The sequence below is a fragment of the Daucus carota genome, chromosome 1 (assembly GCF_001625215.2).
Source record: "Daucus carota subsp. sativus chromosome 1, DH1 v3.0, whole genome shotgun sequence".
NCBI lineage: Eukaryota > Viridiplantae > Streptophyta > Magnoliopsida > Apiales > Apiaceae > Daucus > Daucus carota.
Window position 1 is genome coordinate 1,653,668 of NC_030381.2, and position 135,695 is coordinate 1,789,362.

Genomic DNA, 135,695 nt, shown 5'->3' on the forward strand with positions numbered 1-135,695 from the left:
CATGTTAAAATTACGTAGAATTTGTTCATCTAGAGTCTATCATGTTAAAATTACGTAGAATTTGTTTATGAACTACTATGTTCACCAGCACTTGCTTCAGCTACTCATTATCCAAAACTTAGATCTTGTTGCTCAGATTCTTCTGCGTTTGATGCTTTATTGCTTTTACGATTTAGTAGTGTCGATTAATCTTCATTAATGTTTACTTCAGCTGATGTGGGGTTCAGAAACCTCCTTATAAGATACTACTATTATAAGATAAGTCAAATGGGTACTCATCAAGTTATATCGATTCTTTTCAGGTTGTATGGGTTAATATTTACTTCGATAAAACTCATGTTTAGCCCAGTTAATTCTTTCCGTGCTATTTTCACCCCCTTACAATTCGATTCGTTAAAAAATCAACATTTCAAATCATCGAACCAGAGATAATTTGTCAACTCCAAAGGAGTTCGAAACGTATACGAGTTCTCAAAATTATCGAAATACATTTGCAATAATGCAGAAAGAATCTTATTTTTGTCAATCTGAGACCACATCATTTTTATAAAGATAACCTTCAAAAACGACAAGAGAATCAATGTGCATCAGTTCTTGTCTTCGAAAAGATGCTACTAAGACGGGTCTATTGGATTGAGATTTTAAAGCATTTTTTGCATTCATGAAATCTGAGGGTATTCGATTGTGATGGTTAGAAATCCATTAAAATCGAGAGGTATTCAATTGGGATTTTAAATTATGCTACAATGATATTCAATTGGGATTTTAAATTATGTTTTAAATCCTATGTTATTCAATTGGGATGGTTTAAAATCCATTAAAATCTGGTGGTATTCAAATGCTGCTGATGGATTTTTTTGAATTTCATAAAATGATGGATTTTATAACATTTTTTGGTGTATTTCAAGTTTTTTGAAATCCCATCAAAATCAGTGGGATTTTAAAAGATTATGCTTAAATCCTATCGACTCTGCGACATTTGGTCAAGAATCCGCACAAAATCAAAATCACATAAACTAAAAATAATCTATTAAAATCTCAATCGAATATACTCCGTATTAAAATCTCAATCGAATATACACCGTAGGACAACGAATCATAAAGTAGCCACCAGTCACAAGTCACACCAACGAACACTAAGTACTTATTTTTGTGTGTCAAAAAGTAGAACAATAGTGTTCTTGTGTTTAGTCCTCGTTATTTTTAATGGAGAACGGATCGAAACTGAGCAGCAACAGCAAGAAATGGGGATTCAAGAAAGACACCAAACAGATGACAAAGGCTTCAATGACTACAATAAGAGGTGTTATCACTATGCTTCAGGAGAATCTTGACAAAGATGATGTTAGATCAGTTGTTCCTCTGTCCCATGGTGACCCTTCTGCATTTCCGTGCTTTCGAACCACCCCTGTTGCTCAGGATGCTATTGCTGAAGCTGTTCGTTCTGCAAAGTTCAATGGTTATTCTCCCACTGTTGGCATTCCTCCTGCAAGAATGTATGTGTTCTTGCTCGAAAACTTTCTAATCTCTGTTCTGGAATATTGATTTTGTCTTAGTCAACGCGTGTATTAGTAGTCTAACTGTTATGTGCACTAACTGATTTTTGTTGGACCTGCGGTGACTTGTGGATTTGAATCCGATACATACCTGAAAATTTGATTAGAGGTCGGTATTAGTCCGGCCAGATAGTTTGAAGTATAGGGGATGAATTTTTTTTCATCAATTATCCATGATCAGCCAGGCTCAATTTTTTTATCCAAGATCAGGCAGTCTCAAAAATCTCGGAAATTTTCAGAGGCCAGCTGCCAACTAGGGATTGAGCCTGGTTTGGCCTGAATCCTCCCGCCACTCGTTGAATGGTAGGTAGGCCTCTTCTAGCACTAGGAGCACTCATGATTCTCAAATATTCACAGATGGTGAAACAGAGACGTTGTTTGCAAGAATGATTATGCTAATTTTACAAATGTGTGTAGTTAGATCCCTCGTGGAGTATATATCTTATACTACCTACAATTAGTATGTCTGCAAGGAGAAGAGTAAAATAATATGTGTGTGTGAGTGTCTTGATTGCTAAGAAAAATTATCCATGGCCTTAATTATGGCATTTGGAGGATGCTAAATGCTTCATGGTGAATATACTGATTCCATATATTCATGTTATATAGTGCTGTCGCGGAGTATCTCTCAAAAGATCTTCCAGAAAAGTTGTCACCAGATGATATTTACTTGACGGTTGGTTGCACACAAGCTATTGAAATAATATTGACGGTTCTTGCTCGACCTAATGCCAACATATTACTTCCAAGACCAGGTTTTCCATATTATGAAACACGTGCTGCATTTAGCCATCTTGAGGTACGGCACTATGATCTTTGCCCAGAAACAGGCTGGGAGGTAAATCTTGATGAAGTTGAAGCTCTAGCAGATGAAAATACTGTTGCAGTTGTTGTTATAAACCCTGGAAATCCTTGTGGAAATGTCTACACATATAATCATTTAAAAAAGGTTTGCAAAAATTACCTTGGTTGGAAATTGCACATATTTCACGTTTCAACATCTTTATGTTTGCTGTATTAATGGTTCTCTGTGATGCACAGGTTGCCGAGACTGCAAGGAAGCTTGGTATACTAGTGATTGCTGATGAGGTTTATGATCATCTTGTATTTGGAAGTAATCCTTTTGTTCCAATGGGAGTTTTTAGCTCAATTACACCAATCGTTACCCTCGGGTCTATATCAAAGAGGTGGCTAGTACCCGGCTGGAGACTTGGTTGGCTCGTTACAAATGATCCCAATGGCATCCTCAAAGAACAAGGGGTTCTCACTTTCTCTCTATATATTCGATAACTTCTTTTATTACATATGTCTAGAAGACTGGAACATAAATATATGTTATGAACAAAACGCTCCTTCTCAGTGCATACCGCTTCTTGCAGATTGTTGACTGCATCAAAGGCTTTCTTAACATCTCCTCAGATCCTGCAACCTTCATTCAGGTGCCAATTCTTTATAATAACAGCTAAAAAATGTTGTAATAGTGGCTGGTCTATAAAAACGTCAAAAAATCAAATGCTATAATTGGTATATTACAGCATTGAATCTGCCTAGTTTATGGAAGTGCTAAAGTCTGTGTTTACACCTATTGAGTGATCAAAATAACAAACCCGAGATCACTTCTCTCTGGATTGGCTAAAACTTTGAATGTTATAATGAATGGTTAATGGAAGGTTACTGGGATAACTTTACAGAACCTGCAGTCCGAAGGTGCAACAATTATGTTCGGCAGAACTGTCATATTTTATATTTTTCATGCCTTCATTGAGCTTCTAATGTTTAGGTTGTTGTATCGTCAGGGTGCACTGCCTCAGATCCTTGGAGACACAAAAGAAGATTTCTTTCTGGAAACAATCAATTCGCTGAAAATGAACGCTGACTTTATCTATTCTAGACTTCAAGAAATTCCTTGCATTGTATGCCCGAGCAAACCTGAAGGATCTATGTTTGTGATGGTAAGGACATAAGTTGAGATCCTTTTTCTATTCAACCTTAATCACATTATCAAACTTCTCATTACAAGGGCTGTACATGGTAGGTGAATTTGAATCTTTCACTACTTGACGACATCAAAGATGACATGGATTTTTGTGTTAAGTTGGCTCAGGAGGAATCTGTAATGATTCTACCAGGTAACAAACGAAAGCCAAAGCTTCTTGTTTCACTATTTTTCCCTTTTTCATTGGTGTACTTTTTCCAGAACTAAATAACAGTGGATGGGTAATTCTTTATCTAATTCTACGTATACTTTCAGGCATTGCTGTAGGACTTAAGAATTGGCTTCGCATCACTTTTGCTATTGAACCTTCAGCCATTAAAGAAGGCTTGGAGAGAGTCAAAGCTTTCTGTGATAGGCATGCAAAGAAGCAGTAATCCTATATCCTGACATGTATCATCGACTGCAGGGGACTTAAATTGAAAGTGGTGATTCGGACTTTGTGTTGTATACAACAATCTTTTTAGTGTTCACTTACAGCTGATATGGAAGATCTCTAATAAAAATCCTTTAAAGAAGGGGGTTACAGGGCTAGCCGTTGATCATCAACTATGTGTCGGATCTTTGCTCTTCCCTACACAGTTCAGTACATTTATTTTACTTATGGAAAAAAATATGTGTAAACAGTTTCTTAAACGTATCTAAATGATAATTTACTGTATGGCATCTGTACTGATTCATTCTACTGGGTAACAAAAGCCAAAGCTTCTTGCATCAGTTCACCTTTGTACTTGATTAAACAGAGTTTTCGAATTTTCCTAAGCATCGCCTTCAATTTTACTGTTATTCCCTTTTTCCGATTTTTCTAGCACTAAATAATAACATTGTGTTTGGAAATTCTGTCTGCACTTTATCTAAACTGGAGAAATAGCTATTGAGATTTGCTCCATCTCGACTGCTAGTTCATGACGGTCTGAACAAAGGAATTGGTTATGGGAGGACCTCCTGCCTATTTCCTGAATGTCTTGTCATCATTTCACCCGCGAAAGAGTCAAATTTCTGTTGCATTCAGGTATATTTCACTGTAAGAATATTTCAACCGGTAAACCCTCCTCTTAACACCTTGAGATTTTGGGACACGAAGGCAAGTTTATGCCCCGAAGATGGGTGCCCGTCTTCCACTCTTAACCCCTAAATGGGCTTTCGTCCTGGTAAGCTCTCTTCTTGACACCTTGAGATTTTGGGAGAATTGGTCACTTAACAGTCACCTATTAATCATGCCAAAACAGAGTGTTTCGTTTAGTAGTATATCTGTACATGCCATGATGCCAATCAACATGATTAACTCATTCTATATACTCAATCCTAGTACATAACATGCCAGACAGATATGCACATTTCTATAAACGCCAGAGAGCGATGTATTCATTGTTTATATACGTCGCCTTTTGGCCATCATTTTGCATGTGTTAGCCGATACCAGAACAGCTCCCTGACTCCCTCTCGGATCAAGATGAAGATTTATAGTTTCTGTCATTTTCCGAAAAGCTCCTAAACTGTAGTCCAGAGACTGAGACAATCAATTTGGAAACAAGCATTTGGTTTTAGCCTATCAATCGGTATCATAAATCCTACAATACAATTAACCGAATGCTGATGTTTCCTGACAGGTGATTGGACAATATAGTATTTAGTTCTTAATTAGATTCGATTTAATGAAAATGACACATATGTATGGAGATTATATGATAAGGGTAAACAAATATGTAAGTTGATGCAAAAAACAGTTAATTAACTTATCATGGTGAATTCTAGCTATTTAAACTGTAATCCTAATAAACTCGGATATCGTTGACAGTGAGTAGCATAATGGCTAAGATTGCAGAAGAAAAAGGTATCGACGAGAAAGAGGAATATACACAAGATGGAACTGTGGATCTTAAGGGCAGACCAGTCCTCAGATCGAAAACCGGAAGATGGACAGCTACATCCTTCATTGTAGGTAAATTGTCTACTACTTTTGCTTCTCGTTAAAGATGTTGCTGATACGTGAGTCTTGTGCACTACTGAGTATCAGACCTTACTCGACTTTTTCTTTTTCTTTTAATATTTGTGTAAATTATAGGGTATGAGATGACAGAGAGAATGGCTTACTATGGAATAGCTACAAACTTAGTATTGTATCTGACTAGAAAGCTGCATGAAGGAACTGTGACTTCTTCAAACAATGTCACCAATTGGGTTGGTACTGTTTGGATGACACCCCTTCTCGGTGCCTATCTAGCCGATGCTCATTTCGGCCGATATTGGACCTTCGTCGCTTCCTCCATAATCTATTTTCTGGTACGTAAAAAGGCATACGATAAGATCATATGTTGGGACCGTCCTCTAATACGTTAAGATTTTAGATGAACGGTTTACTTAACATGGTATCAGAAACCGTTCTGATTTCTTCGTGTTTGACAGGGAATGTGCTTATTGACACTAGTAGTGTCACTACAAGCACTGAGGCCACCATCTTGCGGTGGAGGTGTGAAAGAAGTGGACTGTGAGAAGCGAGCATCGCCTTTCCAAATCGGCATTTTCTACTGTGCATTGTACATAATTGCAATTGGAACAGGTGGAACCAAGCCAAACATCTCAACCATGGGGGCAGACCAGTTCGACCAGTTTGAACCGAAAGAAGGAGCCCAGAAGCTCTCATTCTTCAACTGGTGGATGTTCAGTGTCTTCTTCGGGACTCTTTTCTCCAACACTTTCTTAGTCTACATACAAGATGAAGTTGGCTGGACTATAGGCTATGGCCTTCCTGCTTTAGCACTATTGTTTTCGATAGCTTTGTTTCTTGTTGGCACACCTTATTACAGACACAAGCCACCTGCAGGAAGCCCATTGACTAAAATGGCTCAAGTTCTTGTAGCCACTGTAAGGAAATGGAGAGTAGCTGTCCCAAGTGACCCTCAAGATCTTCATGAGCTAAACTTGGCTGAGTACAGCAAACCTGGAAAGTATATCATTGGGCACACTCAATCACTAAGGTCTTTTCTTTTCTGCACAATCTTGATTTTTATTAAGGTGTCAATTTCGGGTTTCAGGTCAGTGTTTTTGGTTCATAGACCTTAATTTGTGTATAGGGTCCTAGACAAAGCTGCTGTGGTGGTGCCGAGCAAGGAGGATACCTCATGGATATTGTGCCCAGTGACACAAGTTGAGCAGACCAAGAAAATGATAAAAATGATTCCGATTTTACTAGCATCATGCATTCCTAGCACAATGGTTGCTCAAACTCATACTATTTTCATCAAGCAAGGAACCACGTTGGTGAGGAGCATGGGGCCTCATTTTAGTATTCCTCCGGCATGTCTGACAGCGTTTACCACGATCTTTATGTTACTGAGCATCGTGCTCTATGATCGTCTGTTTGTGCCATTTGTCCGACGTTACACTAAAAATCCAAGGGGAATCACAATGTTTCAGAGAATGGGGATAGGCCTTGTCATACATGTCATTATGATGATAATTGCTTGCTTTTGTGAAAGAAAGAGGCTAAGTGTGGCAAAAGACCATGGGATTTTCGGAAAAAATGAAACTGTTCCACTTAGTATTTTCATTCTACTACCTCAGTTTGCTCTAGTTGGGATTGCAGATAACTTCTTGGAGGTGGCAAAAATTGAGTATTTCTACGATCAAGCACCAGAGGGCATGAAAAGCCTTGGAACTGCATATTTCACAACTAGTCTGGGAGTCGGGTATTTTCTGAGCAGTCTGATTCTTTCCACTGTTGCCAAAGTCACCAAGAGGAATGGCAATAAGGGCTGGATATTGGACAACCTGAATCTCTCTCATTTAGACTATTTCTATGCAATGTATGCAGTTTTAAATTTCCTCAACCTTCTGTTCTTTCTGTTTGTCACAAAGTATATTGTTGATAGCACAGACACACAAACTCTCTTCCAGTCAGAGTTGCAGACAGTCCGCGACAAATCTGATAACTTGGATACCTCAGATCAACAAAAGATCGATGATGTCAGTGTCTTGAATAAATGATTAGGTGGTACAACATGTAACCTACATCTGCAGATCTGCTTATAATTCTTCACTTATGTTTTAGCATTATGTAGGTGTTAAATATATCTTCACTGCAATACAAAATTACAAAATGCAGTGACAGAAGATTGATGAACTCTTTTATGTTAGTGTAAATATAACATTAAGAAAATCTGGTAGCAAGAGGTTTGCATTTGTACTTGGAAACTCTGGTTCTGTACTAAAAACTTCTGAATGCATCTAAATATGCATGTCAGTGTCGATTTCAGAGCAATTTGCTTCTACTTGTGTATCGTTTTTTGCTTCGTTAAACAAATCCTCTCTCTCGACATCTACAAGAGAAACTGCTTTCATGGATGAGTTCCTTTCAGCAATAGTAGATAGGGTATCAATCTCTTCACTAGTACATTCAACTCCCATATCTGACATCAACAATTCTGCATCTGCAGCAACTGATGCTGTATCTTTAGTAACTGAATCCTCAACTGACTCGACATAATATTCTGAGTTCCTGATTGCCTCATCCTCATCCTCAAGAAAATCACGTAAACATTGTGCATCTTGTCCATCCGATACCTCAGAATGATCAGCACTCTCATCTAAATCTGACATTGTGCTTTCAATCTCTTGCACTTCTGACACAGACACATCGGTACTGTCATTTGGATTCAGCTTTCTCTCTTCAGTCTCTATCAGCGTCTGAATAGCTTTAGTGGCAGCATTTACAGCCCATTTATAGTCAATTTTACTTCTGAACAAACAATCAAATCAAATACAAGGTACTACGTCAGATATAATTGTACTTATTAGTTATTCTTTATCTATCAACGACGACACAAAATTTATTAACAAATAAATTATAGTAACAAATCAGATTACAACATTACCTATTAGAATCTAAGTCGGCAGAAGCAAATAGTGATTGCATTCTAGATATGATGTCGAAGGAATCAGTAACCATGCTGTTTGTCAGATACCCTCCACTTCTCGCGATTTCCACCAAAAATTGGATGTCCAGAACAAACTACAAATGGTTCCAGAAAACATGTAATATCAGAGGAACATAACTGCAACAAATTTACAAATAAAAAATAATATACACAAAGAGAAAACTAGACATGGACATACATTTATAAGAGCACCAAGCAGGCATCGATCTACTTTCATTTCTATAGGCTGATAAGCAATTAAAAGAAAAATCTTAATATACCTGCTTCATATGGTTATAGTGATTGTCGTCTGAATATTCAGGGATTTTCCAGGCTTCTTCATTGCGAGAAATCCAAACAAACATGGCTTCAACAAGGTCCCTTAGATAATCCATCAACCATTCTTCGTTAAAATTCTCTTCAGCAAGCTTTTCAAGCTTTCTTAGTTCTGCATATAGTACCTGATAGATTGGATTCAGAAATTCACTTTAATTTCAATAAAGAACTCAAAGCGGTTACAGGCACATTCTACACGAATCAAGAGTATCATGTTTGGCATTTTTATAACTTTAATTTCAACCTCATACCTGATAAGGAACGGAAGGCATGATATCATCTGATGAAGCAGAGTCATCTTGGGTCCAAGTGCACTCATTTGGAACAAGACTGTGATCACTTTCCAGAGACATAATTTTACGTATGAATTGCTCACAGAGATCAGCTCTGAGTCGGCTGCAAGCCTCTTGAACAAACAATATGTAACTTTCTATTTCAAACTCCAAATGACTGCTCTCTTCAAAGATACTTCTGACTATACTAGAGAAGATATTTACTAGTGTTGATAAATTGGCGATAACTGAAACTTGTTGTACCAGTGACTCTGCAGAGTTAACACTTGAATCAACTTCCTCTGCACCATCATATTCTTTATCATCTAGTGAACTCTCCAGGATAACAGTGTACTCGGTGAAGAGATCCATGAGTCCTTTAAGGACTGCACCTTCCATTTGAAGAATCACTAAAGTCGACGTGTCTTCCTTGATGGCCTGAAATATTACAAAGCTAAGATACTCAAGCAACTGAATTTTATGAAAAATATCAGGTATTCTATAGTTAATACTTAAAGATGCATTTAGCTTCTTAGTTCAGATCAAACAGACCTGCAACATTGTTAGAAACTTCCTGCCACTGTTAGTGAGCAAGAAATACTCTAATTGTTCACCATTAACCACCACACAGCTCTGTTCATTAAAGATTCCAGATGCTGGATACCTCCCTAGAATCCAAGCATCAGTCGACGTGAAGATCTTAATGACTTTCTTAAAATGGTTGAAATGAATCTTTAAGGCATCATCAATACATGGACGTAAATAATCAATTAAGCATGACTGCAACAGTATCCTCTGAGGTTCTAATAGAGAGCAATAAGACAAAGAAAACTGCAAAGCTTCTGCTGTTGTCGATAGTCCACTACTTGTTTCTGTTATGGAACTGATGTATCTCTTAAAACAGTTGGCGAATACTTCAGTTTCCTGGTAAGCCCACTGCATCACTTCTGGAGGATACGCAGCAGTCTGTCCATGCAGGACTTTGAAGCTCTTTGCTGCTTGAGATATTGAAGAAAATACAAATTTTGCAACTCCAAGAATGTATACACCATATGGATATGTTTCTGAGACTTGCAATTCATTTATGCCAGATAAAATGCGTAAATGGTAGTAGTTGAGCAGTATTTGAGTCGCCACACTATTGTCCCCAAGCCTGCAAAGGCCAACTAATGCCTTTTGCAACTCTGCTGCGCGCACTCTAGGGTTTGAGGCCAACATTTTAAACTGATCAGCCAAAATTACCCTCCTCTCTGATATTGCAGATTCATAAGACATCCAAATTGCAGGCGCCAGATTTTCTTGGAACTGTATATTCTGGAGTGTTTCCTCTTCCATCTCAAGAACGTTGAGAGCCTCGTCTAGTTTGTGCTCCAACAGAAGTGCATCCAAGATATCTGTAACACTTTCTGTATGAGCCTTTAACATGCTCGCGGGAGTTGATTCAGCAAATAAAGATTCCTCAATGACTGATTCCACGGTCTCATCAAGCATGATCTTTAAATAAACTTCATCTTTCAAATCTTTTACCAGCATTTTTTGGGTCGAAACATGATGTTTCAGCTCCATCAACTGAACTTCCATTCCTCCCATTTCTCTAAATATACTGTAACATAAATTAAAACTACTGGATCAACTAGCCAATAAACCGAAAAATAATTTCAATCAAAAATAATAATATCCTCTTCTTGATTCGTATATAATTAAATCACGAAACCAGTCAAGAAATAAATAATGCATTATTAAAAAGATTGAAAATACCTGATAAATGCCGAATAACTGGAAAAAATGTTCTGCTGAAAATCTTCCTCGGACGCCTTCTTAAGCTCAAGGAGTTCTGAACATAGCCGTCTGATCCCCTACAGATTTCATATGATCAAAAATAGTGAATTTTAAGAACATACATTTCATATTTCACAATTTTTCGAAACCTCGGAAGGTACGAAAAAATCAACAAGTATACTAATTGTACCTTTCCAGTCATTGAAGTAAGCTCTACTTGAAGCTCAACATTGTCAGAAACAGAAGAAGTGTCGGAGCCAACAGGAGCTTCCAGAGAGTCTTCCCTGGCAATTTCTCTACGTTGATCTTTGAATCGACGAGACCTCGATCTTGCAGAAGTTGCAGAATTTGCGTCCATGACTGATGAACAGAATGCAGATTAAAAAAATTAGGAAAAATTGCAGATTTGAGTGGCATAAAACTATAAAAGCTTCTGTTTTGGAACATTTAGTTTGCGTCCTAGTATCGTTGGATCGATGTTTCTGCTGTAATATTCGTTGTTCGTATCGAAATTTTTGGTTTGCTAGCTTTCTTTTTCAGCCGGCCGTTGGAAGAATTTTTGTTTTGAACTTACTTCTAACATTGTCATGTTGCTGACAATTGGTTTGAATTCGCGACTTTTAATAATAATAGTCACGAACAAATAAATCAAACCTGATATGTATAAAAGACAATACAGTCTAATTCAACACTCGTCACTAGACTAGGACCTATCGTAAGAGGATGCAACATCCATTACCACATGTGAACAAAATAGTCACGGAATAAATAAATCAAACTCGATACCTATCAAATACTATACATTGTAATTCAACACTCATCACTAGAATAGGACCTCATCATAGGCGGATGCAATAGCCAGTGTTGCATGTGATATTTTCGGTTTCGTTACTTTTAAGGCATGGGTAAAACAAAATTTCAGTAGGTTGAACAAAAGAATTTTGCTTTTCTTTACTCTTTTAGGTCATTCTTCAGTCTTCACATGCAGATTCTTTTATTCTGCAGCATGCTACAGAGAAAAGGAGAATATCAAATACCAAGCTATATATAAAGCACCTCATCTCTTCTCTAGCCTAATCCATCGTCTTTTCCTAGTCCTGGACCGAACCCCGATGTTCAAGTGTCTACTTGCTATTTAGCACTTCCAAACGGGAGTCTTGTGCATCAGATACACACTTGACACTTCGTTCTGAAAACTATTTCGCCTTCACTATCATATCACCATGACACCATCTTGGTGACCTGGATTCTTGTTAGATCAACATCAACACCATTCAGCAATCTCCAGCCTGTAAACCAACTTATTACTGTTACAAATTCATGCTCCTTAGTCCTTACTCATGATTATTCAGCAATCATTCTCAATCTGTATTTTTGTCGTTTAATCAGTTTTACCCTTGTCTCTCTTAATTACATCATTAAGCTTTGGATTAATTTCCACTAACCACCAAACTATAATCATCCTTATATGGTAAGTGCTCCAAAGTCAACAATCCCCTAAGTCACTGTTGGTATGATTAGTTTCTTAATTAGTTCTTATGCTCATAATACGTTTCTACTGTTTCCTCAGATTCTTGTTTAATCTTGTTTAATTTAATTACCTGCCCTAATAACAGCACAAAAGCCATCTTTATACTCTAAACTATTGCATTATATCTCCACTAGTTAAAAGCTGCACAAAAAACAAAATGTTTGATTATGGGCCTACTAATTTTCTGAAGATAAAGTCACAAATCTGCCAAAAGCCACCATAATCGATGTCTTAAAAGACATAAATACAGATCTTGGCCATCCACCATATTGCTAATTATTATAACTTGTTTTAATATAAACGGGTTCGAGTCCTCTCAGTCCCGCTAATCTCCCGGAAATTTGATAATACTAACCCGAGACTATTATACGACTTCAAGAAACCACATATCCGAAAGTATCATACGACTTCAAGAAACCACATATCGACGGTCATGTAATATATACTTAAAAAAAACATGAAACATAATTTTAAAAAATGTGATTTATTTTAAACTTGTGAATCATGAACAGTTGATGAAACTTTACACAAAATATTCCCAATTTTGGCCTAGAACTTGCATTATTAGTGCCATAATTAACTGCTGATCCAGAGTTCTTGTACTGCATTTTCGCCGACACGCCAGTTTCCCAGTTTTTAGTTGCCACAACAGGCTTCACCACAGCCAATCTGTGCTTTCTGTGCTGTTCTTGTTGCTTCTGAATTGGATTTATCTGCAGTTTCTCGACAGCTGCTGTAATCTTCTGCTTCGGCTGCTGCTGCATTGGCACATTATTCCCGATCATCGAGTTCCTAGTCTTAAGCCTATCAAGAGTTTCTATGTACTTCTGGACTCTCTTCACCTTCAAAAAGTTAACACCATTCAAATCATCAGTAACAGTTAGTTAAACTTTTTCAATAAAATTTAATTTGCTGATGTGCAGCAAAAAGATCAAAAGTTCAGATATGATATTTTCTTACCTGTAATCTTCGTTTCGATTTGACATCTCCATCACCTACAATCTCATCAAGTTTTATCAACTGTGTCATCAATTGCTCAACCAGATTCAACAGACTTTTCTCCAAAACTCTCTTGCCACCACAGACTTGTGTTTCAAAATTAATTACCTGCCCACTCCAATAAAATTCAACAAAAAATACTAGATTTACAAATAATAATTAAAAAAAATGATGTATGATAAGTTAGCATTACCTGCTTAGCAAACTTGTCTACTTCCAAGCTAATCTCAGTTATATCCTTCAATGCCTTCTCCATTTTAGCATTATTCCGCGCTTCAAGATAGCGACTTTCTCTTGCATCAACATCTGCAACTAACACAAGTTTGGATCCATCTTTAACACCAGCCCCATCAAGAAATGTTCTTGATTCTCTTTCTTTATCTTTGAATATCAGCTTCTGGTCCTCATGGTGCACACCAGTCGGTTTCGCCACCAATTTCTTCAAGTCCCCTGCATTGTGATAAATAATTTAGAAATCAAATAAAAGCATGCACTAATCAAAAAGAGAATTAAAGGGTGTTAAAAAAGTTACCAAAACTTGCTTGTGGACTAATATCAAAATCGAGATATGATGATCCATATTTCACTTTGACTCTGATAGTTGGAACTGGAACTGAACAATGATCTGCATCAATGTTCCTTTTCTGTACCAGCATTCCCATTGGCCTCATCTCCCACGGCGCAAATCCATCCGGGCTGCTGCTCCCCACCGCGGTGATTCCTCGTGCTGGAGAAAATACTCCAGCAGGCTTGCTCTTCGTGTTCATCTTATCTGCAACTCGACAACAATACAAACAAATCTTTATATTTGACTACAAGAACACACACCAAACTAGCTCCATAATGTGTATCTGTAGGACATTTATATGCATTCAAATATTTGGCATTGAACACAGAGGAATTGTCAGGGAAAGCAGAGTGCAGATAAGGCAGTTGTGTACTTGACCATTTATAGAGTGAAAATCTGTTCTTTTGTGTAATAGTGTAATAGTTTCCTCCTTTTTTGTCTCTTGCTGTTCATAATATTGTTTAAAATAAATAAGAAATATCAAAATAGGCTCCGTCCAGTCGTCCACCCAATTCGTTAAATCACGGGACAGTTAAGAAAAATGTATAAAATAGAGTTAAATCTAATGATTTCTAATATTATCACGATATTACCATCACTGGCACTCATCTTATTTTTGACAATATTCGAACCCTCAATATCTCGTAACGATAGGAACTGAGAATATGTTTTGCCAGTACAAGCTGGAGGATAATTCATCTGCAATCATATAAGGGGACCATTATCCATAGTAGAGTGACATGCCATGGGGAAGAACATGTCTTGGACTAAAGAGGATTAGAGGCTATCTTTGAGCTGCAAAACATCCAAAAGCCTGTATGATATTCATCAACCAGTGGGGTCAAGGCCAGTTCATAACTTCTGTGTGTGAAGGAAACAAATCACACACTAACAAATAACAATAATTCCCAGCAGCATATGGAAGGGATGACACAGTATTGTTGGGGAACTGTCACTTTTTTCCTAGAAGATGACTTATTGGAAGTGTGAAGCGGACAAATTTGTCAAGCTCCCTTTCAGACTGGCATATTATTATTATTTAAAATTTAAAATTATCATAAATAAAATATACCATTTTTATAATAATTATAAATGATATTTTAATACGATAACAGATTATGTGTAATTTTCATACATGCCTCTGGAAGTCCGACAAATATTACCAAAATCAGGAGGTTGATAATAATAGACAGGACGAATGTCTATTATAATTGATATTTTTGATTTTTTATTGTAATTCTTATTTATAATATTTTTTTGGACTTATTTTTATTCCATTTTGAGCAGAGTGAGTCGAACCGAGTCCACTTCAACTATCGGAATACGCCTTCACAAATTCCATATTTTTAACAAAATTTTCGTTTTTTTTCTTCTTCCAACTTGTATGGTTTCTGCTCAACAGACTCTGGAGGTAGCAGTTAAAGATTGGTGGACCAAATGGCATGCTTGGTAGCTGCCCAGCTGCCCTTTCGCCCCCCACCGGCCCAGCCGCCTCATTAAAGACTTGCTTCAGGACCGACCACACACAGAAACTCAAACTCAACGTCCTAAAATCTCCAGCTAACTCTGTCTAATTTTTAGTTATGTCAACCATAATGCAGGCCATACAGTACAAGAATGTATCTGTACAAGTGATTATGGCTGTAAGTCTGTAACCATACATGTATTACATTGGATCCCAGACAACTTTCAAATACAGTTATAACGGTCCTAAACACATTTATAACGTATGATGAGGCACACACATGAAAAGCACCTACCCGTAAATGTCCGAGCGCTTCATTCAAGACCCCGTAAAGTCACATATGATATGCTTAGCTTCTTCATCTAGCAGTTCACTAATACCACAACTTGTATTGAAGTGACTATATTTCAACAGGGATTGTAATTTACTGGTACGAAGAACTAAAAAATTCCCTCCACAAAGTGATAAGGGTTATATTTTCACACATTTTAATTGGACTGTCACGGATAAGAGGAAAAATTCCAACCGAAATATAATTCTTGCAATCACTTGTTCTGATCTAAGTAAGAATACAACTTTCTAATCGATTGCCTGTTGGCCTAGATTTCTGAAGTGAGGCCAGTGGTCCAAACATGGACAGGCAAAGCAATTTCAACTATAAAAAAGAAAACACTTTACGGAATAGCAAGACAAGGGAATATGGCTGGAAGAAGCATACTAATGATTTGTAAAGTTCAATCCAGGGATTTCAGAATCCGAAATTGCAATTCCATCTCACTCTTCTTTGCGAGCTTTTGTTCTGGCGGGCCTTGCCGGTTTAATAATCTTTCCAAGAAGGATCAATGTTACGGGAACAATGGTTGCTATGAAGTATACGCTCTTGTATGCGGTAAGAGTTTCATGGAAGCTTAATACCTGTGACATACAACGACGAATAAAAACATCAATTTTTCTAATTTTATCATTTGCTCCTCTAGCATCTCTGCAAACTTCATTTCTTTCACATTTTATCATGCGTCAAAAAATAAGAACTTACCATGAAACCAGCGGCAGAGCAGTTAAGAACCATAAGTGTATACAAAAAGTTAATGAATACCAATAGATTCTTCACTATGGCCATTTTTGGAGGAAGAGATTGCTGCCATTTGTATAGGACTGCTCAAAACATGAAAGTTAGTATTGGTCCTATCGGAGTATGTAACTAATGAAGACAAGCCTATCTTTCTTATCATAATAAGGACTACGGATGCCTGTTCGTTACCTCTGGATCCAGCAATCATCAAAGCTGTCTGAACAAAAAATATCATGTACCCAGGATAAAGACCCTGTTATATAAAAAAAGATCAACTCAGTAAGTCACATTAAGTGAACTTTAGCAATCACCAGCAATTAAAAACTATGAAATGCATATCTTAATGTAGCAGTTAAATAATATGTAAGAACTATGAATGATAAAAAGGCATTTTAGCACAATATGAACTTTTTCTAAAGAGGAGAAAAACCTATGTGGATGCACTTACAATGATGTAAAGGGCATAATGATTTTATACAATTCTATGGCAAACCAGTAGAAAGTTGCAACTTAAAAAGTCAACAGCCTAGACCAAGAGTCAATATAAAATATGATCTCCACCAATTCTTCATTGTCACATCAGAAGAGATTTATGGAAAGAAAGCTTACATGCCATACAGCACTAACAGTCTGTGTTGCCAGCAACTGGAAGAAACCAGGTTTCTTTCCCTTCTGAACGAGTCTGTCATAAACATCTAGATAACAATATATATGCATTAGACAACGCATATAAACAACTAACATGGTACCATGAAAGCAACGTGCCACAAATTATTATAAGATTCGCTAGAGAAAAATGTTTTTATATATTGAAAGTAATGGGCATGGATATATCTGACATAATGGAGTGATATAAATAAGACAACTAAAAAAACCATCATACGATGGTGGCAAATAAACTAGAAGAAATTAGCATGCAAATGAAAAACAAGAGGAACTTACAATGACGAAGCCAGGTACTAACTTGTATGTTCCATACAAGTGGCAGCTGAACTGAACTCGTTGCCAACTCAACACCCAAGATATCTACATTTTTTGCACGGTCCCATCGTGCTTTGGGTGGTGAAGAATTTGTCCAGCCACTAAAACCCAGACCAGAAATAATAATAGAAGATTCTGAGATTGACCATATAAAGTAATATTTCCAACGTGCCGTAAAACCAGCCATGTACTGGTAACTTATTCGTTTCCAAAAACCCCATTCTTGATATATAGGTTCCGTAAAACGGGTCAGTGGGAAGTGGGGCGAAAGATACAGGTACAAGCCCATGCATATAACAGCTTGGAGGATTGCTCTGAGAGCTGGCCAATATGGGGATGGGGATTTCCCCTTATCTGAAGCTGTCCAAATCTAATCATGAAAGAAAATGAAAAGAACATGGCGGTCTTATAAAAAAAACATTAGAAAAATACTAACTTCTACATTCTTATATAATTAAATCAGAGCAAATATTAGGAGAAAACATACCCCCTTCTTTTCTGTCCAATTAAGATAATCCTTAATTTCAAAAACTGGGCCAGCAAAGTGACTACCACAACAGAGGCAGTATCCAAAATACTCAGTTATAGTTGGCAACTCAAGTAAACGATTTTTCTTTTGTGATTCACGTAAATCTTCCTCCTTTAGTAATCCATCATTGTAGTTAATTGCACAAGAAATGACTTTCAGTGTGAGAACCATCAAGGCACCTACAAACATTTGCCACCATGTTACCCAGATCAGTACTTCCCAATCTCAAAAAACTAACTACATAGTACTCATCTGAGTAAATATTAGTATATGCACTTTAATAGTATATAATAGTTACGAATTGCAAAAATATTTTGCCATAGGCCATAACTGCTCAAGTGTTTTAACTTTCGATGAGTCGGATTAAATAGAAATCACCATAATAGAACAAAGCATTGCTTAGTACAAATATATATTAGCATATGCAATTTGCATATCTTACTTACAAACTGAATTTACATGCTATGTTTCTTTGAGAGTCTTGAATGAGTTAATACTAGATATGAATTTCTGTTATTTATGTTTGGCCACTAAAATAATAAAATAATGTATTTTAAGCGAAAGAGCTATGATAAATTACAGCATATGTTATATAAGTATAATAACTCTCCTTTTGTGAATCAAATCTAAAAAAAGATACAAGTAATTATTTTTTTAAGGTTTGCCATACTTTTCCGGTTTAATGCTTGACATTGTGCGGTTGCATTTATCTTCACTTATCAACTGTGTCAAAAGTCAATATACTACTTCTGCGTCCTTCTCATCTCTGAACAAATGATTCCAGAAAAATCTAGCACCAGCCAAATACAAGTATATGACCCGCAATATTCTACTCAAATGTATAAGTGGAGAGTGGAGAGTGGAGAGTGGAGAGCGGATAGATACTATGTTGTTTTGGTAGTAACACAAGTGTGTATGACAACTCGAATCGTTTCAGATATGTATTAGGGGAGAGATGAGAAATGAGTGGGGAGATAATAAGTTGTTGAGGCAGGTCAAAATAGAGTTAAGACACATAAATGTCCCAAACATATGTCATTTCAAGCTTATATATTTCAAAATTTCAGCAACAAAAAAAAAAAAGGCAATCCAACAACTTTGGCAAAGCTCGCAAGGAATTTAAAAAAATATAGTACTGCATCACCAGAGGCATCTTGTTCCTTTAGTTTTATACCAAGTCAAATAGATCTTGTTAAGCACATATCTTCCATTTATATGTATTATATAGATATTTCTAGAGATGCATTGAAATTCATAAAAATGAAGATCACATCTAAACAGTAACTACTACAGTGTCGAAGTGTGCTTACCGGTGGCATCAATTCCCCCTTCCTTCCATGCATCCCCACTCATGTAGTATACATGGCTACACATATATATAATAATAGTCAAGATTTATTGCAAAAATTTCATGATTTCGTTCTTTATACATCACAGGGGACAACTTATCTGCGAAAACAGATAGAACTATATATATAGTCATCAACCACTAAGTACATATACAGGAAAGCTAATACAAAATATTAAAAATCATGGAACAGCTAAAAGTATTGAATTTGAACTTCAAAGTTATGACATAGTAGCCTAATATGTGTGAAAAGCATTAAGGCCTGATTTTTTTACTATAAGCACGGAAAAAGTATTAGGCCTCCCCTATATTCACAGAAAATTAATAAAATTTAATATTAGCCGTGAATCTGGAGAGCCAGACTACTCATTTAATCCTCCAACATATGCATCCTATAGCCTTAGCCTATAACTGTACACATGATCTAATGACTTAATCATCCAACATAATCTCCCCAAGACATTATGTCACACAATTAACCAAAATTTAAAAACAACACCCACTCAAGCAAATTATAGTTCCCCTTTCAAAATTTGCATCTTTTATGTTCCTAACAAGTCCCCCCTCCCTCTCAATTAACAAAATTATAGTTTACCATAGAAAGGCTCTCCTCTCTCTCTCTCTCTCCCTCCCTCCCTCTCCCTCTCCCTCCCCCTCTCCTCTCTCCTCTCTCTCTCCCTCCCTCTCTACCTCTCTCCCCCAAAGACACACACAATCAAGCAGATTATGATCTACCATCGCAAAGATTAAATCTTTCATGCCCCAATGAAGTATCTCAAAAAAAAAAAACACAAAGAATTGTGCAAAAGAAATTACCAGCCAATGAGATATCCCATAGCCAAAACAAAAGTCACAAGCCCACATCTCTCCCGATACACCACCATCGCCCCATACCCACACAGCATAGGCACCAAAAAATGAAGATTCGACGACGCCCCAAACGACAAATACGACAAAACCACCCCAGTCACCGCAGCATACAAGTTCTTCACCGCCGGCCCGCCGGGAATCAACCGCCACACAAAACTCACCGGCACAGTAGCTATGAAACACAACAGAAACCTCAGAACAGGGACTGATACGCCGATCATAGACGCCATTGCGCCCAGATCAAGCTCCATTGCTTTCTAATTTCTGCGTTTTATTTTTGAATCAAGAAAAGAACAAACAGCAAGTGTGTGTGTGGGTGTTTTTATAGGAATATTAGAGTGAGTGTTGGTACGGGTTTAGTTGAGTTGTGTTTGCTTGTTGTGTTTTTGACTACCTTGGGTCGGATTTTATTCGGTGAGGTATAATATTGTTTTATGGCACAATTCAAGTCATTTTTAAAATAAAATTCTCAAACATTTTTTTTTAAAATATTCTCAAACATTTATACATTTTTTTTACGAACAATAAGATTTTATTGAATATAAAACATAAGAACACAGTCGGGACAAATCCCCCAAACTGACAATTACAACCTGAGTGTGAAACAAAAATCGAGCTAAACAAATAATCGTTTTGTTTTCAGATTGCTTAACAGATAGAATATAAATATTCTTGATAATAAAAATGATTACAAAAGCTTCATGAACAATCCAGTCGACACCAATATCACTTAAAATAGTGGAATCACAATTGACCTGCGCACATAAAAAACCGGTGATAGACTAGTGTTCATAACCATCAGTTACACCAACTGAGGTCGGGTTACAGATGCATCTTTAATTTCAAACAAAAAAATCATTTTCTCTATATTCATTAAAATGAATATGAAAATTTGCATTTGTCAAAATCTATAGTAAATTACTTATTATTCATTAAATCTAGCTAATTAATATGAGTAAACATGAAAATTTATATTATACTTTTTAAATCATAATGGTGTTTGTGTTTCATGTTTTAAGTTGAAATGGAAAGATTAATTATCCTTGGCATAAGTTCTAATTTGGTAATTTAGTGGTGTTGTTATCTAAATTTGATAATAAATATTTAAATATATAAATATCTAGAATGGATTTTTTTTTTATTGTTTTCATTATCGTGTCATTGTTAGATTCTGTCTTCAAATAATTGGCTATGAGTTTGAAACTAATGTCGAGTTAACAAATTTCACACGGCTGGCGTACATGTAATACTTTATAAACCATTTAATAACAGTTTGAAAATGGTGCCTAAACTATTCAGCACGATGATTCTGAAGAAAATATAACAATCGATTGGAAGACTTACGGGTACAAGTTTAAAGAAAATGATTTTCTTTTTTTTTTTTTTTGAAACAAAGGTGTTAATCTAATAATAAAAGGCCATACGGCATCTACACCAATGATCGAGTCGAACAAACAGTAAATTGCAATCGCCTGTTCTCACAAAGAGACAGTTAAACGATATTTTGAATAAAATGTATGTGCAAATACAGGTACCCGCTTCATGCATTCTCGTTGAATTACTGGTACCCTCTTCATCATGCCCCGATAGAGCTATCGTTTGAGCTATCGACCAGAACTGCGATTCCATACAAACTTTCATACCAAATCAAACCCCGCTTACAATTAAGAAGCGAAAAACAAAGCTCTCACCAGGGAGAGAAAACAACCTTAGATGGAACCAAAGAAACAAGAGAAATCCGACTGAAAATCCACCCACTTGAAATAGAGGAGAAAGACAGCGAAATATCCGATGGTTTTAGATCTAAGAATCCCCCGAGATTAGATCTGGAGCAGAACCACAAAACAAGAAAAATCGAACTGCAACTCACCCGCTTGGAAGAGAGACAACGAAATCTCCGATGGCTCTGAATCTAAGTTTCCCGAGAAGAAGTATTATTCAAAAACTAAGAATAAAACAAAGTAGTTAACTGATTCGGGGCTTTCCACCGGTGAAAACCGATGGAAGCCCCAGGCGGCTACGACAAGAGAGAGGCTAGAGAGAATTAGGGTTTTTTTGGGAGAGAGGAGTTGTTATTAATATTTGACTTAAATGATTTTCTTTTTAAAATAAAGATATTAATTAGAATTAAAAATATATAAATTAATAATTTATATGAAAAAAAAAATTCTAATAATCTTAATTGTTAAAAGTTTACACGAGTCAAAAAACAAAAACAACTCCGACTTCCCTTAAACAAATATTCAAATTAATATTCTGAACTTTTATTTAATATAAATTTTATAAATAATAATTATATTTAAATGTGATTTTTTTAACACTTTAAAATACCGTCTAAAAAGTAACGGACGGAGGGAGCAGATGAAGTTCGTTTAGCTTTGAAGCACAAGCCACGGCTCACGTGGGGAGCAACTAATGCGATCTACTACACAAAAACCGAGGCAAAAGTCTGGTTTTGTCTCCTATCTTCATTTCAGTTTTTGTGAAAATAAAAAATCCCCTTATCCTCTGAAATTAAAATAACTGGTTGACAATAAATCTTGCTGCAGTATTAGATTAGGTTTCAGTTCTTTGTGATCCGCTCATATGCGGGAAAAATATAAATAAGACATGTTGTGAATGAATGTACTTCAACGTTTTTAAAATTCATAAATTCTTAGGGTTTTTAAGACATTGATAAAATTCTTAGGTAATGGTGAAATTGAGGTCTTTTATATATTTTAATGTACTTCAACGTTTTTAAAATTTATAGTATGAATATATTGTGAAAATATTTAAAATTTACTTAGTTTAACCACATGTCTTATTCAAGCAATTATTTCTTATTTGTATTTGAAAATAGTCTTGATCCTTATCCCAGGATTAAAAAAAAAGTTGCAAGTTGTGGGTGGCAAAGAATATACGTATGCATGTTGTTTCTAGTTAAATGTAGACTTCCCGAGGAATAAAGTAGTAGCACGCTATTTTGTGTTTAAGGTCAAACAAGGAAGTTTTCTTGCTTAATATTCAAGATTTTTTTCTTTAAATTACATGGCAAGTATATAATTAATATTAATTAGATGATTTACGTGTAAATATAATTTTGTAAATTCAACAAATAGTACATTATCAACTATATTTTGAAAAAAAATTGAAATATCATCACAGATAAGAAAGGATAAACGTAGAAGATTTATAAAAAAAATGCCACGTAGAAGCTTAATATTTAATACATTAAGTCCCTTTGATTTGTTTTTCTATCTTCAAGGATTTTGACTATCTAAGTCGTATTTTTTAAATGTCTTTCAATATGAATTATTAAATGTTAATATTTATTTAAAATAAATTAATTAATTATAAAAACAAATCTCTTGTAAATATGCAGATTTACACTGCGAATATCCTATCTTGTAACAGTTGGTAGCGCCGGAAGCGGCAAAAGCAAGATAATGTTTCAACCGAGCGGCAGAAAAAATTGGTTAGACAGAAAACAAAAACAAATAAAATGACCGGGTAATAAATAAGTTAGAAATTCTTGAGTTCAACGTTAATTTTAAGAAGTTTGGAATATATTGATTTGTAACGACAAGGAAAAAGCAGCTCGCCCACACGAATATTAGACGTATTTGTCTTTTCTTGAAGAAATTAGTAATGATTTGTTTCAAAAAAATTGTGCTCATGTGATAATTTTAGTATAATTAAGAGTAATTTTAGACTTCAAACTTGCTTGCCGAGAGTCTTGACGAGTTTATATTAGATGAGGGTGGATTACATCATATCGGAGAATGAATTTCGAATCAGTGTCTTTATGGAGTATTTTCCTATTTTTATTTGAATAAATTTAGTTTATCATATTTCCGTATATAATACTCTCTCTCTTTCTGTTTCAATTTCATGTCCACTTTTTAAAAAATAATTTGTTTCAAATTAGCTTTCCACTTCAACTTTCAATGCAAAATCATATTTTCAAAATTAATTCGACTCTACATATCTCTTATTTATATTTTCTAGATCAACCTCATACCACATGTTATAGTCATTTAATACAATTGATTTGTAAACAACTATTTTTTCTAAATTATATGATTTTTTTAAAGTGGACATGTAATTTGAAAGGAGGGAAGGAGTATTATATATGCAATGAGATTGTGAGATATATTTAATGATGAAACTTACGACTCGGCATTTAAGTTTTCAAAAAATATGCTTTAAAGTCAGATGAGCATCAAGAAGATGGCACAATTCAATACGCTTGAACTACTCCCCCGATTGATCTTGTGAAATATATTTGTTCAACTTTTTGGCATATTTTTACAGTTTTTTTGCTAATATAAATAAACTTTTTATTTTTAAAAAATATTATAATTTAAAATATATGGTTAATATTATAGTTCAGAAAAAAATTAAAAATAATCATTTTAACAATACAGTCAAAAGTCTTATGATTTTGTGTCAAAAAATTGACAGACTTATATCTCAAAATGAATGAAGTAAAAAATAAAAAAAATTCTAGAAATTGAAATTTTGCAGTAGTATCGTAAAAGAATTAGGTGACGGAGAAAAGAGAAGGGACTACCTCGTACGCTACGCAATTCAATAATGCTGCCATATCATCGGAATGAGTTGTCTGTTGAGTAGTAATACCGGGAATAATAAATGTACAATAAATGTGAAATAATATACGGTGAATAAACTGTCAGAGCTGGGATATTAGTTGGGAAAATGAGTAAATGAGTACACCGAAATGGTTAGCAGATATCGCTGCCGAATAATAAGTGCAGGTGCAAGTTGTTCGTCTGAGGCCCAATGAAGACTTGGCCCAATATTTGTGTCCAGCCCAACCACAACCATCACCCAGTAGGCCCATTGTAAAATTGAGATTTGGACTGGGCTTCTTTTTCCTTTTATTAAGCTTATAAGTTCATACAGGGTTTAAATATCTGGAGTTTGTAAAAAATAAAATCCGAGGAGGAACATTATACTAAGCCGCAGATAGTTGTGTTAGGTGACCGATTTTCCTATTCACAAGTCATATTCCAACATTCCTTCTCATTCGAAATTCCATCCTGATTTTTAGAAATATACTAGTAGGTATCATGGGTGGGAATCAAATTCGAGTCTTCCATGCGCCAGAGCACTCATATCATGTTATGTGACCAATTTTGCCACAATCTTAGAAATCGGAAGGAGAGTATTCAAACAATGAAACAAGTTGTGAACAAGCTGGACACAAGAAAATATTATTGAACTCGAACAATGTTCACTAAATTTATTGATTAATGTGTCTCTAGCTCGAGTCTATTAGTACGCAGAATTGAGTTTATTGAACTCGAACCCGATCGAATTTAACGAACAGTTATGCTCATTTAAAATTCTGATACCAGACTTTCACATGAACGAACTTGAACACTCATTAACAAATCCCAGATCAAGCACAGTTACATGATTTGTTTCGATCCTACAACCTCACAGTCTGTTTATTCAGAAAATGTCACTAAATGAAAAATTATATAGAGGAAGAACTCAAATGAGATCTGGAACTGTACATAGAAACCAGCAGAACACAATAATATATCCTGACCCTCCTAACAAAAAAAGATATATGGTTCTGAAAGCAAACACTTCTACATCTTCCATTCTACAAACCTAACTTTCTACTACACATACACTAGGTTAATCAGCAATCAAAAACGCATTAACCTCTCCTTAAGCTCAACCGGGTACACTACGACAGAATCTACAGAAAGCCCGCCTTTAGTGTGAGTGCAATCAATCTGCATCATTGAAAACTTGATTTTCGTTGGCTTGTTTGATTTTTCCACCACAAAATCCCCGCCATGATAGTAATTCCAGCTTCCAGATTTCCGCAGATAACATGAAGTGGCTTGTTGTTTTTCTGAAGTCGAGAGCTGGAATTGCACAGGCTTAATGTCCCAACCGTGGACGTTCTGAGAGTTGCAAACTCGACGGCCAAATCTTTTGGCAGACTTTCCTAGCTGCAACCGAAAGAACAGACTGTAGGTTCCAGCTGGGAGAGGAAACTCGACTTCACCATTTACTTCAAACCACCAGGTCTGCTGAAGATACGCTATTGAGCTAAATCTGCACACATGAAAGCAGCTCGATATCAATATAAGGGCACTATATTTACTAAATATTGAACTCGAGGTGAAATGCAGAGCAAACAGTATCTATCTTATGAATATAATTATATAATTAAGAAACAAACACATGAGTTATTCATGATTTTCTTCTTATTAAGTCTTTTTAAAGGTGAAATTGTTTGATTTGATTCCACGGCTTGATAAACTAGACAATGCATCTATAAAGCTCAACCATGCGTTGAAACTCAAATTGTGGTCATTTTATTTCAATCTTTCCATACATAACAGAAGAAATGGTAACCTCATCTACATAATTTTATAGGGATGTTGAGCAGTGATGATCAGAGGCAAATCATAACTAATAAATTCGCCAAAAAACAAAATCTGAAGTTTAGAGTAAGAGAATCTACGTTTTCCTAAGTCGACAATTTTATCATACCAGTGTTGGTATCAAGGACTTGTAGTGTCAAATTTAAGAATTCATAAATAGCTTGACATCTACAAATTGGATAACAGAACTTCAATTGAAGCATTTTCAATTACACACGTTTATTCATATTCACACAAGAACGGAACTAATAAATACTCCCTCCGTCCCTATTTATCTGTCCACTTTGGAAGTAAAAATTTGTCCCTATTTATATGTCCATTTATACTTTCAAAACTAATTTAATGATAGTTTTTCAAATATATCTCCATAATTTCAATTTTCAAGGCTTGACTTATTTAAAACTTGGTTGAATTCATGTTTTCAAGACATAAAGTAGGGGTATTCCACCATTTTCAAGATATTAATTAGAAGTATTTAATGAAAAAGTTCATACAATCAATTATTTCTTGGTATGTGTTTTTTTTTCCAAAATGGACAGATAAAAAGGGACGGAGGGAGTAATTATCAATACCGCAAAAATCACAATGTGGAAAGCATGGAAGTAGCTTGTAGTCAATTTCAATCCGAAAATCCCCACAATGCAATTAATAAGCGAATCTAGACTGCATCAGGGTAATTAATAACATACACATACACATTCCAGTCTCTCCAGAGAATACACAATGACAAACAGAACTAAATTCCGTAAATTCTTTACCTAGATTCCTCAGTCGGAATGCGATTCCAGTGTCTCCGATCATCAATCCCAGTAATAGATAATCCATTCGAAGAAATAGCCAAACAAATCTTCCCACAACTTTTATCCAACCAAGCTTTCTGCACAATCACAAATCAACCCCCATCATTAGGAAAGTACAAAACTTTCAAATTAAGCATCATTTCTTCAAAATTGAAAATTATTTCATATGAAAAACCAATACAAAAACATTGACCAGAAAAGAAGACTTTTTTCTTGCATTGTTAATTTGTTATCATTAATTATCTGGGACACACACATAAACAAATTAATGAACAGCTATTATCACCTTGATTTTATTGTCGAAAATGAAAAAAATTACTACTTTAATCCCGACAGAATTTCAAAAATCAATGATCCATAATTTCTACAGAATTTCAAAATTTGATGATCCGTATTTTCAACTCGGACTGTTTTGAAATCCTGGTTCCGACATACGCAAAACAAAGGAGATGAAAAGAAGCAAACCTTATGTCCGTCATCAAAAGAATTAGGATGACAAAGAACAGAATACAGATCCTTCTTGCAAATCTCCTTAGGAAAATCACCAAACAATCTTCTAAAAATCTCATCATAATTCACAGGCAGCTTCGATTCCCAAACAAAATCAGCTGAAGCAGCTCCCCGAAAAGCCCGGTTCAGACCCGCCACCTGGCATATCTGCTGCGGCTCCATGTTCTCCAAAACAGAGGCCACACAACTTTCCGGCAAGTCGCCGAGATTCGTTCCCGGCGCTTCCGGTGCAAAAAATAACGAAAACCCAGAACCCATTTCAAAAAGTATATCAAGAATATATAATTATAATTATATATCTGTATGTTTATAAATCAAGAACGAAGAAATATGAGATGAAATGAGAGAGAAACGGAGGGAGAAAAGTTGGCGGTTGAAGATTATATAGGCAGTTTATTACAAGATACTCCTATATCGGATTTATTTTAAGATATTTAGAAGATACTTGTGTAATAATGTTGTGTGTCCGAGCATTATTTAAGATTGTTGGAGGTTTATAAAGATTTTTTGTTAGGATATTGTGGAGGGGGAACTGTGTGTGCATGTATAGTAGTATATTGATGGAGTCTATGAAAATAATATCGTGGAGATCAAGCGGAATGGCATGTTTTACCTAACTATTTCAATCGGATGAATTCGAGCTCGAGCTCGAGCTCGATTTTGACCGTTTCAACATAAATCTGATAAGTATGTTTTTATTTTTGGGATTCAATTTTATTTGATTTTATTTTAATATTATAAATTTAAATTCTATGACAAAATATATATTACAAGTTATTTTTATATTTATATCAAATATTTATAATTTTATTGAATAATTCATCAATAGCTTGGTTGGTTTGTATTTTCGAATCTTGTAAAAAGAAACTACTGTACTTTTCCACGTCTGTCGTCGCTTTTGTATATTCTTTTCCCGACCTTCCTATTTTCACTTTAGCCAACAATATTATTTTTAGTCGACAAATTGTTCAAAACCACTAGCTATCCAACTTACTTTTGAGTCACTAAAATATTATTTTATTATAAAATACCGACCAATCGTACGGTTCCATGCATGCACAAAACAACTGTTTATCTCTATCGTGTGTCATTTTTATATATACAAAACCATTTGTGGTTAGCGTTTCTCCTCGAATCTTTTAAAATTAGGAAATGAAACATAAAAAAGTGAAGAAGAATTGTCTGCTTTAAAGCAACGTGTGAGTGAGTCAGCACAACATGCTAGTCAAGTATTGGGATTGGAACGGATTAACGAGTGTTGCAACTTGTGATTAACAAGCCCCCAGTTGTTTATTTTCCACTAAGCATCATTATGCCCCCTAAAAACTTTCGGTTACAATCGGTGGACAGTTTTTATCGGTTCAACTTATATTAGTAATAAGATTTATGTGTTGGGCCGGCTAATCAAGCCTAACTCCATAATAGTACGATATTGTCCGCTTTGGACCTAGCCCGCACGGCTTTATTTTTGGGTACCTCCCAAAAAGCCTCGTACTATTGGAGTTGGTCTGGCTGATTATATTCTACCTCGACACCTGTCGAATTCGGCTTCCTGTTGTGCGATCAGCTCCCTCTTAAGCCCATACTGGAAGTCCGTCTGACTATCTGGCTCTCCCTAGGCCCGAACTGGATGGCCCACCTGCCTTATCTTTAAGCCCATTTTGGGTAACCCATCTCGACACCTGTCGAATGGAGTTGGTCTGGCTGATTATATTCTAGCTTTATGTCCCTCCCACAACCGATATGGGACAACTCCTAACAATCTCCCCCTTCACACATCGGGCTCGACACCTGTCGAATTCGGCTTCATGTTGTGCGATCAGCTCCCTCTTAAGCCCATACTGGAAGTCCGTCTGACTATCTGGCTTTCCCTAGGCCCAAACTGGATGGCCCACCTGCCTTATCCTTAAGCCCATTTTGGGTAACCCATATCGACACCTGTCGAATTCGGCCTCCTGTTGTGCGATCAGCTCCCCCTTAAGCCCATACTAGAAGTCCGTCTGGCTATCGGGCTCCCCCTAGGTCCAAACTGGATGGCTCACCTGCCTTATCCTTAAACCCATTTTGGGCAACCCATCTGCCTCTTCCTAGGCCCATTCTGGAGCCCACTTGAGATTGTTACGGACCGTTCCAACCTCGCTCTGATACCACTTGTTGGGCCAGCTAAGCAAGTCTAACTCCACAATAGTACGATATTGTCCATTTCGGGTGTAGACCGCACGACTTTATTTTTGGGCACCTCCCAAAAGGCCTCGTACTATTGGAGTTGTTCTGGCTGATTATATTCTAGCTTTATGGCCCTTCCACAACTGATGTGGGACAACTCCTAAAAATATGTTCGCATATAAATTATTTAATTAAAATTATTTATTCTTATTATTTTGGGATAATTGGCATTATTCTTTTTATTCATTCCATCTCGGATTATCTGTTTAGTTTGATTTCTTCTTGACTGAGTATATAGTTTTCAGTAAATTTTGTTTCCAGTTTGATTCTTAATTAGTCAATTATTCTAAATCTGGTTCTCGATCTTATACGAGCCAGAGCATGAATCTAGTCTAACTGGAAAATTATCCAACAGTCGCTCCAAATTTTGATCGAGTATTTGAAATTTAACTAGAAAAAACAGGTGTAACCGAAGTTCGGATTTTCCAAACTTAATAATATATCACGTTCGAATGTCCCATATCTTAGCATCAAAATAATTGAAAGTGCATGTACTTCCAGAAGACTTTGGAAGATACAGCTCATACTTCGTACCATATTACTGGTGAGATGATAAGCACAGAAAATGCAAAGCAGATCACTGTTCGGCGTTTGTCCGGAATGTACCAAAGTGATAAGGGATTCCATGTATCTTTTCAGGGACAGTAATACTGTAACTCCTGCTATTTACATGCCAGATTAACCGCAGGGTTTCGCTTGTATATGTTTTTGCGAAGAACAAAAAAGGAGTTTTAAAATATGTGTCGAATCGGGGTTTTAAATTTATAAACTTGCATATTTAAGAAAGCAAATATCTCTATTTTATCGCAGATCACAACTCATAATACTCTCTCTTGTCGACATTTCTTGAGATATTAAGTTTTAAGGTAATCACATAAATTGCAAGTTGCTAAATATCTCATATGGTTTAATAAACCGCTGAATTTTAATCAAAAATAAGTGTAATCATCAGTCATTAGGATTAGACGAATAGTTCAATCGCAGCCATTGGTTTCAATCTTCTATGGTCGGCCATATAGTATTCTTCAGCAATGAACGAAGTTGATGAAAACAGAACACCAGAGCAGAAAGTTTTAGTATTTGTATTCTTGCGCTTGCTATCACCTTTGTTTTCTAGTGTCTGCGATTAATTTCGACATTTTGCTGTCTGTACAACTAGAAATCACATATTCGTGCAAAATCAATTTGCATTTCAATGTAAATCAAACATTAAACAACTGTAGTTATCATGAATATCTGTACATCACAACACTAAGATGCCAAGATATCTGGAAACCTTATTAATGTTTACGTGACTATTTTAAATTTTACTACTTCGATTTTACGTTTGAAGTGAGTCGTTACCAATTCTCTCAAAATCTCGTGAGTTGTTAAAGTGATCAATTTTCCCAAACTGAAATATTACGACACCTTAATGGCTAAAGTAATTGATATGTTTGCGTAAATCATTAAAGTGACCAATCTTCTCAAAATTCTCGAGTCACCCGCTCGTTTGAGCTCTAATAACATATTAAGTGACAAATTCTCTCAAAATCTCGAAATGTTAAAAAAAGGCTTGTCAGAATCATATTAAATTCTAACATGAGTACTTCAATTTTACTCCTAATTAAACTTTACGTGTAAAGTAATTTACTAGAAAAAATGATTTTATGAATTCTCATCACGTTGCTTAGGTGCATGTTAGAATATAATAAGATTCTCGTAAGTCCGTTTCCTAGCCGTTCTAAAGAACGATAATTTGGAGTGATGATTCTAGTGTTTAGTTAATCTGATTATCAATTGTTAACAACAGATAGTGATATTTCCTTTAACTTGGCAAACAAGTCGATCTGAACAAAGTACTGAGGAAAATATCTCGTAACAGCTGGACTTTGTGCCCACATTTGGATATTTTGATCATGGTGGTGGGTCTGGGAATTGGTGGCAAAACTGTATGATAGATAGAAAATATCAGCAAAGATGTGTAGTAGAAAAAACAAGCTTGAGCCTGGCAATAATATAGAACTGCTGAATTGATCCATTAAACGTATATTACACGATGAATGTGACAGAACTACAAAGAATTTCGACGTACATAAAGAATCAAAAGATAGAACATGAATGTAAGAACTACCGATGTATGGCTAAACAAATTTTTATCTGCAATAAAGAATGAAAGAATTTTGCTAAAATGAATAAATTTGCTACCCTGTATTGTATAGTGTTGAATGTATGAATGTATGTGCTAAAGTTTCCGTAGATGATCAGCCTGGCTGAAGATAGGAAGAAGAGCTGCCTGCAGCATCGATAGGTGACCAACCTGAAACTGTGTAGAGAGGTTGATCCAACCAGCTTAGAGTAAGGGCCTCGGAGTCATGATCAAGTTCTTGCTTCTCTACTTGAAATTTATCAGAAGAGTACATCTTCAAGAGCATCCGGCTCTGAATAAGTTCTCTGTCAGTGATTCCAATGCATTGAAAACCTCCTTGTCTCATCAACTTACTCCATGTGCCAAAGGTTTCGTGCCTCTCCAATCTTTCACGGCCCTCACAGGCAATGATATTCCTAATTTCGCGTCCAAACATCTCCTCAATCTTGATCCTAACCAGACTGTCTACCGGAAGGCTAGTATCAATGGAGTCAAATATAGCAGAATAGTATCTTAAAGAATTGCAAAGCCTTGAATTCAGAGTATTGTAGTTGTGGTCAGCTTCTTGCTCTGCCAAAATAACCGTTTTGGGGTTAGTGCTGCGAATTAGACCCAAGAAATTCCTCAAAACTCCTTCGCTGCCATCATCTTGCATCTTGTGCAATTGCAAAATGCAATTCACAGCTACGCATTCTCCTTCCTTAACATGAAGCATCCACAATCTGACATCTTCTAATCTGTCAACAACTGGATGAAATTTGAAAGGTAGACTCAATGCTTCAGCAAATCCAGCTAATCTCTCACCAGTTTCCATAAGCTCTTGCTTGGATTCACCAATGCCACTGATTCTGACATGACTAGGACGATTTTTCCGACAGGCCAGACTTTGGAAAAAGCTAGGCCATTGTAGGCCTTGCTTAATGTCGAAATCTATGATGTGAATCATGTCTTTCCCTTCAAATCCTCTCAACAAAATTTCATTTGCTGTGAAATGAATGAACTGTGGAATCGGACTAATTTGGTTCAAAAACCTTAATGCAGTGCCATTGTCATCATCCAACTGATTAAGTACCCTCGGTGTAGTAATGTGAAATATTAAAGGCCACATTCTTGCAACCCGAATAGCCAAGGCCTCGATGAAATACGCAGACAGACGACTTGTACTGGATCCTTTCGGTGAAGCAAGTTCCCCCAGTTTAGCTATAAAGTAATTGACTCTCCTAATGTCCTTCATGGCGATTGCTTCCACACAAGCCACAATTAAACTAATCAGCTCAAACCCTTCATGCTCCCCATGCTCGTCATTCTTCCCTGTGGAATAATCAGCACTTGTATTAGCATTATGTGGTCCAGAACTATTACCTCTCTCATGGACTGTGGTGTTCTCAGTTGGCCTGATAGTCAAAATATCCTTTTCTGATGGGCTTCTTAATATCGACACCTCCTCATTCACAGTTCCCCCTTGGATCGTCTCGACATTTTGGTCAGTTAGCTTCGTAAATTTAGTTACAACAGAATCTACCCACGACTTATTCCTCGAACTCAATTCCCTAGGCTTAAGCAAGTCAATACTATCCTCTCCTAAACATGACACTGGAATTGAAACTTGAGATTGATCAAGGCCTGCAATCAGAGAAAGAGACGTAGGAACTTCAAGATCAGGACGAAACAAAAAATTCCCACTACCCAATTGACCTAAGCTTACGTTTCCTCCCCCTTCTGAAAAATCATCAGATTTCCAGCCACCCCTTTTTCTCTTAGCTCGACTAATGCAAGACTCATCATCATGGAACGAAACCTCATCTGCAAACCGCTTCAAATTTTTACCTCTTCTATCCCAAAATACATCCTTTTTCTCCCCTCGTCTGCCTTCAAGAAATGTATCTTGGCCAGTTGTTGCCAAAGGTGGGAGACTTATGCTCTTCTTGAGACTGTAATTCCTAGCTTCTATCGGCCTCTCAACAGAAACACCAACTGGAGGCCTAACAGGTTGTGATCCTGAGGACTCCTTTTGTGAAAAGCTACACGGAAAGTCAAATCTCTGTGTGCTCATTGCACTCAAATATAAAGCTTCAAATTCACAAATATATCACTCAATCTTTCCTTTACAAAAAACCCAACCAACATTCTTCGAACCCTCTCAATCTGTCTTCTTCACTCACTTACCCTGATTTCACTCACTCTCTATTTTCTCCTCTCAATCTCTCAATTTTTTTTAAAAAAAACACAGTAACCTCTATCTATGCAATGTATGATCAGTCCTTACAAATTGTACATATAAACAGTTCAAACACAAAATTGCATGCAGAGGTATATGAAGAATCAAGATTTACAGACTAAGTGAGTGCTGTGTGTGCAAGACTCAACAAAACAAATCGAAATCCGAGGTCGAAACAAAAAATAAAAACCCAGTGTGTTCCTATATGATCAAGAATGCTATATGCAGTACACAATCACACACAACAAAGAATCAACAAATAATCCAAATATTTATCCAAAAACAAACCTCGAATCAGCAAAAAATGACCATCGGATTTCGAAAGACTTAGCTCATTCCAGACACCATTGTTTTCTCAGCAGAATGCAACTCACACAATGCATGCAAATCTATCATAGTTTCCAAGCTCAACCGGTCCATATGATCGAATAGCGAAACTTTTTTGTTTAATTTTTATCAGGGTCTACGTACTCGTAAATGAATCAGAATGCTGCAACTAATATTGAGACCTTTAACATGTTCATCATGTCACACAAGCTAAAATCAACTATGCAACATCTTACATAAACCACAAAGGAAAAAAAATGATCAAGAAAAATAACAAGTGATCACCACTCACTACCCAGAAAAGCTTTCTAGTGACAAGGCCAGCATTTTTATATAGAGTAAATAGATAAAATAATAGTTATTTTTATTAAGTTGAACAAAATGATGGGTGGGTGAAACATTGAAAGAGATTAACTTGGAGTTATGGCCGTGGGATGGAAAATGGACGGTGGAGATTGAAGGGGTGTGTGAGTATAGGGAAGATTCTTGTTGGATGCGACCGTTGATGATGAAGAGGAGTCTTGATTTTAGAGTCTGCAGATGTTTTGTCGGGTTATGACCGTTGAGGTGTTGTTTTGAGACTAGCTAAGATACTGTATTTTAGAAACCATCTTTGTAATGTGTGCCCTTGAATAAGAGGTGTATTGGATTGAGATTTTAAAGCATTTTTTTGCATTCATGAAATCCGAGGGTATTCGATTGGGATTGTTTGAAATCCATTAAAATCTTGAGGTATTCAATTGGGATTTTAAATTATGCTACAAAATCTGGTGGTATTCAATTGGGATTTTAAATTATGCTTTAAAATCCGATGGTATTCAATTGGGATTGTTTAAAATCCATTAAAATATGATGGTATTCAAATGCTGATGGATTTTTTTTATTTCATAAAATGATGGATTTTGTGGCATTCTTCAGTGTATTTTAAGTTTTTTGAAATCCCATCAAAATCAATAGGATTTTGAAGCATTGTACCTAAATCTCATCAACTCTGCGACATTTTATCAAGAATCCGCACAAAATCAAAATCTCATACAATCCATTAAAATCCATAGACTAAAAACAATCCATTAAAATCCCAATCGAATACACTCCTGTAAATTTTATAAAAATGATTTGTTTTGATTGTTGGAGTTGATGTGAATGCAGGGGTCATTATCATTTATTGTTCACCCACCAATCAAAATGAATTATTTTTTATTGGAGTTAGGGACTATTGTGTGCCCTTGGCACACCATAGAAAATCCCTTATAGAAATAGTTAGATGAACAAAGTAAAACTCAAGCTGTTAATTTGACCGCTTGTCTTGCCTTTTGAAATTAATAGAATGAAGGTCTTTTTAAACATTGTCATGTTATTAAAAAAATATTGTTATAATTTTTTTTTAATATTTATATATTTTGAGTTATAATATAAAAAACTGATATTTTCATGATGTTTAATACTGAAATGTATGATAATTTTTTATTAAAGTTGAAAAGAACCTCCTTACCCTGAAAAGTATTATCCAAAAGCAACTGTCCGGAAAAATTAAAATAATTTTTAAATTTATCGAATAATTTTTAGAAAAAAATTATTATTATTATTTGCAACGCAATGTCGAACAGAGTCATAACCTACTAGAAATAGTCAAAATGGTGGTTAGTTAATTTCAGTCTCTTTAGTCTGATTTACAAATCATGGTTTAAAATTTCGATTTTAAGTTAAAAATATCAGTTTTATGTTGTAAATTAGAAATTCAAATCAGAGGAGAGTTGAGATATATTTTGAAGATTTATATTTTGTGTTGATTCAATGGGGCCGTTTGGGTGAGATTAAAATAAGTGCTTATTACTTAAAAAAAATAAGCGGAGTAGAAGTTAAAAACAAGATAAGACTTATAAGTGATTAAAGTGTTTGGGAAATAAGTAAAAATCCTAAAACAAAAGCTAGCATTCCTAACTTTTTATAAGGGCTTCTTGACTTTTTACACAAACGGTACGAATAAATGCTTATAACTTATAAGCCGAGAAGTCAGGGTTAAAATGGGTTGCCAAACACCCACTAAACACCCACTATATCTTTCAAACTTAATTTCATATTGATATGGAGCATCTATAAAAAAAATTATTTCAACAAAATAATAGTGATGTCTGGTTAAACTTATTTCTCAAAAATATTTATTTTTGAAGGAAAATACATAAAAAATAATTTTTGAAAAAGAAAATACATAATTTTTTACATTTTCTTACGATAAATCTTTATTTTTTTTGTCAAATAACGAGTATGAAATATCTATTTAATATTTAGATTATAAAAAATATATTTTTCAAGAAAAATAAGTCCTTATCAGATGAGTAGAGGTCCCGACTCCCGAACAGGACCAGTATACGACAGGTTGAAACGGGATGCTCTTTCTTTTCTTGACCAGCTCAATTCTCGGACCAGGTGCTAGTCATTTTAGGCCCGTTTGGTTTACAAGTCAGTTGCACTTCAACCCAAACAATAAAACACAACAACAGTAATAGTAGTATATTGGATTTCGAATAATAGGCCTTGTGCTATTAGGCCTTTAAAGCTCTAATAAGATCCGAACGTGTTTTAATAAGTAGAGGCCCAATACATGAGAAAATGGTTACTGCCACAAGCAGGTTCTATTTTTTTGAGTAAAAAAAATAAAATTATCAACAATTACATAAATGCTGAGCTGCGTTTAGTTTTGCAAAGAAAAGAGAGAAAATGGTTAAGTGATCAATTCTCCTAAAACCTCAAGGTGTTAGTAGGAGGGCTTACCAAGATCATATTCCAACATTCGCTCTCATTCGAAAACCCATTTATGGGTCGAGACTCGAGAGTGGATCACATACACCCATTTTTTAGGGCATAACATTGTCTTCATGTCTTTGACAAATTCTGAGAATATTGGAGGTCACATAAAGTCGAACTCGAGTCTCCCGCGAGCCTAGGCTCTGATACCATGTTAAGTGACCAATTATCTTGAAACCTAGAGGAGGGCTTAAGAGGATCATATTCTAACAAAAATTCTTGTCAATTGTTTTCGAGCATTAACAAATATGCTCCTAATATAAAAATTTCCGATCCACTATTTTACCGAAATGACTTATTTTAACCAAATATTTATGAATAATAACAAAGAGTATAATCATTATTTTATTAAGAATGACCTGTATTACGAAACGGAGAAATTCGGTCGGCCTGTGAAGTTTTGTTACACATCCTGAAGGTCCATGTTTAGGTACTTGAAGTAGTTGGTATTCTTGAAACATAAATGTAGCAATATGTTGATGAAAGTCAAGCTCCATGTGAACAATGTGGGGTCAAACTTGTTGAAACTTGTGGTGCGGGCGAAAATTGAAGACCAGTCCCACGTTCACCGAGTTGAAAGCCCTTGTAAAAAGTTGGAGTCGTACATTTGGTTGAATCACTGGGCGTTGTCGGTCTGTATCGAGAGAGGAAACATGATTGAGGAGTGGGAGCTCTTGTTTACGGTGTACAGCACGGTACCTTGGCTTGTCCATAGGTTATTTCAATGTTCCTACACAGACATAATTAGAAGGTTACAAGGGGTTGTTTGGCAGACAGAAGCAGAAGCTGTTTCTGGCTTCTGCTTCTTTTGACCCGTTTGTGTAAATAAGTAGAAGCACTTTTAAGAAGCTGAGAATGCTAGCTTATCTCTCACAGCTTCTACTTCTTTTCCAGAAGTCACTTCTTTTAAACTAACCCAAACGGCCCCAAAATAACCCAAAGAAATTTTATCAGAAATAAGTTTAATAAATTTTTGACTGATATGTTATTTTAAAAAGTAGTGATTAATCATGACTATTTATTATTTGTTTCAAAAAAATCATGACTGTTTATTTCATAATTTTTTTAAATTGATTAATTTTTATTTTTTGTGTCCTGTTTAATTTTATACGTTTCCTTTCAAATCCACAACGCGTATTTTAGTACTCTTATGTTGTGTTTGGTTGGAGTGAATAATTCCCCAAAGAATAGAATGGAAAATGGACTATATTATGAGCAAGAAAACAAATTTCGTCACTTTCTCCGTTCCATTCTTTATATTATGTGCTAGAGATCATAATTTTAATTGGAGATGGAATGCTCCATTCTCTCATACCCCTGATTTCTTCTCAAATACCATCATAGCAATTTTACACTCACTTAGAATTTATTTCAAAACATCCATCCTATCTTTATTAGTTTCAAGTAATTTTACTCATTCCATTCCATTTATTTTCATTATCTCAAACCAAACACAACATTATAAAATATAGTTCGGTAACTTATTTTTAAGAAATTCTTTTTCTGAATAAAAATTTAGCATCCAAACTTTAATTTAGAGAAAAAATTAAAAATAAATTGTACAACTACACTTTACATGATCATTAAAGTCCGTGCCGCCCATTCCCCAATGTATACTATCTATGGGACAAAGGGAGTAATTATGTATCTAAATTTTGATTAGTTTAATTGATTTCTCGTACATAAATATATTTCATTGGTTATATTTAATTTTCAATTTTCACAACAATTTTAACATAAATCTGAAATACAATAATGATGTTATGATTCATGTGACGGTGGTAATAGAGAAAAAGAAAGTAGGGTAGCAAGAAGCCTACAAACAAAGTTGTTGGTTATACGAAAGATGTTCCTTTGACTTTCGAGTCTACGGTGGAATGGTCGCATTCGTACTTACATCCGCATTATTATTTACATAGAATCATACACTCCCCTAAAATCTTCCCAGAGAATCATAGAGTAATATTTTAAACAAAATTATATTATTATTTTTCTGAGTATTTTAACATACATAAATTAAACATGACATCATTCATGTTAAAATCATCAATTTTTTATTTTATATCATAATTGAGATTTTCCTAAAAATCTCATTATATATTTCATTTAATTCATCAAAAATTTATTATGAGCCTGTTAGGGAACAAGAAGCGGAAGATTCTTCTGGCTTCTGGTTTTCTTGACCCGTTTGTGTAAAAAAGTAGAAGCATTTTTAAAAAGCTGAGAATGTTAACTTCTCTCTCACAACTTCTATTTCTTTTTCAAACACTTTATTAACTTTTACTTCTCACTTCTACTTCACTTCTTTACTTTAAAGAAGAAGTCACTTTTTTAAAGTTTGGCCGACTCCTGTATCGAGAGACAAACCTCTACCCTGTCCAGATTTGACAATTGCCCCTGAATTTAAACAACCAGATTTTGCAGAGATGCTCTCCATTGCACACTAATCAGGAACTGTATAGTACAGTAATCTGGATGTAAACATGTATGTATAAAGTCGAGTGGAGTACTCTGATTGACTGATTCTCTACCACCATGCATGCCCATATGTTGCTGTTGTACGGTCATTTTCGCTTGTCTCATCACCTTCCCTTTCACCTTTTCTTATTTTCCTCTTAATTACAATTATTATTTTATTATAATATATTAAAACAATTATATTGCATCTTTTTTTTTTGACTTGATTATTGAAAAATTAGTCTATAATAATTTACTTAATTTTTGAATCCTTTTGTGTTCATCACCTAATAAACACAAAATTTTATGTTTTTTTTTTGCCAGCAATTTTATGTTATTAAATTAACAGTGATAACAGAGGGCAAGACATTCTATATTATTTTTAAGTTTTGAATTAATGTATAGATGGCTTTATCTGAATCATAAAATCTCTTCTAGAATAGATATTGTTTATTTTGTTTTTTTCTCCTAACAAGACAAATCTGGAGTAATTTATCATCAGCCTTTATCCTCTTTTGTCGGCCTCAATCCACTTAGTTAATTAAATCCTAACAGCTTGCTTCAAAAACAATAATAAAGCTTAGTAGCACTAACCAATCATGGCTCTTGAAGGATTATGTCATTTTTTTAGATAAATTAAATTGCTGAATTTATGAAATTCAGCTAGATTCTAATAACGCTAACTATGATAATAACCAGAGTTCTGAGCAGGCTGATTGTCAGAGTTTTGAGCTAGCTGAATGACATTAAGTTTGAGTACAAAAAAGAACTCTTAAAAGTATATTCAACTCGGTTATTTATATAAAAAGGTTTGAAAATAATTTTTGTTATTATTAATGGTTTGTTAGAAAAACAACATTGATACTCATGCCAACATCTCATACAAACTACCAGATATGGATTTGATTGATTTCATACTCATATCTAATTTTTCGTATAACCCAACCAAAGGACCCTAAATTTATGTTAATAGGTGACGCATAATTATTTTAGCCTATATATGGTTTTAAAGATCTAATGATAAACAATATTAATTAAAATATTTTTAAATATTGATGAATACACACTGACAGCCAAATTTTAATATGACATGATAGGATCGGATTTAGTTATTTAATACATGCTAAAAGTTATTTAATACATGCTAAAAGTTAAAGACTGTTTTATAAATAATGAGCATAGATCGAGAATCAAATATCAATGCGACATAATACAATGAGTTACTTGAAGAAATATAGAGATCAATGGGATTTTTTATTATTAAAATTCATTATATTACAATGATATAGAATCCAAAAAGGAAATATATATCAAGAGTAATTTGGGTTATCTTAAAAAAAAAAAGAGTAATTGGGTGAATTTAAAATAAGTGTTTTTTTGCTTAAAGAAAAGAATGAAGTGAAATTTAGAAATAAGTTATTAGGAAAGAAGTAAGAAGACATGAAACAAAAATCAATATTCTTAATTTTTTATAAGTATTTTTTGGCTTTTTACATAAATGGTACAAATAAGTACTTCTAACTTATAACTCCAGAAAACAGAGCCAAATACCTCCGTATAAGAGCATCTCCAAGGGTCTTATTTATATTTGTTAGCTATAATATGATATATAAATAATCATCTAAAATTATAGCTAAGAGGTTCTAGTTTCACTCCAACGGTATTATGTATAATTATATCATCTAAAATTATACATAATAACTTTAGATGTTTTACAAATGTAGCAACCCCAATTTTAGTTATCTATATTTTTTTGCTAAGGGGTCATGGTTGGAGTGTAGAATTTTTACCTATTGTCTAAAATGTGCCACATAGATGCCATGTAGGTGCCACATAAACACTTTTACCTAAGAGGTCTAATGCCTTGGAGTTGCTCTAAGCCTGGGCGGATCTAGCATGTTAGGAGGTATCAAACAAATTTTCGAAAAACACCTGTATATTTTTAAATTTTGTGTGGACACATTTATAATTTTACGAAATCTAGAACGATGAAAAATGTAAAAAAAAATGGAGGGCATCCTTGTTCCCCGGGCCTCTTTTTAGATCCGTATGATATACTCCCTCCGTCCCATTTTATGTGACCTCATTTCTTTTTTGGGACGTTCCAAAAAGAATGAACCTATCATACTTACTATTTTTGGACACTACTTTTTACTATTACACCCACTACCTCTCTATTTTATACTCTTCTTTATTAAACAAACACTATTACACCCACTACTTTCCTCCACTATCTATTAAAATATTGATGGGTCCCACCACTTTACCCACTTTTCAACTAAACTTACTCACTTTCACTACTTTTTTCTTAATCTTCGTGAAAATCAAACGAGGTCACTTAATATGGGACGGAGGGAGTAACAGAGAATCAGAGAGATTGAAATTATTGTGATGTACTCTCTCCGTCCCTCCCATTTCTTATCATTTGGGTTGGGCACGGAAGTTAAGAAATATGTATAAAGTAGTAGAAAAGAGAAAGAAAAATGGGTGAAATGATGTGATCCATTGATTTTTAATGTATAAAAAGAAGATAGTGGAGTAAAGATAGTGTGAAAATGAATGAAAAGTGAAGAAGTGGTAGGACCCATTGACTATTTTGGGTAAATTTTGAAATATAAAGAAATGGATGGAACATAAAGAAAAGTGTAAAAAAATGGGAGGGACGGAAGGAGTAAATATATAATTCAGCTAAAAAGAAAATAAACAAACAAACTTCGCATGAATGTACAAACAAACAAAAGGGCAATAAAGTAAATACAAGTCTGAAAATGCATACAGACATACAAATTCTCCCCACGTAGCCACTCACTCACTTCCATACTCTCCCTTCTTTCTTCCCATTGACAAAACCTCCATAATCTCACCTTTCCACACACCAACAAAAAAAAGTTAAAACATCAAACACTTTAAGTTCCTCTTCAGAACCCAATGGGCAAAGCCACCAGATGGTTCCGCAACCTCCTGGGCCTCAAAACCACCCCTTCCTCCACCGCCACCGCAAAGCCACCGCCAAAGCGGCGGTGGAGCTTCGTCAAGTCCACCACACCACACCACTCCCCGGCGCCACCTCAGTTCTATGACCATGCACCCACTGACCATGATCAGCAGCATGCTATTGCGGTGGCTCATGCCACGGCCGCCGTGGCCAACGCCGCTGTCGCCGCCGCTCAGCGCGCCGCCGAGGTGGTCAAGCTCACTAGCGGCGATATCAACGTTTTCAAGGGTCCTGAATACTGGGCTGCTGTTACTATACAGTCGCATTTTCGGGCATACTTGGTACGTTTTTTCCGTAACATCTTTTATTTTATCGAGCCGAGTTCGAGTCATAATCTTGTAATTATCGTCCATGACAAAATGTTTGATGTTTCGAGGGGTAAAATTATCCATATATTTCAAGTGGAAACGTTTTCGTAATGTTAAATTAAATTAAGCGGTGAATATGAAATTATTACTATCTAGTGTGAAACAATCCAGTTGTGATCCATATTCGAAAATAAATAGTAAACCGCAGCGGTGTTTGTTTTGTAAACTAAACCGCGTGGGCCTCAAAATCTACCAAAACGTCCTTTCATCCATTGGAAGTTGAGGTTGGTGTCTGATTGGCTTACATCAATGCCAGTTGGGTTTTATCTTTTTGGATTTTACCCACCACTGTAGATCTTCATGTTTTACTGTTCTGCCCACTGTTCACTTCATCATCACCTTGCCTGTCCCTTCTGATTTTACCGTTTATACCAGGGTAAAAAAATAGACCAATGCTAAAATTTTGTTTTGGGTCAGTGGAGTTTCTAAAAAATGTGATCTTTTTTTATCCTTTGTGTTATTAACATAGATTATGGTAAAGGGTCTGGAGATAGGGTAAAGATAAATATATTCTTGCAGTGAAAAGTAAAAAAGATGAAGATTTTGTGGGAATGCTCCAGAGTCCAGCCTGTTGTTTACAAATACACCAATAGATATAAGTCAGAAGCTAGGTTGCAGATGGCTGGTCACTTTTTACTGTGGGTAATTTATGGTTTTATACTAATAGGGATTGTCATTTTTGGGTCTGGTTTTATTATACTTGCTGCACAAATGTGACCTATTAATGAGATTGTGTATGATAATAGCACTGCATTATTGTAGCAAAGAGGTAGAGGTTGCAGCCTTGCAGGCAAAATCTTGTAGATGTGTGCCTGGTTCTGTATAAGTGGATTTGCTTGTACCTTTAGATAAAAGGTTGCTCAGTTGTTTACTTAAGTGACCAGGTCTTGTTGGCTTGTTCTACTTTTAATGTGCCTGTGATCTTGATAATCTATCGATGTTAATTGGATTGATCGGAAATTAATCAGGTGATTAATTGAATAATTGGAGATTTAATCAGTTCGACGAGTGGAACATGGATTAATTGGTGATTAATGATCGACTTTCAGAACACTTTATTTGTTAGGCGAGATTATTTATTCATCGGATATTTATTTATCGAGATTTTACTGTATGAATGAACAAGTTGAGTTAGGTAAAGCCAAGTCGAGTCAAATCAGGTCTCTTCCACTATTAGCAGAGATGGGTTAGTGAAAAGCTGCCTTGGTTAACTTTTGCTGTGTGTGCTGGTGCTTGGTAATATATGTCTTGGTCTTCTTTAATACTTCTGGGGTTTTAACTTTTTGGTGTGAAAGAGCAGAGCATGCATAGATGTGTAATAAAGTTGCCTGTCACTTTTGAGAATTTAAGTTTTCCTGTTTAATTTTGTTGGCGCCATCTGTTGTGTTTTTTTGATTTACTTAAATGCTGCTAGGCAGCCACTGTTCTATTTCTGCAACCAGATATATAGTAATAATGTGAACAGGGTTGTTTGTCTAAATTTGCACTTGGAAAGTTGCGGAAAAAATTTGATGTTCTAACATTTACTTCCATTGGTGCATTGATGGTGTTAAAAGTCGAGGAGGGCTTTGAGGGCATTGAAAGCATTGGTGAAACTTCAGGCTCTGGTCAGGGGACACATTGTGAGGAAGCAAGACACAGAGAGGCTATTGCAGATGCAGGCTGCACTGCGTGCCCGAACAAGAGCTCGTGTGTTGCGGGCCCAAATTCAGGAAACTTCTCAATCAGCTATCAAGCTCTCTCACCTAAATCATCCGGTAAGAGCAATTCAATTCCCACCAAAATATTTAAATTTGAATTCTGTGAAAGTTTCATTTTCAGGGTGAATTTTATATTTATTGCTGTATACACCTTTTTAAAAAGGGAAATGAATTGGCATGGATCTTTATCATATGTGGTCCTTTTTAATAAATAGCTAAATCTGTTGAATTCAAAAATATTGACTAGTACTATAAACTTGCATGAAGCAAAGACCACTTGAGCAATAATTCGAATTTTGCTTTTTGACGGGTGATGATAGTGACTGAATTTGAAAATTCTTTGGATAGTAAATGCTGTAATCAAGGATTACTTACAATTAATCAAATTTTACAAGTATCAGCAGTTAAGTTATCTAGTCGATTTCTAGGGCCCTGCGACTCCTGAAAAATCCGAACATGCCATACGTAGGAGTACAAAGCATGAGCAATCAGTTATGATGAAGGTAACTATTGCAATTTAAAGATAATCTGTTCTTATATAAATGTGTGTTGTGTTGTCCCTAATATTTTGCTTTTAAATTTTACAGAGAAATGGATCAAGAACAAATTTCAGGGTTGGACCTGAAAAAGAAAAATACAACTACCACTACAGTATGGATGAAGGATCATGGGACCGAGTTTACTCTACAAGGAGTGGATCAATGGATGAGGGTAAGAGTGACAAGATACTTGAAATTGATACCGGGAAATATCACGTAACACCCAAAAGGAGAAGCCTGTTCCAATCTTCTCTCTACCCAGCAGCTTCTGATCCGAACAGTCACAGCTTCACCACATCAAAAGACTCAATTTTCCACCAAGCAATACTTAGTCCATCATCAGGGGAAGTTCAGTCTCTAACCCCGCTTAAGTACACAAATGACGTGGATGAAGACTCCTTCTGCACTGCTGAAACTAGCCCAAGGTTTCTTTCATCAAAAGGTGGTAGTTTCACAAAGAGTGGACCATTTACTCCTTCCAGGAGCGACGCCTCAAGAAGCTGCCTCAGCGGTTACTCTGACTACTACCCTAATTACATGTCATACACAGAATCATCAAAGGCTAAGGTCAGGTCTCTCAGTGCTCCTCGGCAAAGGACTCAGCTAGAAAGATCCAACACAGCAAAAAGGCTCTCTCTTCATAATGTATACGGAGACATGAGATCATCGAGTACACAAAGGATTCCATCAGCATTGCATTCCAACTTTGCCAGCAAAGCGTACCCTGGATCTGGCAGGCTTGACAGGCTTGGATTGCCCTTGGGAGGTGATGGAATCGGGTTTAGTGGTGGCCTTCTGAACAAATACTAGGGCTAACGTCGAAATTGTAGGAGCTCAGAGGCTCTTGTGCATCAGCTAACCTCGCTAATTTTACTAATTGTGTAACGAAATGTCTTATGTTATCTGTCGTAAAGTATTTCTGTTACCAGGGATTTAGGGTTTAGAAACTGTCGTGGACTACATGTGATATTTGTGTTCTGATTGAAGCTTCTGTGATGATGCATTTTAAACCAAATATTGCAACTGCTAAAAAGTATGAAAATTGTGTCTTCTAGTTTAACTTTCGAAGGATCCTGTTAAGGAATCACATAGTACCTTCTGTGTTGTGCATACAACGTTACATATGTGACCAATGCATGATCATCTTTAATAAACCATACCAGAGAAATGGATGTTAAGCAGTACACATTCTAGGCACATGCAATAGTCTGATTTAATCAACAATGCCAGAGCTGAAATAAGGTCCAGTTTAGTTTATCAGGCATATCAATAGGTCATCCAAACCGCAAGAATTTCAAGGAATAAGGTTTTTTAAAAGGAATCCTGGACTCCTATACATGCATTATGATTGATGAATGATGACAATGAAATAGAAGGGGTGGGATGAAATGTCAAATGTATATATGCATATTTATCTACTGGACTATAATTTTTCATGATTCATGAAATTCAGGTGTATTCGATTTAGATTTTAAAAAACATATCAGAAATTTGAGATATTTAATTAGAATTTTAATTTATGCTATAAAATCTGGTGTTATTTAATCAAATTTTAAATTATACTTAAAAATATGACGATATTTAATTAAAATTATTTATAATCTGATGATAATCAGATGGATATTTTAAACCTCATAAAATGATGAATTTTGTGAATATATTTTGTGTATTTTATACTTTTTTGAAATACCGTCATAATTCATATGATCGGGAACATTGTAATTAAAGACATTACATTAGTTGTGTGATATTTTTTCTAAAAACACACATTAAATCAAAATCAGAAAAACTCCATTAATATATATGATTATGGGGCCGTTTGGGTGAGCTTAAAATAAGTGTTTTTTGCTTAAAATAAAAAAGTGAAGTAGAAGTCAAAAACAAGTTAAAACTTATAAGTGATTAAACTGTTTGGGAAATAAGCAGAAGTCCTGAAACAAAAGCTAGTAATCCTAACTTCTTTTAAGTGCTTCTTGACTTTTTACACAAACGGTACAAATAAGTGCTTATAACTTATAAACTTATAAACCCAGAAGTCGGCTTATAATGGCCTGCCAAACACCACCTATATATAATGCATTAATATCCAATGACATGAAAAAAAAAAGTTACTCAGTAAACTATATGATACTACCTCTGTTTCAAAATAAATGTCCACTTTCAAAAAATCACACAGTTTAAGAAAAGAGGTTGTTCACAAATTAATTGCATTAAATAATCAAAATATATGGAGTGAGATTGATCTAGGAAATATAAATAAAAGATATGTGGAGTAGAATTGAATTTGAAAATATGATTTTGCATTAAAAATTGAAGTGAAAAACAATTTTTTTTAAAAAAAAGTGGACATCTAAATTGTAAGGAGTAGTACCTTTGGGCTTATCTAAGAAATAAGTCAGCTTTTTTTCAAAAACTCATTTTTCGAGAAAAGAATTTCCACACATTTTTCCAGTATCACATTATTTTCCCGGCAAATGCAACCTAATTATTCGGTTCATTCCTATTACTTAATTTGGCGCGCAATGCCCCTTCATCGGCTTCAAAATGGCGCCCAGAAAGATTTACATCACCAACAACCCTCTCTAATTCATCCTCATCCCCATGATCCCATAACCCCCCACTAATCAACACATCACACAGACACATAACCCAAACAATGGTTGTTTCAAAACAACCTATGACTTCCACCAGACACCCACCAAGGTTCCACCACACAAACATAACCCACCTCCCTGATCACCTCATCTCCGACATCCTCGCACGTTTGCCCACCATCTCACTCTTCACTTCAAAATTTGTCTGCACATTATGGTACCACTTGACCTCAAAAGACCCTCACTTCCCTAAACTCCACTTTTCCAAGCCTCACTTGGAAATGCTAGCTCAGTCCAAGGAAGAGTCTGCATTAGCTTCTGTCAATTGGGTTCACCCGGAATTCGACGTTTTTCGAGGTTTTGGTAAGCAAGCTCATCTCAAGCCTAGACTGCAACTTCCTTATACTAATTGTGGTTTGGTTAGTTCTTGTAATGGCATTGTGTTGTGTTTGCATAGACAGAGATATTGTGATCTGGGTATTATTTGTAATCCTTTAAGTGGTGAGTATGCTTTGTTGCCGAGGTGTTTGAAAGGGGTTGAGAAGTATGAGAGGCTTGAAATTGATGAGGAGTATGATGATTATGTTATTGATAGTGGATATGTTTCTGATCATTTTAATGTGTATGGGTTTGGTTATTGTGGTGGGAGTAATTGTTTTAAGGTGTTGAGGATTTTCTCGAGTGTGAGTAGTCCTAAATGGATGGATTCAGGGAGTGCTATGGTGCTTGATGTTGGTTCGGATTCGTGGAGGAGAATTGGGGATTCTCCATTTTGTCCTAGTGTTGGTTCGGTTCCTGTTTTGGTGAATGGGGTTCTGCATTGGGTGTGTGATGTTAATAATTGTCCGAGGTTCGTGGTTTGGTTTGATTTTGAGAGTGAGAGGTTTGGGGAATTTGGACCGCCTTTTGGGATTTTGAAGAAGTTTCAGAAGCGGAAATATAGAATGACTTTGGGGATTCTTGAGGGTTGTCTTACGCTGTGTGATGTGTTGAGGACTGGGAAGTTTGATATTTGGGTGATGAAGAAATACGGTGATCTGGAATCTTGGAGTAAGGACTTTGCTGTTGACACTATGGTTGTGGATATGTTCTTGCAAGGAAGGTATCGGCCTATGCAAGTGCTGAGTACTGGGGAGCTACTATTGTTTTCTTTAGGCAATTCACGAACGTATCCTAAGCTTGTATGCTATGATCCAGATGATCATGAGGTTAGAATGCTCAAATTGCTTTGTTTTGCTAGATTCGAATTATACCATCACAGTCCTACCTTTATATCCCTCAAGGATCTCATACCAGGAGACAATTTGAATGTCCTCAATGTCAAGCAAGGGTAAGAATTTTTCGTACTGCATTATGTACATTGAAACTACTTACTGAATTCTGCAGATATGCGTCATAGGATCTCTGTCATAATTTAGCGCTTCTATGTTAAATAGTTTGTGTTCTGTTGGTGGTTTGACAGGAGCTAATTAAATCAAATAAGGGTATAAGTTCTATTGTTTTTTCATTTTGTTTATAATAGCCATTATATTGTAGTAGTTTCATGGAGGATATTATTGCGATATTGCTACCACAAACAGTGTGCAGCACTAATCATTTTATGGTGCTTAGAATTCCTCTGCTCTGCTAACTACAAAACTTGTTCACACTCCGACCTTTCCCTCAAGGATGTCAAAGGAAAATATTCTCATGTCCTAAATGTCAGGCAAGCGTAAGAATTTTCAGTACTGCGTTATGAGCATTGAATGGTGCTTAATTATGATACTGTATTGCAGATTTATGTACATGTCTCTAAGATATCTATTTTGTTTTTACTTTTACACTTCTATATAATCAGTTTATCTTCCAGTGTTAATATGAATCAGAAAATACCCGAGGTCATGATTTTCAAGGCATTATTATTCTTTGCTTTTGTGGAAGATAACTGATGATATAATAACAGTAGTGTGCAAAAATTGCTACGATACAATGTGTACTACATGTTTAGAAATGTCTGTCCAGAACTGGACTCGTAACTTGCAGCGCAGAGGCTTCATTTGGAAACAATAGAGCATGATCAGATATTATGGATCAATTCAAGTATCTTAATGTGTTATATTAATGATGCAGGCTGGCTACCGATGGGAAATGGAAAAGTGAGGCTCCATATTGGATCGGAAATGGAGGTACTTGGCCAGGTCTATTTTTGTTGGAACATTGTGTTGCATCAGTTGACAATTACCGAAGACTTCCTGACTGAGTAGCTCTCTTGGCTCAATTCAGGTGCAGGTACAGCTAACTGTTTCCGATTTCATGAATTTTGCCAGACCTTTGATCCTAAGTTTCTGAAATGTCAATATACTATAATACAGGGTCCTTTCTCCTTAACAGCCATATCCGTTTCATGCAGTTTTGGTCGCACGTTGTTCAGCATCAGATGTTAAAGCTTGCTAGGGTTCATAAGCAAATCAAATTGCCTCACATGTTTTCTTTAGTAGTTTATAAGTTTCGACTTGGAGTCTGTAATATTGAAGAATTTGCTGCTAGCTACTGCATATGCATATGATTAATATTGATAGACTTGGAGCCAATATGTTTATTCTTCTTTACTTCAAGGATCCAAGAGGACCAAAGTCCTCAAGTCCTTGAGCTAATAGCTTCCTAGCTACCTGCATAAAACTTTTTTTTTTTTAATTCTTATACTCATATCTCAAATTCTCAAAATACAAATTTTTAATATATCTTTTATTTTTTCAAAAAAATTAATAATAACAGAAATATATTTATATATATAAATTAATGTTTTTTTGCAAGGTACAGAAATTTATGTTATTAGTAATTGAAAAAACTCAAATTTTTTATATACTATAATTTAATCAATAATAAAATAATATTTAAATTAAATAAATCCATTCAGCCACTGCACAAGTGATAAACCCTAACCCAATTTCGGGTTTTACAGAACATCTTGCTCTTTGTCATCCCCAACAAGTCATTAATCCTCTCTCAGGTTCCACAAATTTATAATCCAAGAATTTAGATTCGACAATGGAGCAGGCTGTGCACAGTCGCCCTGTTTCCGAAGAAGACGACGAGGCATTGAGCACCACCAAAAAACTTAAATCAGAGGAGAAGTACAAAGAACACTCTGAAGAAGAGATGCAAAAGCAACATGAATTCGATTCCACGGAGGAAAAAGCTCTAGAATGTTCCCAGGTTTCTGAAGACACCAATAAATATACTCTTGTCACGGTATGTTTTCTTGATCGTTTTAACAATGTCGATTTTGCTTTAAATTGAACTGAGACATATAGGCTCATCATACTTTATAAGTATAATGATCCGGGTATGAGACGACAGAGGATAAACCGTTATCACTTCAGTTATCCTATCAGTGATGTAAATTATTAATTTAAAAGGCTTTTTTCAAAAATATGTAAGTTGAAATTTTTTTATCATAAATAGGGTGCAACCATGTATGTAACTTTGTTTGGAACTCGATAATTAGCGTTGCAATCTCATTTGCTTAAAAATAAGTTAATAAATACAGGTATTTTTCCGAATTTTCTTAATTTATATCAATTAAGCATAAGTTATGACATTTTTATTGCTATTGAGGCTAAAGTGATCATAATGTTGCCAATGTAGGATTGTAGATTCAAATTGCCCCATTATCTCACCGAGTTTGCTCTAGCGGAGTTTAACGCCAACCAGGTTTGTCTCTGAATCTTGGATTTTAAAACCACCCCTACCCCTAACACATTGATACTTGTTATGAGCTAATTACTTTACATTATCTGTACATGTACAGAAAGTGATGTATGAGAAAGTGAATGTTCTTGAAACGATGAAATCGTTAAATGTTAATGAGGTTACAACTTATCTTATCACTTTTGAAGCCTCCTTGTCTGATGAAACGAGCAATAATGTTCAAACCTTGCAAACAAAAATAATTATGTCTCTACTAGACTACACTACGAAGATAGATGTTAAGTTTGTTAGGATCAAACTCTCTGAATTTGATGTCAATGAGGAAGAAGACTCCAGAGAAAAGCTTTCTGAATCCAATGAGGAAGAAGACTCCAAAGAAAAGCTTTCTGCATCCAATGAGGAGGAAGACTCTGAGGTCTCTGAATCCAACACGGAAGACTCTGAGGCCTCTGAATCCGACACGGAAGATTCTGAAGAGCTATTCGACTCTGACGAGCAAGATACTGAATCTGACAAGAAAGACTCTGAACAAGAAAAGCTCTCTGAATTTGAGGAGGACGACCCTAAAGAAGAAAAGCTGTCAGACTCCGATGATGATGAGCTCTGCAGTTATGAGATGAAACAATACCTCATTGATGTGGAGAAGAGTGACGTACGTTTCCTTACTCATTTTTAGCTTAGCTTCACTCTTTTTATCTTATAATTAGATCTAGCAATAATTTATCAATACGATGTTTGTGTATACAATGTAGGGTTTTGAGGTTGGAAACTATCCACACGCGAAGATCCCTTGTTGTATGATTCGTAGATATTACGACCCTCCAGGCAGGACTCAATCTACCACCAATCTCAATAGACTAGTTTATCTCTCTCGGTTGGCTATTTGCATCTATAACATGAAGGAGGTTTGTCTCTGAATCTTTCTTCCACCCAAATCATAACACTTCATTGCTATCATCTAACCATTTTACGCTATATTTGCAAGGACACGTACTTTGACAATGTGAAAGTGCTCAAGGCAATGGCTTTTGGCTGTGGGTGTACAAATTACAATATCACTTTTGAAGCCTCCTTGTGTGATGGAGATCATGTCACCTTCCAAACAAGTATATACAGGTCGGTTCCCCTTCCATATCGAAATATCGAGATTCGTTTTGTTAGGATCAAGCCTAGCATTAATCCCAAGGACATCAGTACCTGATAACAGGTAATTCTGTCTGCAGGGTTGTGGTATTTCCAATATAATCACCGAGTAATGAGTTTTGTTCAGCATCTTTTTTTTATTTCCTCTCAGGTCATGCCAGGAGTCCATACTTGCTGGCTGATGAATATCGATGCTTTGCTTTCAAATTATCAACTTATATGTAACCTGTTTCAAATGTTTCGCTTCACCATCCTGTTTTTTAAGCTGTGAAGATGAAAAAATGGGATGCACCAGGCCTTCTGTGGCAGAAAACAGTGACAACTTTAGATTCTTTCTATTGGTTTTAAGTATTCGTCTGTCTGTCGGGTTCTCAGGTTGTAGCTTAAGATAAATAATGTGAACATTTTGCAATGCATGCGTCCAAGACCAAGACGGTCTTTCCTGTCCTAAAAATTGTTCTCAATTTTTCTTTTAATCAAATCTTAATTGGTAATGTATGATTGGTTTTACTCATGCTAATTATTCCACTAACAATAATATTGGACCTGCATGCATGTAAATCTTCTGATTAAAATTAGTATGATTTGAAAACAGATTTAGAATAATAAATTGATGTTATTTTATTATTTAACTTTTATCCGAAGATCTTCTATTTTCTTACAAAAACATATATTTAGTTATCAATTAAACAAAATCAAATTTATTCTACCTAGCTAAGAGGACTAGCCAGCCACTTTCAACAGAAATGAAAAACCCCACTTATTATTTCTTTTCTTTTTTTGTCAGGGAAAAACCCCACTTATTGATTAAATTTGTTTACTTATAAAGTAATTTACATAATTGGATCAGAATGGGTCCCTATTAATGTTTTTTTTTTTTTTTTTTTTTGAAAATAGTCCCTATTAATGTTTTAATATATATATCGGTCATAAATTTTCTTCCGCCCATAATAATAACTTAATATCCACGACCACAAACAAGCTGAAAATCAAGAATTAGGGTTTGACAATGGATGAGAAGAATGTGCACTCTCCTCCCGTGCTCGAAGATGAGGAGTCTGTCAGTTGCACCAAGAAGCTTCGATTCGAGGGTTCTCCAGTTTACGAAGACACCGGTTATACTCTCTTCATCGTACGTTTCTGTCTTCGTTTTTATGTTACTGTCTTATTATAACATATTAGTTAGATAAATGTTAGTTTAACTAGGTTCAGATAATTCATAGGTTCACACTTTTTCATGGTTCCAAATTGATTTAATCATATGCTGTCAAAACTTTATATGGTAATAGTGTCGGGACTCGAAAAAATTATTACTATAACGAGATCAATTTTAAACAGAGGATATTTTTACGTGGAGCATATAGAGTTGGGATTAATCTTAACAGATTTTATTTTTACACGGAGCATATAAATTAATGTCTGGGCAATGCAGGATTCTGGATACAAACTGCCTCTTTATCTCTCCGAGTTTGCTCTTGGGGAGTTTAACTACAGCAAGGTTTGTCTCTGGTCTCTTTACTCATTTACTGTAATGGCATTTTTTTTAAAATTTTTTAAAGCACTGGAATGTGAATGTTGTCGTTATCATAAGCTAATAAGCTTACACTACAGAAAACAACATTTGAGAATGTGAATGTTGTCGAGACGATGAAATTATTGGATATTGTGAAGGGAACTACTTACCTTATTACTTTTGAAGCCTCCTTGCCTGATAATAAGAGTGATTATGCTCAAACATTCGAAACAAATATATATATGTGCCCCTTAGACCCAACCGCAAAGATTGAGATTAAGTTTGTTAGGATCAAGCCATCTGACCTGGATTATGATGAGAAAGAATACTACGGAGAAAAGGCCTCGGAGTCTGACGAAAAAAAGTTTGAAGAAAAGCTCTCTGAGTTTGGCGAGGAAGACACTGAAAGAAAGCTCTCTGAATCTGATAAGAAAGGCTCTGATGATAAAGACTCTGCAGAAGAGAAGCACTCTGAATTTGATGGCAAAGACTTTGCAGAAGAAAAGCTCGTTGAATCTGATGAAAAACACAATAAAGTAAACCTCTTTAAATCTGTTAAGAAAGACACTGAAGAAGAGCTCTCTAAATTTGACGAGAAAGACTCTGCAGAAGAGAATGTCACTGAATCTAATATGAAACCCTCTGAAGAAGAAAAACCGAATAAATGTGACAAGGAAGACCATCAACTCTCGCAATCTGATGACAAATATCAGGAAGGCTCTGAATCTAGTAAAGAGTTAAAACAATATCACATTGACGTGGAGAAAAGTGATGTACGTCCCCTTACTCAATTTTACTGATGACTCTACTCTTGTTATTTTTCAATTAATTTGATTTATCTGCAAATTCTTGATTGTTCATATACAATACATTTATATTGAAAATACTGCAGGGTTTTGAGGTTGGATACTATCCAAATGTGAGGGGTTCTTGTTGTATGCTCCATAGATATTACGACCCACCAGCTAAGACCGTCTCTACTACGTGTTTGAATCAATTGGTTTATTTTTCTCAGTTGGCCATCTGCCTCTATAACATGAACATGGTACGTCTCTGAATCCACATTTCTATTAATTATGACACCCCTCACCCAAACACGTAGTGGATATCAGTTTAGTCTAATCATTTACATATACATCCAGATTACGTGCTATGACAATGTCAGAGTGATGAAGGCAATGGCTTCTGGTTGTGGGGGTACAACTTACCATATCACTTTCGAGGCCTCCTTGTTTAATGGGAATGCTGTAACCTTCCAAACAAAATTATACGCGTCCCTCCCATCTCCTTATCACGAGATTGAGGTTGAGTTTGTCAGGATTAAGCCTGTCATTAATTCCAACATTACTAACTGATGACAGAACAGCTGTAGTTTATAAAATGTAGTTCTGGAGTGTTTGTCAATGTCTATGATTTTCATTGCCTCCCAGAGTTGCAGGTCATATGTCAAGGGACCATTAATATTGTTCAAGAATTATGTCTGAGCTAAGTAAATCAGGCTGTTCGAGCTTTATATTAATGTAAGTTTTTAGTGTGTGCGAATTAAGTTTAATCTTTGTAGTATAATTTATGAAAAGGATTTTAGTTTTTTGGTTATCGATATGATTCAGTAATTATATTAAAGTGGTTTGTATATATTATGGCCGTTTGGGTTAGCTTAAAAGAAGTGACTTCTTGCTTAAAATAAAGAAGTGGAGTAGAAGTGAGAAGTAAATAAGTTAATAAAGTGTTTGGAAAAGAAGTAGAAGCTGTGACACACAAGCTAACATTCTCAGCTTCTTAAAAGTGCTTCTATTTCTTTACACAAACGGGTCAATAGAAGCAGAAGCCGGAGTGCTTCTGGCTGCCGCGAAACAAACAGATCCACCAGCTTATTTGAATGAATTGGTTATTCTATTATAGTTGGCCTCTTGCATCTATAACGTGATGGAATCGAATGAAAAGAATTTGATTTTAAATTGAATGAAATTTTTTTATAGCAAAGTAAAGATTTTGCAGATGAAAAATCACAATTATTATAATAGTAAGGTGAAATTTTCTATCCATCTTTGGCACAAATATTTAAAAGTTTAATTTATTGTAATAAGTATATACATGATATTTTTATAATTTATCCATAAAGATGTGATTTTATCACGAAGAATGATCTTGTAAATATCGAATTATTTGAAATTTAACGTGTTATGATACATATATGATTCATAATATATTTTATTTAATTAGAAATGGGTGGAATTCGCTTTATTGATTTAATTTGTATATTATAATAGAAAGGATAAAAATTCTGGATATGATAATAATTAGTTAAAAGAAATATTTTTTAAGAATGAGTAGATGATTCTTTCAAAAAAAAAAAAAGAATGAGTAGATGATCACGTGTTTGCGTTTTAAGGAAAAAGGTTCTGGATTAAGTAATTTTATAGAAGTATAGATTAAAAAACAATAAAATTTATATATTACGGATTTACGGTCACTAACCGAATTTGTACGAGTTTTTATTTTGAAATTCCAATTTTTAATGAACTTGCTAAATAGACAGAATTATTTAAACAATAAATTCATATTATCCTGTATTCCTGTCTCCTGATTTCCTGCCCTGCTGAAAATATCACTCAATTCGTAACTGAGTTATTCTCCTGGCAGGAGCTGAGTCAACTCGGCAAACTCGCTCTCACCCAAACGCCGCTTCTGATATTCAAGGTTAAATTTTACTTTTCATTTATCTACTATAATGCTGTTGCTATTGGTCTTAGCTTTGATTTGCAGCTCAAGCTTTACAAGGCAGCATAAGTGCTCACCACCTGTTTGATGGAATGCCTGAACTATAAGTAATTTGGGAATTTTGCTAATTAGTTTAAGCCGAGATATACCCTTGAAGATTGACGTAATGGGTTGTCATTTTGGGGTATGGGTTTGTATTCGTGTTCATAAACGCGTCAATTTGTGTTGTTTTAAGGTTTCGGTTGATAAGTATGGTGCCTGACTTTGACAATCATGTGGCTTTGATAATGTACAAACGAAGAGATGGGTTTTTGGTAATCATAATGATCTAATAGAAGCATAAGGAGTTTGGAGAGGTTAGGATGATATAATGATACAAATGTGTTTATATAAGCCGAATTTGAGCCAGCCATTACAAGCATATAGAAATTAAATAGTCTCGGATATTACAAGACATTACTCACGTTTGTTGTTGTATGGTCTAATATGGTGTTCTCTTATTATTATTGCAAGCACTGAGTTGAAGATGAATTTATAAATTGTTGCTCCCATGATTTATTGTTTTCAGGGTTGCATTTGTATAAGTCCTGTATTGTGGCTTCTAGTTGCCGAGCAGAGAGCATAGAAGATGACAGCTCTGGTGACAACGCGGTTGCTATTTCTAGTTGGGGATTCTTTATCTGTTAAAAAGTTCTCACGGTTTCCGAGGGCAGCTCCATTGCCTAAAAATATTCGTCTATTTTCCCGAATTAGTCATGATAATGGGCCTCTCACTCTCACGAGCCTGGGGTTTATGAGTGAACATGAAACAACTACGAGGGACGAGAAATATAATCTTCCGCAGATAAGTTCAACAGTAAAAGTACCCAAAAGTAAAGTAAAAGTAGTTAGAAGTGCAGCGGTCAGGTCAGTCATTGCGAGGAATCCTCTTGAAATAGAAGCTGCCCCATTTTCTGCAAAGTCATTTGCCGAACTTGGTCTTCCATCGTTGTTAATTGAGAGGCTAGAGAGGGAAGGTTTTGCAGTTCCTACTGATGTTCAGTCGTCTGCGATTCCCACAATACTTAAGAGTCATGATGTAGTAATCCAGTCGTACACGGGTTCCGGAAAAACATTGGCGTATCTTCTTCCAATACTATCAGGAATAGGTGCACTGAATGAACTTCAAAATACCGTTAAACCTAGGAAGAAAATGGATATAGAAGCAGTAATCGTGGCCCCTTCTAGGGAGCTTGGAATGCAAATTGTTAGGGAGGTTGAAAAGCTTTTAGGACCTGAAGATAGAAAACTAGTTCAGCAGCTTGTAGGGGGTGCAAATAGATCAAGACAGGAAGAAGCTCTTAAAAAAAATAAGCCAGCTATCGTAGTTGGGACACCTGGGCGGATTGCAGAGATTAGTGCATCTGGAAAGCTTCACACTCATGACTGTCGTTACCTAGTCCTAGATGAAGTTGATGAGCTGCTTTCGTTTAATTTCCGAGAGGATATGCATCGGATACTGGAGCATGTTGGGAAGAGACCCGGTTCTGGGAAAAGTGATTCAAAAATCCCTACTGCCAGGAAAGCTGGACGTCAAACTATAATGGTGTCTGCAACTGTGCCCTTTTCTGTTGTAAGGGCAGCTCGGAGCTGGGGCTGTGATCCTCTTCTTGTCCAAGCAAAAAAGGTTCTCACTCTTGATTCTGTCACTCCCTCTGGACCTGTTAACTTGACTGGGACATCATCTGCTTCTACTACAACCTCGCAAACTCCCTCTGCAGTTCAGAGTCTACCACCAGCTCTGAAGCACTATTACTGTGTCGCAAGGTTGCAACACAAGATTGATACTCTAAGAAGATGTGTGCATGCACTTGATGCCAAGTCTGTGATAGCTTTCATGAATCACAGTAGACAACTAAAGGATGCCGTCTTTAAGCTAGAAGCTCGTGGGATGAATGCTATTGAACTACATGGAGATCTTGGAAAGCTTGCTAGGTCAACAATCCTAAAGAAATTTAAGAGTGGTCAAGTTAGAGTGCTTGTGACAAATGAGCTCTCAGCTAGAGGTTTGGATATACCAGAATGTGATCTTGTGGTTAATCTTGACTTACCAACAGACTCAATTCACTACGCCCATCGAGCAGGTAGAACAGGCCGGCTTGGTAGAAATGGTTCTGTGGTTACCATATGTGAGGAGCGTGAAGTATTTATTATGAAGAAAATGCAGAAGCAACTTGCAGTTCCTATTCAATCATGTGATTTTGCTGAAGGCAAGCTTCTTCTGACAGAGAATGAGAAGACATCAGATACCGGAAGGTGATAAAATTTTCTAATTACTTGTATTAAATTTTAATTTTATTATTTTATGAATTGGTAATATCACTAGTAGAATACAAATTTAAAACTTGTTATACATGAGATGTTTGAGACATCTAAATTGTAGCACTTATCCCAGTGCTTGCTAGTTCCCACATTCATGGGTAAAAGGTGAATTTGTTGAAATTATATAATAAGTACAAGAATTAGGTACAAGAATGAAACTTGTGTTTGTATAGTTGCCTTCATAAATTACTGGTCTCCTCCATGATTGTCTAGGACTGGTTCATGCAACAACTTAAGAAAAGTGGCTTCTCTAAAATTCCCGTAAATTTGACATGTTCAATCATATCAACTGTGAAACGATGCATCAAGTAATATTCTGTGCCATGATATCATGCTCCTGCAGAGAATTTCTATCATCTCTATCCCTAGTATTATTGTTCAAATTTTTTTAGTTATTTCATTTATATTCCGCCCTGCCTTGAATTGTTTATACCGATTGTCTTGTAAATCAACAGTTTTCAGTTACGTGTTAGTATTTTACCATAGCAATGAGACTCACCACTAGTGGATGGTTGTTAGTCTCATATTACTCTCTTCATCTGCTAAATCCAAGTGGTTATTGCATAATTGTTTAAAAAGTGAGGATTAGTTTTAATTACTAAACCAAAATATAGACAAGAGCAAAGAAAGGGATGTTCTGAGTGATTTATGAAGAATTTAGCCAAATAGGAGATCCTTAGCCTTTGTGACTAAAGCGCAAATGATTCTTGTAGTGACTTACAAAGAATTGAGCCAAATAGGACTTAGGAGATCCACAGCCTTTGTGACGTGAAGCATCACCATATGATTCTTGTACAGAGCTTGTAGCCTGATAAGAGAGCACAAGTGGCATTGACAACAAATGCTGCAAAGGACATGCAAACAGAGACAATTGTAGCCCGTTTAAGTGCCGTACTTAGTTCATTCTGTTGAATGGCTGTTACTGCTACTGAAGAGGATGATATGAGGAGGTAAGCTGCCAACTGATAAAAGGCATGATTAATCATCTAGTTAGTGGAATTAGTGAAGGATTTTAGTGCCTGAAGTTGCGCACACATATTGAGTTGTCAACATAAACATTAGTATGTTACCCAGTTCATCTGTCTCAGCTTGTTCAAGTGTTTTCTTATAAGAGAAAATAAAGTAAGTTGAAAGAAGAAAACAATCTATGGTGTTTTCCGAATATGAATAGTAATGCCCATGGAAGGAACAAGTTTATTAAAAAGATAGGAAAGACATTTCTGGAATTATCACAATATGATGAGCTGCTTTTGCTTTTCTCTCCAAATCTGTTTACTTCGTGTAAATCTGTTCGGAATGAATTTATTTAGATCTTAAATAGAGCAGAAAAAATGAGCATGGCATTAACACTGCATTGTGATTTATATTGTTTTAGTTTAATTACTATTCCAGGGTTTATTTTATATGCATATTTTCATGTACTTGTATGAATAAAAGTTCAGCCAGAAGCTTACACATGGATAAGAAATAGTCATTTAGCAGGGTTGAATATCTAATTTTTGAATTTACTGCTTAATCGCACTTCTTGTAAATTTAGTGGTTAAACTATCGCATGTATCAATTTCACAAAGAAAATTTGGTTACAATATTGCTAATGGTTTTTTGTTCACATGTAGGAATATAGTTGCATGTTCAAACAAGTTTAGAGTGTTAAGTAATTAATATTACAGAATATATACCTGATCAAGAGGGAAGCTACTGTAATCAGAGACAATGTCTGAGATGAGAACACCTCTGTAAGTGATATCACTAACACCTTTGAAGAGTTGATAAGCTGAGTAAGTGAAAACCGATACAATCGCTATAAAGCAATACCTGTGTAAACAAAGATCAAATAAAATTAATAAGCAAGATTTTGTAGGGACAATTCTGTTCTAGAAACAGCTCAGTGTTACAAGTGTGTGGGTCAAGATTGACTTTTTAAACATATATTGCTTCAATCGACTTCCATTTGTAGTCCTTAGTCCTTACAGCAGTTCAGGGCTTTGATAGAAACTAGACTTCTGATTGCTGTTCTTTGTGTTTGATGGGCTAGCTACCAAGAGAGCAGAAACGGATGAAAGAACGAGGGACAAGGACCGGAGGAAGAGATTTGAAAGGTGAAACGACGGTCTAGAGCTCAACCTTGTAGAAGCAACCGAGAATGAATATGGTGATGGCGTATGCTGAGAGTAGCCTCCAGGCGTTGCTGAAAGACTAGACATGATATGATCTCAAGCTTTTACTACTAGTAGACCTCATTGTATGTCTTTCATTTCGGAACTGTTTATATTCGATTGTTCATAACCTTAAACTTGCTTACGGTTAGGAGGAACCTCTTAAGCTACTGTATTTACAGAATATTTTTGTTTAATTAGCAGGGAGACTACATAAACTATATAGTCAATGCTTGTTTTTGCCAGAGTTTCGTTTTCACGCATGCCAAATCTGTTAATAATTGTTTTAGAAAATAATTAGTTACTAGTTGGACTAAAATTAGGGAAGATGATACTGTACTTGCATGATTACCTAATAATTATTTAATCTCGCAAAGAAAGAGGCAGGTACAGGAAGAAGATACGGGGAAATATGTCCCCATTTTTTTATTCCGTAAATTATTTGGTAGCGTTCGAAATGCATATGAAATTTCAAGACTGCCCATCGATTGAAATTTGATAGGTGACTTCAGATTTTCATCCAATACTGATCTTCTTGGCTCATGGTATCCGGACAATTAAGATACTAAATTTTGTTTGACCCAATAGTTTGAAAAATATATTCAAGAGACGACCTTCTGGTAAGATGATTAATTAAGTATTGTCAAAAATAAATTTTGTATAAATGTGTGAGAACTATCTCTCATTTTATATATCAAAAAATGAGAATGTAAATATTTTCAAAAAATATAGTTCAAAGACTAATAATTTTGTGGTCAGATGAATATTTTAGTATTGTCAGAAATAAGTTTGATATGGTTGTGTGATAACTATCTCGTTTTATTTATATTAAGAGTATAAACATGATCAAAATAAGTATGAGTGTGTGAATATATCTAATTATTGAGTAAACACTATATATATTACACGACAACTCGACAAGATGCTAATTATAAATATTCGGAATGTACGAGTGTGTTTAGTCATCGAACAAATATCATATATGCTACACGAGAATCATCTCATTCGTTTCGTTTATCAAAAGTTAAGGATTACAATATTGTCAAAAACGAACGTGAATGTTTACTGTCGAGATGAGTTCATTATAATAATCACCGGGCTGGCATGGGTGTTAAGGAGTTGTCCCACATCGGTTGTCGGAGGGGCAAAAACTAGAATACAAGACGTCAGAACAACTCTAATAGTGCAAGATCTCTTAGGAGGTGCCCAAAAACCAGTGTTCTAAAAATCGGCCTAGACGGTGTCTAGACGCTTGGCGGCCCCGAAACGCCCCGATTCGGTCCTAGACGGTCAATTAGGCTTTTTTTACAAAAATCGGTCTTAGGCGATCAACATCCCGCCTAGGTGGTCCGGGCGGCCAATAACAAAATTTTTTTTTTAATAAATAAAATTTAAAATTATGATTATATTATAAGAAATTAAGTATTCACTTGTACTTAACTTAATATCTTATAAAAAAAAGCAAAACGACTAATATTTTTATTTAATATTTCTTACATTATTTATAAGAGATTGATTGGTATATATTTATTTAATCAACGATTTTGTATTACATGTATCAAGTATTTATTTTATATATGATATTATATTTTTTACCAGTTTGACTCTACTAGTAGTGAAAAGAAGATAAAATTATTAAGTTACATTTAATTATAATAATTTAAAAATAATATATGTCCGATTAATGTTCCGATTAATCCCCGATTTCCTGATTAATCGCTAGATTAATCGCTAGAAGGTATCCCGACCACCCTGGGACGTCTAGCGATTTCTGGAACACTGCCAAAAACACATACGTACGGGATAGACCCAAAGCGGACAATATCGTACTATTATAAAGTTATGCCGTTAACGTCAGAACAACTCTAATAGTGTGAGACCTTTTAGGAGGTGCCAAAAATAGAGACGTGCGAGCTAGACCAAAAACGGACAATATCATACTATTACGGAGCTGTGTTGTTACGGCGCAGCACTCATTTAGCTGGCCCAACATATGATTTCACGTTAAGCTTATCTGCCCAACATAGGAGGGTTCACATTAAGCTTATCTGCATGTGACTTCAGCAATGACACCATCAGACTTCAGTATCAGTATGAAAGCAATGCTATATAGTAATATATATAATCTTAAAAGTCACAACTCACAAGAAATAAACATATTATAATCATTTGCTCAAAGTACAAAAATAAGATCAGGTCAAACTATTTTCAGGTGAACAAAGCTATGACAGACAGAAGCAATTTGATGAAGAAAAGGTGAACAATATTTGTGTTTATAGTCTTTATTTATGTTTGTGTTGGGAGATATGATCGGGGATGGAATCATGAAACCAGGTCGAGACTAGTCAAGGTTTGAAATTAGTTAGGATTTTTTTTGAATTTTATATACTTTTTATTTATGATTTGTTCTCGAAAATTAATATATTTCCATCGTTTGAGCCCCGGTTAATCTTTAATAATTGTTCAAAATTTGCTAAATTAGATTTCAGCCCGGATCATATCAATTCCTGGTTCCGCCACCGAGATACTAAAAGTTTGGTTGTAATTTGCTTTTGGGTCACAGGTGTGCTCTGGTGACAGGAGGGAACAAAGGTATTGGGCTTGAGACATGCAGAAAACTAGCAGCAACTGGAATAACAGTTATTTTAACTGCAAGAAATGAGATTAATGGTACAGAAGCTGTGGAAAAACTCAAACTTTCTGGTCTTTCTGATGTGGTTTTCCATCAACTAGATATATCAGATCAAGCAAGTATTTCAGCAGTTGCAAAATTTGTCGAAACCAATTTTGGAAAACTTGACATTCTGGTAACTATTAATTTCTGGAGCCTGTAGCTTAGTCGAAAACTTTATATGATAGATTATAAGATTGGTTTTGAAATTTTCTCTTGTATGGAAAATCTTTTTCAGGTGAACAATGCAGCAGCTCCGGGAATAGTTATAGCCAAGCCTGATGAACTAAGATCGTTTAAAGATGGAGCAGCCTTTGTAAGTAAATTGACAATACCAACTTGTAGCTTAGCCTTGATATAATCTGATAAGCACAAGTACTGTTTTTCTAAAGGTCAATGCTCTTGTTGTTAGGAAGTCCTGATATGCACGTTCTTAAGTTGTCAGTTATCCTAAAACCTCAAGACGTTGGGGGAAAAACACCTTAAAGTTGTCAATCTGCAAATTTCGCAGAGTAGTAGTTTTTTTTGCAATGACGATAAAAGAATAAATTTTAAAGTTTCATGTCAACATATTACTATGTTGCAGACTTACCCTTATATGTAATTGGATCAAGAACTTAAAGCTTGAGCAGCATTTTACAACTGAATGATTGTAAAAAAATCAATTGTCAACCAGGGGGAGGTGGCTGATAAGTATGCCGATTTGTTGGAAGGAATACTCGTGCAGGACTATAAGTTAGCAGAAGATTGTCTCCGTACAAACTACTATGGAGTAAAAGCTCTTATTGCTGAGCTGCTTCCGCTGCTGCAGCTCTCCAGTTCTGCCAGAATAGTGAACGTCACATCCAATTATGGCGAACTTCATGTAAGTCTGTACACAAACATACCTATTTTCTGTATCAGCAAAAACTAATATTTGATTTTTTTTTTTCTATGATTTTAGTTTATTCCCAATGAGGAGGTGAAAGAAGAGCTGGGAAATGTGGAGCATTTAACCGAAGAAAAAATTGATGGCATCGTGAAGTGGTTTTTGAAGGATTTCAAGGACAATAAGTTGAAGGCTAATGGCTGGCCTATTACGGTGTCGGCTTATAAAATATCAAAAGCAGCCATTGCTGCTTACACAAGATTTTTGGCAAAAACATATCCTCATATGATAATCAATTGTGTGCATCCGGGGTATGTGCAGACGGATATCACAAGTAAAACAGGACCCTTAACACCTGAGGAAGGCGCCAGAGCTCCGACAATGGTAGCATTGTTGCCTGATGATGGTCCATCTGGTCTCTACTTTTATGAGATGCAACCTTCAGCTTTTTAGCATCCAAATTATGTTCTCTTTTACCTCAGAGAATTGAATGTCTCTCTGGCCGTGATGCCAAATAGATTCTGCAATGTTGTAAAAACATTTATTTGATTTTTATCATTACTTTCAGGTTCATTCTCACTAGTCTAAGCTAAAGTTATGATCCTGCTTATTGCAAAATAAATGTATCCTACTCGTTTCTTTCTCAAATCTCATCAGTAAAAGTTTATGCCCTACGTTCATTCTTACTGCAGAAAAAGATACCTATAAACAATGTAGTTTTACTTATCTTGTGGGCCTTTAGTAATCAATCAATCAATCATAGAAGCTGACGCAGAAACAATATAAGACAAAAAGAGCCCTGCAAAGCAATCACAAAAGCTTATTATCATCTACCCAGAGAGCAATGGCAGAAACCAGCAATCCTTCTGTAAAAAGGTACCATCTTAGTTCATAAAATTAGATTAAAACCCGGTTTTCATCAGAAACAATACGATACTATGTTCTGTGTTTGTTTATAGGTGTGCCCTTGTAACGGGAGGAAACAAAGGAATCGGTTTTGAGATCTGCAGGAAGCTAGCTGCAAATGGATTAGCAGTCATATCAACAGCAAGAAGTGAACTAAAAGGAAGAGAAGCTCTTGAAAAGCTTCAAGCTTCTGGGCTCTCAGATGTGTTTTTCCATCAGCTAGATATAAAAGACTCTGCAAGTATTGCAGCTTTAGCAAAGTTCGTCGAAATCAACTTCAGAACACTTGACATTCTGGTACTATGCAGTCATGATTTTCCTAGATATTCAGTCTAATGCATGCTGAAATCAATATTAAATTTTATATTTGATTGGTCTGTGTGTGCTTAATACTTAATATTATACCGGAAATTTTCTCCAGGTGAATAATGCAGCAATTCCTGGACTTATTATTGTGAGCCCTGAGAAATTTATAGATGGAGGAGGATTTGTAAGTATCTAGCACTGCTGATTGCTGCATAGCATAACTACTCTGTGTTATAGCATACGTGTATTAGCCGTGAACCAAAATGATTTTGTTCCTTCAGTATCAGGTGAATGATGAGAATGCTCAGCTGTTAAAAGGAATCATCGAGGAGGACTATGAATTAGCAGAAGACTGTCTGAGAACAAACTACTATGGAGCAAAAGCAGTCACTGCAGAGCTGCTTCCACTACTCAAACTCTCTGATTCAGCAAGAATAGTGAATATGACAGGAACATTCGGAGAATTAAAAGTACTATAAGAAAAATTGATACTTAACAATCAGAAAATTGTGTACAAGAAACTTACATATCACATTCTTGTTGTTCATGTCAGTGGATTTGCAATGTGAAAGTGAAAGCGGAGCTGGATGATGTGGAGAACTTGACAGAGGAGAAGATTGATGAGATTGCAGAGTGGTTTTTGAGGGATTTCAAGGAGAACAAACTGAAGGCTAATGGTTGGCCTATTAAAGCATCGGCTTTTAAAATATCAAAAGCAGCCATCAATGCCTATACAAGACTGCTGGCACGAAATCACCCCAATATATCAGTTAACTGTGTTCATCCAGGCTATGTCCAAACAGATATTACAAGTGGAACAGGGCCCTTGACACCCGAGGAAGGCGCTAGAGCTCCAACGATGGTGGCACTTTTGCCTAATAACGGTCCTTCTGGTATTTACTTCTCAGAGATGCAGCCATCAGACTTTTAGTACTGGTATTATGCCATCTTTGTTATCTTTTTATCAAGTCTCCAGCTGATAGCTCTTTCTATCGAACACATTATGCAGTTTCGTATGAAGAAAAATTAAATATGTCATATCAAAACACAATTTCATTGTAACATCAAGAAAGTTTTTTGCTCCCTGTTTTACAGTTTGTAAAAGTAATCCTAAATGTGCACCTTATACAAAGGTTCTTCAAAATCAAAAATGTAAACAATACAGACAGAAGTCGAAAAATACATAATTTGGGAATCAATGCACCGAATACAGGACAGTATCAAGCTTCTTCCTCAGTTGCTTCTGCTGCTTCAGCTGGCTTCTCATCACCTGCTGTTGTTTCTTGTGGATCAGTCTCACTTTTCTTCGCAGAACTTTTATTGAGTGTGTTATAGCTGCCTTTCTCTTTAAATAACTGCGAAAAGTGGGGCTTGCAGTATACAATTCCATCTAATGCTGCATAATTGGATGGCGTAAGGCTGCAGCCCCCATGGGCGCACTTAAAGCATTTCTTATGGTAAAAATCTCCCTCCACCGTCACCTGAATATAACAAAATTGATCATATATCCAAACCGATATCTGTTACGTGTACAAGGGAGATTTCACAAACCTTCTCCATGGGGTACACTGTCTTCTTACAAACTGTACATTTATCCTGTGTACCAGAGAACATGCCTGCAAGTTTGCTAGGCGTCTTCGCCTTATCCTGTGTACATTAGTGCAGATTATTTTTCATGACATCCTAGAAGGTTTAGTATGTAAGAAACCTCGAAGAACAAGGCCAATTAGCTAACTTGCTTACCCACATGTCTTTTCCAGCTGATGAACCAGTTCAGAATTGGAAAACAAAATTATCAGACCAAAAACCAGAAGGTTAGCTTCAAAGAATAAACAGCAATTATGTCTGAGTATTTCATTCAAAACCCGAAAAGATTAAGGTACTCACATTGTGTTATCTTGGGTACAATTCCATTCTCCTTCGTGTGCTGCTCAAAGTGAGGTTTGCAGAACAGAGTTCCTTCCAAGGAGTGATAGGTGCTTATCTATTTTCACAAAATGGTTCATCACATACACAAGTAGTAATACACATGCATAAGGACGGATCTAGTAAGAGGCACGAGGGACACGTGTCCATCCTATTTGTTTTTTTGACATTTTTTCACCATTCTAAATTTTACAAATATATAGAAGCCTAAGATTTGAATCCTAGATCCGCCCCTGCACGTGCAGGTAGATATATAGCGAAGAAAGTTAAGGATTCATACCGAAAGCTTGCCATTACAGTTGCTGCATCGAAAGCAATTCTTATGATAAGGAACTCCATCAGCAGACACCAGCTCGACGAAATAAATAGTTTTGTCACAAGCCTTGCATTTCTGTGTTGATCCAGTAAAAGCCATTCTTCCTAATATGTTACTATCTAATCCTAATCCAAACTGTAAACAGAAGATTATTCTTAACTAATCTTAATTAAAAGAATTAAAAAATTGAAAGAGTTTTATTTAGTAATGTTAATCGTCCATTGAGGAATGCTGAATGATTTTATCCCCATTGCAGACACCAAAGAATGTTTCATATTTATCAACCATCTCCAACCTTTCATTTCCAGCAATCCATTAACATTTTTATTACTATTATTGGTCATTCACCTTAAATTAAATCTAAGGCCAAAAATTTAGAGGATGGGAAAATCAGTGTTCATGAAATACTATTTCACCTCCAATTTTCTAGGTGGAATTCGTGGCTGTAAAATCTTGATTTTGCGGGTGAAGTAATCGAACAATACGGTTCCAGGTACTGGCAAATGTGTATATAGATCGATGAACAAGATGCAGTTGCAAGAGACTAAAGATCTTAACTTTAAGAGCATCTCCAACCATCTAAAACCCTTGGCTAAAATATGAGTTGGCATACTTAAAATAAAAAAATTTAGCCAACAACTCCAAAAACTCAACTCCAATCATGCTCACCTGTTGTCTATAAATTTAGCCAACCTCCTATGGATGGCTAAATTTGTCGAACCTCTACAGGTCTGTAAGAAAATCTGTAGAAAGATTGTACATCATTTATTACCATATTGAAATGATATATTCTATTTTAACAATTTAAAATATTAATAACATACTATTTTTAAATTATAGCCAACCAATATAGTCAGTACCATTGAAGCAAAATGTCTTACAGGTTCAGCAAATTTTAGATAATGTCTTACAGATTTAATTTAGCCAATGATTATAGCCAACGCCGTTGGAGATGCTCTAAAACCAACAATAAACTCGAATCTATATACTAACAGAAGATACAGTATAGACTATAGACTGTGGAGGAAACAGGGAATTAGCTTAAATTTTGTTTCCAGATTCCGGCTGACCTCCGAAAATTAGTAGTTATTTTGGGTTTTAGCTTGACGAAATTTGATAATGTTAAAAAATACTTATTCGTATTGTAGATATAATTCCAACTTATGAAATCCGATTTGATTAAAATTATGGTTTCGATATTGATTCTAAACACAGTAATTTTAATGAAAATTACATTAGTCTCGTCCCGTTGACCAAAATATTCAAGATTTGATACAGAATTAACATGTTACGTATTGGACGTGATATTAGTCCAATTAACATGTTACGTATTAACAACCCAGATCAAATTCCGAGTCTTTTTCGAAAATCGGGTCAACTCCTGAAATCCGAATTCGAAAATAAGCCCAAATAAACTGGCCCAACTGTAACAACTTGGGTAATCCACAAGCCCAATACAGGCCCCAAAAAATCATGATTTGTTGGTGTATTACTAATATGGCAAGTGCTCAAATGAGAACCCCAACTATTATGAGATCTGAGATCTAATCTCAACCACACATTTTTATCCCTAAATTAAATCACAACCACATATTTTAAATGTTTATTTTATACTTCATTTCTTTCATCCACCTCTCTACCATCCATCCACCATCATACCACTCACTACAGCTACGCACCGGCCACTACTTCACCTTCAACAGCCACCACGTCGGAACACTGCCAGTCTCCCCCTACTTCTCCCCCCTGATTACAGTCCGCCTCCAACCATCAACCTTCTCTGCCAACGTTGTTCTATTCTACGTCGTCGTCGTCGTTACCACTACCTGAGTTTCTACCATCCCCTTTCCTCACTTCTTCATCACTCTTCATCGATGTTGCGACCTTCGACCTGCTAGCCTCGGCTTCTCCGATTTACAACCCAACCACCATAACCCTCCTTCCACCCCTTCAAAATCCAACAAATACGACAACCTCAGTTGTGTCTCTATTCCGCGGCAACTCCGCCGCACCGATCACCGGTGGAAGATTTGTAACCTGCTGTAATATGTGCTCAGATCTACAAAAGTCGTCGGTGGTGATTTTTTATTGCACAGCAGGTGATTTTATGTTGTCTTTTGTTGATTTGTATTGATTTTAGGTCACTTTGAAATCCGCCTGGTGATTATGTGGCGGCGGTAGTGTGCGTATGGCAGTGGTGGTGGGCCTGGTGGCGGAGGAGGCAAGTGTGATGATTAATGGTGGTTTTGCCGGATTTTTTTGATTGTGGTGATTTTTACTAAGATCTGGTGATTTCTGCTTGGATATGGTGATTTTCAGGCAGTGGTTGTCGGTGGTGGGCAGTGTGGTGACCGGAGAAGGTGGTGGTGCGGTGGTTTGCTTTCTGGTGATTTTATAAAATTCGATGATTTCTGCTGACAGTGGTGATTTTTGACTTCCGACGGCCGGAGACGGTGGCCGGAGATGGCGGTTGCCGGTGATCGGAGGTGACGATCGGAATAGGAAGAAGATGAAGGCAGGTGATGAGGATGTGGGTAAAATTACTGAGTGGTGATGGATGTAGATGGAACTTTTGAATGAGTGGCTAGAATTAGATCTCACATCTCACCTTAGTATTGGTTCTCACTAGAGTATGACTCTTACTAATATTATAATTGAACTAAAGTCTCCACGCTCCTCGATGTGATGTGAGACCGGGTGTTACAAAAAGAGTATACGACATGACCATATTTTTTTTGGACAGTAAACTACGAAAAGATTGATATAAAGACACCAATAATCACAAAAACAATAACAATACACGTTGATCTTGTTAGTTACACATTAGTTTCCATCATCAACTTGTCAAGTACAATTAACTACAAGTACAAATGTCATTTGCGACCCAATAGTTCCACCCAACATGTCGCTAAATTTCTGTTTCTGTTTCTGTTTTATCGTATACATAACTGAAAATAAATGTCCGAGAACCCTAAAATCCAGCGTTCTCCAATATACATTCATAACCCTAAAATCAACTCTCTTCTTTCTTTTCAATCCCATCCTCCCCGTCGTCGTCGACGGACACAATGGGCACCAGAAAATCAAAGATCTCCGTCGCCACCACCGCCGCAGCCACATCTTCCTTATGCAGAGTCCTCCTCTTGGCCTGCATGGTCATGTTCCACGACCTTTTCGTCAGCTCCTCAATGAAAAGCTCGCAGGCCTTCGAGAACACGATAGGCGCTTCGCCGGAGATCATCTTGACGTCGTCGTTTGATTTCTTCATGATCTTCTTGATTCTGGCTAGGGGGAGCAGGTGGGGGCCGGATATGCTGCCGGAGAGGAGGCCGGAATATGCTCCGGGTTTCCTCATTGATGGTTTTGTGAATTGCTTTGCAGAGTAGAAAATTGATGAATAGAGAAATGATGAGTAGTATATCAATTTATATGCGTGTGGGAGTGGAGTTTGTGTTGGCCGGCAGTCGGCAGGCCGGGTTATGACAAGCTCCCGATTGTGTGTGTGTTTTGTAGCGACAGCTCTAAACGCTGCTAACGACTTTTCAACTCGGATTTTGTTGACTACCAAATATGTAAATCGAGATCGAATAAATGAATATCGAATGTAGTCCGATTTTGTAAGTGTGGAGCGCGCAAGTGAATTTACATGTATATAGGATATACGTGAATATATTGCATGTAGCATGCATGCTTTTATTGTGCGCATCTTATTAGGGATTATAGTATCTTTTTTATTCTTGAAAAATATTTTTGTGGGAAATTATAAAAAAAGGGACGTGAACAAGTTTTAATATTATCCTGATTTCATGTATTTATTTGTATCTTATTTAATTTTCTAAAAAATCAAATAAACACGAAAGAATTAGAAAATATATTTTTCAAATATTTTATAACAAATAAACAAAACAGTAAAATATAAAAATCGTAAAGAGAAAAGTTCTATGGAGACCACGTTTTCATCGAAAACCTTGAAGACCACTTATATTCTGCAATTAAAACACTACCAAATTTATTGTTTTGCGAAGTACATTCGATAAGTATCACTATTTCATTGAAAATGTTGAAAATTATTTATGCTCAACAAGCAGAACATGTATGCTCTGCAAAATCAACAAATGTTCTGCAGACTAAACATGATTTTGTAAAATAATATATTTTTTAATGCTTTATTTGTCAAATGTGTAAAATTTGCAAGATTGTCAATAAAATAATGACCTTTGTAGAACATGATTCGAAAAATGATACGTTTTGCAATGTTTTTATGGAGTATTTTAGTTGCAGTACATAAGTAATCTCCAAGTCTCAAGTGAAAACGTGGTCTCCACAGAACTTATCCCTATTTTTCAAAGTAGGAAAACTGTTATTGTTGTCAATACGAGGATACTAAAATTGAATATCCGTGTTTAAAAGACAAAATATTGTTGAAAATCGAACAAAACCTGACTACGGCAAGTTCGGTAAAATTAAAAATTATTATTTAACAAGTATTTGAGGTTGTATATATCTTGCATACAATTATCACATAATTATGTACGTGTGTATCGTATACTCGTACATGCTAGTACTTTTAAAAAAAATAAAAATAATTTCCTAACTTATCTAGAAGAAAAATTTAGGAAAAGTAAATATCCTCTCACAACTATTTCTAGAATATATTTAAGAAAAATATTTTTCAAAAAATTATTTTCGAGAATTTTTTTTATAAATCAAATTCTTCAAGATATTTAAAATAGCGTAGATGCTTCTGCCTTCTAGCTAGTTCGATCCATGGATCACCAATAATTGGACACTGCACCGACTTGTCCAAACGTCAACTTAATTACAAAAGTGATTATTATATTGTTACGTAACTTGTCACTTAAGATTTGGTATTACGAATCTGTGTGTAATTGTAAATATATGTATGTACTTATGTGAATTATTGTGGGTCAACCATTTGATTGGTCATCAACGTTGCCAAAAGGTTTGTTTTGTACCGTTACGAATAAAATATGTAAAAGCACGCTCTTCTATTTCTTAATTGGTAATGCAATGCGGTCTAATTAGAATAGTAATTTGAATACTAATTAAGAGGCTGTGACCGTGACTTTTTTATTTGGGTATTACGATTCTTCACACACGCAAGATACAAGAACATTGGTGATTTTTTGTTTTAACGCCAATATAATAAAAAAAATGTACAGAAATAATCAAAAATATAATAAAATATTATGATCATCGAGTAGGTACATCTTGACATGCAAATTTTAAAATCTTTCGAAATAATGAGATTTTTACATGTTAGATTTGTCCAAACACATATTCTTCTGATTCGTTCAAATATATTATAGGCTTTTATTTTGTACAAGAGGAGAAAAAGCAGTCTTTTTGTGTGCAGTTGCAAGTATGATTGATCTGCCTTGCATGTGAAAATATATGGGCCAGGCCCAATAATATATGTTGGATCCATTCTGTTTGGGGCTTTCGATCCCGATCTAATTACGGGTTTTTAAGGCCATCTCCGGCAGTTGTGATCCAAAAATCCAAATTTGGATCACCAACTGATCCAAATTCTGATCCAAATTTCTGACCAACTCCAGCAGCGTGGTCCAAATTCTGATCTAAATCACTTTTTGTATATTATATTGTATAAATTTTATATTAAACTATATACTCTTAAATTTAATTTTTAATCGTTAAAACTACTTATATTATATTTAATTGATTAATCTAATTATTTTTTTAACATCGATCAAAGTATCTCAAAATCAAAGAAATGAAGATGAAGTTCAAGGATCTCAAAATGATATGAATAGCTATGGACAATATTTTGATTATCTCGGAGGAAACATACATAATTTGTTCGACTGAATCGAAATTTATATTTATCGTACTGTTTTATAGTCATTTCCCGGTATTGTAATTTTATTTCATGCATTTTATGTACTCTTTTTTTTAATTTCAATGGAATTTACTTTTCTATTATTCTAAGTTTTCACTAAAACATTAATTTTATTAATTATAAACTATTATTAATTAAATATTAATAATCACAAATTAATTTTAAGTCCGATAAACGAAAAATATAAAAATAACAAAATCATTATTTTATAATAAAATAGGTGATCCAAATTTGGATCACTTTTTGGATCACTGCTGGAGGAGAATTTGAGGTAATCTGCCCCAAATTTGGATGTTTGGATCGGTTTGCCCTAAGAGATGGGCAAGCCCTAGCAAAGGGGGCTGCAGGACTAGACTAGTTATTATTACTAGGCTGCCCAGCTCCTTCATTACACAAAGAGTGGAGATGCCCGTGACTGCTAGGCTAGCGAGCCTATCCGAGGCTATTACGTATGAGAGAGATATGTAACTGTTTTTGAATGTATCTTGGATAAGTCATGAGTTGTTTGAGAATTAAAGACATGCACTTAAATGGACGCAAAATAAAATCATGGGGCAACTTTCACAAGACCAACTAGGCACCACCCTCCCTGCAGCTTTTTGAAACTTTCATTCTTCTAAATAGTAATCTCCCCCCTCTCCCTCGAGCTCCCTCTAGCATTCTCTCCCTCCCTCCCTCCATCCATCTTTTTAGCATTCTCTCTCTCCCTCCATCCATCTTTTTAGCATTCTCTCTCTCCCTCCATCCATCTCTTTAGCAATCTCTCTCTCTCTCTCCCTCTATCTATCTCTCCCTCAGTCCCTCCCCCCTCTCTCTCCGTCTCTCTCTCATATGAGAAACAAACAAAAGAAACTTCTGAGCAAAAGAGGGCGCGAAAATGCATGGACCACCACGTTATCCCATGCAGTTGGCCCTAAAAGTGTGCATATAATCTCATGATGGCACCTTCATCATCACTTTATGCCTGGCCTAAACCCTAGCCAATTCCTAAACACACACCCATGCATCTTTAATTCGTTTCATCTTTCTTTCTTTTCTTTTCTCTCTTTTTTTTCCTTTTCGTTTATTTGTTCTTTCCTCTTTAATTAGTTTCCTTCAAACACAAGCTAACTTACGCAGTAAACTTTTAAGAGCAGTATCACAATTCATGGCATACAAGAAAATTAACTATTTCCGGTGGCTAACATCTCGTGATATGTGATTTAAAAGTTAAAGTGGTCGTCGGTGACACTAACAAATTATTTTTCACGTGACTGCTGTTTTTTCTGATGATATTTGTTTCAACTTTGAAAAATAAAAAACAATTCCATTAACTAGTGTTATCAGAAATCATGTACATAAAGGATTGGTCAATTATTAAATTATAATGATGCTATCTCTGTACCCTCCTATTTTTATTGAAAAACTGTTATTAATACATATTTAATTAGATAATGTAATCCCCTCGCGGCCCGGCCGCCCGTCATCAATTATTTTCGACTGGAGCTTATCTTCGACCAAACGTATGGGCGGGAAAAACTGAGGAACGGAGTTGAAAATAAGCTGTCGAAAATAAATTTATTTTCGACCGGCTTTTTTCGACTAGAAATATATTCGACCAGAAACGGTCGAAATTATTATTTTTGACATTATTTTTGACCGATTTTATTTTCGATCATGTTCGGTCGAAAATAGTGTCCGGTCGAAACTAGCCGTTTTTTCTTGTAGTGAGATTATCCTGTTATAGGAAAAAAAAGTTTAAAAGAGTTATGAGTAAACTGTTCTAATTAATTATAGATCAACTGTAGCTATATTGATGTCCCATTGTCCCTACATTCATCTAAATTGCCATAATAATAATAGCTAAAAGATGCACTTTAAAGAGTTAAACCATCTTTTAATTAAGTTGATTATAAATCATCATCACGGGAGCTTATACAGCAACCAAGATAATTCTTGTCTCTTGCCAGAAGTTGTGATCGCACTAATTATAAAGCAAGAGATTAAATCGATATATTAGGTATGATCATGACTTGCTACTATTGGATTAAGGGCCCCTCTTGTTTCTCAAAAATAATTAGAAAGGATGATTAATTAACTTGGGACCATGTTTATGGTTGGATTATCATATTCAGTGGATTTTCTAACCTACTTATTTATAGAACAGTGCTAGAGCCTAGAGACATAGGACTTCAAATTGATCACTTTACGGCAATCTTAAAGCGATGATTATATACATGACTGGTGCCGACACTAATTATGTCATCAACTTCCTAATCCACACATGTTTCTATAAAGATATAAATTAAATTCCTGATCTAAAATTGTTGTGAAATAGCAAAGCGAAATCCCTTGATATAAATAATTACAGATAGTAGCTCCAACTACGAGCCTGTTTGTTTCCACTAAAAGCTGCTGGGACTTAAAGTTGTTTTTAACTTTAAATTGAAAAATGTCTGTCTGTTTGAGTAAATTCAAAAATCGGCTCAAAGTCAGTAATAAGTCAAAAGCTGACTTAAAACCAGAGGTTAGTTTGAGGTATTTTTTTAAGAGATTAATTTTTTTTGATAAAAATTAACCATAAATCATAAATTATTCATAAATCACTTTTATTTTTATTATTATTATTTTAATAAGCCACAAGTCATTATAAATTAAAATTATCTAGACAGATATTTTAAACTCCAATATTATCAAATAAGTCACATTAAGTCATATGTCATAAGTTCAGCCAACGGTCTACATATATATCACAAGTAATGCTAGTTATTGCAAATTATTTTTTAAAAATGTTCACAAGTTAGTAGTATGTTAATCTGAAAGAAGGTGTCGCGTGACAAGTTTTGGAAAAATATTTGAGATATATCCATCACTTTTCATATATCATTATGTTGACACCGGCATAAATTTTGAAATTAATTCTATTGGAATTCTTTACTATATTATAAAGAATTACACTGAATCCTGCTTTTACCATCTTGATTTGGCGGGATAACTGCGTAACACTATGATATTGAAAGGTTAAAATAAAGATAAAATGTAATAAAAAAATACTAACCTTTTTCGGCTTAGCTAAAACTTCAATAATAATTATTTTATCCCATCTAGTTTTCAAGTGAACGATAGTATTATGATAAAAATATTTTTCAAGTGTGGCTCGAAGCTAGCGTTTTGATGAGGCTGGTATATAATATGGTCGCATGTATATATATGGTAGACTGAACGGCTGGTGAGCTATCGCTCTAATAAGGTGAGAAAAAGAAGGTAGATCATGTACAAAGTTGAACTGTGGATGGTAGAGTACGATGTAAAAGTCGTTTATGCGCGCAGTTGAAGCTCACGATCAACCCATGTTTAACTTTAAAGCCAAGTTAATTATTTCCAAAATTCTCTACCGTTTAATCAGTTTTTATAAGATATGAGGGCGGTTTGACCAAGTTAGAAAAAAGTGACTTCTTACTTAAACTAAAGAATACGAGGGCCGGTTTGGGCAAGTTGAAAAGAAATGACTTCTTGCTTAAATTAAAGAATGCGAGAGAAAAGCTAGCATTCTCAGCTTCTTAATAATGCTTCTACTTCTTTACACAAACGAGTCAAGACAAGCAAGAGCCTTGTCACAAACAAACAAGCCCATTGTTTTTTATTTGAAACACCTGTTTTCATTCACTTGTAAATAGACGGTGCCACTGGGAGATATGTTTTTAATGATTATATTTAAATATATTTTGATTATAGTAAAAAATATTTGTTAAAATATGTTATAAACAAAATGGACTCATAGAAACTTGTCAAAAAAAACTGTAAATAAATAATTTTGGGAGATTTAATTAGAAACTAATCTGATTCTGAATTATAATTTAAAGTTGATTTATAAATTTTTCACACTAACTAAATAACATCGTACCTATTACATCAAAACCTGCCAACCTGGGTTTCTAAGCATAGTGAAACATCCCTTGTATGTCATGCACTTTCATTAAAAAAGAAGGAGAAGAAATTAACTAAATATATTGGTTAAGATAGTTAATGAATCTTTAACAATACTCACTAATGGCTAAATTGGACCTTATCATCCACATCAAAAAGTTTTCTACATCGGAGTGAAATCTCTGGGTCATGATCAGTAAATTGTGCAGTTAGTTACCATAAAGCCCATGTTCAGCTCCATGTCGAAATATTAATTAAATTGCGATTACCAATATTTATGGGCAGTGCAGTAAAAAAATAATTAAAACATGTACACCATTGTCTTAATTTTTATGCAGCACCTTGCACCAGTGCAGCCTACAGGTACTCTCTGATCCCTTTTACCGTTAATAAAGTTTGGTTGTGCAATTCTATAACAATTTAATGTTCGACAGAACATTGTCTAACTATCAGAGAATAAATCCGTCAACGTATTTTATTCACTATATTGCTTTGAAATTTATACAAGAGGACACAGAATTACTTCTTGTCGAAACTATACGTCTGTGTATTAATATTTTTAGCTTACATAATAGAATAAAACAAAAGAATTAGGAAAATATATAGTCTTCTTTGAATCAATAATTCTAAATATTCTTTGGCCGAGAAGTATATGGTTAGTGCGTCGCTTTCTACAATTAAAGATAATAAATATACATACAATTCTAGTTTTTTGGTTTATTCTTTAAAAATTAAAGACTTATTTATTATAAAAGTAGATCAATGTAGCCCGCAAGGATTGGTTCAGCTGGTTAAAGAGAGGACATGTATCCTCTTGGTCACACCGAAGGGAGCAGAATTTGTGATTATGCCTCCTGAATCAGAGCCTGTCGCGCTTAGGTGCGGTTTACCGCGTGATCTCGTGGGTTTACCCGGTGCGCACCCGAAAGGTAGCGGCTGCGGGTTCCTACGTTAAAAAAAAAAAATCAATGTATATATAATTTGATATACTTGCTTATTTTTATTAAATAATAATATAAGTCATGTTTTTAAATTTTATTTTAAAAGAATACATGAATACATACTTTTTGAATACAAACTATTTTTTGATAAAAATTGTTTTAGCGAGCAAAGTATTTGATATAGAGAAATTTCATAATTATCTATTCTATCTATATCTCAAATTAACGGTTAGAATGTATCTAAATTTGATGAACATCAATATATTACTAGGTTTAAATATAAATGGCGAAAAGAATCGAGTTCAAAACATTTCATATAGATATGATTGAAAATGTGAATACAAAGCTAAAAATTGAGAAAAATGAGAATGTTATTGTTGGTATTACATAAAATGATTAGCTAGCACTTCCCACCTACCCAAGAAACCTCACCCTCTGCCCCTCTTTATCATAGTTTGACATGTCGTTTGTATAGTGTTGATGAACCATGAAATATTGCAATAGTTAGACATTCCGTATAAATTCGTATATGGTATGATATGTTTAATTGAATTTTTATTATCATGCAAATTTTTTTTGTCAAGAAAATATATGAGTTATTATTCAAATTTCTCGAATATAATTAGAAGCTAGCTAGCTGTATATAGTGATCCTAACGTGTGAAACTTCTTCATTTTCACCTTCGCATCTTTTTTACAACAAACGTGCTAAAATTCTTTGTATTTGACGTGTAAATATAATACTGTGCTCGATATCATGCTACCTGTCCTGTTTATTTTACTCAGAATCTTTAAATTTTTTTATGTATCAAAATTATCGTCTAAGGATAAATTAAGTATTAACTATATTAATTTACATTAAAAATAATATATATTTTTAATAATTATTAATCTATCTTCTCATTCAATTGTGTACATTACTTTTTGACATAATATTTTTAAAATATAATTGCATAATATTCAAAAAAATATTATATCAGGACTTTTAAAAATATAGTTGCATAATATTTTTTAAAATTTTTCTTTTTTTAATAAAAATTTGATGTTTAAGTTTTTATTTTAAAAAAATTTATCGTGATAATAATTTTAAATAATAATTTTAGCAATCTTTTATACGATATAGCGAGATTTCATGAATATGGCAATGATTTAGGCATTTAGCTACCTTATTGGAAGCAAATAATTACTTAAAAAAGCCAGCCTTCTCTTTAAAGAGAAGACTGTTAGTGTAATATACTGTAGTATTTGTATATAATAATAACACACATACAGGAACACAGAGACAGAGTCACTGAGATTTAACCACCCTCTTGAGATCCGCTCCTACTCTTCTACTGTCTGCTTCTTCCTTTATTTTATTCACAGACTTGTAATAATCTTAACTCAACTCCCACCTCATTTATTTTCATTTTTATTACATTGTGTGTTAACTGTGAACTCATCACTGTCAAGCTCTACTACATTGTTTGAATTTTGTTGTTTTTTGGATTTAAGTTTTGAATTTATTGTTGGGTTTTGGTGATTTTTGAGTTTTTGTGATCATGAGGTGGGATTGTGAGTTTCCGGCGGGGTGGCCGGAGCTCCGGTGAGTAAATGGTGTGTGGAAGTGAAGTTCGTTGATGGTTGGAGAGAAAGATGTTTAAGTCGGCGAAATGGAGGAGTGACAAGAGCAAGATCAAAGGTGTTTTCAAGTTACAGTTTCATGCAACTCAGGTGAATTTTATTCGACTTCTTGATTTATTTGTACATTTTATTGAGATCACTTGTAATTTAATTTTAGAGTGTCTATATTTGGATATTAGATATTCGGTTTAGTAAGGTGATATCATTTTACACGACCCGAAACCTGACTCGATCATCGAGACGATTTAGAGACATAAAACCCGAATATGGCACGAACACGAAATTTGAGAATTTATTTTCCTAATGTCGAAAAATCTGTGTACAATTGTTGAAATGTTTTTTTCGTTTTTTTTTAGATTTTTGGATTTTTATTAGCAATGAAGGTGTTAAGGATGTGGTTTTTCAGGTATCATGGTCAGGAGGGGATACATTGATGATATCATTGGTTCCTGCGGATGGTGGAAAGCCAACTTCAGTACTCGAAAAAGCGAAAATTCGAGATGGAAGCTGTTACTGGGAGAAACCAGTGTACGAAACAATGAAGTTCACTCAGGATCTGAAGACGGGGAAGATTAATGAGAGATCATATCATGTTATCTTCTCAACTGTATGTTGTGTTTTGAAATTTTGAGGTTTTTGATATCGACTTGTTTTGATTTAGCCCGCAGTGTGAAAGGTTGTAACTGATTGGAATGTACTTGAAACCTTGCAGGGATTGTCAAAATTTGGTCTTCTTGGTGAGGTTTCCATTGATTTTGCAGATTATGCTCTGGCCACAAAGATTTGCAAGCTGTCTCTTCCGCTCAAGAACACGAAATTTGAGGCTGTACTGAATGTTAGTTCTTACTGCTCTGTATCTGCAATGTAGTGAGGCAATGATACATTAGTACATTACTTGTTTTATTGTGGACAATGAGCAGGACTCATATTTCCGCGAATTTTTGTTCTGAAACAGGTTATGATCGAAAGGATCCAGGATCAGAGGTAAGAAATATATTTTTTTGAAGAGATTAATTTTGGTTTATTTGTCAAAAAGGGAATTTGCTTTGTTGTGATTCGTAACAGTCACGTTTTCTGAGTTGCAGAGAATTTGAAGAAGGTGAAACCTTGAAAGATAACCCCAAGGATCTAAGCTTGAGGGCACATCTAAGCAATAGCGATACAGATGGAGATATTAATACCACAATTTCTGAAGTAAGAATTTGCCAGATGTAATGTGTTGTTTTAACTTTGATCTTAGTGTTCCCCTTGCTGGATTAGGAATGTCGTGTTGCATACTTGTAGAGAAGCTGTCAGATTTCATAACGTAATTGTATCTTACTGCATTCCAGGAAGAACGTCTCAGTGGATCTGAAGTTACTATGTCAAGTTCAGAGACGAGCTCTGAACATAATACAACTCGAGTGCTTGGCATGACAAATGTTAATACCACCAAAGATGGTAAAAGCTTCCTATCTTCTCTAGCTCAGTCCCCACTGGCTTGGAGGTCAAAACCTGATGCTTCTGCAGAAGTCTATGACGAAAGGCTGGGATCACAATCTGAATGGTCAGGAGGTTCTCTTCCGGATGCAAGTACAGATGATTCGCTAAACAGCCCACGTGAGGCTCTTCTAGGTGAGAGGCCTCAGGACACTTCAGAGATTTTGATTGAGAAACTTAAAGCTGAGCTTGCTGTTTCAGCGAGGCAGGCAGAACTTTCAGAGTTAGAATTACAGACCTTGCGTAAGAGTATTGTGAAGGAGAGCAAAAGGGCACAGGATCTTTCAAGAGAAGTTTCTAGCCTGAAGGAGGAGCGAGATTCATTCAAAGAAGAGTGTGAAAAAGCTAAACTGCGAAACAAATTGGAATATAAAGGAGGTGACCCTCGGGCTCTTCTTGAAGAACTGAGGCAAGAACTGATCCATGAGAAGGATCTCAATGCAAATCTTCGTATACAACTTCATAAGACACAAGAATCAAACAGTGAGTTGATTCTTGCTGTGCAAGACCTCGATGAAATGTTGGAAGAGAAGAACAAGGAGATACTGGGCCTTTCAAACAGATCAGCAACAACTGAAAATGCACAAAGCATTTGGGAAACAAACTCCAGATCCAGTGTTGATCTTGATGAAGAAAAAAATTCTCTGAAAAAGCTTGTCATGGAGCACACTGATGCTAGGGACGCGTACATGCAGGAGAAAAAGATCATAGACCTCTGTGGTGAAGTAGAGATCTTCAAGAGAGAAAGAGATGATCTAGAGATGCAAATGGAGCAGCTTGCCCTAGATTACGAGATCTTGAAGCAAGAAAATCATAACATCTCGAGTCAATTAAAACAAAGTCAGTTGCAAGATCAACTAAAGATGCAGGATGAATGTTCTGAGTGTGCAACTTCTTATTCTGCTCTAACTGGCTATAAAACTATGATTGAGAGCTTGGAAATTGAGTTGAAGAAACAATCAGAAGCATTTTCTGACTCTTTGCTCACCGCAAGTAATCTTGAAAATCATGTTAGAAGCCTAGAGGAAGAGCTAGAGAAGCAGGCACGAGGCTTTGAAGCTGATCTAGAAAACCTCACTCGGTCCAGAGTTGAGCAGGAGCAGAGAGCCATACGAGCAGAGGAGAATCTAAGAAAGACACGGTGGCAAAATGCTAAAACAGCAGTTAGGCTTCAGGAAGAATTTAAAAGGCTCTCTGAGCAGATGGATTCCACATTTTTAGCAAATGAAAAACTAGCTACAAAAGCATTTACTGAAGCTGAAAAACTGCGTCTAGAGAAAAACTGTCTAGAAGAAAAGCTACGCCAAGCTAAGGAAGAGGCCAAATCAGTTACGGAGCATCATGAAGCAAAGCTGCTTGAAATTTCTATGCAGCTAGAATCAAAATTAAATCAAATAGAAAAGATGCAGGCAGAAGTTGAATATAAGTCTGTTGAGTTCAAAAATCAAAGAAAGCATGCAGAAGAAACACAGAGAACTCTCTCTCAGGAGATCCAATCTCTTCAATCGGAGATCATAAGGCTGGAAAGAGTGGATGATGTCTCTTCCAAGCAAACAGAGGAAAATGAAACTTTGAGAGCTGAGCTAGAACAAATGAAGGCAGCAGTAAAGGATACTGAATTGCTATTGGAAAAAGAGGCCACTGAAAGAAAAGACTTAGAAAGCATGGCAGCATTGCTGAAGATGGAAGCTCAGAGTTTACTTAAAGATCTGAACATAATGAGAAGCGTTAAGGATGAAGCAAAGTCAATGAGTGAAAATCTGCAGTCAGAGTTGGAAGCCCTTAAAACTCAATATAATGAGTTGAAACACTCTACAGCAGCAGAAGAGTCACAGAAAGAAAAACTTCAGAAGCAGGTTATTCAGCTGAAAGGTGAGCTGAAAAAGAAGGAAGATGCATTAAGCTTTGTGGAGAAAAAAATTAAAGATGGCAATGGACGAACACCAGTTTCTGAGATGGCTAAAACAAGAAATAATAAGTCTGTCCCGATTCCTCGTGGCTCTAAAGAGACTGTGAATCTGAAGGAAAAAATAAGATTACTCGAGGTAAAATTTTTAGTGATAATTACATTACCACCAGTTATTAGTCATTGCTAAAAAAAAAAAATATGGTCACCTTAGATAACCTTTTCATAATCACTTCAATTCCATGATCTGCAGGGTCAAATAAAGCTGAAAGAAGCTGCTCTGGAGATGTCATCGAAAACATTTCTTGAGAAGGAACAAGATCTGCAAAGGAAGATCGAAGATCTAGAGAAAAGTTTGGAAATTCTCAACCAAAAATCTGCAAGTTCCTGCTACTATGTATGCCAAAAGGTAGAAATTTCTGACTCACAGCGTGCTTCAAAATAGGGCATTATAATTAATAAAAATAGTAACTTGGATTTTGTTCCAAGGGTGGATTCTAATCAGATATTTAATTTGAGATATCTAATTCACATTTGTGTTAAAACAGTCGATGGAAAATATTGGGAACCTCAATTCTGCAGCAAGCGAAGAAGCAAAAACTGTTGCAGCTGTTGCTCAAGATTTGAACACCACGAAATGCACAAGTGAGGAAACAGGATTTTCACCAGGATTGGCTGAAAGGTATGTTTATCAAATTTGCATAATGAGTCCGTACAATTCTATCCAATCTGACACTTGTATTCTTTATAAAATCAATCACTAATCTGATAGTAACCTGATTCAAGATAAACACAAAATACTGTTCTTCTGGAAAGCCTTTGCTACACATATTGAGTTTCCTAATTTCCCTCATGTTTATCTATGCAGAAATAACGACATTTCTTCAGATAATGAGCTAAAGGACCCTGGTACGGATTCAAGAGATAATGCAAATCTAGACAAACTATTAAATGAAATGGAATTACTGAAAGAGAGAAATCGATCTATGGAATGTGATTTGAGGGATATGCAACAGAGATATTCCGCAATAAGTCTTAAGTTTGCTGAGGTAGAGGGTGAACGACAACAACTCGTGATGACACTGCGCAACTTCAAGAATCCTAACAAAAGCTGGTCATTGTTCACCTGAAATTACAATCTGAAGAATATAGGTAGACGCGGAAGCCACTCTATTTATTGTGCAGACAATGTAGATGTTACATTTCTGTCAGGAGGTAAAATATCTTGTATATTGGTAATATATATGCATTCTTTTCGATAAACTTTATCTGTTTGAAGATTGAAAATAATACAAAGTTGCAAGAATCACTCCCTCTGTCAAACTATGGAGCCTCTGTCTCTGAGAGTATTGTGAAAATCATGTCTTTCTTCACCAACAATTCATTTGATTCTCGAATATAAATAAATAAACATCTGGCTCAATATATTCATACCTACCGAATAAAATAAGTCGAATAATTTAATGAAAAGTAATGTGTTCTCAGATCTTCCATGAAGGTCTGAAGTGAAGTTTCCAGCTTTCACACAGAAATGTAGTTCATGAATCATGATCACAACAAAACTTTTTATTCTAATCTCTACCCTGTTGCCTTCCTCGGTAACAAGAGATTGATGATTCGAGTCTCAACAAGAGTGGGAAATCATCAAAAAAGGAAAAAATCACGCTGACAGAGTCTAAGCGTCTCAGAAAATATCAAGGAACTTCTAAGTTTCAAAAGAGACTAAGGACTGAGAATTTACATTCTATTATTAAGCAATCCATACACAGCTACAAGAGCCATTATAAACGACTGATCTACACTAGGCTCAACTCTCAAGCTTAATACATCTTGTCCTAACGTAACTCCACACGCTGATAGCTTCTGTTTAACCTCTGCAACAATCAATCCTTGCCCGTTTATTATCTTGAATTCGGACTTTTTGTTAGCCACTTCTCCGATCTTGTAGAAGTTTGTGCTTAAATTTTTATCACTACCAATAGTAACATGATATTCTGAATCTTTCTTCAAGAAGTTGCAGCAGTTGGTAACTTCAAACCATGGCTTCTCATTCTTCACTTTCGGGCCACAGCCCTTGTAGCCATCCCAGACACCGAATCTTAGCAATTTCTGCACAATAAACACACAAATATAAGATCTAGCTGTCTGTCAGAACAGCCATAAGCGGCTTTGCCTGAGGGCCGGCTCTGCTTGTTAACAAAGTAGCATGAACAGGGGCGGATCTAGGATTATTTTCATGCGGGCACCAAGCATATTTTGGAAAAACACCTGTATATTTTCAAATTTTTTGGAGATACTTCTATAATTTTGTAAAACTTAAAATGATGAAAACATGTCAAAAAAAGGTTTCGGGGAACACGTGTACCCGTGCCTGAACATGAACAAGTCCACGTACCTTTCGCGAAATTGTGCACAGAACATTGCCATGAAGATCCATGAGATAAACCTCATTTCTGCACTTGATATCGTAATTATCTATCCGATAAACGACTTTGCCATTGGAATCATAGACCGTGTAGCCATTTCCATTGACAACAAGAGATTTCATCCAAATTGTGTACATGTTTGCACTGCTAATGCTTGCAGTGCAAGCAGATGAAGATGGTTTGCAAGGATAGACCTTTCCCATTTGTAGCTCTGAAACTAAGTTTTCTCTGTGAAATTTTTTCTTCAGAGTTTACTGTAAGGTTTGCTAATCATGAACTCAAGAAGGGTATTTATATATGAGAAGACCAATGAGTAAACTTATTGAAATATTCTTCATGTTAAGCTGCCATACTTAATCAGTCATGTTGAACGCATGTATTAAATTCTAGTATATTCAACTGGGGTCTACTTACATACGTCTAGACATACGTGTGTATATGGCTCTCTCCGAACCCAGGCCTCTGGTATGAGTCCGGCAAGCTTGCGAGCAATTCGAGAATTATTCGAGCTTGAATTCGTTTAAAATTTGACCTGACTCGAGTTTATATACGAGTAGAACTCGAACAATATTTCACATTCGTATAATTAAGTGAACCGGCCAGGACTCATAAAATTAAATGAATCGAGTTCAAATTACTAGTACTTAATTGTCGAGGAGAAATTGATCCAAAAATTTTGATTTGATAAATTAAAAGAGTCGACTAATCTGACTCGATTAACCTTGTCTCGATAAATATTGTTTAGTTTCATGATTTTTGATTAGAAACAATTATCTGCACGATAATCATAACGAATACACCTCATTTCAATAAATCAATCAAAATTTCGGCCTAAATTAATTTAGAGCTCCTCTAGTACATGCATATAGCGCCGCCCTTATCTCGGATGAGTTGACTCCTCAATCTGATGAATTACCAAGATGAGTTTTTGTCTCTAGTGTAATAAACGACCCATGTGAATATAATTATTGAAATTATTTTAGATTCGGAAAGTAGTTCGAAATCACAATACAAAATGCATCTTAAATATCTGCATGTTGCTAAAAGTAAACAAAAAGTGCAAGAGCCAGAATATACGAAAAGAAATGATGGTGGTTGCGAGAAAGATGTAAAATACCGAAAAGTACAAAAAGAAATATTGAATTTGATCTCTGTCAAAGTGGACAATAAAGTGCAAAGTAGGTTGTTATGTTGGAACTGGAATTATATATTTTTAATATATTTTAGTGCCGGCTGTTGTATGTGAAAATTTGATATATTTTTCAGTTTTATTTTAAAATATGTAAAATTTTGATTTGCAGGTATAATATATCGTTTGAATTGTAAACACATGTGAAACGACGAATTTACCGTTCCAAATGATTGATAAATTATTTTAAAATATTTGATAATTTAACACTTTTTCAAAAATTTAATTGGTGGAACTGAGGGTTAAAACTAATTGTTTTTTATAATGTTGCTTATCAAAAAAAATAAATTGTTTTTTATAATGTTAAAAAGGCGGGCCGGGGGTGTTGTACGATTTGCGAATTCAAAGAGATCATGCTAATATGTTCGATACATTTAAAAATTAGACACGTTTCTTGAAATATGATCTTCGTCCATAGAAATTTTTGTGATGCTTCTTCAATAATCAATATTATCACAATCTAAAACGTGCTGCGCACAAATAAATTGTATTAAGTTTAATGAATAGTGTATTTCAAAAAAAAAAGTTTAATGAATAGCAGCTGTATAAAGTAAAATAGAATATGGTACTCTAATTTTTTCTTAGAACCAAAATACTAGTATTTAAAATTAAATTATTAGAGTTTTAAATATATTTATGTTTTAACATACATTAACTTTTGAAAAATTAAAAAAACTTGGTTGCCTATTTGACCGGACTTTCTATGCTTTACTTGCGACACATATTTTTATTTTAAAATTTTAATTTTACAAAATATTGTTAATCATTTTAAAGGATAATTTATAATATTTTATTATTATATTAGTAATTGTTTATTTTGCTAAGTTGTAAATATCAAAATTTTAGCTAAACACATAATTTAAAATTAATTTTCACTTTTCTATAAGAAAATTCCACCACAAATGAATTCTTTTGAAAATAAATTAAAAATGTATATATATAATTAAATCGTCGGAAGAAATTAGACCTATATTTATTTTGTATTTTTGTGTTTCGTATATTTGAAATTGAAAGTCATTGACCCGTTTATGTAGCCCGTTTAAGATTCCCGTAAAATCACAATTTCATATTCGTTTCGAAATATTTCATATACTTCGATCAGTTCGTGTACGTTTAATATAATTATTATAAAAAATTTGATTAAAAATATATCTATACCATGTACTTCTGCGTGTGTAATCCAAATTCTAATTTTTTGTCATTTCTATAGCATACTTCGTTATCAAATTTTCAGGTCCATAGAAATAATCATACACGTGCCACTGTTCATGATAAGGTTCATCTTTATCTGAAATTTTTTTATCCGGTTTTGATCGACATGGTTAAATTATTACTCCCTCTGTCCCATTTGATTCTATACGTTTCTTTTTAACTGCTCGACACGCATTTCAATGCTCTTATAAAATATAGTTCCGTAACTTATTTTTGAGATTTTTTTTTCTGTATAAAAATATAACATCCAAACTTTAATTCAGAAAAGAAAAATTTTAAAAATAAATTACACAACTACATTTTGCAGGAGCATTAAAGTCCGTGCCGCGTCCCCGTCCCCCAATGTATACAACTCAGGGGGACGGAGGGAGTAATTATTAAATACTTATAATTCTCCTATCAAGTATCAAGTCATGTAAGCGAGAGAGAAGACACGTTTATCTCAATCTCCAAGGACAAGTATAAAATTATTCCGTTAAGCACAACGAATTCAATGTCAAATCATCGATTCAGTTGACTTCTCGATGGTTTAGTAGAGTACTCGTATCACCTAGTTTCTGGACCTGCATGATTTGTACGGAGTAGTAATTAATCATATCATATTAACCTGTTTATATTTTCACATATTTCTATAAATTTAATCAAATACATAAAAATATGGAATTTAATTTTTTTCATGAAAAAGTATTAGTGTCTTATTTTTATTTACAAAAAGAAATTTAAACAAATTATAATTTAAATATATGATCCTAAGCTTATAGAGAGTGATATGAATTTGTAAAATGGAATTTTACTTATAAAAAAGAAGTAATTCATAAGTGGGAAAAAACTTAATTTATCTGTTTTACAATTCAAAATTTTTAGAATAAAAATAGGTTGAATATTCCTATTTTAGTAATATCATCTAAATATCAAACCGACTTAATTTGGGTACAAACTTATCCAAGTACCAAGTCCATCAAATGGTGATGAATGCTTCTATATATTAATATGTTAATTGTTAACTAAAGAACTTAGTTTAACAATATTAATCATGTTCTTGGGCATGTCATAGTCATAAACCAACTAAATTAGCAGTTAATCATTTAGTGATTCTTTATTGGAGTTCCTTTGCGCATGCACTTTAGCTCTTTCAAGACACTTGTTTAACAATGATACTTGTTTAACAATTGATAAATATTAGATTTATCACTCACGGCCTAATGCATTCAAATCGTCCTCGTGTACACTCTTATCCTTCACTTTGTTGATGACGTTAATAAATAATAATTACTCGAATATGAATCCCTCCCTCGTGTTAGTTGACAAGTTCTTTTTATCAGATTTAATCCCTAACAATTATTATTACATAAGTTTGAATTTATTGAAATAAAAGATGTGGGGTAATTTATTGAAATAAAGAAGCATATGAGTATAATTCATAGGGAAAAGTTACTTTTTAGATTGATATGTTATCATTTATTTTTATTTAATTTAATTTACAAGTTAGAAAATATCCAATTAAGTATGAGGGGTATTTGACTTGATTTAAAAGTCTAATTTCCGGCTGTTTAGTGATGTATTTTAATCTTTAGTATTTTATTTTATAAAAATATCGAAATATAATTTTAAAAATAATTGATAATACTTATCATTATATTAATTATTTTCATATCTCATAAATTATAAATATCAAATATTTAGGCACCACATAAATTGAATAATCATTTATCACTTATAAGAAAAAAATATATTTTTCTTAAATTAGATCAAATGAACATATTTTATATTCGACACGTGTTGAGCACATCAAGTACGATTCAAGTACTATAGTAGGATAATGCATGAGTGTTACAGAAATTGGGAATCGAATCTAATCGGCTGAGCTACCGATTCAGGGATTAATCGGAAATTGGGGATTAATCGGATTTCAAATATCGAATCGGTTGCCGATCTTGCAGGGGATTAATCGGTGAAATCGAGGATTTTTAGAACACGGTAATGCATGGATGAGTGAGAACATGTTGAATAAATGCTAATAATTATAATTTTTTATAAATTAGATGGCTGCGAAACTTTTTTAACTAAATCTCTGAAAATTTATGGACTACAAATCAGAAAAGACTTCTCTGCAATTTTGATCCTTCCCATCTTCTCTATTATATCCTTATTACTTATGGAAAAAATTCTGAAGATCACCGATTTAATCAAGTAATCACCAGTAATGTTCTAAAACTCAGTCGATTTAATCAAAAAAATAAAAACTTAGTCGATTAATCGGTAATCGAACAGATCCCCCTATCAGAATCGTGTCAAAAATTAATAACATTAATACTTGATCACTGATTAATTGGTTAAAATATAGATTAAAGAGCCAAAAATCGATCTGAATATTAAAAAAATCTAAAAAATTAGAAACAAATGTAAAAAATTATAATTAATTACATACTGTTAACACTAAAGGTGTTGTGGCAACAACACTGCAACAGAGTGGGCAACAGTAAGCTGAGGTGGCAGCCAAATCTATAGCAGACATACTAGTCAGTTACTGTTATCATTACTTTCTCTTGTAAATACTCTCTCTGTCCCATTTAATTCTATACGTTTCTTTTTAACTGCTCGACACGCATTTCAATGCTCTTATAAAATATAGAACTTCTTTTTGAGATTTTCTTTTTATGTATAAAAATATAACATCCGAACTTTAATACAGAAAAGAAAAATTTTAAAAACAAATTGCCCAACTACACTTTGCAGGAGCATTAAAGTCCGTGCCGCGTCCCCGTCCCCCAATGTATACAACTCAGGGGGACGGAGGGAGTACATTTTAGTGCTACTCCCTCTGTCCCAATGAATTGTATACAGTTTTCTTTTTGGGACGTCCCACCATTTGTATACATTCCCAAAATAGCAACTTTTTATAATATAAAACATCATTACACCCACTACTTTCTTCCACTATCTCTATTTTATAATAATATAAACACTATTACACCCACTCCTTCCCTCCACTAACTCAAATCTATTATTAAATATAAACGGGTCCCACCATTATACCCACTTTTCATCCAACTTTACTCATATTTTTCTCTCTGTATGAAGCTTTACTGTGTGTGTTGGTTAAAGTACAAGTAATGAGAATGTTTTCTGCACAGTGTGAGCTTGTAACACATACTTAATTATATTATTGATAATATTAAAATTCTGATTAATCGTCGATTTTTTATTGATAATTAATCGGACCTCCACTGATTAGTCCCCATTCTCGTTTTTTAAAACACTGATCACTAGATGAATACTAGTATCTTTCTTGATTAATTTTTAATATTGTGATTAATCGCTACATACTCATTAAAAATTAAATTTAATACATCTAATTAATTGAATATTATAATATTTGTATTTATTTACTCGATTAATACTCCAATTACTCACTAATTTTCAGTTAGCTGATAAATCTTTAGAGTGTCATTAATCCCGGCCGAGTCCGAGAGATTTTGCAGAAAAACAGAGGCTAGGAATGGGCCAATAGAACTATTTTTTGAATCAGGAGTTGGGCTTCTCTAGGAAGGCCCGGGTGGGTTTTGGTGGAAGGGTGAGGAGCTGGGTAAAACATATTGGGCTAGTAAAATGAGTGGCGCGGGCTTAAATTAGTGTGGAGTATGGACCGTAGTACTATTTGTACTGTATTTGATTGATACATTTACACCAACAAGGCAACAATGGCTCGGTATCTCCTTTTAAATGAAAATTTTTGGAACATGTCCCTCCTAAATATAGGAAAAAGAGTACTATGATTTTGTGAAAATTGTTAAGATAGTTGTACTATTAATAATCGGTAAATTAATAAACTCTCTAAAATAATAAATTTGTCTGGTCCCGACTTGGGCCAATATAAAAAATTGAAAAACTCGATAAAATAATAAGATAATAATTTTTCGGGAGATCCCTTTATAATTTTCGGTCCCAAGAAAATCATAAATTAATAATTTATAGAAACTTGCTTAAGAATACTCTACATCGAACACATATATTCCTCTTATTTACATTTACGGTACAATACTTCAAAAGTCATTATTGATTTCCAATACATATGAATACAGTAGTTACTAATTTACGTTGAGTCCCAAGATTCGCTGCAATGTAATTCTAAAAGTCATAGACTAAGTTGCCATTTTGTTTGATATGTACAGTATATTAAGTTAAAAACTCTTTAAATTAATAATTATTAATTTATCGATAAATTAATAACTCTCTAAATTAATAAATTTCTCCGGTCCCGACATTATTAATTTATAGAGTTTTTACTGTATTCGGATTGGTGTATTCAAGTTATGAATTTTTTTGATACGGTAACGGGCTTGTAAATTATTCAAACTGTATTTGGATCAATATATTTAGATTATTTTTTGATTTTAAATTTAAGACTTGACTCGATATATTAAATATAATAAAATAATATGTTATCATTTTAGAAAAAGATTTCGAAATTTGACTCAGATTGTCACGTATGATATTCAAGCCAACTTTAAAGTTTGATTAGTCAAATTGTTAGAAGGGGGTGTACGAAGGCTGAGATACTATCCCATAATAAAAAAGAGTTCGTAAATGAAATATAAAACTAGTCGGTATTATCCCACCACAATTAGTGAGAAAGACCATGTAGACGTAGGTATTGTCCATTTCGACATAGAGTTTGTATTAGAGTCTCACAAGAAGTGTGTAGACCTTTGTGGGCATGTGATGAAGTCATGGAGATTAACGTATTTCAATTTAGATTTCGGAATCGACTTTTAGATAAAGATTTAGAATTTTATTCAAATTATCACATTTTATGATATTTATTTAATCAAAATCCAACTCAATTAAAAATTTTCGAATCCAAACACGTCAAGAAAGATGCATAAAACGGCATAGAAGAAGTTTTTATTAAAACTAGTATATGTGTAAAACCAGGCAGACAATCATGTACATTGGGGCCGTTTGGGTGAACTTAAAATAAGTGCTTATTGCTTAAAGTAAAAAATGAAGTAGAAGTCAGAAGCAAGTTAAGACTTATAAGTGATAAAAGTGTTTGGGAAATAAGTAGAAGCCGTGAGACAAAAGCTAGTAATCGTAGCTTTTTTTAAGTACTTCTTGACTTCTTACACAAACGATACAAATAAGTGCTTTTAACTTATAATTCAGAAGCCGGTCTTATAAGCCCGTGCCAAACACACACATTAATCAGCTGTGAGTACAAACAAACTGAAAGAAAACAACTCAGAGATTGATTACATTGAAATTTACGAAAATTTAAATATATGATAATCTTGAATTTAAAATTTTAGTCGTTACAACAGACATGATTGACTAAATAGAATAAAATAAAAATAGAACAGGGTTTGAATAAACAATGAGACTGAAAGGTACCAGAATTTCACTTTAATACCTTTGCTTGGAAGCATCCTCAGTAATCCACCACCCACTTCCTGCATAAACAATCTTCATGTCCTTTTCTGTCCTCCGGCCTTTTTGTGCCAGCAATTTTAAAAAACCTGAAACTTGAGATTATGGGTCGGTTTGGGTGAGATTAAAATAAGTGTTTTTTGCTTAAAATAAAAAACTGGAATAGAAGTTAGAAGCAAGTTAGGACTTATAAGTGATTAAAGTGTTTGAGAAATAAGCAGAAGCCCTCAAACAAAAGCTAACATTCCTAACTTTTTTTAGGCGCTTCTTGACTTTTTACACAAACGGTACAAATAAATACTTCTAATTTATAAATCAGAAGCCCGGCTTTTAAGTCGGAAACAAACACCTGCTATGTATATATTGAAATAGAGTTACGAAATATCTAAATTCGAGATTCAATGAATAATCACATGAATTAAAAAATAATTCAAATCAATACTTAAATATGTGTGTCATACATCTTCTATTATATTATTTGTTAAAAACTGAATCTCGTATATACACATACATAACATCAATTAAATTCATGACAATCAAATATATATATTTTAAATTAAATTAAAGAGAATTAAAAAGTAAATTGCAAAAATAATGTATGAACTTACTCGCTTTCTTTTTTGATAACCGAGATTTCAATTTTTTAATTTGATGGCCATGTTTTAACTCTTGGAAAAGTGGCTAAGAGCTACTCCTCCATCCCAAATTAGATGACTTTTTTGAGAAAAGAATTTATCCCAAAATAGTTGAGCCTCTCTTTTTTCGGTGCATATTTATCGACAATCTTTCAACTTTACCTTTTCTTATTTATCATTTCTAATGTACCCATCTAGCTAAAAATATTGAAAGTCAACATAATAAATATGGGCAGACTTGGAAAAAAGAACAAATCATTTAATACTTCTTAATATGTGTGAAATGAATAAAAGGCTCGTCTAAATTGGGATGGACGGCCTGCAAGGGTTGGTTCAGCTGGTTAAAGAGAGGACATGTATCCTCAGGTTCGACTCCCAAAGGGAGCAGAATTTGTGATTATGCCTCCTGGATCACGTAGTTTGCAGGTTATTGCGTGAGTGCGGGTTCCTACGTTAAAAAAATAATAAAAAAAAAATTGGGATGGACGTAGTACTTTTTTAATAACAAAAATTAATTTTTTGGTGAAAAAGGAGTCCTTAGCCACCTTATTAAAATATAAAAATAATATTCGAACACTATATCATAAATTTGAAATTTAGACCATCAAAATATAAAAGTGAATAAAATTTAACTACATCCTATAATTTACACTCACCTGGTATCCGAGAATTATTAAAATTTATTTCATTGGTGTTTGCGGTGCGGCACTGTGGTTTGCTGTAAGAATTGACAACCAGCGCACACAAATGTGGAGAAATGCAGGGTTTAACTATAAAAAAAGGAGACAAAAAAACCCTAATGAGCTTAAAAACATCTTAAAGCAGAGGTATCTGAATCACGCTTGGTTTGACTAATCTTTAATTAATCTCATTTTTTGAATAATACACATATCCTCACTTATGCATGTTCTTTGCTCAACAGCTAGCTACCCATTGGATTCTAAAGCATCCTGCTTTACCTTTGCTACCTTTTCTAAATGCAACATGTATAATTTATTCCGCAACCATTTTAAATAATACTCTTTCCGTCCCTTCCGTTTCTTTAAACTTTTTTTTTTTGTGTTTTTTATCCAATTCTTTACATTTCAAAACTTACCAAAAATAGTTGATGGATCCCACCAAAATTTATAATTTTAGTGGATTTTGATTGGTGTGGTACTGTGGTTGATGAATTTGCAGGGAGGTCCACCATTATAAAGAAGCATGAGCCAATCAAAATCCACCAAACTTATAAAATTTGATGCTTAATGTGTGCGCATGGGCACACACTAGAAAAACCGCTTTTTTTATACATTAAAATTAATGGGTCCCCCACACTTCACCCACTTTTCTTTCTCTTTTCTACTACTTTATACATATTTCTTAATATTCGTGCCCAACCCATTTAATAAGAAATTGGAGGGACGGAGGGAATATTATTTATAAGATTATAAAAAATATGAGACAGTTCGATGATAACGTGAATTTAAACTTTTTTATAAATTATTTTGGAAACACGAAATAATTTAGTGATATATCGTGAATCGGAAAAAATTCAAGAAATCATATTTTGTAAATTGACAAAATTGGAGTCTTTGGGCATAAGAAAACAAGAAATCTTGATTTTTAGTGATTGTTTCTGTACTGCAAATTGATGTTATAAAATTCTCCCATAAAAAAAGAAGATTCTTTTCTACTGTTCTGCAAATTTCAACCTTATCAGATTAATTACTTTAAATGATGTTTACATCTATCAAAAAAGTGCATCGAATTTATGTCATTTTTATGATATTCGAACACTCGGTTTCAGGTAAGCCGAGAAAGATAAACACAACTGTGTGTTAATGTATGTGTTTTACATGTATTAAGCATTGAACTGTAGTTAACATTGGCTGTTATTCCTTCTGTCCCATTTAATTGTATATGTTTCTTTTCAACTGCTCGACACGCATTTCAATACTCTTATAAAATATAGTTCCGTAATGTATTTTTGAGATTTTATTTTTCTGAATAAAAATATAACATCCAAACTTTAATTCAGAAAAAAAAAATTTTAAAAATAAATTACACAACTACACTTTACAAGAGCATTAAAGTCCGTGCCGCGTCCCCGTCCCCCGATGTATACAATTCAGGGGGACGGAGGGAGTACTGTCCACTACACCCACTAATCACCAAAAGAAAGAATTACCTATCTTTCAGTGAAAATCAACAAAAAAATTAATCGAAAAAGCCGCCAAATATAATCAAACTGCAACAACATTATTCCATCTCACAACCCCATCATCTGTATCTCTTTATTTTCAGTTCTAATCATTTGTATCTACATAATTTTATATTTCTTGTACTTGTCTTGTGTCTACTAAACCTCTCTTTGAATCCAAGTTTCCCTATTACTAGTAAATTTTCACCAGTTTCTCCAGACTCCACTAGTGATTTTCTTTCACAAGTTGTTGAAAATTCATAAATTTGTATTTACTTCTAAGCTTTTTGCTCAATAAAAAGGGGATCTTTATTGACCATTGTTAATCTATTTTTATTTTTCATTGAAAGATTGCTCTTTATTGTTTGTTTAGCTAGTTTCTTGATAGCCCATCACTCTAGTTTTCTTGATTTCTTTCATTTTCTTCACCTTTTTTGGTCTCTGACTTTTTTTAGCAAGAAAGTTATGAGGGTTTGGTTGGAATGAGCTCTTTGAGTTTTGGGTTTACTATTTTGCTATAGAATTTTTAGAGAAGTTGAAGAGGTGTAAAAAGATGAGTTCTTTAGTTCCACTTCAGTTTTTATGGGTTGGTCTTGGAATACTTCTTGCTGCTTGTGATGCATTCCCTGAGCATGAAGGTACTGACTTTTGCTAAGTTGGTTTAAATTCTCTGTAGATCTTGATTTGATTACTGTTTTCAGAAGTGTAAGAATTAAGTCAATGTGGGAATTTTTTTAAATTTTTTGTGAAGACCATGGATGTAATTTTTGATGAATACATTGCTTATATGTTATTGATGATATGTGGATATGTATAAATTAATTTGAGTGCAAAGTTTTGATTTTTTTACAGTTGATGCACTGACTGCCTTTAAGGAAGCTATATATGATGACCCTTTATTGGCTTTGTCAAGTTGGAATGCCTTGGATTCAAATCCTTGCAACTGGTCTGGCATATCGTGTTCGATGACTACAGATCATGTTATAAAGCTGTAAGAACTGTTCCTTCCATTTGATATGCAACAGTTCATGTTTTATTACTTCAAAGAGTTGAGTTGATGTAAGTTGATTCTGCAGTGTTTAGACCTTAATCTGAGGTTTAATTTGTTGTGTAATACTGTGAACAGCAACCTGTCTGGTTCATCTTTGAAGGGATTCCTGGCACCAGAAATTTGTCGACTATCTTCCTTGCAAGAATTGTAAGAATCCATACCGAGTTTCTTGAATATATTTATGGTTGCCTGCTGCTTTGGCCATTGTTTAATGGAAGTGATAACTTTTTAAATGTTTATAGGGTTTTACATGGAAATAAATTCATTGGAATAATACCCAAAGAAATTGGCTTGTTGAAAGACCTCAGGGTGTTGGATTTAGGGGCAAACCAGTTATCTGGACCGATTCCTCCTGAGATAGGAAACTTGAGCAGTATTATTAAGATGTGAGTAAATATTTGGGTTTAAGCCCTAACTACGATCTCTGTTTACAATCCTTATTTTTAATCCTACATGTTTCATCACAGAAACCTTCAGTCCAATGGGTTGAGTGGGAGGTTGCCTTCAGAGCTTGGCAATTTAAAGGACCTTGAGGAACTTAGGCTGGACAGGAACAAACTCCAAGGAACTGTTCCTGGTAATAATGGTTCGCGAGTTGCATCAAACATGCATGGAATGTGAGTTGAATATGCCAAGAACATATGAAAAAGTTTTTAGTCCACTTCATTCTTGCAGCAATAGTGAAATTTTCAGTTTCAAGTTTAAATTTTCACTGACCCTGATCTAAGCCTAAGGTTATTGATTATATGAATTTCTGAACACTGACTTGACTATAAAGAAGAGTGCTGCCATATATCTCCAGTTCTGACACTTTTTTTGTATAAATTGTTACAGGTATGTCTCCAATGGGAATCCTGCCGGTTTATGTCGCTTTTCTCAATTAAAAGTTGCAGATTTTTCATACAACTTCTTTGTTGGTAGCGTGCCCAAGTGCTTGGAATATCTTCCAAAGTATCTTTTTTACTCTGTCTAGCTGACTTAATTTCTTTCGTGTATTCTTTGCTCACTCAGTTTTGTTGTGCAGTTCCAGCTTTCAAGGGAACTGCCTTCTAGACCGAGATCCCAAACAGCGCCCTACACATCAATGTGGTAAATTATCATGCAGATCTTTTTTTTAAATGTATTAGCTGCTAAATTATTTTTAAGCAATGCAATTCGTAGAAATTTGAAAAAACAAAGGGTGTCATTAAGCTTAAGGTCGCATCACCAAAATTTAATGTCAACAAATTATGATTTCAATTAACAAGGATACAGTCGTTTATTATGGTATACTAGAAGTCTTAAATCTGATTAAAACTGTAATATATTTAAACCATGTTGCAGTGAATTTTGACTTCAAAATTTCATTAATCTGAATTGAATTTCAGTATTGTGGTTAAATGACATATATATGTACAGGCAGTAGTTATCCTCCACCTCCTCCTCCTCCTAAGAGCCAACCTGGAGTCCTAAGTAAACATCGTCCTAGCGAAGACAAATCCAATCATCATGATGATTCAAAGCCTTCTTGGGTTTTAGCTGTTGAAATAGTTACAGGAGTACTGTTTGGTTCTCTTTTTCTTGTGGCTCTTGCCATGGGTCTTCGAAGATGCAAAAATCAGACATCAATCGTATTACCCTGGAAAAAATCAACTACTGACAGAGACCATATGACTATGTACTTAGGTAGGCAGTATGCTTGAAACTGTTATAATAAATTAAACACTGAATCAAAATACCCTTCCATCTGACAATTCAATTGTTTTTGGTCTAGAAACTGGCCTGTTAACGGATGTAGCAAAGTACAGCAGACAGGAACTTGAAGTAGCCTGTGAAGATTTTAGCAACATAATTGGGTCATCTTCAGATAGTATTGTCTACAAAGGCATCATCAAAAGTGGTCCTGAGATCGCCGTGATATCTCTTTGCATTAAAGAAGAGCACTGGACAGGTTATCTTGAGCTTTATTTTCAGAAAGAGGTAGAGTGACTTTCCCTTTGTACGACTTAAGAGTATGCTGTACGCCCAAAACCTAAAATATTAAAAATAATCTAGTTATTCTGTATATAGGTGGCTGACTTGGCGAGATTAGACCACGAGAATGCAGGAAAACTACTAGGCTATTGTAGAGAGAGCTCCCCATTTACGAGGATGCTGGTATTTGAATATGCATCAAATGGAACGTTGTATGAGCACCTACATTGTAAGTACAATTTTTTATCTTGGAGAATATTCAATAGCCATTGTGTTTAAAATCTTAATCTCATTTAACTACAGATGGTGAAGGGTGTCAATTAAGTTGGACAAGGCGTATGAATATTGTCATAGGCATCGCCAAGGGACTCAAATATCTTCACACAGAAATTGAACCGCCGTTTACCATATCCGAATTGAACTCCAGTTCTGTTTATCTTACTGATACTTTTTCTCCAAAGGTATGTCCAAATGGCTCTGCTACAACAATTTGGGTTAAAGTTAGTAGTAATCAGAAAATGAAAGGACTCTGTGTATAAACAGATGTTCGTTTAAAGTTTTTCATCAGTCCCTACCATGCAAACGTGATTCTTGTTATTTGTCAAAAATGGTTCATACCATATTTACGCATTCTAACTTTTGAGAAAATTATCGTCCTGCAGCTAGTTGATTTTGAGAGTTGGAAAACTATTATATCAAGATCGGAGAAGAATTCTGGTGCAATTAGTTGTGAAGGTGCTGTTTGTGTTCTTCCAAGTTCTCTAGACAGCCGTCACCTGGATGTCCAGGGCAATATATATGCCTTTGGAGTACTTCTTCTGGAGCTAATTAGTGGAAGACCTCCATTCTGCAAAAATAAAGGATGCCTAGTAGACTGGGTAAGTACTAAACTTGCTGACACATATTTCTTTTTAGATCTCGACTACATTGTCTGATGGAAATTTTCCAATGATTCAACAATGCCTGGATATTCCTTCTGCAGGCCAAAGAATATCTCGATCAGCCAGAAGTAATGTCCAAAGTTGTGGATCCAGAGCTGAAACATTTCCGAGACGATGACCTTAAAGTAATATGTGAGGTAGCTAGTCTATGCATTAAACCAAATCCACTGGTGCAACTAACAATGCAGGAACTATGCACCGTTTTAGAAAGCAGAATCGACACTTCTGTATCGTCTGAGATAAAGGCGTCGTCGTTGGCATGGGCAGAACTGGCGCTTTCTCCATGACCACCAGAGCAATCTAACACAATGTAGATTAGAACAATACCTTCTAAATACTCTTCTTACTTACTACTAAATACTAATCATTTGTCCAAATAATTAACTTGGACTTGAGATTATGTAAATAACTTTTGAGTGTGAAAATATATACCATTAGGCTGATTCATTATGTTGTGAATGTAATACCTTTTTTATGTAAAGGTCTTTATTCCATAAATTGCAAGTCATGTAATGGTTCGAAACTTGTCAAAAGACGAGATGGCCTTCGAAGTATAAATGTGAACTTTTATTAGCTGGATCACAGGCAACTCAGGACTAGTATGTTCTAACCATGATTGCCACATATTTATTGGTCAAAGCCGACGATTAACCAGATAATTTCAAAAAGTTGCATTATTGGATAAAATTAGTCAAAGCTATCCTCCACTTTTAATTCTTATCCTTGGGAGTTGGGATCTACCTATCAAGAAAAAAAACTTTTATCGTGTGATTGGCAAAAAGCTGTTGCTTTCAATCAAATTCGAATATCTCCAGCCTACAAACTGAGTGATAATAAACAATTTTTTATGAAATATTTAGAAAAATGTTGGTCAAACATTACATCCCCTACATATAAAAACCGAGAACTAAAAACAAAACAAAACATCACCTTCAGTCTGGTACTGAAACACCAATTACAAATATTAATGTCAATATGTCATTGTTGCTGAGCAAGCATTAGGTATCACTATTCCGATAACCACAAACAAGAAAAGCCAAACTCCTAATAACAAAATTGTGCAAATTGTAGATGCCATAACTTTGAAAAGGGAATTATCTAATGCTTGGCACGTGAGTAGTGATTATCATTAGGATTCCTCCTCCCGCTAAAAACTGCCAGAGCTTTTCTAACAGGGGGTTGCAGCGGAGCTTTCTTATCAGTATGGTGGAGAAAGATGTGATTTGAGGCAAAAATGTCGTCTTCCTGCAAAATAGTTAGATAGAAACCAGGGTTTAGTTTCCACTTGTCTGTACACAAGATAAACAATGAAAAAGTTGAAAGGAATCTCACATCTTTATTCTTCTTTTTTGTCTTCGGGTGAAGAAATTTTTGTGGGAGTTGATCCTCACGTAAAACAGGGTTCTTTGTGATCGCATCCCTCCCACCTTGGGGCATAGGCAGTGAAAACTGAACATGGACCAAAATCAGAACAAACATTATAAAAAGCGATAATTAAAGCAAAATTCAAGTACCACCAGCACCAGGTATCAAAAATCAAGGTCAAACATCTGCCAACTAGCATACTTCAAAAACCCATACTGTTATCCTCCTAAAGGTTAGACGACCAATGTTTTACTTCTAGTTCATGATTAAAGTCTATGGACAAATAAAAATGCCCATACATGATTAATTACGACCGAGTAAGCAAACTAGCGCCAACATAAGCACATGAGACTGGAAACTCTCAAGAAAACACAGGTATTATTAAAACTCACAAAATTTGTTTCTTACATATGGGCATTTTGTACTTCTATGTTGTAGCAAAATTTGGGTTATGCTTCTATTAATTGCATGATTAGAAGAGTGACTAACCTCCATTGACCACAATGACATTTGGGTTACTGACAAGTACAAATTTAGATAAACTACAACCCTAGTCAAATGATTTTCAGTTGGGAACGATAACTATTTCCTAGAGTTCTCCGCCACTACTAAATAAAAAAAAAGTTTTTGCATTACTTACTTTTGTACCACGCAAGGACACACGCGGTCGTCGAGCTGCAACTATAATGCCATTTTCACCAACTGTAACAGCTACCTTGCGCAATGTCCCACCATTACCACACTTGGGACAAAAGATTCTACCAATTTCCGTAGTCACATTGTAGCAGGCATGGCATTTCAGGATCCATCTGAAGACATTAATATAGGAACTCAGTGAGTTTATATACTCATTCCTTGCTATTATACTAAAAAGCTTTATGTCTAGAAGAATCCGTGTAATTAACCTAAAAGGAGGACCAAATGTTACAAATTAAATAGTGTGTGTGATAACTGATAGGCTGAAACTCCAGAATGTCACAATTAAATCCTTGAGAGGAAACAATTGCAACAGAAACCAAACTGTTAGCAGCCAGTATAATGTCACTAACTTACTATTAAGGCCAAATATTATTATACCTATGTAGCTCACGTATCTGCATTCCCCCTGGAGCTACCAATCGTAAACCCATTTGCAGAATAACATTTTGCATAGCAAAGTCACTGGTTATACAAGCCACACTTGACTCAGATAGAGATCTTAACATCCAGCTCTGTTCGCTACTATTGTCATCTGCAATGGATACATTACCACTTTCACCAGCTTGGTTAGATAAATTAAAATGTTCCACCTCATGAGCTTCATCATCAACTCCATCCTCAGAAATATTTTCAACTTCCAGTACTTCCTCGGGCCCTTGAGGGTTGCTTACGTCATTACCATCTTCAATTACCTCTGATGAATCTTCTTCCAGCCTCATCTGGGTCAAAATAGTAGAAAGATCTCCATCTGTAACATTACTTTTCTCTATCTCATTTTCAAGATGTGATTCATTTAAAGACTGATCAGTCACCAGGTCCTGGTAGCTGGCACTGTCTTGTTTATCACTATCCATGGTCTTGGCTGTATCATTTTGGATATCTTTCTCCACCGATTCCTCGTATGTTTCACGTCTAGCCTTTCGTCTAAGAAATCTTCTGTGTGTACTTCGACTAACAGCGGGAAGCCAATCATCAGTATTGTTATCAAGTGCTCCCTGAGACGCATCAACTCCGGCAGCCACCATCTTCCCTTCTATATTAACCTCTTTTTTTTTGGGAAAATACTTCCTCGGTTTCGTATAACCACCATCAAAGCCCTCTTTGTTTTCCGAATGAGATTCAACTGCATTGCCCACTGAACCATCATCTATACTAGTATTATCTTCTGCAGGTATAACATTCATATTCAAATCTTTCAGTGGAAGTATTCTCGATTCAGGCCCGTTTCCATCCCCGACTGCATGTTCTAGCGCTTCCCACTCTTCCAAATTAGGAACATTGGAGCCCCACCCAGGCAAGTCCTTCTCAGGTAGCCTCTTCACATTAACCGTGTGCATAGGAGGAGGGCTATCCCTGATATGTTTTGTTCCATGGATTTGAGCCTCCAACATATGAGTTAAAGCAATAAGCTTAAGATCGACATCTGACAGCGTCTGCAGATCACCAGTTGCCCTTGCAAAGTTGATGACTACAGAACCACATAAACAAACATCAGGAAAAAATATATAAATTTAGCCATCCATTCAAGTGCGTGGACTCCATTGTTATCAAGTCGACGACTCGTCGACTAGTCGACGACTAGTCGACAAGTCGTTTTATAGAAAAAGTCAAACAACGACTTATTTTCAACATACCAGTGTCTCCCTAATCTTTGTATCATTTCAACTTCACATTATTATTTCCTTGTCACTACTTTTTGGCTTTAGGCTATGTAATATTCGTATCATTTTCACATATAAGTACATCCCTAATCTTTGTATCATTTCAACTTCACATTATTATTTCTTTCCTATCACTACTTTTTGACTTCAATTTATATGTGAACTAACAATCTGCTACGTCGTATACATCTCATTGTTGCTTATTATCTTTTACTTTTGATTCAAACTATAAACTGATGTGTGTTCAACTATATTTTATTTTATATATTAAATCTAGTAAAAATATGTATAAGAATGACTTGTCGACTTTTTACGACTAGTCGGGCGACTTGTCGACTAGTCGATTCCAAGATGTCCGGGCGCCGAGGCTCGACTTGGCGCCGTAATAAGCTTGGTATCAAATAAAAATTACAAATTAGAAAAACTGAACCCTGTGTACATATACTGATCAATTCCAAAAACAACACTATCTCGATAAATGCCATATTTAATCTACAAAAAAAAAAAACTTAAAATTAACGTCAATCTGTAAATTCCAATCCTTCATTTTAAACAGTAACATTCATCCTACTCAATAAATTCATCATATGCATATAATGTCCATGTACATCTATCAACAGTTATCTTACAATCCATTAAACAGGTGTACACGCAAAAAATCTCCCTCCCCCCTCCCTCCAAACTAACTCACATTTCAAATATACACACAGACGTAACCAAATTAATACTAAAAACTGCGTAAACTATTCCAACACAGTTCCAATTTCACATCGTAATCAACATATTCACATTAACAAACCAACAGCTAATCCAATTCAAATAAAAAACAGAGACATATACCTTTCTTAAGAGAATCAGGAGACGGCTCCATGGTATTAACATCAAACGGCAACAAATTGAGGCTATGCCGCGACCTCGGGTCCCGCACCTCATCGATAACCTCCGCCACCGAAACGAACTTATCCGACATCTTATGCAGCTTCTCTCCGCCTTGAATTATCGCATTTGCGTCCACCACCGCCACGGCGATCCCATTCGTCGACTTACAGCTTCCGGCGGCGATGCTCGCCGGAGCTACAATTGGAGGCTTTGTCGCCGGCGGCTTCGGCGGCTGCTTGACGATGTTGCTCCAGTTGATTGGCGGTGGTTGAGTTTCCATGGCTGTGGATTAAGAGGGACTATGTGTTAAACCCTAGATAATGTATATGTACGCTTTTAGTTTCAGAGGCGTGTTAAAACGTCGGGTTCAAAAGCCCTACACCCGGTTGGGTCGGGTTTTGGGCAATATACATGCGTCTTTTCTTTTCCACAGCGGTAGAAATTGAGAATCGAAATAAATAAGTTGACATATCGATTTAGAATATATTAAATATATTTTTGATAAATTAGAAATTGTTAGTCAAATTAAAATATCATCGATAAATTAATAAAATATTTTTCAAAATTTGATCAAAAATTTATCAGAATTTTTTAAATGAATCAGAAATATTTAAAAACCCAATTTATTTCAACTATAATTGTATTTGTCACAACTGTAATCTTTGAAAAACAGGTTTGTGTTTATGCTTTTTTTTTTGCTAAGGGTGTTTATGCTTTTTAGGTTCACTTCACTTCAGTATTCGGTTGAAAGAGTATATATATCGAGTATTATTTATTAAGAGAATATATATGGGTCATGTTCTACAGAGAACCACTAACCATAGAACCATAGAACCACAATTTTTTAAAATTAAAAAATATATAATATATTTGTTACATAGTCAAGGGCACTATAGACCCAAAATATTTAAGATAAAAATCAGCGCTCAATTTTGATTTGATTGACAACTTTCCAAAATTCACCGGCGCTACTACATCAGCAGCATCGAATCATTCTCGAATCATCAAATCTTCAGCATCTTTAAATCAAGCTTCTCTGTAGAAGGTGAGAACAATTTTATACATATATATACATACACTCGTCGATGAACTAACGAAACCATTGATTATACTTGCAGTGCACGAAGAACAGTGCAAACGAAGATTGTGCGATAACAACACAATGGATAAGATTAAGATTAGATTTTTTACCAAAACTTGTTGGTGTTCGATTGAAAGTCTTATCACAAAGCTAAAGTTACGAGTGGGGATATTAAGGTTCACATGCTGAACCTCTGTCTAGAGGAAGTCGTATCCACCATGTTTTCAAGTGTGTTGTCGGAGGTGATTAAAAACAATTATCGTGGAATGAGTATTGATGTTGATATGAAAAAGAATGTTGTACAGTAGAGAGCGTTCGAATTGAATTGTTATTACAAATATAAAATTCCACCATAACTGAAGTGGCACATAAAGCGGCACATAAAATTCCACCTTAACTGAACCGCTACATAAAGGTTCATATGCAGAACCTCTGTATATGGGAAGTCAAATCCAACAAGATTACAATTTGGTTGTTTGAAATGACTGAGAATAGTTATGGTGGAAGGAGTATTTGTGTGAATTGGGGAAAAAGTGGCACAAACACTAAAGTTCATAGTACGAACCTCTATCTATTGGAAGTCAACACCAACAAGTTTTGGTGTTGATATGAAAAAGAAGGTTGTAATGTAGAGAGCGTTCAATTTGAAGTGTTAGTACAATTCTAAAATTCTGAAGCGGCACATAAAGGTTCATATGCTGAACCTCTGTATATAGGAAGTCAAATCCAACAAGATTACAATTTGGTTGTTTGAAATGACTGAGCATACTTATGGTAGGATGAGTATATGTGTGGAATTGGAAAAAAAATGGTACAAATATTGAAGTTCATATGCTGAACCTCTGTCTATAAGAAGTCAAATCCACCAAGTTTGCAATTTGGTTGTTCGAAATAACTAAGCATAGTTATGATGGATTGATTATTTGTGTTCATTGGGAAAAAAGTGGTACATTACAGATCATTTGAATGAAATATCATCACCAAAGTTAAATTTCCGATGCGAAACTTACAAGTTTCTATTAGCTACTTTTATTAATTTTTGTATCTTCGATCTTGTGAATCATAGATATAGTTGGATGATTATGTTTGGAGATTTTTATTTTATTCTTCATTACCTAATCGTGGTACAAGGAGTCATGTTCCTCTTAGAAACCTTGGTCTAGGAACCTTTAAATCTTCAAGTATTAATAAGGGTTCTGTAGCAGAACCTTTGTGTATATTCACTTAAAAAAACGGTTCTGTAGCAGAACTTTTGTGTATATTCACTTTAAAAAAGGGTTCTGTAGCAGAACCTTTGTCTATATTCACTTTAAAAAAGGGTTCTGTAGCAGAACCTTTGTGTATATTCACTTTAAAAAAAGGGTTCTGTAGCAGAACCTTTGTGTATATTCACTTGAGTTCATTTTGTAAGAATTATAGTACGAGAGGTTATTGTAGTTGAAGGTCCATCAACCGTTAAAATCTAATGCAGAACCTCAAAGTCCTGATGTATAAAAATATAGTTGTCATGTAGAAAAGTCCCTATATAGTAACCAGTTGGACAATTCTTGAGAATTATCTTAGCCTCACATTCATACTTACGAGTATTAGTCCTTCTACGTTTAATCGTTTTCCCCTCAAACCTTCCGGCGCTACTACACTCTACATATTTATGTGTCATGACTCCACCTTTGTATTTTGCAGAGCTCTTACGTACAACAAGCCCGCATAGTCGCCCATATTCAGTATAAAATTCAAATACAGCTTCAACATCTGGAAACATCTGATTAACATATGGCTTGGACTTCTTATCACATTTCGGTATCCAATATTCTTCTCCGTCAGGTGATGTGTACTTGTACGAATCCACATAAATATCTTCATTGAGCTCATTAGTCTCCCATGGAATGCTGAGTAGCAGATTGTGATCCGTTATTTTCAACAGATATAATGTAAGATAAACACGTAGATTGTCAAAATATATAAGAATTGGTGTGCAGCAGCAGAACCTAAAATAAAGAGACGTGAGTATACATTCATGTTTCTTCATGAACGCCCTCCATTGAGTACCAAATGAAAGAACACGGAATGTAGTGTATGGAAAAATATGAAAAACAATCTGAAAGTAATACATACAGCTAAGTTGTAACTGTTGTTTATGATTGATTTTGATTGATTTTGATTGATTTTCAATAAATGACAATATATGTAAAATTACACCACTATCCTTATAATTGATTGTACATATTTTATACTGATTGTCATATTATTTTTAAAGATTTCCTACGTTAATCTTGAGCCATTAAATCCAAATGAATCCAACGGTTAGAATTGGTTCTATGGTTCTATTTTAAGCCTTGGTTCTCTCTAGAGCGCGCATGTTCTACAGAGAACCACTAACCATAGAACCATAGAACCACAATTTTTTAAAATTAAAAAATATATAATATATTTGTTACATAGTCAAGGGCACTATAGACCCAAAATATTTAAGATAAAAATCAGCGCTCAATTTTGATTTGATTGACAACTTTCCAAAATTCACCGGCGCTACTACATCAGCAGCATCGAATCATTCTCGAATCATCAAATCTTCAGCATCTTTAAATCAAGCTTCTCTGTAGAAGGTGAGAACAATTTTATACATATATATACATACACTCGTCGATGAACTAACGAAACCATTGATTATACTTGCAGTGCACGAAGAACAGTGCAAACGAAGATTGTGCGATAACAACACAATGGATAAGATTAAGATTAGATTTTTTACCAAAACTTGTTGGTGTTCGATTGAAAGTCTTATCACAAAGCTAAAGTTACGAGTGGGGATATTAAGGTTCACATGCTGAACCTCTGTCTAGAGGAAGTCGTATCCACCATGTTTTCAAGTGTGTTGTCGGAGGTGATTAAAAACAATTATCGTGGAATGAGTATTGATGTTGATATGAAAAAGAATGTTGTACAGTAGAGAGCGTTCGAATTGAATTGTTATTACAAATATAAAATTCCACCATAACTGAAGTGGCACATAAAGCGGCACATAAAATTCCACCTTAACTGAACCGCTACATAAAGGTTCATATGCAGAACCTCTGTATATGGGAAGTCAAATCCAACAAGATTACAATTTGGTTGTTTGAAATGACTGAGAATAGTTATGGTGGAAGGAGTATTTGTGTGAATTGGGGAAAAAGTGGCACAAACACTAAAGTTCATAGTACGAACCTCTATCTATTGGAAGTCAACACCAACAAGTTTTGGTGTTGATATGAAAAAGAAGGTTGTAATGTAGAGAGCGTTCAATTTGAAGTGTTAGTACAATTCTAAAATTCTGAAGCGGCACATAAAGGTTCATATGCTGAACCTCTGTATATAGGAAGTCAAATCCAACAAGATTACAATTTGGTTGTTTGAAATGACTGAGCATACTTATGGTAGGATGAGTATATGTGTGGAATTGGAAAAAAAATGGTACAAATATTGAAGTTCATATGCTGAACCTCTGTCTATAAGAAGTCAAATCCACCAAGTTTGCAATTTGGTTGTTCGAAATAACTAAGCATAGTTATGATGGATTGATTATTTGTGTTCATTGGGAAAAAAGTGGTACATTACAGATCATTTGAATGAAATATCATCACCAAAGTTAAATTTCCGATGCGAAACTTACAAGTTTCTATTAGCTACTTTTATTAATTTTTGTATCTTCGATCTTGTGAATCATAGATATAGTTGGATGATTATGTTTGGAGATTTTTATTTTATTCTTCATTACCTAATCGTGGTACAAGGAGTCATGTTCCTCTTAGAAACCTTGGTCTAGGAACCTTTAAATCTTCAAGTATTAATAAGGGTTCTGTAGCAGAACCTTTGTGTATATTCACTTAAAAAAACGGTTCTGTAGCAGAACTTTTGTGTATATTCACTTTAAAAAAGGGTTCTGTAGCAGAACCTTTGTCTATATTCACTTTAAAAAAGGGTTCTGTAGCAGAACCTTTGTGTATATTCACTTTAAAAAAAGGGTTCTGTAGCAGAACCTTTGTGTATATTCACTTGAGTTCATTTTGTAAGAATTATAGTACGAGAGGTTATTGTAGTTGAAGGTCCATCAACCGTTAAAATCTAATGCAGAACCTCAAAGTCCTGATGTATAAAAATATAGTTGTCATGTAGAAAAGTCCCTATATAGTAACCAGTTGGACAATTCTTGAGAATTATCTTAGCCTCACATTCATACTTACGAGTATTAGTCCTTCTACGTTTAATCGTTTTCCCCTCAAACCTTCCGGCGCTACTACACTCTACATATTTATGTGTCATGACTCCACCTTTGTATTTTGCAGAGCTCTTACGTACAACAAGCCCGCATAGTCGCCCATATTCAGTATAAAATTCAAATACAGCTTCAACATCTGGAAACATCTGATTAACATATGGCTTGGACTTCTTATCACATTTCGGTATCCAATATTCTTCTCCGTCAGGTGATGTGTACTTGTACGAATCCACATAAATATCTTCATTGAGCTCATTAGTCTCCCATGGAATGCTGAGTAGCAGATTGTGATCCGTTATTTTCAACAGATATAATGTAAGATAAACACGTAGATTGTCAAAATATATAAGAATTGGTGTGCAGCAGCAGAACCTAAAATAAAGAGACGTGAGTATACATTCATGTTTCTTCATGAACGCCCTCCATTGAGTACCAAATGAAAGAACACGGAATGTAGTGTATGGAAAAATATGAAAAACAATCTGAAAGTAATACATACAGCTAAGTTGTAACTGTTGTTTATGATTGATTTTGATTGATTTTGATTGATTTTCAATAAATGACAATATATGTAAAATTACACCACTATCCTTATAATTGATTGTACATATTTTATACTGATTGTCATATTATTTTTAAAGATTTCCTACGTTAATCTTGAGCCATTAAATCCAAATGAATCCAACGGTTAGAATTGGTTCTATGGTTCTATTTTAAGCCTTGGTTCTCTCTAGAGCGCGACCCTATATTATAAAATCTGTAATTGGCAAGTATAAATATATAGATGGACAGGAGTAAAAGCAAGAAACAAAGTAAAAAGCTAGAAACAGATAGCAATACAGTATGGAAGATGGGGAGAATTATAACATGAGCATTCCGATCACAATGCTAAACTGACAAATTGCTGAAAGAATAGAATCAGTGACAAGGATCGAAACTATGTTTCAAAATAATATTTCAAGTTCCTTGGAATAGTTGTAATATTATATAGTTGTAATGTACCTTTGCGAGTGCAAGTGAGTTATTATATATTTCAAAGTGTTGTAACTAAAATTATTACTAGTATCTCTAATCTGAAGCATCTAGCATTCATGATAAGGAGTGAAAAGCAAGTATAATTGAATACTACATTGCTTCTAACTTGTTCCTATATATGATAGATTTCTTTGCACTTTGCAGAGCCGATACACCTTTCTTTTGAGGCCTAAGTTGCAGTACTTTGACAGTATAGCTACCTTCATCCACACAAAAGGACTCCTCAGAGCCCGGGTGCTCGCGAGTCAGTTTAGGCGGATTACATGTATTTAATCAATCCAATCCATGTATTTATATTTTGGGTCGAGTTGGGTTGGATTGGATCGGTACGTTACTGAACATGCACCCGCATGTTGAGTAAATTTTACATATACTACAATTGTAAGAAGAGGACCACGAGTCCACCATCTACGAATCCCATTTCCTACTCAATCTATAAATTCATTCCCTTCGAAACTAAAACCACACTTTCTTTTCCTGTACAAACTCACTTCTTTTTTTTCTCCTGTACAAACTCACTTCTTCTTTTTCTCCGTAAAAATGAGAGAGATTCTACACATCCAAGGAGGCCAATGCGGGAACCAGATCGGAGCCAAGTTCTGGGGAGTGGTCTGCGCTGAGCACGGAATTGACTCAACAGGCCGTTACAGCGGAGACTCTGAGCTCCAACTCGAACGCATCAATGTCTACTACAATGAAGCTAGCTGTGGCCGCTTTGTTCCACGTGCAGTTCTCATGGACCTGGAACCTGGTACTATGGATAGTGTCCGCTCTGGACCGTATGGTCAGATTTTTCGACCTGATAACTTTGTTTTCTGACAGTCTGGAGCTGGGAATAACTGGGCTAAAGGACATTACACGGAAGGAGCTGAGCTTATTGATTCGGTTCTTGATGTTGTTCGTAAAGAAGCTGAAAATTGTGATTGCCTCCAAGGTATATTTTACATTTTTCTACTTGTTAAGAAAAAAGTTTCGTACTTTATTTTCAACATTTGTCAGATTTGAGCCTAAGTTGGCCCTTGTTGGTTCTGATATGTGCATTACATGATAAATTTTGTGTCCGTCACTGATTAATCTGAGAGGGCATTTGGAAATGTGCATTTCATTCAAATGATGGATTTCAAATCACAGGTTGTCATTTCAAATTCTCGGGTTTATACTAATATTTGAATGTCGTGGATTTTAATGAAATTCAAATTCATATTCCCAAACAGGTTATTTGTTCAAATTCAGAATTTTACATGAAATCTAGGTTCCAAACAAACCATAACGGTGTTTATTGTTTGGTTTTTAGGGTTTCAGGTGTGTCATTCGTTGGGAGGAGGGACGGGGTCAGGAATGGGGACCTTGCTTATATCAAAGATCAGAGAAGAGTATCCGGATCGAATGATGATGACTTTCTCAGTTTTTCCATCGCCAAAGGTGTCTGATACGGTGGTGGAGCCTTACAATGCTACATTGTCTGTGCATCAGCTTGTTGAGAATGCCGATGAGTGTATGGTCTTGGATAATGAAGCTCTGTATGATATCTGTTTCCGTACTCTCAAGCTCACCACTCCCAGTTGTAAGTCGCGTAGAGCTTGTTTGAAACATATATTTTAAACTCTTAGCTTATCACATTAAATCAGGTTAAGTCAAAAGTCACAATGTTAAACTCATTCAAACGGGCTCATAGTACTAAACGACGGGAACAAAATCTAGCTTTTGTTATGTGGTTATGATAGATTGAATTTTTTGTATAGTTGGAGATTTGAATCACCTGATTTCTGCAACCATGAGTGGTGTCACTTGCTGCCTTCGGTTTCCTGGTCAGCTTAACTCTGATCTGCGCAAGCTTGCTGTTAACCTGATTCCATTTCCTAGACTTCACTTCTTCATGGTTGGCTTTGCACCCCTTACGTCCCGTGGCTCACAGCAGTACCGTGCTCTCACTGTTCCTGAACTTACCCAGCAAATGTGGGACTCGAAGAATATGATGTGTGCTGCAGATCCTAGACATGGTCGGTATCTGACTGCATCTGCCATGTTCCGTGGTAAAATGAGCACCAAGGAGGTTGATGAGCAAATGATCAATGTACAGAACAAGAACTCATCGTACTTCGTCGAATGGATTCCCAACAATGTGAAGTCAACTGTCTGCGACATCCCCCCTATAGGTTTGAAGATGTCCTCGACGTTTATTGGGAATTCCACGTCAATTCAAGAGATGTTTAGGAGGGTCAGTGAGCAATTCACTGCTATGTTCCGTAGGAAAGCTTTCCTGCATTGGTACACCGGAGAGGGGATGGACGAAATGGAGTTCACGGAAGCTGAGAGCAACATGAATGACCTGGTTTCAGAATACCAGCAATATCAAGATGCAACTGCTGATGAGGAAGCTGATTACGAGGAAGATGAAGAGAGTTATGAAGACGAGGCTTAAACTTAGACAGATAGATATTTGGTTTTTGTTTTTGGTTCTTTCGCTTGAAGTTGAAACTTGAAACAGTGTGTTTTTCATTTCCTGCCTCTGGGATATTTGCTTGATCCTGTGTTTATTTCACTTGCTTCAATCTTGTAAAACTAGCAGATGAAAAGATTTTGAATTGGTTATAAGAATCTGTTTGTCAATTATAATCACTCTAGACATCAAATATTCTGTTTATACAAGATCTTAAGAGTTATGACACATCTATAGCAGAAGGATAATCTATTTTGCTAAGCATCGAGGAGAAAAGTTTTAAAAAAGGACAAATTAATTGATAAAGGCTTTCTTTCTAAAAGAACTGGAACTTCTTGGTCGACTCATCAACAGAGAGAATCCCAGAGAGTGCCTAGGTCAACATTTCCCCCGGAAAGAACAATTCCAATATGGTGGCAGTCCTTCCAAGCAGGATTGCCTTTAAAACTATCGGATAGAACGGCTGCTAGACCGATGGCTCCACTAGGCTCTACTGCAACCTTGAGAATTTCATAACAAAGTCGCATGGCTTGTATTATTTCCTTATCCTCCACAACTATGATATCGTCAACCAAATCTCGAACAATAGGCCTGCATATATAATTATATCGTAAGCAACCTAAGCTATAATATGCGGATCTGAAAATTTAAATAATCAGGGAAAAGGTTTGGTAATATGAGCAGGACTTGAACAAATGGAAAGAAATAAGACTTAAAAAAGGGCAATGCTAGGTCCAATGTTACTGCAATCCTCAACATTATCTCTTCTAATAGTGATAAATTATCGTCAAAGTTGATATGCTCAGGTAAAGAAACCTGCAGTAGAATAGTGTACTTTTCGTATGGGTGACAGCAAATACTAGAGTAAGATAATTCACTTGAAAAAATCTATTAGGATGGACATATTAAATTAAAATCACCCAAATTAATCAATTGACTCGACCCAGTCATTTCACATTTTACTGTAAATTGTGATATCTTCACTTTTTTCTCTTTCCTTGAAAGTATGAATAGAGGGGGTTTTATTTTTCCAAAGGACAAAATTGTCACCGTCAAGCTGAGAGCTTTATGCCACAGGTACTTATTTTATTTATTCACAGGTTTGGGTTATGCCTTAAAATTTGATTCCAGTAAGAAGCAAATACACATAGGATGAGTTAGATAACAATTAGTGAGATGAGAAATAAACTGTACCACGTAAGATCTCCAAGAGAAGCTCGAAGACCATCAGCTATGGTGTTTGTTTCAGGCAAAGTTATAATTCTACCAGCTTTTTTGGATTGAGCTGCATCATTTGCTCCTCTGGGTTCAGCAGCAAAAATTCGTATATTTGGATTGATGGACTTAGCCGCTAATGCCACTCCTGATATCAGGCCACCGCCTAGTTTTACATGTAAAACAATATAAAAATCATCAATAAAATTATCAATTATCATCCTATAAAAAAAACTACAAAAGCCGCATACCACTTATAGGAACAATTATAGTGTCAATTAGTGGTGCTTGCTTAAGGAGCTCCAGTGATATGGTACCCTGGCCACTGCAAAACAACGAAACAAGTCAAAACGTATAATATACAGGCAAGGACGAGGGCTTCATGAGGTTCTGAATGGACAAGTATATAAGGGTGTATGCTTCATGTTTTTCAATTAAAGTTGAATCAAACATTTGAGTGTCTTTTGAGACACAAAAATAAGCCTTAATTATCAACCATAGTTTTCTAAATTCTGTGAAGCGGGTATGCATGGCTTATTTCGATTTTTCAGGCACTATTCCCCATTTACCAACAGCCCACTACAAGAAAAGACCAAGTGCACTTCATTCATTAATGGATAGAGCACAACTATAGATGTAGCACCATTGCTTCTAGTACCAATTTGGAAAACAACTATACTTTGAGTTCCAACAATTGATGATGAACAACCAACTGGAAAGCAGTAATCAAGAAACATCATGTGTTTAGATATGTAATGAATAATTTCCTGTTTGAAGTTTCCTCCGATTCCCAGGACATGACGCACAGATAAAGTGCAATGATGTTAAGTAAATGAAAAACTTCAGAGCAATTCATTAGTATAAAACATCTTACTGTATAATAAATCTCATCATACATAAGACAAAGTCATGATATCGTATTGTGTTGCTCTATACCGTAATTGAAATGTATGGAATACAATGTATACTTCACCATAATACCTTATGATACGCTTGTCATTATATGGGTGAAGAAGAACTGCGCCAGTCTCCTGCAATACCCTGCTTGCAGTCTCTTCTCTAGACTGCATGGTAGCCTCACTCCGTATGATATGACCACCATAGCGCCTGACATTCTCAACCTTGCAATTTGGAGCATTCTTTGGTATAATTATATAAGCTGGGATGCCACGTAATTTTGCAGCCAAAGAAAGTGCAGCTGCATGGTTTCCACTATTTTCCGAAGATAAGGTGAGGAAATTTTCATATTAAGAAGTTGAAATAACTAAAATGAGAAAACAGACAAACTCCAACCTGCTATGGGTTACAACCCCTTTAGCTGCCTGGTCATTATCGAGCGAAAGGACAGCATTGGAGGCACCTCTAAATTTAAAAGCTCCACTGTTGATAATAGAAATTGATTACTTGATCAAATCTGTCAAAATTTCAGTAAAATCTATAAAGATGAAACAATCAAGTACAATATATTGGTGAATATATTTCTATGACATATGGTTTTATATTTTGTGTAACATCTTTATATGAAAACCTTCTTACCCTTTCTGAAAACATTCACATTTAAAGTAAAGTTTTCTTCCAGCAGTAGAATTCAGAGTTTCCGATGATAGGACTGGAGTAGTGTGTATAAATGGACTGATGCGGACTTGTGCTTCTTTTATTGCGGATATGTCAACACCGTAAATTTCACCATATCTTTCGGTGTTTACTTCCATCTTGGTGCTACAATAGAATGTGCTAAGTTTTAAAACTCAAAGGAGATCATCCTTAGTAGAGAAAAAGTTCAGGAGTTTCCACATCAAGGCCATGCTTACTAGTTACTGCTACTCGGAACTCTTAAAAGTTGAAAGCTTGTTGAAGATCCCTATACCTAATTATTAGACATCACTCGTGCCCCAATTGGTTGGAATACATGAAATTCGGCAAGAATTAAATAGAAATATGCACGGTTAATAATATTTTATTAGCATGGTTTATTACATTTAATAACATAAAATCTAGGAAAGAATGGTCTTAACCTTAAAACTCTTGGAAACGAAGCTAGCCCATCAATCGTCAACCAAAAAAATTGTTAAAGATGGCAACTTTTGTTACAATTCTAAAATGCTTGATTTAGGTTTGTTAAAGATCACATTAGTTAACCTTTTCAACAAAAAATCATATCAAATTCCTAACTATCAAGATTAATTTTAATTACATTCTTACCTTGTTCTTCCTTCTAACCAACCAAATAGAGCATAACAGGCAAACAGGAAGTGTTTCACTGGTTCACAGAACATACCCTACATCTTTGCATTCTCTAACATCAGTGAAGAACCCATCATTAATTAACCAAAAAACTTGTCAAAGCTGGCAACTTTAAGTACAATTCCAAAATTCTTGATTTGGGGTTCTTAAGGATCACATTACTTAACCATTTAACAAATATTGATATCAAGTTCCTAGATTACTTTAACTACATTCCTCCCTCATTCTTTCCTTTTAACCAACCAAGCATAACAATGGGCAAACAGGGAAGCATTTCACCGGTTCATAGATCATACCATACATATTTGCATTCTTTAACATCAGTGATACACCCAGATTGATACTAACATTATTACCTAGCTAACAATGCTCAAAACCTCAAAACTCTTGAAAATAAAGCTAGCCCATCAATTTTTAACCAAAAAAACATGCTAAAAATGTCAATTTCAATTACAATTCCAAAATTCTTGATTTGGGTTTGTTAATAAACATCACATAAGTAACTATTTCAACATAAAAATTATAATATCAAGCTCGTCGAGATTAATTGTTTAGCATATATACGAGGAATATTGTAGCTAATTACATATATTATATACATAGAAGCTGATATGACTAAGAATTAAATATGAAAATGGTTACCGCAGATGAGGAGACTGAGGCAACGGAATGGAGAAGAAGAAAACGGGTCCTTTGTCAAATTTTTTAAGCTGTCTTTCTCACTGAAAATGCACAAAATGGGTATTAGAGCATCTCCAACGGTACTCCTAAATCATTCCCTTAACAATAATATAAAATGTGGCTCCTAGTAAGTTAATACATCGGAAAATGTGAGAACTCCAATGCTACTCTTTATATTTGGCTCCTTATTCACATTTTATATTTATTTTATATAAATGAGAGGAAAAAGTTGACTAAAAGAGAGAGAAGATTGAAGGAAAAATAATATAATATTGAGTTAGGAGCTACTAAATGCTTTTTAAAAGAAAGGAGAGAGAGTAGGCTCCTAAATTTTTAAAGAGCATCTAGTAGCCCATTGGAGCACTAAATTTTGATTTGCTCCTAAATTTTAGACTTAGGAGCTTGTTTAAAGAGCCCCTTGGAGTTGCTCTTACTTCTTATTTGCACTGTGCAGTAAAATGACACGAATACATCAATACTTGTACTTCCTCCGTGCCGCGCTCTAATAAAATATAAAATACTCATAGTTTAATAAATTATTTTAATTTTTTAATACATATTTAGTATCTGAAATTTTTATTAGAAAAAATTCAATAAAATTATGAAATTATGTTTTATATGTATCCTAAAATGTTTTTCGAGCAATGAAAAAAGTGTAAAGAAATTAGGAGTCAGTTTGGTTAATGGGTATATGGAATCAGGTATAGGGTTTGTCCATTCCAGACTCACGTGTGATTGGAAAAAATAAAATATCAACTCATAAGTATGGGTTTTTAATATCAAGTGGGGAGGTGGGTATGAGATGGAGGTATGGGATGTATTCATTTTATTTTTATTTTTTGTTTCCATTTAAGTAATGAAATATAAATGTTTAGTACAAAATTAACTCAATGATGTAAAAATATATAACAATAATATTTTTCATTAACATAAATTAATAACTTATTTTTTACAAAAATTATATATATTTGATTCCAAACACTCAACCAAGCATATGATACACATGATACCTCAAACTATACCAACAGTGGGTGATGTAGTGTAGTGCATGGTGTGTCACGTGACACACCATTATTTTTAAGAAAAGTTTTTTCTTTTTTTGTTGCCGGCTTATATAAATGATGATTGTACTCTTCATCTATTTTCCAAAGTTATCTCATTTGTTGCATTTTGCTAATGAATAAAATAAATTTATTGTACTTTATATGTTGTGAAATTGTCAACGAGAGATTATTCTTTTATTTCTAGTTGCCTATAAGTTTGTTAATTTGTGGTTAAATATAGTGTTTTACAAGTATAATTAACCTAATTCTAGTTGTTTATATTTTTTTGCTAAGAGGTAATTGTTGGGATATTGAATTTTTACCTATAATCAAAAAATATGCTTGACAATGACACATAGATGAATTTAACTAACAAATTTTGCTTTTGGAGATGCTCTAATCTTAACGCAAAAGGTTAAAAATGCATTTTGTATGTCTTGATTATTAATGAGTGACACACCATTTATAAAATTCTGTATCCGTTACTGCATACCAATTTAACCCGATTCTTCGTTCCAACTCCATACCACTCTTCGAACCAAACGATGGGATAGATCTTGTCGAACGAAAATCTTAATTATATATTTTTTCAATAGAAATTCAAAATATAAAAAGTTTGATCATGCGGTTAAAGCAGTATTGTAAAAAGCGGGAATCGGACTTAATCAGTGATTTCACGAAAGAAGGATTAATCGGAGATTAATTAAATTGATCGGAGATTAATCGGATTGATCAGTGATTAATCGGAGATTTCATCAGTTCGGTGAGTTACAGAACAGAGATTAAGCGGTGATTAATCGTGATTAATCACCGATTTTTAGCACAGAGGGTTAAAGTGATTAATCACAAAAGATTTGTTGAGTTCGGTTTTTAATCAAAAATATGTTTACATTTTAATTGGATCAAGTTTTTCAGAATAATATTAAAATTTTCAGATTAATAGGAAACTAGTGATTAACAATTTTAATATCTCGAGATAGTTCGTAAACGAATTTTTCTTAAGTGTTTAGATAACAAATTTATAAAATAAATATGTTACAGCAAGTTTCGAATTTAAAAATCTTTTTATACTGTGCATTAGCATGTATATTATAAATATTTCTAATTTGCCTTGTGCTCTCCTTCCAACCCTAATTTTCTCTAGTCTAGCCTCTCTCTTGTCGTAGCCGCCGGGGGCTTCCATCGGTTTTCACCGGTGGAAAGCCCCGAATCACTTGATTGTTTTGTTTTTCTTCCTAGTTTTTGAATAATACATCTTCCCGGGAAATTTTGATCTAAAACCATAAGAGATTTCGCTGTCTCTCTTCCAAGCGGGTGAGTTTTAGCCCGATTTCTCTTGTTTTTGTGGATCTGCTCCGGATCTGTTCTCGGGAGAATTCTTAGATCTAAAACCATCGGAGATTTCGTTGTCTTTCTTCTCTGTTTCAAGCGGGTGGATTTTCAGTCCGATTTCTCTTGTTTCTGTGGTTTTGCTTCAGATCTAAGGTTGTTTTCTCTCCCTAGTGAGAGTTTTGTTTTTCGCTTCTTAATTGTAAGCGGGGTTTTGATTTGGTGATGAGAGTTTGTATGGAATCGCCGTTTTGGTCGATAGCTCAAACGATAGCTCTGTCAGGGCATGATGAAGAGGGTACCAGTAATTCAACGAGGATGCATGAAGCGGGTACTTGTATTTGTATATACATTTTCTTCAAAATATCGTTTAACTGTCTCTTTACGAGAACAGGCGATTGCAAATCACTGTTTGTTCGACTCGATCATTGGTGTAGATGCCGTATGGCTTTTTATTATTAGATTAACACCTTTGTTTCAAAAAAAAAAATAAATATTTCTAATTTAATAAAAATAAAAATAATATTCATGTAAAAATATTCTATTAAACATGCTATAAATTCAATTTAGAACAATATTTTACAACAAAAAATATAATTTTTTTTCCTAATATGAATACGATGCATTGCATGTTTTGTTCAGTTTTTCTTATTTTTTAAAAAAGAAGTCATTTATTTTTGAAAACATATAACGCAAAATATTTTTTTTACTTATTTCTACAAATTTTTGCATACAATCAATGATAGACACTTATTAAATGCATGAAACTTAAAATATATACTTCAAAATAATTTATTTTTATGGATAAGAAAAGTCAAAATGAATTTTGGTGATTAACCGACGGAAAATAAGATACCACAGATTTATTTTAACAATAAAATACGACAAATTTGATCTCGAACGTCGTACCTGCCATTTTAACTTTGCTTGACCAATCTTGACATCGATCGACGTGATAAAATTTTCAATTCTACGTAATTTCTGATTAGTTAATTACCGGTTCTTGGCGTGTTTACCGACCTAATCAAATGTATTAACAACGAAAGATGTGTAACAATAATTAACTAAACAATTTTCAACCTTAGACGTGAGGAAGAAAATCACCACAAATATATAAAAACAAATTGGGAGCTACACACCCGACAAATAAAATAAAAATAAAAATTGGGAGCTGCACATCTCAAATTATTCAATACAATAAATCACATAGGTTGGCATGACAGTTACTTGGCTGCTTATTTTTTTACCGCAAATTGCAAGAGTTAATTGGTCAATTTTTACTTGTTATTTCCACAGTCAACGCCTTGTAGATTTATTTTAACAAATACGATAAAATGAAAAGGCTATAGTGATTTTGCAACCAATCGCATGTGAATCAGAGGAGATAATTTGTTGGATGGTATAATTGTTCGGATCCAGTTTCAAACAATATTTGAAATGAGTCTAGTAATTAATAAGTAAAATTTATTCATACAGGTTTTAAATTTTCTTTTTTACTCATTCAAAAATTTATTGTGTTCGTTTCCCTCTCACCATAGAATTACTAGTAAAAATTCTAATTTATAAAATATATAAATTCTAATAATTTAAAAGTGAGACCATAATAATCGACTTTTGTCTATATTAAATGACAAATCTAAAAATAATTCCTATCGTGTTTCCTATTTTTATTATAATATTATATTTAAAATTTATTCATAAGAAAGTAACGGAGAAAATACGAGAAAGAGTATACAAAAATTAGAAGGTGAATATTTAATTATTAAAAATGAAATGAGTAATTTATTAAATATTAACTATTTTCGATAATTTGAAAGTGAATTGCTAATGTATAAGAAATAACAAAAACTCTGTCAAATTTTCATAAAATATTTTTCAAAATATAATTTAAATTAGCATAAACTAATCAACCGAAAAATCTAAAACGGTACATGCGATCAGCCATGAAATACTCAAGTCTGCGCGAGTATTGAAATGAAGATTTCTCAATCGCATCTAGTCACCAACTCTTTGTCAAATACCAGGAGAAATCGAGAAATATTATACGACTGCTGTCAACCAAAACATTAATATTATAAATTGTGTATGTATCCGTAATCGTATTCATTTTAATCGAATTGCATCAAGATCGATTGCGAAATTTTTATTTAGGTAGATAGTTTTATATATAGAACACATATATTCTGGTTCGCGTCACTAGAATATTCCAATCAGATTACAATTATGTGAATATTGTAAGGAAGATTCTCGATCGTATCTAGACATTTGGTCAGAATCTCTTTTTCAAATATGAGGTTAAAATTATTATATCACTCAACTCTCCTTTGAACATTAATATTTTACAAAATGTTAGCATCAATGTTCCCGTCACCAAGTTAAAATAAATATTGTACAAATAACGGGCCTGGTTGGCAACATAAATAAAAATTTATTACCGATCTTGTTTTTAGAATACATATTTATATAATTTTTTTATATAAATGCTAAGAAGGTGTTTAATATTTATTATATGAAAAAAATAAGGACGTATTTTAGAAAAAGTAGGGTTTCATGTATTTTTCTTCGGAAAAACAAATTTAGCTAAACGGATATGCAAAACCTATATTTCATATAATTATATAAAAATAATATATAAGTATTATTTTATTAAAATTTTTGAAGATCTTTCATATTTGTAGGATAACTCTAAAACTAAAAAAATAAACGGTCTGCATGAAACACACTTCATATTTTTTAGTAATAAATATTTGAGTGAAGGAGAATGATACCGTCCTATTAAACTCATATGTAATTATTTGTAACACAATCAAAATGATAAATATTGAAAAATTTTAGATTCATGCATATCACTAATTAATATATATTTAAATATTGTGTATAAAGTTATTTTGACATAAATTCGGAATTCAATTTAATATGTGTGTATAGTTTGGGGCAAAAAGGTGGCGCAGTTCAAAGAAAAATTAGTATCATAGTCTAATATCAACATCCTATGTTTATTGAGATCTAAAATAATTAATTGAATTTATCTAGAGATTTCATATCATTTATAATTATACTAAAATAATATATTATATATACTAATCTAAAATATAACAATATATTATAAAAAAATTATTTAATTAATTTTGTTTTTCTTCAAATATAAATTTTTACATATTCAACAATTGTTCATATAATTATTAATTTATTCTAAACAATGACGTGGAAGATGCTAGCGACTGCGAGAGAACGAAAAATTCAAATATATTTTGGGGGAGATGAGAAAAAGGGTTTCCGCTAACCACGTCTCTCAAACTCTACAATTTTTTTTATTTTTTTTTTTCGCCACGAACTCTACAATTTTTATATTATGCTATAAATTATAATAATACAAAGACCAATTGTACACGGGAAGGATAAGTATCATTGACTTGTAATTGTTATACACAAGAAAATCACACATTAAAATATTACATATACATATTTAATGTTTTTCATGATAGGTCATTTTGCTTTTATATATTTTCTCACTTAAAATGTCAAAACACTTATAGAACCGTGTAGCTGAATTTAGATTGTGACTTATGACTTAAACTGATTTTTAATGTTAACTTATAAGTTGAGATAAAATGTAATTTATATGAATTATTAAAATATAATAATAAAATTAAAAGTGATTTATGTGTAATTTATGATTTATAATTTTTTTAATTAAATTTTTTTAAAAATATTAAGTTCCAAAAGAGTACCTCTAGCTTTAACTCTGGCTTATTTCCGACTTTAATTAGTTTCAGCTAGACATTTTTCGATTATTTAAGTTGGAAACGGGGGCGAAACAAACAAGTTCACAGCGACCTTGCCGCTAGTTTATATTTAATTCCCACCGAACATTTCACCTTCCGATCCTATATATATTAGGGCATTTTCAAATTTGATCTCACATTTTATTCTGCTAGCTAGCTGAAGATCACTCGTAAATTTATCTTCATGGCGTCGAGATTATTATCAATAACATGCATTCGGCAAAAGAGTCATGGAGATTTATCTCCCACACCACATTATCCTTCCATGACAAAGTACCCTAGAGGTGTTTCATCTGAGCAAGAGAAGCTGATTCGAGGATCCGAGTCCAAGGCCTTGTTTTCTGTCATTGGCATGACATGTTCTGCCTGTGCAGCGTCTGTCGAGAAGGCGGTGAAGCGGCTTCCCGGGATCAAGGATGCTGCTGTTGATGTGCTGAATAATCGGGCTCAGGTCATGTTTTATCCCTCCTTGGTTGATGTAAGAGCCTTTCTTGATCCTTGCATATGATATTATGGATGAGTTTTTGTTTTGATGGTATATTTATGTTCAAATTATATGGCATATTTTTTGTAAAAGGAGGGTAGGTTTAGATGGATTTTGGTGGAAACATGACTATATGTGTCCATGTTTTCCTTTGAGGTCTTGAGATTTTCGGGGTATTAGTCAAAATCAGTTTTTGGGACCCTAACCTGTGTACAGAACCAATTTTATCGAAATAATTGAAAATTGTGGGTTAGGGTTTTTGATCTTTGCATATGAATTTATGAATGAGTTTTTGTTTTGATGGTATTTTTATGTTCAAATTATATGGTATTCTTATGTGAAAGGAGGGTAGGTTTAGATGGACTGTGGCGGCACATGGTGGTTATATGTGCCTATGTTTTCCCTTTAGGTCCTGAGATTTCCGGGATACTGGTCAAAATCAGTTTTTGGGACCCTAACCTGTGTACAAACCAATTTTATACTTGAAGAAATAGGTAGCTTCATATTGAATTATGAATATTTAGCCTGAATTTGTGTATGTATTGCTACTATATCCTTTGAATCACTGATATAGAAAATACTGGTTGCGACTCTACTTGTATTTGAGATGGAGTAACGTATAAAAGAGCCAAAGTTAGTTGTAATATTCTTGTTAGTTGCAACATGTTGCTGAGTTTTCAAGTTATAATAATCAAAGATTAGCACTGGAATAATATTTCTGTTTCTTAACAGCATCCACTTGTATGCTTTCTGTTTAGTTCTTTAACCAAGTTAACCTTCTTTTAAGGCCTTCCTCTTGTGATAAGTTCATTTAGTGGGGGAGACTGTAACTATAACTGCATAAGATTAACCGTATCATTGGCAGGACACACATAAGTTTTTTAATTTGTAGATTTTCATACCGAAAACACTGCAGTATGATGGATATTGGCCTTAATTCAAATTAACTTTAGCAGAGATCTCGATGTACAGACAGTCAGACACTGATAAACTTTGTATATGAGGCTTATTTATGCTAAAAAAAAGTATAAGCTAGGATGACTTGTTTCATTACTGATACCTTCTCTTTGTATTGGTGAGGGGAGGGAGACGGAGAATAAGAAAATATTGTGGAGACATCTGAGTTTTTTCCAAAGTACTTAACCTGTTGTTTATGACACTAGGATAGTTTTGAACTGATGTGCTGATTATTGTCTGAGAAACTTGATTTTACATTGAATGATAACTAAACAAGTGGTTGATGGATATTATCAGCGGAAAACATGATCTTCCTCTTGTTATCGTTTATGTTCTCATCTTTTTGTGGAGGTTTAATAGTTACTTTGTTGTTTAAGTAAAGATGTTTATATCTGTACCAAAACTTACTGTGTTTTGGTGAGCAGGAGGAGACAATCCGTGAGGCCATAGAAGATATTGGATTCGAAGCCAGTTTGATAAAAGAAGAGAACAGTGATAAATCCACACAAGTATGCCGAATCCTTATCAAGGGAATGACATGCAGCACTTGCTCCACAACTGTAGAATCTGCTTTGCAGGCTATACCTGGCGTACACAAAGCCCAAGTCGCATTAGCAACTGAAGAAGCTCAAATTCAATATGATCCGAAGATTGTGACACAGGGTCAAATTTTGGATGTAATAGAAGACACTGGGTTTGAGGCCATCCTAATCAGTTCAGGGGAAGATCTTAGTAGAGTTGAACTAAAAATTGATGGAATGCGATCTGTTAATTCTATTAAAATTGTTGAAAACTCTCTTGAAGCACTGCCAGGAGTCGAAGATATAGATATTGATCCTGAGCTCCAAAAGTTTTCTCTTTCTTACAAATCAAATATGACTGGACCAAGAAATTTCATCCAAGTCATTGAGAATACAGGATCAGGTCGGTATAAGGCAAAAATATACCCGGAAGGAGAAGGAGGAGGAAGGGATGCGCATAAGCGACAGGAAATCAGACAATATTTTAAATATTTCCTGTGGAGTTTGATTTTTACAATTCCGATATTCTTAACATCCATGGTTTTTATGTATGTGCCTGGAATTAAGCATGGATTAAAAAGAAAAGTTGTCAATATGTTGGAGATCGGGGCACTAATGAGGTGGATACTGGCTACTCCAGTGCAGTTCATTATTGGCAAGCGATTCTACACTGGTGCCTATAAGTCATTGAAGCATGGTTCTGCAAACATGGACGTTTTGATTGCATTGGGAACAAATGCGGCCTACTTCTATTCTGTATACTTGGTCTTGAGAGCTGCTACGTCTCCACATTTTGAGGCAACAGATTTCTTTGAGACGAGCTCTATGCTTATTTCATTTATTCTCCTTGGGAAATATTTAGAAATATTGGCCAAGGGAAAGACTTCTGAGGCCATTGCCAAACTTATGAACTTGGCTCCTGATACTGCAACACTATTGACCTTCGACAGGGAAGGTAATGTAGTACTTGAGGAAGAAATAGACAGCCGACTGATCCAAAGAAATGATGTGATAAAGATCCTCCCTGGTGCAAAAGTAGCCTCAGATGGTACTGTCATTTGGGGACAAAGCCACGTAAATGAGAGCATGATTACAGGAGAAGCTCGTCCAGTGGCCAAGAGGCAGGGTGATACCGTGATAGGAGGCACTGTGAATGAGAACGGGGTGCTACATATTAAGGCAACACACGTAGGCTCAGAGAGTGCTCTTGCACAAATTGTTCGACTTGTTGAGTCAGCACAGATGGCTAAAGCTCCAGTACAGAAATTTGCTGATCGCATCTCCAAATTTTTTGTGCCAATGGTAAACATTACAATGCTTTCTACTATGAACATATGAAAGTAGACCTTACGCCTGAATTCATTTTTCACGATCTTCTTAACAACTTTTTGTTCTGCAGGTTATCGCTCTCTCTGTCATCACTTGGCTCGCTTGGTTTTTAGCTGGAAAATATAACAGCTACCCGAAATCATGGATCCCCTCCTCTATGGATAGCTTCCAGCTTGCGCTCCAGTTTGGCATTTCTGTCATGGTCATAGCCTGTCCTTGTGCTCTTGGCTTGGCAACTCCAACAGCTGTGATGGTTGGTACAGGAGTTGGTGCTACTCAAGGTGTGCTGATCAAAGGTGGCCAGGCCCTAGAGAGTGCTCATAAGGTCAGAAAAGTCACCAGTGATGCTCTAGAATACTAAAGATTTTACAGTCAGATCGAATAAGTTAAACATAACTAACGCTTTCCATTATCATTTAGGTGAACTGCATTGTCTTTGACAAGACCGGGACTCTCACAATGGGCAAGCCACTGGTAGTTAACACAAAACTTTTAAAAAACATGGTACTTGCAGAATTCTATGAGTTGATTGCTGCAGCTGAGGTAAATTGGTTATTAGAATCAGTTTGTTCTACAATAGACTTGTAAATCAGTAGAGCTTAAGTATATGACTCTTATTAGCAATTGTATATTTCTGTTTTACTGAAGATCATTCTCCCTGCTTTGGCAAACTTGTGTCAGGTAAACAGTGAGCACCCCTTGGGGAAGGCGATCGTAGAATATGCTAAGAAATTTAGAGAAGATGAAGAAAACCCTGCTTGGCCAGAAGCCCGAGACTTTGAATCCATTACAGGACATGGCGTGAAGGCTACTGTTCGTAATAAAGAGATAATTGTAGGGAACAAGAGCCTGATGTTGGATCTCAACATTAATATTCCACTCGATGCAGAGGAAATGCTTGCAGAAGCTGAAGAAATGGCTCAAACCGGGATTCTTGTATCCATAGATGGGGAGTTGGCTGGAGTTCTTGCCATATCTGATCCTTTAAAGCCGAGTGCTCGTGAAGTCATTACTATACTCAAATCTATGAATGTCAAGAGTATTATGGTGACAGGTGATAACTGGGGAACTGCTAGGTCCATTGCTAAGGAAGTTGGCATCGACACAGTTATTGCAGAAGCCAAACCTGAGTTTAAAGCTGAAAAAGTGAAGGAACTACAGGTAAATATTCCAAGTTCCTTAAATAGTCATAACATTCCACATTACACAATTTTATGATCATACATTTCCAGACTACGTCGCAAAAAATTAGGCGTTTTAAGTTCAGAATTATGAGAAAATGTAAGGCTGCAGTGCAGAGCAATTTTAAGATTTATTCTGTTGTGGTTTTAATGACTAATATCATGGCAGGCATCGGGACACACTGTGGCGATGGTGGGAGATGGAATCAACGACTCACCAGCCCTCGTGGCTGCTGATGTTGGAATGGCAATAGGCGCTGGTACAGACATTGCCATCGAGGCAGCTGACATTGTTCTAATGAAAAGCAACCTGGAAGATGTCATTACTGCTATTGATCTTTCAAGAAAAACCTTCACTCGAATCCGTCTCAACTACATCTGGGCCTTAGGTTATAATCTCTTAGGCATCCCTATCGCGGCTGGAGTCCTCTTCCCTTCAACAGGCTTCCGCTTGCCACCCTGGATCGCGGGAGCTGCAATGGCAGCATCATCAGTCAGTGTGGTCTGCTGTTCTCTTCTGTTGAGGTACTACAAGAGGCCAAAGGTGTTGGATACTCTTGAGATTGGTGGCATTACTGTTGAGTAATGTAAGTTGATGACTTGATGTTATGCTTTCATGTGTAAAAAGATCTGCTGTTTTACTTCAGTTAAGCTTTAAGATTGTGATTTCTATGCCTTTATCTGTAATAAAGCAATAAGTTAGACTTGTAAACACATTTAGCTTGCTTAGTTCCTGTATAATTGTAGCTTGAATAAAATTGCTTCCTTCAGCTTTATCAAAATGCTGGTTATGTTTAATTCATTTCTTTAGAAATTCAATCAGTACTAGTGTACTACTACTCCTGAAGACCTGAACCGATACCGAAAATATCGAAAAACAAGTCATTCGTAATCATTAATAAAAAAATTCTCGGAAGAGTAACAGGTAATCAGTCATACTTAATTGATAAAGACACTGAACAAGAATTGATTGGAGATTAATCAGATTATTAATAAAATAATTGGAGATTTAATCTGATGAGCTCCGGAGTTCAGCCAGCTACGAAACATGAATTAGTCGGTGATCAATGAAGCAGCAGGACTCGGTTGTTATTTTTGCTCAACATATTATCGATGCACTTATTCTTGAAAGAATAAAAAGAAATAACTGTATGAAAATTATGAATCCATCTGTTATCCTTGGATTCTAGTAGTGATCTAAGTGCATCGATATGCGAAACATCTGAGGTAATCACCGTCTGTTTTGGATTACTAGTATTAATCTGAACATAAGTACACTGATGACATAATTAGTTATGAAAAATAATAATGAAAAATAATAATATACTAATAATTTAAAGTACAGACAGAAGAAGGTGACCACTCCCCAGGCGCAGGTTCAGGTTGAGGACCCATCCCCATAATGCTGCACCTACTGCTTCATTACATGTGTGCAGTATATAATATAGTATGTCGGGTCATTGACAAACGATTATTATCCGTCTTTTTCTTATTTATAGAGAATCCGTGACGTGGAATGAGTGAAGTTGTTCTTAATATTCACCCAAAAATTCTTAATCTTAGATATTTTAAGATCATCGTCGATAGATAATTGCAGCAATTGTTCGTCAGGAACCCGACGTGATTATACCAGCATATCACTAGCAAATCATTATGCAGAAATGCAGGGGATCAATTATCAACAGAGCCATTTCTAATGGTCCATTATTATCGTTTGGAACCTTCTTTTCTTTTATTTCTATCTCTTTGATCCTGCACTGGTACTAGTAGTGGATTTGGTCCCCAGTATATCATTTATATGTACACACAGTTACATTCCATGTGACTAAAAATCGTGTACTTGTGCCCTATTCAATATTTCGAAATCTTACTCGGACTTTTCATTTTATCTCGAATTTATCAATCAGATACTCGACATACGAATAAATCAAATAAATCGAGTCCGATTAACAGAATTCATGTAGTGGCAACATTGACACAGAGTAACTGAGTAAGACACAGACGGTCAAAAAGCAAGTCAAATCTTGTTGTTGTACATAATGCACACTACTCCATCAAAACTACCACATCCTTGAAGATCTCACTGAGAATCACTCACCTTCCTCACAACTAATATGGTGTCCTTACCAAAAAGACACTAATGCCACCCTTTTGATAAAACCCCATTAAATTACTCTCCTCTATCTCTTCAATCTTCTTGCTCTCTCTCTCTCTCTATTAACTCCTTGCAGCTCTCCCCATACACCCATACTTCTCTCCATGCCCATAATATATTCTACATTTTCTTGCTCATTTTGCTCATTCACTTAGCCTACACTCCTTAAAGATTTCAACTTTCAAGACCTCCAAGCCAACCCAGGTACTCCCTTTCTCCTTCTCTTCTTTTCTCATCAATGTACTTGCACTTTCTCTCGAACCCGGTCTTTACGGAAACAACCTCCCAAAATTAGTCTCCGGTATGAAACACATGTGCACATGTACTAATTACTGTCTGTGACAAAAATTTAAAATTTTAAAATTGACCAAATCTCTGCTACTTCTCATTTATTTCATAATCTGCTTATCTGAGACATGTACTTATCTGACAGATCTGCTCTTATTGGTTCCATAATTTTTCTTCTATATTTTGAAAATTTTACATAGTATTTGAATTTTGTTTTATCTACTGTATAAAGAGTACCTTAAAGTTATGTTCTTTTTGTTCAGATTAAAGGACTCCAGCTTTCTTTTTGTTATTTTGTATCTTCACCTTTCTCTTTTTACCACATTACTTTCTAGGACTCTGTAGTCTGTACTGCTTTGATGCATGTCTATGTAGTTGAGATTAAGTAAAGTTTAGTACTTGTAATCATGTGTCTTTACCGGTAATTAAGGATTTTTCTTCAACCTTCATGCATGTTAATTTAAGTTAATATTTTTTTTTAGTTTTATCAACTCATATTTTAAAGTCTTTAGATCTTTACACGAGGTAGTTTAGCACATGGTTCCAGAAAAGTATTGACCTGTTTGTATATCTGAATCTTACTCAAATTTAATAGAGTTCTTTATTTTAATTACTCAGTTCCAAAGTGAAGATCTTCCCTAGTTTTGTTAGCTAAAGTTAAGTAAACATTGTTTTGGACTTCTCCATATTGTTGGCCATTATTCTCTATTGAATTTTTCAGAAGAATTATTTGTCAAAATTTTAAGCTAAATCTGCAAACCTTGAAATTTCAGTGAAGGGCTAATACAAGCAATTTGAGGTGAAAACTGCTGCATCCAGTTTGTTTTGGCCTTTGTCGATTTATTCTTGCCTGATTTACGCGATCTAATAGAGATATTTAGCATGTAATTAGTGCTTATCTTTTCGTAGATGCTACATTTTTATTGCAGCAATTTTATGATGAGCATTCTTATCTGTTAGTATTAGAGGTTCTGAGAACTAGGCTTGCACTGGACTTCAGCTTCTGTATATACTTCTGCTTGCTTTTTTATTTGTTTTAAAGGTCATTGAAATGTTTTAGGCTGTCACTTGTTGGGATGTTGGAATTCCTGGTATTGTCTATACTCGATCTGTTCTGCTGACATGTTAGAAGATTACTATTTCTGTATATCTTTCTTAGATGATCCTTCTGGATGAGTTTTTTAGATATGAATTAGCAACTCTTTTTGGAACAGAACATAATTTATTAACTTAAGTTTATTGTTAGGGAGAGAATTTGCATGAAGCATATTGTTTTCTTGGATTCTTGAAGTATATTGATTTGATCACTTCTTTTCGGGCTTATTCATTTTGTTAGGCTCTTAATTGTCGTCTGTAATTTTCCAGATTCTTGTGATTTACATCCTTTTTCCAACAACTTTGCTATGAACAACCTTAAGCTTGGAGTTGATGTAGCTAGTGCCCACAACCTTCTGCCAAAAGATGGGCAAGGCTCATCCAATGCCTATGTGGAACTCTACTTTGATGGCCAAAGGCACCGCACAACCATCAAAGAGAAAGACCTGAGCCCAGTCTGGGATGAAAGCTTCTACTTTAACATCTCCGATCCATCCAACCTTCACAATCTAACTCTTGAAGCATACATTTACAATAATATCAAAATCGCCCAATCAAATTCTTTTCTTGGAAAGGTTTCCATCAACGGGACATCCTTTGTTCCCCACTCTGATGCTGTAGTCCTGCACTATCCTTTGGAAAAGCGTGGAATTTTCTCACGTGTGAGAGGAGAACTCGGTCTGAGGGTTTATATTACTGATGATGCATCCTTGAAGGCCTCTAAATCACAACATGCAGCTGAAGAGACTGAAATGCATTCCCACGCAGCTGAAGCTCAAGTATCTAGGGCATTTTCTAATATCAAATCTGAATCGAGGCACAGTTTCCATCATCTTCCAAATCCTAGTCATCACATGCAGCAGCAGCATTCCCCTTCTATGTCAGTTTATGAATCAACAAAATATGGGGTTGATAATATGAAAGCTGAACCACAACCCCCAAAACTTGTCCGCATGTATTCTGCTGCATCAGTGCAACCAGTTGACTATGCACTTAAAGAGACGAGCCCATTTCTTGGAGGAGGACGAGTTGTAGGGGGGCGAATACTTCATACAGACAAGGCTGCTTGTACTTATGATCTTGTAGAAAAAATGCACTTTCTTTTTGTACGTGTTGTTAAGGCTCGTGAACTTCCTGCCATGGATATTACTGGAAGTCTTGATCCTTTTGTTGAGGTGAGAATAGGTAATTACAGAGGAGTCACAAAGCATATGGAGAAACAGCAGAACCCAATGTGGAATGTTGTTTTTGCATTCTCAAGGGAGCGAATGCAGGCATCGGTCCTGGAAGTTGTAGTTAAAGACAAAGATCTGCTGAAAGATGACTTTGTTGGCCTTGTAAGGTTTGACCTGAATGAAGTTCCTATGCGTGTTCCACCTGATAGTCCACTGGCTCCTGAATGGTACCGACTCCAGGATAAGAAAGGAGAGAAAATTAAGAGTGAACTGATGCTTGCAGTGTGGATTGGTACCCAAGCAGATGAAGCTTTTCCTGATGCTTGGCACTCTGATGCAGCAACGCCTATTGACAGCTCCGGAGCTGCCTCAACACTAATTCGGTCAAAGGTCTATCATGCACCGCGATTATGGTATGTTCGTGTGAATGTTGTTGAGGCCCAAGACTTGGTTCCAACAGAGAGAACTCGCTTCCCTGACGTATATGTAAAGGCACATATAGGGAGCCAGGTTTTCAAAACAAAGACAGTTCAAGCAAGGTCTCTGAATCCTCTTTGGAATGAGGATCTCATATTTGTTGCCGCAGAACCATTTGAAGATCATTTGGTCCTTACTGTTGAGGATCGTGTGGGTCCTGGAAAAGATGAGATTCTGGGGAGGGTAATCATCCCCTTAAGCATGGTGGAGAAGCGTGCTGATGATCGTCTCATCCATTCTCGTTGGTTTAATTTGGAGAAACCTGTCGCTATAGACGTGGATCAGCTAAAAAGAGAGAAGTTCTCTAGCAGGCTCCATCTTCGAGTCTGTCTAGATGGTGGTTACCATGTTCTTGATGAATCTACACATTACAGCAGTGATCTTCGTCCGACAGCAAAACAACTTTGGAAGCCATCTATTGGGGTTCTGGAACTTGGTATTCTCAATGCAGTTGGACTCCACCCTATGAAAACAAGAGATGGCAGGGGCACATCAGACACATATTGTGTAGCCAAGTATGGTCATAAATGGGTTAGGACGCGCACAATTGTTGATAATTTGTGTCCAAAATACAATGAGCAGTACACTTGGGAGGTGTTTGATACTGCTACAGTTCTAACTATAGGTGTTTTTGACAATAGCCAGCTAGGGGAAAAAGGGGGCAAGGACCTGCAAATTGGAAAGGTACGAATTCG

At 35.0% G+C, this 135,695-nt stretch overlaps 24 protein-coding genes and 1 pseudogene across 35 annotated transcripts in view; 14 read left to right on the forward strand and 11 right to left on the reverse strand.

The window, feature by feature from the left end:
• The first annotated feature begins 1,085 nt into the window (after positions 1-1,085).
• On the forward strand, positions 1,086-4,311 carry LOC108205473 (probable aminotransferase TAT2). Its single transcript, XM_017375446.2, has 7 exons — positions 1,086-1,496; positions 2,166-2,505; positions 2,598-2,816; positions 2,936-2,995; positions 3,353-3,508; positions 3,592-3,685; positions 3,808-4,311. The coding sequence occupies exons 1-7, from the start codon at positions 1,207-1,209 to the stop codon at positions 3,924-3,926; spliced, it is 1,278 nt and encodes a 425-aa protein (XP_017230935.1). The 5' UTR covers positions 1,086-1,206; the 3' UTR covers positions 3,927-4,311.
• A 975-nt stretch (positions 4,312-5,286) lies between these two features.
• LOC108211416 (protein NRT1/ PTR FAMILY 5.2) lies at positions 5,287-7,536 on the forward strand. Its single transcript, XM_017383017.2, has 4 exons — positions 5,287-5,491; positions 5,615-5,832; positions 5,956-6,527; positions 6,624-7,536. The coding sequence occupies exons 1-4, from the start codon at positions 5,359-5,361 to the stop codon at positions 7,534-7,536; spliced, it is 1,836 nt and encodes a 611-aa protein (XP_017238506.1). The 5' UTR covers positions 5,287-5,358.
• Positions 7,537-7,654: 118 nt separating this feature from the next.
• On the reverse strand, positions 7,655-11,588 carry LOC108211403 (exocyst complex component EXO84A-like). Of its 2 annotated transcripts, XM_017382999.2 has the most exons (8): positions 11,298-11,588; positions 11,043-11,212; positions 10,832-10,929; positions 9,626-10,676; positions 9,053-9,511; positions 8,747-8,926; positions 8,424-8,560; positions 7,655-8,287 (listed from the first exon to the last, which is right to left on the reverse strand). In XM_017382999.2, the coding sequence occupies exons 2-8, from the start codon at positions 11,208-11,210 to the stop codon at positions 7,777-7,779; spliced, it is 2,604 nt and encodes an 867-aa protein (XP_017238488.1). In that variant the 5' UTR covers positions 11,211-11,212; positions 11,298-11,588; the 3' UTR covers positions 7,655-7,776. The 2 variants fall into 2 exon arrangements, with proteins under 2 accessions (XP_017238488.1, XP_063945690.1); XM_064089620.1 differs by having other exon boundaries at positions 11,043-11,587.
• A 1,263-nt stretch (positions 11,589-12,851) lies between these two features.
• LOC108204520 (BAG family molecular chaperone regulator 2-like) lies at positions 12,852-14,340 on the reverse strand. Its single transcript, XM_017374007.2, has 4 exons — positions 13,915-14,340; positions 13,576-13,832; positions 13,344-13,490; positions 12,852-13,225 (listed from the first exon to the last, which is right to left on the reverse strand). The coding sequence occupies exons 1-4, from the start codon at positions 14,147-14,149 to the stop codon at positions 12,854-12,856; spliced, it is 1,011 nt and encodes a 336-aa protein (XP_017229496.1). The 5' UTR covers positions 14,150-14,340; the 3' UTR covers positions 12,852-12,853.
• A 1,516-nt stretch (positions 14,341-15,856) lies between these two features.
• On the reverse strand, positions 15,857-20,618 carry LOC108204519 (lysophospholipid acyltransferase 1-like). Its single transcript, XM_017374006.2, has 8 exons — positions 20,162-20,618; positions 19,308-19,363; positions 17,956-18,176; positions 17,430-17,838; positions 17,097-17,182; positions 16,677-16,740; positions 16,452-16,570; positions 15,857-16,330 (listed from the first exon to the last, which is right to left on the reverse strand). The coding sequence occupies exons 1-8, from the start codon at positions 20,464-20,466 to the stop codon at positions 16,190-16,192; spliced, it is 1,401 nt and encodes a 466-aa protein (XP_017229495.1). The 5' UTR covers positions 20,467-20,618; the 3' UTR covers positions 15,857-16,189.
• A 5,065-nt stretch (positions 20,619-25,683) lies between these two features.
• On the reverse strand, positions 25,684-28,460 carry LOC108207010 (F-box protein PP2-A12). The gene is made up of 3 exons (XM_017377472.2): positions 27,894-28,460; positions 27,387-27,505; positions 25,684-26,296 (listed from the first exon to the last, which is right to left on the reverse strand). Exons 1-3 carry the CDS (start codon positions 28,194-28,196, stop codon positions 25,879-25,881), a joined length of 840 nt encoding a protein of 279 aa, XP_017232961.1. The 5' UTR covers positions 28,197-28,460; the 3' UTR covers positions 25,684-25,878.
• Positions 28,461-32,158: 3,698 nt separating this feature from the next.
• LOC108214409 (scarecrow-like protein 28) lies at positions 32,159-35,332 on the reverse strand. The gene has a single exon (XM_017386398.2). It carries the CDS (start codon positions 34,343-34,345, stop codon positions 32,408-32,410), a length of 1,938 nt encoding a protein of 645 aa, XP_017241887.1. The 5' UTR covers positions 34,346-35,332; the 3' UTR covers positions 32,159-32,407.
• A 7,534-nt stretch (positions 35,333-42,866) lies between these two features.
• On the forward strand, positions 42,867-46,687 carry LOC108205280 (protein IQ-DOMAIN 22). Of its 2 annotated transcripts, XM_017375172.2 has the most exons (4): positions 42,867-43,375; positions 45,019-45,219; positions 45,591-45,665; positions 45,750-46,687. In XM_017375172.2, exons 1-4 carry the CDS (start codon positions 43,028-43,030, stop codon positions 46,509-46,511), a joined length of 1,386 nt encoding a protein of 461 aa, XP_017230661.1. In that variant the 5' UTR covers positions 42,867-43,027; the 3' UTR covers positions 46,512-46,687. The 2 variants fall into 2 exon arrangements, with proteins under 2 accessions (XP_017230661.1, XP_017230663.1); XM_017375174.2 differs by lacking the exon at positions 45,591-45,665 and having other exon boundaries at positions 42,903-43,375.
• Positions 46,688-48,193: 1,506 nt separating this feature from the next.
• On the forward strand, positions 48,194-50,966 carry LOC108195297 (F-box protein At3g07870). Of its 4 annotated transcripts, none has more exons than XM_017362271.2 (3): positions 48,194-49,625; positions 50,405-50,557; positions 50,647-50,966. In XM_017362271.2, exons 1-2 carry the CDS (start codon positions 48,358-48,360, stop codon positions 50,532-50,534), a joined length of 1,398 nt encoding a protein of 465 aa, XP_017217760.1. In that variant the 5' UTR covers positions 48,194-48,357; the 3' UTR covers positions 50,535-50,557; positions 50,647-50,966. The 4 variants fall into 4 exon arrangements, with proteins under 4 accessions (XP_017217760.1, XP_063945717.1, XP_017217745.1 ...); XM_064089647.1 differs by having other exon boundaries at positions 50,685-50,966; XM_017362256.2 differs by having other exon boundaries at positions 48,195-49,625; positions 50,405-50,563.
• Positions 50,967-51,194: 228 nt separating this feature from the next.
• Positions 51,195-53,626, forward strand: LOC108213851 (uncharacterized). Of its 2 annotated transcripts, none has more exons than XM_017385649.2 (6): positions 51,195-51,526; positions 51,923-51,988; positions 52,086-52,637; positions 52,738-52,890; positions 52,971-53,101; positions 53,209-53,626. In XM_017385649.2, the coding sequence occupies exons 1-6, from the start codon at positions 51,323-51,325 to the stop codon at positions 53,228-53,230; spliced, it is 1,128 nt and encodes a 375-aa protein (XP_017241138.1). In that variant the 5' UTR covers positions 51,195-51,322; the 3' UTR covers positions 53,231-53,626. The 2 variants fall into 2 exon arrangements, with proteins under 2 accessions (XP_017241138.1, XP_017241133.1); XM_017385644.2 differs by having other exon boundaries at positions 51,197-51,526; positions 52,971-53,192; positions 53,280-53,626.
• Positions 53,627-54,079: 453 nt separating this feature from the next.
• Positions 54,080-56,185, forward strand: LOC108196769 (uncharacterized). Its single transcript, XM_017364207.2, has 5 exons — positions 54,080-54,260; positions 54,561-54,626; positions 54,740-55,414; positions 55,534-55,686; positions 55,784-56,185. Exons 1-5 carry the CDS (start codon positions 54,138-54,140, stop codon positions 55,994-55,996), a joined length of 1,230 nt encoding a protein of 409 aa, XP_017219696.1. The 5' UTR covers positions 54,080-54,137; the 3' UTR covers positions 55,997-56,185.
• Positions 56,186-57,154: 969 nt separating this feature from the next.
• LOC108204954 (DEAD-box ATP-dependent RNA helicase 47, mitochondrial) lies at positions 57,155-62,124 on the forward strand. The gene is made up of 3 exons (XM_017374657.2): positions 57,155-57,341; positions 57,931-59,657; positions 61,759-62,124. Exons 2-3 carry the CDS (start codon positions 57,991-57,993, stop codon positions 61,781-61,783), a joined length of 1,692 nt encoding a protein of 563 aa, XP_017230146.1. The 5' UTR covers positions 57,155-57,341; positions 57,931-57,990; the 3' UTR covers positions 61,784-62,124.
• LOC108204955 (CASP-like protein 4A4) lies at positions 60,341-61,927 on the reverse strand. 2 transcript variants are annotated; one of them, XM_064089658.1, is made up of 3 exons: positions 61,695-61,927; positions 61,403-61,538; positions 60,341-60,567 (listed from the first exon to the last, which is right to left on the reverse strand). In XM_064089658.1, the coding sequence occupies exons 1-3, from the start codon at positions 61,925-61,927 to the stop codon at positions 60,400-60,402; spliced, it is 537 nt and encodes a 178-aa protein (XP_063945728.1). In that variant the 3' UTR covers positions 60,341-60,399. The 2 variants fall into 2 exon arrangements, with proteins under 2 accessions (XP_063945728.1, XP_017230147.1); XM_017374658.2 differs by having other exon boundaries at positions 60,341-60,685.
• A 1,863-nt stretch (positions 62,125-63,987) lies between the features above and the next one.
• On the forward strand, positions 63,988-65,991 carry LOC108205518 (salutaridine reductase-like). Its single transcript, XM_017375510.2, has 5 exons — positions 63,988-64,135; positions 64,443-64,686; positions 64,789-64,866; positions 65,227-65,415; positions 65,494-65,991. The coding sequence occupies exons 1-5, from the start codon at positions 64,104-64,106 to the stop codon at positions 65,869-65,871; spliced, it is 921 nt and encodes a 306-aa protein (XP_017230999.1). The 5' UTR covers positions 63,988-64,103; the 3' UTR covers positions 65,872-65,991.
• Positions 65,992-66,135: 144 nt separating this feature from the next.
• Positions 66,136-67,720, forward strand: LOC108205520 ((+)-neomenthol dehydrogenase). The gene is made up of 5 exons (XM_017375511.2): positions 66,136-66,294; positions 66,378-66,621; positions 66,746-66,814; positions 66,912-67,100; positions 67,184-67,720. The coding sequence occupies exons 1-5, from the start codon at positions 66,263-66,265 to the stop codon at positions 67,559-67,561; spliced, it is 912 nt and encodes a 303-aa protein (XP_017231000.1). The 5' UTR covers positions 66,136-66,262; the 3' UTR covers positions 67,562-67,720.
• A 31-nt stretch (positions 67,721-67,751) lies between these two features.
• On the reverse strand, positions 67,752-69,059 carry LOC108205521 (LIM domain-containing protein WLIM2b). Its single transcript, XM_017375512.2, has 5 exons — positions 68,837-69,059; positions 68,518-68,614; positions 68,374-68,390; positions 68,182-68,277; positions 67,752-68,111 (listed from the first exon to the last, which is right to left on the reverse strand). The coding sequence occupies exons 1-5, from the start codon at positions 68,969-68,971 to the stop codon at positions 67,851-67,853; spliced, it is 606 nt and encodes a 201-aa protein (XP_017231001.1). The 5' UTR covers positions 68,972-69,059; the 3' UTR covers positions 67,752-67,850.
• Positions 69,060-71,885: 2,826 nt separating this feature from the next.
• Positions 71,886-72,227, reverse strand: LOC108199671 (nuclear transcription factor Y subunit C-3). The gene has a single exon (XM_017367602.2). It carries the CDS (start codon positions 72,225-72,227, stop codon positions 71,886-71,888), a length of 342 nt encoding a protein of 113 aa, XP_017223091.1.
• An 8,653-nt stretch (positions 72,228-80,880) lies between these two features.
• On the forward strand, positions 80,881-85,991 carry LOC108221330 (uncharacterized). 2 transcript variants are annotated; one of them, XM_017395240.2, is made up of 9 exons: positions 80,881-81,312; positions 81,629-81,829; positions 81,935-82,057; positions 82,178-82,206; positions 82,308-82,416; positions 82,554-84,746; positions 84,861-85,016; positions 85,156-85,289; positions 85,476-85,991. In XM_017395240.2, the coding sequence occupies exons 1-9, from the start codon at positions 81,235-81,237 to the stop codon at positions 85,735-85,737; spliced, it is 3,285 nt and encodes a 1,094-aa protein (XP_017250729.1). In that variant the 5' UTR covers positions 80,881-81,234; the 3' UTR covers positions 85,738-85,991. The 2 variants fall into 2 exon arrangements, with proteins under 2 accessions (XP_017250729.1, XP_063945761.1); XM_064089691.1 differs by having other exon boundaries at positions 81,085-81,312; positions 81,614-81,829; positions 85,476-85,916.
• Positions 85,992-86,289: 298 nt separating this feature from the next.
• LOC108221412 (protein LURP-one-related 4) lies at positions 86,290-87,335 on the reverse strand. Its single transcript, XM_017395307.2, has 2 exons — positions 87,003-87,335; positions 86,290-86,716 (listed from the first exon to the last, which is right to left on the reverse strand). The coding sequence occupies exons 1-2, from the start codon at positions 87,234-87,236 to the stop codon at positions 86,345-86,347; spliced, it is 606 nt and encodes a 201-aa protein (XP_017250796.1). The 5' UTR covers positions 87,237-87,335; the 3' UTR covers positions 86,290-86,344.
• Positions 87,336-97,679: 10,344 nt separating this feature from the next.
• Positions 97,680-102,073, forward strand: LOC108216492 (probable LRR receptor-like serine/threonine-protein kinase At1g63430). Its single transcript, XM_017389299.2, has 13 exons — positions 97,680-98,316; positions 98,531-98,669; positions 98,805-98,876; positions 98,972-99,115; positions 99,197-99,346; positions 99,564-99,680; positions 99,754-99,818; positions 100,128-100,394; positions 100,483-100,688; positions 100,779-100,911; positions 100,986-101,143; positions 101,345-101,560; positions 101,665-102,073. The coding sequence occupies exons 1-13, from the start codon at positions 98,232-98,234 to the stop codon at positions 101,908-101,910; spliced, it is 1,998 nt and encodes a 665-aa protein (XP_017244788.1). The 5' UTR covers positions 97,680-98,231; the 3' UTR covers positions 101,911-102,073.
• Positions 102,074-102,531: 458 nt separating this feature from the next.
• LOC108201012 (RNA-binding NOB1-like protein) lies at positions 102,532-106,600 on the reverse strand. Its single transcript, XM_017369302.2, has 5 exons — positions 106,189-106,600; positions 104,066-105,155; positions 103,629-103,797; positions 102,956-103,072; positions 102,532-102,868 (listed from the first exon to the last, which is right to left on the reverse strand). The coding sequence occupies exons 1-5, from the start codon at positions 106,505-106,507 to the stop codon at positions 102,722-102,724; spliced, it is 1,842 nt and encodes a 613-aa protein (XP_017224791.1). The 5' UTR covers positions 106,508-106,600; the 3' UTR covers positions 102,532-102,721.
• Positions 106,601-112,870: 6,270 nt separating this feature from the next.
• Positions 112,871-115,028, forward strand: LOC108201022 (tubulin beta-2 chain-like; annotated as a pseudogene).
• A 136-nt stretch (positions 115,029-115,164) lies between these two features.
• On the reverse strand, positions 115,165-119,273 carry LOC108201032 (serine racemase). Of its 2 annotated transcripts, XM_064089705.1 has the most exons (8): positions 119,143-119,222; positions 118,068-118,123; positions 117,793-117,975; positions 117,550-117,636; positions 117,238-117,468; positions 116,508-116,581; positions 116,236-116,422; positions 115,165-115,632 (listed from the first exon to the last, which is right to left on the reverse strand). In XM_064089705.1, the coding sequence occupies exons 3-8, from the start codon at positions 117,966-117,968 to the stop codon at positions 115,389-115,391; spliced, it is 999 nt and encodes a 332-aa protein (XP_063945775.1). In that variant the 5' UTR covers positions 117,969-117,975; positions 118,068-118,123; positions 119,143-119,222; the 3' UTR covers positions 115,165-115,388. The 2 variants fall into 2 exon arrangements, with proteins under 2 accessions (XP_063945775.1, XP_017224807.1); XM_017369318.2 differs by lacking the exon at positions 118,068-118,123 and having other exon boundaries at positions 119,143-119,273.
• A 6,112-nt stretch (positions 119,274-125,385) lies between these two features.
• Positions 125,386-130,592, forward strand: LOC108201003 (probable copper-transporting ATPase HMA5). The gene is made up of 6 exons (XM_017369293.2): positions 125,386-125,816; positions 127,205-128,602; positions 128,700-128,954; positions 129,050-129,172; positions 129,311-129,790; positions 129,980-130,592. Exons 1-6 carry the CDS (start codon positions 125,523-125,525, stop codon positions 130,394-130,396), a joined length of 2,967 nt encoding a protein of 988 aa, XP_017224782.1. The 5' UTR covers positions 125,386-125,522; the 3' UTR covers positions 130,397-130,592.
• A 1,264-nt stretch (positions 130,593-131,856) lies between these two features.
• LOC108200978 (multiple C2 domain and transmembrane region protein 7) overlaps positions 131,857-135,695 on the forward strand; it is a 5,048-nt gene continuing 1,209 nt past the window's right edge. The window contains exons 1-2 of one of the 3 annotated variants that reach the window (XM_064089721.1): positions 131,857-132,266; positions 133,619-135,695. The exon at positions 133,619-135,695 is cut by the window's right edge and continues 1,209 nt beyond it. In XM_064089721.1, the coding sequence (XP_063945791.1) occupies positions 133,657-135,695 (2,039 nt within the window). In that variant the 5' untranslated portion in view covers positions 131,857-132,266; positions 133,619-133,656. Of the gene's footprint in view, positions 132,267-132,440; positions 133,053-133,618 lie in introns of those variants that run through there. The other 2 variants (XM_017369267.2, XM_017369273.2) reach the window with 2 other exon arrangements.

What these genes read in the sequence shown, in the direction of transcription:
- LOC108205280 (XM_017375172.2), top strand. Translation starts at nt 43,028, where the DNA reads ATGGGCAAAGCCACCAGATGGTTCCGCAACCTCCTGGGCCTCAAAACC. An exon ending in CGCATTTTCGGGCATACTTG is followed by an intron (nt 43,376 to 45,018) that starts GTACGTTTTTTC and finishes TGGTGTTAAAAG; the next exon opens with TCGAGGAGGGCTTTGAGGGC. An exon ending in TCTCTCACCTAAATCATCCG is followed by an intron (nt 45,220 to 45,590) that starts GTAAGAGCAATT and finishes GTCGATTTCTAG; the next exon opens with GGCCCTGCGACTCCTGAAAA.
- LOC108204519 (XM_017374006.2), bottom strand. Translation starts at nt 20,466, where the DNA reads ATGGAGCTTGATCTGGGCGCAATGGCGTCTATGATCGGCGTATCAGTC. An exon ending in ATGGGATATCTCATTGGCTG is followed by an intron (nt 19,364 to 20,161) that starts GTAATTTCTTTT and finishes ATATATGTGTAG; the next exon opens with CCATGTATACTACATGAGTG. An exon ending in GCTCTGCCGCTGGTTTCATG is followed by an intron (nt 16,331 to 16,451) that starts GTAAGTTCTTAT and finishes TGTATGTCACAG; the next exon opens with GTATTAAGCTTCCATGAAAC.
- LOC108204954 (XM_017374657.2), top strand. Translation starts at nt 57,991, where the DNA reads ATGACAGCTCTGGTGACAACGCGGTTGCTATTTCTAGTTGGGGATTCT. An exon ending in AAGACATCAGATACCGGAAG is followed by an intron (nt 59,658 to 61,758) that starts GTGATAAAATTT and finishes TTGATGGGCTAG; the next exon opens with CTACCAAGAGAGCAGAAACG.
- LOC108221330 (XM_064089691.1), top strand. Translation starts at nt 81,235, where the DNA reads ATGTTTAAGTCGGCGAAATGGAGGAGTGACAAGAGCAAGATCAAAGGT. An exon ending in TACAGTTTCATGCAACTCAG is followed by an intron (nt 81,313 to 81,613) that starts GTGAATTTTATT and finishes GAAGGTGTTAAG; the next exon opens with GATGTGGTTTTTCAGGTATC. An exon ending in ATCATGTTATCTTCTCAACT is followed by an intron (nt 81,830 to 81,934) that starts GTATGTTGTGTT and finishes GAAACCTTGCAG; the next exon opens with GGATTGTCAAAATTTGGTCT.
- LOC108205520 (XM_017375511.2), top strand. Translation starts at nt 66,263, where the DNA reads ATGGCAGAAACCAGCAATCCTTCTGTAAAAAG. An exon ending in AGCAATCCTTCTGTAAAAAG is followed by an intron (nt 66,295 to 66,377) that starts GTACCATCTTAG and finishes GTTTGTTTATAG; the next exon opens with GTGTGCCCTTGTAACGGGAG. An exon ending in GAACATTCGGAGAATTAAAA is followed by an intron (nt 67,101 to 67,183) that starts GTACTATAAGAA and finishes TGTTCATGTCAG; the next exon opens with TGGATTTGCAATGTGAAAGT.
- LOC108211403 (XM_017382999.2), bottom strand. Translation starts at nt 11,210, where the DNA reads ATGGACGCAAATTCTGCAACTTCTGCAAGATCGAGGTCTCGTCGATTC. An exon ending in TGCCTTCCGTTCCTTATCAG is followed by an intron (nt 8,927 to 9,052) that starts GTATGAGGTTGA and finishes CCAATCTATCAG; the next exon opens with GTACTATATGCAGAACTAAG. An exon ending in GCCGACTTAGATTCTAATAG is followed by an intron (nt 8,288 to 8,423) that starts GTAATGTTGTAA and finishes TTGTTTGTTCAG; the next exon opens with AAGTAAAATTGACTATAAAT.
- LOC108221412 (XM_017395307.2), bottom strand. Translation starts at nt 87,236, where the DNA reads ATGGGAAAGGTCTATCCTTGCAAACCATCTTCATCTGCTTGCACTGCA. An exon ending in TGTGCACAATTTCGCGAAAG is followed by an intron (nt 86,717 to 87,002) that starts GTACGTGGACTT and finishes TTTATTGTGCAG; the next exon opens with AAATTGCTAAGATTCGGTGT.
- LOC108196769 (XM_017364207.2), top strand. Translation starts at nt 54,138, where the DNA reads ATGGATGAGAAGAATGTGCACTCTCCTCCCGTGCTCGAAGATGAGGAG. An exon ending in TTGACGTGGAGAAAAGTGAT is followed by an intron (nt 55,415 to 55,533) that starts GTACGTCCCCTT and finishes AAAATACTGCAG; the next exon opens with GGTTTTGAGGTTGGATACTA. An exon ending in GCCTCTATAACATGAACATG is followed by an intron (nt 55,687 to 55,783) that starts GTACGTCTCTGA and finishes ATATACATCCAG; the next exon opens with ATTACGTGCTATGACAATGT.
- LOC108204520 (XM_017374007.2), bottom strand. Translation starts at nt 14,149, where the DNA reads ATGAACACGAAGAGCAAGCCTGCTGGAGTATTTTCTCCAGCACGAGGA. An exon ending in TAGTCCACAAGCAAGTTTTG is followed by an intron (nt 13,833 to 13,914) that starts GTAACTTTTTTA and finishes ATCACAATGCAG; the next exon opens with GGGACTTGAAGAAATTGGTG. An exon ending in TAGACAAGTTTGCTAAGCAG is followed by an intron (nt 13,491 to 13,575) that starts GTAATGCTAACT and finishes TGGAGTGGGCAG; the next exon opens with GTAATTAATTTTGAAACACA.
- LOC108216492 (XM_017389299.2), top strand. Translation starts at nt 98,232, where the DNA reads ATGAGTTCTTTAGTTCCACTTCAGTTTTTATGGGTTGGTCTTGGAATA. An exon ending in TTGAGCAGTATTATTAAGAT is followed by an intron (nt 99,116 to 99,196) that starts GTGAGTAAATAT and finishes GTTTCATCACAG; the next exon opens with AAACCTTCAGTCCAATGGGT. An exon ending in CTGATACTTTTTCTCCAAAG is followed by an intron (nt 101,144 to 101,344) that starts GTATGTCCAAAT and finishes ATCGTCCTGCAG; the next exon opens with CTAGTTGATTTTGAGAGTTG.
- LOC108199671 (XM_017367602.2), bottom strand. Translation starts at nt 72,227, where the DNA reads ATGAGGAAACCCGGAGCATATTCCGGCCTCCTCTCCGGCAGCATATCC.
- LOC108213851 (XM_017385644.2), top strand. Translation starts at nt 51,323, where the DNA reads ATGGAGCAGGCTGTGCACAGTCGCCCTGTTTCCGAAGAAGACGACGAG. An exon ending in ATAAATATACTCTTGTCACG is followed by an intron (nt 51,527 to 51,922) that starts GTATGTTTTCTT and finishes TTGCCAATGTAG; the next exon opens with GATTGTAGATTCAAATTGCC. An exon ending in GCATCTATAACATGAAGGAG is followed by an intron (nt 52,891 to 52,970) that starts GTTTGTCTCTGA and finishes TATATTTGCAAG; the next exon opens with GACACGTACTTTGACAATGT.
- LOC108205473 (XM_017375446.2), top strand. Translation starts at nt 1,207, where the DNA reads ATGGAGAACGGATCGAAACTGAGCAGCAACAGCAAGAAATGGGGATTC. An exon ending in AAGGATCTATGTTTGTGATG is followed by an intron (nt 3,509 to 3,591) that starts GTAAGGACATAA and finishes TGTACATGGTAG; the next exon opens with GTGAATTTGAATCTTTCACT. An exon ending in ATCTGTAATGATTCTACCAG is followed by an intron (nt 3,686 to 3,807) that starts GTAACAAACGAA and finishes GTATACTTTCAG; the next exon opens with GCATTGCTGTAGGACTTAAG.
- LOC108211416 (XM_017383017.2), top strand. Translation starts at nt 5,359, where the DNA reads ATGGCTAAGATTGCAGAAGAAAAAGGTATCGACGAGAAAGAGGAATAT. An exon ending in AGCTACATCCTTCATTGTAG is followed by an intron (nt 5,492 to 5,614) that starts GTAAATTGTCTA and finishes TGTAAATTATAG; the next exon opens with GGTATGAGATGACAGAGAGA. An exon ending in CCTCCATAATCTATTTTCTG is followed by an intron (nt 5,833 to 5,955) that starts GTACGTAAAAAG and finishes CGTGTTTGACAG; the next exon opens with GGAATGTGCTTATTGACACT.
- LOC108204955 (XM_017374658.2), bottom strand. Translation starts at nt 61,927, where the DNA reads ATGTCTAGTCTTTCAGCAACGCCTGGAGGCTACTCTCAGCATACGCCA. An exon ending in TATCAAAGCCCTGAACTGCT is followed by an intron (nt 61,539 to 61,694) that starts GTAAGGACTAAG and finishes TTGTTTACACAG; the next exon opens with GTATTGCTTTATAGCGATTG. An exon ending in GTAGCTTCCCTCTTGATCAG is followed by an intron (nt 60,686 to 61,402) that starts GTATATATTCTG and finishes GCCTTTTATCAG; the next exon opens with TTGGCAGCTTACCTCCTCAT.
- LOC108205518 (XM_017375510.2), top strand. Translation starts at nt 64,104, where the DNA reads ATGACAGACAGAAGCAATTTGATGAAGAAAAG. An exon ending in AGCAATTTGATGAAGAAAAG is followed by an intron (nt 64,136 to 64,442) that starts GTGAACAATATT and finishes TTTGGGTCACAG; the next exon opens with GTGTGCTCTGGTGACAGGAG. An exon ending in TTGGAAAACTTGACATTCTG is followed by an intron (nt 64,687 to 64,788) that starts GTAACTATTAAT and finishes AATCTTTTTCAG; the next exon opens with GTGAACAATGCAGCAGCTCC.
- LOC108195297 (XM_017362271.2), top strand. Translation starts at nt 48,358, where the DNA reads ATGGTTGTTTCAAAACAACCTATGACTTCCACCAGACACCCACCAAGG. An exon ending in GTCCTCAATGTCAAGCAAGG is followed by an intron (nt 49,626 to 50,404) that starts GTAAGAATTTTT and finishes TTAATGATGCAG; the next exon opens with GCTGGCTACCGATGGGAAAT.
- LOC108201012 (XM_017369302.2), bottom strand. Translation starts at nt 106,507, where the DNA reads ATGGAAACTCAACCACCGCCAATCAACTGGAGCAACATCGTCAAGCAG. An exon ending in TCCTGATTCTCTTAAGAAAG is followed by an intron (nt 105,156 to 106,188) that starts GTATATGTCTCT and finishes GTGGTTCTGTAG; the next exon opens with TCATCAACTTTGCAAGGGCA. An exon ending in CAGATACGTGAGCTACATAG is followed by an intron (nt 103,798 to 104,065) that starts GTATAATAATAT and finishes TAATGTCTTCAG; the next exon opens with ATGGATCCTGAAATGCCATG.
- LOC108214409 (XM_017386398.2), bottom strand. Translation starts at nt 34,345, where the DNA reads ATGAGCACACAGAGATTTGACTTTCCGTGTAGCTTTTCACAAAAGGAG.
- LOC108201032 (XM_017369318.2), bottom strand. Translation starts at nt 117,968, where the DNA reads ATGGAAGTAAACACCGAAAGATATGGTGAAATTTACGGTGTTGACATA. An exon ending in GGGGTTGTAACCCATAGCAG is followed by an intron (nt 117,469 to 117,549) that starts GTTGGAGTTTGT and finishes TTCGGAAAATAG; the next exon opens with TGGAAACCATGCAGCTGCAC. An exon ending in AATGACAAGCGTATCATAAG is followed by an intron (nt 116,582 to 117,237) that starts GTATTATGGTGA and finishes GTTGTTTTGCAG; the next exon opens with TGGCCAGGGTACCATATCAC.
- LOC108205521 (XM_017375512.2), bottom strand. Translation starts at nt 68,971, where the DNA reads ATGGCTTTTACTGGATCAACACAGAAATGCAAGGCTTGTGACAAAACT. An exon ending in ACTGTAATGGCAAGCTTTCG is followed by an intron (nt 68,615 to 68,836) that starts GTATGAATCCTT and finishes TTGTGAAAATAG; the next exon opens with ATAAGCACCTATCACTCCTT. An exon ending in CAGTGTACCCCATGGAGAAG is followed by an intron (nt 68,112 to 68,181) that starts GTTTGTGAAATC and finishes TGTTATATTCAG; the next exon opens with GTGACGGTGGAGGGAGATTT.
- LOC108201003 (XM_017369293.2), top strand. Translation starts at nt 125,523, where the DNA reads ATGGCGTCGAGATTATTATCAATAACATGCATTCGGCAAAAGAGTCAT. An exon ending in CCAAATTTTTTGTGCCAATG is followed by an intron (nt 128,603 to 128,699) that starts GTAAACATTACA and finishes TTTGTTCTGCAG; the next exon opens with GTTATCGCTCTCTCTGTCAT. An exon ending in CCCTAGAGAGTGCTCATAAG is followed by an intron (nt 128,955 to 129,049) that starts GTCAGAAAAGTC and finishes ATTATCATTTAG; the next exon opens with GTGAACTGCATTGTCTTTGA.
- LOC108207010 (XM_017377472.2), bottom strand. Translation starts at nt 28,196, where the DNA reads ATGGGTTCTGGGTTTTCGTTATTTTTTGCACCGGAAGCGCCGGGAACG. An exon ending in CTTTTGATGACGGACATAAG is followed by an intron (nt 27,506 to 27,893) that starts GTTTGCTTCTTT and finishes GTGATTGTGCAG; the next exon opens with AAAGCTTGGTTGGATAAAAG. An exon ending in ATTCCGACTGAGGAATCTAG is followed by an intron (nt 26,297 to 27,386) that starts GTAAAGAATTTA and finishes TCATGTGTGCAG; the next exon opens with ATTTAGCTCAATAGCGTATC.